Here is a 132,019-nt window from a genome sequence, read left to right on the forward strand (position 1 = left end):
CTATAGTTACTCATTAACAGGGGATCAAGGGAAGGTTTCTTCAGAATAGGTTTTACTATTGCCTCTTTTAAGGGCAACAGAAATATACCTTCCCGAAGAGATGCATTTACTATAAGATGTAATGCAGTTTTTATAGCATCTCCTCCCTGAACGGTCAACCAAGAAGGGCAAGGGTCGAGAGGACAAGTCGTCCTTTTCAACTGACCAAGGAGCTTGTCCATGTCCTCGGTACTAACAAACTCAAAGCGATCCAGAATAACCTTGTTTCCAGAGTCACTGGATGCCTCTGCTATAGGTTCTGTCAAAAGATTGGTGTCAAGATGTTCTCATGGAGTGTCTTGTCAGGTAAGTTCTGATGTTTCCGCCAGTGGCGCTCTAGTTGTTGCGCAGCCCACTTCATCTGGCGAAGATCTTTAGTGTACCAGGGTCTTTTGTTTGGAGCAGGCTGGCAAGGACGCTTGGGAGCGATACTGTCTATTGCCCCGGTAAGTTTCATATTCCAGTTATCAACCAGGGTATCGACAGAATCGCCATCGTTCCCAAACATAGCACCCTCTAAGGCTTCTTGGAACCTTTTGGGTTCCATCAGCTTTCAAGGGTGGACCATTTTAATAGGCCCTCCACCCCCGAGGGGTTTTTGGATCATGGCTTTTAGTCCTACCTTGACCAGAGAGTGATCCATCCATAACAGGGGGGAAATATCATTTATATCCACCCACAGATGTTCTCAGTCCATACTGAAGACTACATCAAGTGTGTTGCCAGCACAATGTGTAGGACCCGAGACCAATTGGGACAGGCCCATGGCTGTCATGGAGTCCATGAACAACCGAGCTGCACCTGTCAGATCTGATAAGCCGGCCTCGAAGGGGATGTTGAGGTCCCCCAAGACTATAAGCCTAGGGGACTCCAACACCAGCTCCAAGACCAGCTGTGTCAGCTCGGCCAGGGAGTCTGTTTAGGCTATGGGGTGGACAGTAGACCAACAGGGTCCCCAGACTGTCCTTGGCCTTCAGAGTCAGGTAAACGCACTCGATGTGTCTCAGTTTCGGAACCGGATTCCTGGTCAAGGTAATATGGCTTTTATGGACCATAGCCACACCTCCCCCTCGCCCACTTTCCCTAACCTGCTCCTTTACCGCATACCCAGCCGGGAGGGCTTTTGCCCAGGTCACACAGCTATCCTCCCCCAGCCAGGTTTCCGTGATGCATGCCAGGTTGGCGTCGTGTTCGTCCAATAGATCGTATATAATATGGGATTTATTTTTCACCGACCTCTATGATTCTATGAGGTCTGCCGGGCCCAGTGCCAAAGTGCCCTCATCAGGTGCTGCCTCTGGAGAACCCCAATGTTGGAAAGCAGGGCAGCCCCCCATCCTTGTAGCCCCCCACCTGCAGGGATTCAGCCGGCTGGAGGGGCTCAGCAAGACCCTCGCTGTCTGCTGTTGGTTCTGGCCTCTTTAGAAGCGTCCGGCTGCTGCACCGGTCACTCCTCTCCCCAAGAGAGTGGCTTCCCTGAACCCCAGCCACGTGTGTCTGTGGCAAAAGCGAGATGGGAAGGGTGGACAGTCGGCCACACGTCAGCCTCATGGCCACAACAGACGGTCTTTCTGAGAGCTGCTTTGCAACTAAGACTGAAATCGCTTGGTGGTTAACGATTTCGTCAAAGTAGTTAACACACACATGCACATGCGTGCACACATGTGCTGCTAGACCAATCTGTAGGAACAAATCATGGTCCTGTCAGCCTCCCAGGCTCTGAGGAATGTGGTCAGCCAGCCCCCTAGGCCCAACGGGCAAGCAGCCAGGTTGCCCAACAGCTCCCTCCGGGTTGCTCCAGCCCTTCCTGCTGAGCTCTTCCTCCCGCAGCGGCCGCCCGCATTGCTCCAGCATTTCCCCTGGTTTCCTAATCCCCTGAGCCTCAATCACAAGTCATGCAGCCATGGAGAAACACCGGGGGCCATCCTGCTGGGTCCCAGCCTCTCTGCCAAAGCAAGGGGATGCCAGGGTGGGTGGAAAGGCCAGGGGCCAGCGAGGGAAAGGGCTGCCTCCCCACCGGCTCTGATGCCCAAATTGTGGCCCCTGACTCCCCCCCAGGCAGTGCAGGAGCAAGGCCCACATCCCCCAGGAAAAAAGCGGCAGACCCTCCTTCCATGTCTCCTTTGGCGCCCGGTGGATGAAGGAGCCGCGGGAGCCAGGGTCTGATGCTGGCAAGGCTCCCCATTGTGTCTCTCTCACGTTGGGATGCCAGGCTTGGAGCGTTTGTGGAAAGAAGTGTCTCTGTAGTTGAAAGGGAGCCCTTTCCTCACCCACCTGCTGCCATCCAGCCCCTGAGGGCCTTCGGAGGGGGACAGAAGGAGAGCCCTTGAGATGCTGGTCAGTGGCCACTCCGAGGCAGCAGCAGCAGGGATGCCTCCAGGGTTCCTGGCACCAGCCCAAGCGATCGTTCAGTGTCTCCCGGCTTCCCCCCCCCCAGCACCCAGTTAAGTTCTGGAGAGCAAGTGGGCCCATGTTGCTGGTGAAGAGGCCAAAGGTGATGCATGGGCAGGAAGACTCTCCATGGAGGCTGCCTTTTGGAGAAGGGAAGGCTGAGGCTGAGACATGGAACTGGGCAAGAGGAGGGAAGGCAAGCTAGGAGGGCCAGGTCAGGAGCCAGTGGGGCAATAGACCAGGGCAGGAGGGAGATGGGGATCCCAGACAGCACTGTGTGCCTTGTGAGTCAAAGGCAGCCGCGGAGGGCGGGGGAGGATTTCTCTCAGGGCTTCTTTTTAGGGCCTGGAGGGAGGATTCCTTCGGCCATGATGGTTCCCTGTAGAGGGGTCAGCTGGCCAGCCAAGCCTGGACTACAGAGTGCTTGTGCCAAGAGCACATGTGCATATGTGTGTCTCCCCCCTATTTCTCTTTTTCCAATATGGAGGTGGGTCTTTGTGTGGGAGATTGCACTCACCTTTTGTCCCCATAATGCCAGGAGCCCTTGAGACTGTTAGGGGCCTTTTGTGGCGCCCAGTTTGCCTCAAGGGCCCTCTCCCCTTCTGGGGTATTTCTTGAGGAAGAGGGAGATAGGGGGGCTTTGGAGGGAGAACTGGGGGGGGGGGGTCCTCTGTGTGACTGAGGGTGCCAAGGCCCACCATTTGGGGGGTGGGGGACAAGGCCGTTCTTGGCCTGCGGCTGGAGGGGCTGCTTCCCACTTCACCCAGGAATCCCGTGACTGCAAAGGTTTCCCTGCGTTTCTGCTTGAGAATCATACGCGGAGCGTGTCGAAAGCATAGCAGGAGTATTTCGGTGTAGTCAAGCCTGACTCGGGAGGAGATGGGTATCCGGAGGTTGATTCATTTGCTCAGAATGGTGTCTGGGCCAGGAACCACCAGGTGCTTGGCCACGACGGGCAGGCGCCCCTGTTCTCCCTACAGATCCATCTGGAAGCTCCAGTAGAGGCATAGAATCATAGAATCATAGAGTTGGAAGAGACCGCAAGGGCCATCCAGTCCAAACCCATTCTGCCATGCAGGAAATCCATATCAAAGCATCCCCGACAGATGGCTATCCAGCCTCTGCTTAAAGACCTCCAAGGAAGGAGACTCCACTACACTCCGAGGAAGGAGTGTGTTCCACTGTCGAACAGCCCTTACTGTCAGGAAATTCCTCCTAATGTTGAGGTGGAATCTCTTTTCCTGCAGCTTGCATCCATTGTTCTGGGTCCTGTTCTCTGGAGCAGCAGAAAACAAGCTTGCTCCCTCCTCAATATGACATCCCTTCAAATATTTAAACAGGGCTATCATATCACCTCTTAACCTTTTGTAGAAGCTGGTGGGCTGGCCAGTCAGTGGTAGGGGTCAGCACCACCAGGCCCCATGGCCTGTTCTGTGGCCCAGCTGCCTCCTGTGGCCCCTTCGTGGTGCAAGAGCTACCAGTTGCGCTCTCTTTACTTATGGAGTCACTGATGGGAATGCCCCCCACCTGTTTTCTTCCCGGGAAATGACTGGCCTCGCAGGCTTCCTTGACACCTCATCCTTATGATGCAGGAGCTGCCCAGCCAGCACCTCTCACCAGCCCCGGGCATCACCAGGCCGCCTCCCTATGGCAGAGGGCAGGGCCAGCAAGGCGGCACCATGGGCCTGGAGACAGGTCACCATCACCACCACCATCATCCCCAGTGTGGCTGCTGGGAGCCTCCTTGGGCAAGCCTTTGGGTTTGGGCAAGAGGAGAAGGAGGAGGGGCCGCCAGGTCTTCCTCCTCCTCCTCCGCCCCTTTGGGGCTCCATAAAAGAGGCTCCTAGGTGCCCCACAGGAGTAGCCTCAGCCCTTCACAGGACACTGTCCAGGGAGCTTGAAGGAGCCCAGGAGCAACCTCATGGCGGGTAAGTTGGCAGACAGTTTGCTTATTTTGAAGCTGCCCTTTGTTGCCAAAGGCCACCGAGCCAGAGTGCAATAAACCTAAAATGAAGCAATAAGGGTTAGGAACAATACTGGGCTAAAACTAGTGTCCGGGGCTGGAAGAAAGCCTTAGGGGTGTCTTAGCACCTCTCCCAGGGGCTGCCTGGAGGGAAGGGACCCCATTATGGAAGGGCCACATTCCACAAAGAGGGACCCACTTGCCTGGAGAAGCTCCTCTGGTCAGGAGAAGGGGGCTGCAGCGGCACCACTGTGCCCCAGGAAAGGCCCTCTTGCCACTGTGATGGATGTGCCCTAGAGATGGGCATCTTTGTCTGGCCGTAGCCCTGAAGCTGTTCAGAAGGTTGCAACCAACAATTCAGGCTGAGCCCAGGAAAAAAATGGCAAGCATGCAAAGCTCCCAGCTTGGGGTGTGTGGCAGCGGTTGCATTTTGCCCCATTTGATGCTTCCTGACTGCCCTTCCTAAAAGGCCACACCACGCAGGTAGGTTCTGACATTCTGCCTTCGTAGTATTGTACGGCCTCTTATGCCCCCCACAAGCTTGAAATGGCTGGAGTGCCCTCCCGCCATGGCTGTCAGAGGGTGGGAGATGCCCAGGCAGCATCATGCTCCCAGGTGTCCAGCAAGTGATAACAGACTCACTGTTGGTAGGGGGCACATCCGCTCACTGCAGCCAGATGCCCCCCAGGCGGCACATGGGATGCAATGGCAGAGCTGTCTTCCCAAACTAGGGGCACAAGGGGTGCCTTCAGTCATCAGCAAGCATTGAGGAAGGCGGTCCCCTCAGGGAAGGTGGGCCAGCATTCCTCAGACTCATTAGACAGCCCAGCAAGTGGGGGGAGGGGGGTGCTCCAGGAACCCCTAGCAAAAGGAAAAGGCTTTGCACTTTGATGGCTCTCTCTGGCCCTCCCTTGTGCAGGACCCTGCATTGGTCTCCCATTCACCCCTCTGCCCTCCTGGTGCCAGACCTAGATTGGCCAAACAAGAGGGGGGGGGGAGCAAAGCAGGACCTGGCACAGGTCAGCAAAGGGGAAGGGAGGAAGGAAGGGCAGAGGGGCACAAGACAGGAGGGCTGAGGGCATGAGACCCACCTGGGCACGGTCTTCCCCTGGCCTGTCTCCTTCTCTCTGAGGTCTCTCTCCCCACACCTTCCTGCCCCCCAGCCCCCACCTCCATGTTCCCCTGTAGCCGTGGCTCTGGCAGTCGCCAGAGTTACCGTTAGAGGAAATGAGCCAGAAAGCCACAGCCTCCTCTCCCGCTGTTCTGTGGGAGCGTGGCCTTTCTCCCTCCAGGGCCAAGAGCGGGGCTGGCAGCAGGAGTGCCCTCAAGCCAGCCAGCCCTCGAGGGACATAGCCACGCATCCAGATGGGGCCAGAGGGCCGTTTCCCCCTCCCTTGCATTGACGGAAAGTGGGGCCAAGGTGCAGGCGGCAGTGGCCCTGGGGTGCCCCAGGAAAGAGAGGCCGAGCCAGGCAGCGCTCCTAGCAGAGGAGCGGCATCATTCAGCGCAGGGCGAGTCACCCTCTCACACCCAAGACACTCAGGGAGGTGGAGGCCAGGCTCACCCTCAGAATCAGCTTCCCAGGTGGGCAAGGAGGGAACTCCACCTGAGCAAACCTGGCAGCCACAAGTCATGGCTCCTGGCACCCGTAGAGGAGGCACTTTCCTGCATGGCTGAAGGGGTTTGGACCGGATGGCCCTTGAAGTCTCTTCCGGCTCCATGATTCTGTGCAGAGGAGGAGGCGGGGTGGGGGCGCCAGGAGACCCCTGTGGCAGCCACCATGGGCACTGCCTGTGCCATTCCAAGGGGGAAGATGGTCGGTTGGTCGGCAGGAGCCCCAAAGGCAGGAAAAGGCCAGCCTCGGTCCACAGGCCTGGTCCTATGTGGGGTGCTCTCTGGAGGGGCTGGGGGTCTCCTTCCAGAGCCCCCTCCCCAGAGTCAGATGGGGCAGCATTGGAGGAGGTTCAGGGCATCTCCTGGTGGACAGGACGGCCCTTTTGGTTTCTTCCATGACCCTATGGCCTTTCTTCTCCCCTCTTGCTTTCAAAGCCAAGATTGACTGGAAACTGAAGGAGAATGGCAGCGCCCACTACACTGACCGGTACAGTGGCCAGGAGCTGGTGGTGCGCAGGGGGAAGCCCTTTGACATCTCTCTGACCCTTGGAGGAGGCCCCCCGGCTGCAAGCGGACTGACCTTCACGGTGGAAACTGGTAAGCCCCCCTACTTCCCCCAACCCCCTTCCCCATTCCCCAGCTGCCTGGTCTTTCCTCCCTTCTCCTGTGTTCCCCATCCATCTCCTTGGCTGCATCCTCAGAACTTCCAACATGGAAAGGGAGCCATGGCCAGGTGGGACCCCTTTGTAGCCAGGGCTGGGCCTGGTGGGAAAGGCATCATGACCAGCGGTGTTGGGGTGGCTCAAAGTGCAGAAGCCCACACACACACACGCACAGTGCTTGGGCTGCTGCGGTGAAAATGGGGCTGGGGGGAGAGGAAGAGAGGACCCAGCGGGGGCCTTTTCAAGCTGCTGGATAATGAGCCCGCCACCTCACCATACAACTGAAACACTGTCTTCTTCACAAGGACAGAAAAAGGCAGAGAAGCCCCTCCCTCCCCCTGTTTCCACTGGGAACCCTACTGCATCCCCCAGACCATAACTGCCCCTCGTCTGCTCCCCCCCCCCCCAGGGTCGACTGCTGCACTGCAGGCCAAGACTCGAGTGGCCTTTGGCGTTTCTGGGGCACCAGGCGGCAACTCTTGGAGGGCTGTCCAGACCTCCGCTGCTGCTTCCAGCACAACCCTGAGCTTCTCCATCTCAAGCCCGGCCAACGCAGCCATTGGGCGCTACCGGCTGGGGGTCCAGACTGGATCTGGGGGTAGCGGGCCCTCCTCCCTCCTCGGCACCTTCGTGCTCCTCTTCAACCCGTGGCTCTCAGGTACCAGGCGCCTCACACCCACCCCATACGCCCCTTGAGACCCCCTTGAACCCTTGCCCCCCAACATCATTCTGGGGGCAGGGAGGGGCCTTCTGCTGCTGCGGGTCAGCAGGGGGACCCTGGAGCTGCAGGGTAGGCTAGGGAGCATGAAGCTTGGGCCGGAGGGGCGGTAGAGAGCAGCATCTCTGGTGTGCAGAGGGAAGGTGGGCCAAAGTAAGGGCCAGGGATGCTGGGCTTTGGGATTCGGCTCCACAGGACACTCAGAGGACACTCTTCCAGTCTTTCTGGGTTAAGAACAGCTGTTTGTGGCCACTCTGTTCCTATCAATGTGCCATGTGGGGAGGGAAGTTGTAATGGGGCACGGGGTCTGTAGGGTTAGGGGCTGCTTCTGGCACATACACCCCAACACTGGGATACTGAGTGGTAAAGGCTCCCCGGTTCCCCTCTCCCATCCGCCTTTGGAGAGGAGAGGGGTCTCAAGGATCAAGTTGGGGGCTCCTCTCCCCTCCTGGCTGCCCCCTCCCCGGCCTTGGAGAGCAGCCAAAGGTGGTCAGAAGAGGGGATCTGGGATGGATGGAGGGGCAACTGGACTCTGGCCAGGAGGAGGAGAGTGGGCAGAGCAGCTGGCAGGGGGCCGCCCCATGGGTCTTGCCTGTGGGGCTCCCTCAGATTGGCAGAGACACAGGCATGTATACACCTGCAGATTGCGCATACCTGCCTGCAGCCCTGAAGTGCTGAGTGTACCTGAATGGGCTGGGCAAGGGGGGCTTCTCCTTCTCCTCCACTTTGGGGGCCTCTGAAGAAGTGGCCATGAAGCCAAGCCCCCTGCCCAGCCATGCCACTCACTCCCCCTGGGACCCAAAGCCCCTTTCTGCTGCATATGCCGCAATGGCGAGGGCAGGAGGAGCTCCTTCCACCCAAAGAGTGCCAGTGCAATGCAAGGGCAGCAAGAACAGCCACTGTGGGATGGGGGGGGGGGGCACCTGTGGGAGTCCCACAGAGGCCTCCGGGGGGGGCAGTGTGGTGACCGAGCCCTGAGTTCCCAATGTGACTCCCAACTGCTGCCTCCCCCACCCTCCTCACGGCGGGATCTGCCTGTCCTTTGCCCCCCTTCCCAGGGGATGAAGTGTTCATGCCGAATAATGTGGAGCGCGAGGAGTACGTCCTCTCAGAGTCTGGGGTGATCTTCGTGGGCAGTGCCTACAGCATCAGTTCACGGGGATGGGACTTTGGCCAGGTAGGCACGGGACAGGGGCACTGCCGGCTGGGGGGCAGGCAAGGGTCCGGGAGATGGGTTGGGGTAATGATATTGAAAACAAACTTGGAAATCCAAAGCTTGCCTGGGCATGGAGGGGGTCCTCATGAGACCTCCCCTCTCCTTCCCCACTTTCTGAAGCTTACCAAGTTCTGGGGTGGAAGAGACTGAGCTCCCCCCCATCTCCTTGAAATGACTTTTGTGGGGTCTAAGCAACCAGGCCTCTCTCAGTATCATGCGATGGTCATATGGTTGCAGGGTGGGGGGGGGTGGGGAGGCTCTGTAGGTACTCCATACAACTCACAGAGGAATAATCTAAAGCCTCTGGGGGCAGGTGGGGGGCTTGAACCTTCCCTTTGCAGCTGCTACTCCCCCCGCCCCCCGTTCAGCTGCTCACCTTTCCATCAGTAATTAAGGCTCTTTGGGGCCCACAGAAGTTGGGGAGATGGCAGAGAAGGAGGGGAGAGGTGGCCCTCAGGGTGCACTGGGGATGCTGCTGGGAGTCTCCCAAAATAAAAGGCGCAGCTGTTCCAATCCAAGGTGGGCATGCCTTGGCATTTCACCTGGCAGCGCTGGAACTCCCAGCTGGCCAGACCAGAACTTATTTCTGGAACAGTCTCTGTTCCCTATGCCAGCTGGAGTTCTGGGTGGTGCTGAAGATTTTTGGCCAGCCTAACGCCTTCCTCTGCCAATAGTTTCAGAAGGATATTCTGGACATCTGCCTTTCCATACTGGACCGGAGCTTAAGCTACCGCAAGGACCCCACCTCTGACCTGCGTCGCCGCAACGACCCCAAATACGTTGGGCGGGTGCTCAGCGCCATGGTAAGGCCAGCCCTGGGGGCCTCGTTCCCCGCTGTGCGTGACTGGCCTGGGGTCTTGTGGTCCAGAATTCACACAGCTTCCCTAGATCCACCCATGCCTTTCCAAGCTCCCTTGGCCTTTCCAAGACCACTTATGGGGCTGGATGAGTAAAGCTGGCTGTTCAGCAGCCTGTCCCTTTGGAAATAAGCCCACAAAAGGTGGTTTTGATATGTGGGGGTTGGATGGAAAGTGGGGTTTGGGTGGAAAGCTGTGCAGAGCTTTCAGAGTGAGACAGAGGGTGGCATTTGCTCTGCCAGGGAAAGTCAGGGTCTCGCTGGCTGCATCACGATCCATGGCTGAGGAAGCCCCGCAGCCCCTTCTTTCCTTCCTTCCTTCCTTCCTTCCTTCCTTCCTTCCTTCCTTCTCAGATCAACAGCAACGATGACAATGGAGTCATACAGGGAAACTGGAGTGGCAATTACTCTGGTGGAGAAAACCCCGGCAGCTGGTCAGGAAGTGGGAAGATCTTGCAGAAATGGAAGTCGTCTGGATTTCGGCCGGTCCGCTACGGACAGTGCTGGGTCTTTGCAGGAGTGCTGGCCACAGGTATGGATCAGTGGGGAGCTGATGGGGCTGAAATGGGGCTGGGGGACGGAGGATGGTGGTTGGGGGCCAGCCTGGGATGGATCTCGTTCTAAGCAGGCTGCAGACCATCACCAGGCCTACTCTCTGGCTTCGGGGGCAGTGGAGAGAGCTTTCTTTTCTGCCCCATTGTGTTGGCACAGGACGCAGGGGGGGGGGGAGCTGAATGGGCAGCAAAGCCAGGCAGTGGTTTGGGCACATGCTGAGCAGCCTGGCACACATTCTCTCTCTCTCTCTATATATATATATATGTGTGTGTGTGTGTGTGTGTGTGTGTGTGTGTTCCTTCTTTTTCTGGCGAAATTTCTCAGGTTTGCCTTGACTTGGCCTTTGGCATTGGGGCTTCAGTGCTGCCCAGTAGTGAGGCTTTCAGGGAAAGAACTGGCCCTCCTCTGCCCAGGGGCTCCAACCCTCCCTCCCAGCCTCACTGGAGAGGGGCCAGAGGGGGAGGGAGGGGGCAGCCCTGGCAGCAGGCATCCCTCCTTGCAGACCCAGGCCCAAGGACTTGCCTTGGCTCTGTCACTTGCTCCCACCCAGCGTCAAGAAAGACGGCCTCTCCCTGGTCTTGCTGGCAACTGGCCTGGAGGAGGCTGAGGGAGCTGAGACGGGGGCTGCTGTGTCCCAGGACTGGGGTCCAGCTTGTTTCTGCAGGGCTGGTGCTCCCCCTGTAAGTCTGGGGCCTCAACCCAGCCCTCTCCCTGGGTTTTGGAAAAGGGGGCAGTCACTGCAGCCCTGGCAAGGGGATGCTTTCCTGTGCAGTGGCACTGCCAAGAGGCAGCAGACCACACCAGTGACACTGGCCAGCAGAGAGGCGTCCCAGGGCCCCTGCCCTGGAAAGAGAGGGGGCTCCTCTTGGCGTTCTTGGGGTGTGAGGACGGGGGTGAAACCATGGACTGTTTCTCTTTACTATGCCCCCTTGCTGCCCCCCTCCCGATCTGTTTGGCCCCTTTCTGCCATTGTTCTCTCTTTGCCGTGACTTCCTCTTTCGTTGAAGATGGAGATCTCTGGTAATTAAAAAAGGGTTCTTGCTCAGGGGAGCCTCCCATCTTTGCTGTCTCAGCTGGGGAGCAGGATGCTGATGGCAGGATGCTGGGTTGCCCAGGGTGAAACCCTCCTCCCCAGCCTCCTCCCCATCCCAGTGGTCCACAGGTGTGACACCAGTCCCAGGGGCGCCACTATTCCTGCAGCCCCATTTAGAGCCCCAGTCGTGACTTTGGCAACAGTCATCCCTGCCTTTGCCATTTGGCACCTGGAGTACTGCCACGGTCTCTGCCGGGAGCCGTCCTTGAACAGCATCTGGAATCCATGCTTGGTGGATAATGTGGCCACGAGGCTGCTGACCGGTCCACCTTCTCCAGACTGAAATATGAGGGTCTGCCACTGGGTGCCAAGTGTTTCTTTGGCCCTGCTTCTGGGCACTGGTTTGAACCTAAAGGCAGAAGCCCTGAGAAAGCTGAGGGCCAGCCTCCTTTGTTTGGGGGCCTTCCAGCAGTTGAAAGCTGGGACACGTGTGGCTGAGATGGGTAGCCACTGAGGAGGATTTTGCTTGTTTTTGTATTTAGCATATTAGCATATTATTTGAGTATTTTAGCATTTTATACTGTGGTGTTTTGTTGTTCTGCTTTGTCTCTGTTATGATATACCACCCTTTGGCATTAAAGGGTGTTCTAAATAAACCTCTTGTTGTTCCCTCCTTTTCCCCGGCCGCTGAGTTAATGGAGTGCAAACAACTTTTGCCTTTTGGATAGGGTTGCCATAACCCGGCTGCAACCGGGTTTTTCCCGGTTTTGGCGGCACCTGCCCGGTCACGGCATGGCTGCGCAGAGGAAAAGGAGGGCAGCGAGGCCTGGGGCGGAGGAGGCTGAAGGGAGGCGGCGCCTCTTGGGCGCAGCCGCGCCAACCTCCCCACCTCCCTGCAGCCTCCTCGTCTCCTTCCTCATCTCCGCGGGGGCCAAGAAGGAGGCAAAGCCCCGGCCATCGCCAGCGGCCTGCTCGCCTCCTTCCTAGTCCCTGCGGGGGCCAAGAAGGAGGCGAGGCCCCGATCCTGGCCTCCGATCGCGGCGAGGCCCGGGGCCCAGGCGGGGAGGGAAAGCCTCCTTAAGTGGAGGCTTTCCCCTCGCCGCTTGGCTTCCGCTCCCCGCCGCAATTGCGAGGGGAAATGTAGGACAAAATTTTCAAATGCAGGACACATTTTTTGTGTGTCCTACATTTTAAAATTTTGTCCTACATTTTTCCCGGTTTGGAGGTCCGGCACTATGGCAACCCTACTTTTGGACTCAGTTTGCAGCAGATGAAGTAAGCACTTGAGAGCAAGGGACAAAGAGAGGAAGGAAGAGGAGGAGGAGGAGGAGGAGGAGGAGGAGGAGGAGGAGGAGGAGGAGGAGGAGGAGGAGGAGGTGGTGGTCCAGGACATTCTGGGAGCATCTGAAGAAGAGGGATGGCAGGGGATCTGTTGTGGGAGGGGCCTCTGCCAGTCAGGACAGTTGGAGGGCATGCTGAGGCTGCCTGCAGGGTCCGGGGGAGGCCTGTCTCCATTGGTCCCAGGCTTTTGGATGTACCCCCCCTCCACACACACACACTTCAGGATCTGCACCCCATCCTCACTTTTAGGGAGGGACCAAAGAGGTGTTTCTCCCAATTTGTTTCGATATGTTCTGGCGTATGTTGTTCAAATGTTTCTCCCATTGCCTTTAGCCATCTTGGGCACTACTTACAGATGAAACGTGTAGCAATGAAGTAGAGAAACGGGTGCCCCCTTAGCATTAGGGGGGAGGAATGGCAGCTGTAGGCCAGGGGGCAGGCATTGCCCTCTCCCACCGTCTGCCAGGGTCTGTTGGTGCCAGTCCCAGGCCACGGCTCGAGTCAGAACTGGCCTTCACCCCCCACCCTTTGGCCTTTCTCTTCCTCGCAGTCCTTCGGTGCCTTGGACTCCCTGCCCGCGTGATCAGCAACTTCAACTCTGCCCACGACACTGACCAGAGCTTGACGGTGGATGTCCACTATGACTCGGCCGGGAACCCCCTCAACATGGACTACGACAGCATCTGGTAGAAGCCCCTCCTGGCTCCCCGCTTCTTCTTCTGCCACCCAACCTCCCTCTGGAAGCGCCTCCGTGTGTCTTTGCCCCCCTCCATCGCTCCTGGCCTGCCTTGGGCCATTTCCGCCTCCATGGCTTGCCCTACTGTCTCCTCTCCCTGGTCAGCCGTTCACCCTGGTCAGTCTCTTCCTGCAAGAGTGACCCCCTGAGGCCACCTGTTGGCATGATGGCAGAGCCTTCTGTCCTGGGGTTTGTGGGGTAGCATGATCCCCTGAAGAGCATGCCCCCCATTGCCTCCTCACAGACCTTCACGCCAGTCGCGCTTCCTTTTCTTCACAGGAATTTCCACGTGTGGAACGAAGGCTGGTTCGCTCGGTCTGACCTGGGCGCCATGTACAATGGCTGGCAAATTCTGGATGCCACTCCGCAAGAGCAAAGTTCAGGTACAAGAGCTCATAGGAGGCAGGGAGGCAGGGGAGCGGTTTGTGTTTGGCCTCCCTTGTGAAAGGCTAGAGCTGGACAAGACCCTGGGGGCATCCACGTTGGGGCTCAGTGCCAGCTGAGCCATGCAGGAGGAAGGGGATGCTACCCACCCCCCCCCCCCCCCGGCAGATGCTCTGTTTGCTTCTGCTGGAAGACCCTCGACCGAGGAGGAGAGCCGACAGTCCTGAGGTGGTCTGTTCCACGGTCAAACAGCTGCCACTCAGAGAGAATTTCTCCTCCATGGTTGTGGATCAGCAATGGGCCGGTTGAGAGGTCAGGAGGTCAGGCTCTCCCAATACTGTTAGATTTCAAACTCCATCAGCCCCAGCCAGCAAGGCAAGTGATACTGGGAGTTGTAGTCCTACTCGTATAGACTACAACTTCCAACTACAGCTGGTTCAAATGCCAGGCAACAGAAAGTAGGAGTCAATGGGCCACTCTTAAAATGCAACTGGTTGGGGTTCCTCAAAGGTCTCTTCTGCCAGAGGCACCATTTAACAAATTCCATAAAAGCTCTGGCATTAAGGGTGAGCAGGAGGCAGCAGCCTATTTTGTGGAGGTCAGGAAAGTATTCAGGGGCCTGGAAAGACTGCAAAGAGCTCCCAAAGGATCTCCCCAGATTGCGGGATAAAATGGCAGATGTGGTTCCGCATCTGGGTGGGTTGCGCGAATGTCAGTAGGATCTGCTGTGTTTTATACAACACAAGAGGGCTAGAGAGGCTCCTGGCAGATTGCTTCGCTTCTGAACCGGCTACTTTAGGTCTGAAGCAGCCTTAAAAGAAAAATCAGTGTCACTTCAAGGTTCTGAGAAAGGCAGCTTTGGGCCCCAAATAGCCTCAAAGGCTTGTGAAACTGCTTCCTGTAGTCATTCTCATCTGAGGGCGGCAGCAGTGGGACATTTGTCAGTGGATGGGACAGTCACATCCAGCCCACCTTCCGCCCTTTGCCCAGCCCACCTTACACAGATGTACACTGTGGCCATCTTCTGAGCCCCATGCCCTGCTCTGGTTCCCCATCGACCAGATGAAGCCATTCCAAATGATGATCCAGGGGCCAGAGTGGGTCCCCAAAAGGAAAAGCAGAAGGATGGGGGGTGGCTTTGAGTGTTGAGGGCACCCAGCCCACATGATGAAGGACTGCAAAGCCACCTGTGGAGCAGAGGAAGCAGACAGAAGGCCCTTCTTGCCCCCATCCCAGCCCTTGGCCCCGATCCTACAGGCCTTTGTCTCTGGGTAACCCTCCCCTCCTTTCCGGATCCCTGCTTTGTGGGGGTCATTTTCCTTCCAGGCATTTTCCAGTGCGGCCCAGCTCCCCTGACAGCCATCAAGGAGGGAGACGTGGACCTGAACTACGACTGTCCGTTCGTCTTTGCTGAGGTCAATGCGGACCGTGTCACCTGGAACATGGACACGGCCACAGGGAAGAAGAAGAAGATCTACTCGGAGACCAAGTCCGTGGGCAGGTTCACCAGCACCAAAGCTGTGGGCAGCTTCGACCGCCAGGATGTCACCAACAGTTACAAGTACCCAGAAGGTAGAGGAACATGGAGGGCAGGGACAGAGAGGTAGCTTCTGATTATCCTTTGCTCTGTTTCCTGGAGGGAAAAGGAAAGAGATAAAGGGAAGTAGGGAGATTCCACCTTTGGGTAGGTGGCACTCCATGGGCAGGAAAGCCATGGACTGGATCACTGACAGAAAAGAGGCCACTAGGCCACCTTCTTGCACACTGGATCTCCTTAGGTGGGGGCCTTGTGGCCCTTGGATGGGAGACCCCTGGGAGGGAAGCGCAGCAGGGAGGGAGGGGGTGAAAAATGGAAAGGAATCCTGATGGAAATGCCACCCTGCCTGCATTCCTCCCCAGAGCAAAGGGCCACAGATGCTGTGAGAGTAGTGTAGCCTGGCAAAGTTCGTGGGTGGACCAACAGAGCCACCTTGACCCTCTGTGGCACATCCCGTGCCCCAGTCCCTTTTGTGGGAGAGTCTTCTACTGGGGCAGGAAAGAAGCAGGCTGGCCAGAAGCAGCAGAGAGCCTGTCCGGCCGGCTTCCAGGATTGTCCTGGGGGCTTGGACAGGATGCCTGGGGTGAGCCTCAGAAGGCCAGCTGAGGGAGCAGAGAACAGGCGGCCACCCTGTACCACCTCACCCAAGCCAGGCCTAGACAGAGGCCAGCAGACTTGCCCGACTTTGTGCCTGTCCAGTGGTCTTGCAGTTTGGTCCCAGAGTGACCATGGCACCCACCCACCCTGTTCCTCCTCTGGCTGAGAGAGGCAGGGGAGAAGGGGTCCTTCATTTGTGGCCCCGGGATATTTGAGCCAGTGTTCCTGAGGGACTTGAGAGATTAGGACACAATGGAGCAATGGTTGCAAGCTCCAGGAAAAGAGATTCCACTAAAGATTAGGAAGAAGTTCCTGATGGCAGTGGAATAATCCTCTGCCTCAATGGAGGCTGGTGGAGCCTCTCTCTTTGGAGGCTGTTCTTAAACAGAGGCTGGATGGCCATCTTGTTGGGAGTGCTTTGACAGTGAATTCCTGCATGGCAGAATGGGGTTGGGCTGGATGGCTTTTGTAGGTCTCTCCCAACTCTAGGAGTCCATGACTGTTCTGCCCTTTTCAGGCTCTGCCAAGGAACGAGAGATCTTCAACAAGGCCCGGGCCAAGCTGAACCTGAGCTCGCTGGACGCCACGGCTGCCCGGCTGCCCGAAGAAGCTAAGCCTGATGTGACGGGGAAGTTCAAGGTGCAGAGCCCGCCCCAGGTCGGCAAAGACGTCGACTTGGTCTTGCTGCTGACCAACCTGGCCTCTGCGGCCAGGAGCCTGACTGCCAACATGACCGCCTGGGCTATCATCTACACTGGGAAGGCCATCCATGAGGTCTGGAAGGACTCCCTGGCCGTCACTCTTGGCCCAAAGGAAGGTAACGCCGCTGGACAGGGCCCAATCCAAAGAACAGTGCCTCCACCACTGCCAGCCCCCAAAAGACTCTTGGGCCACTGGACTTGGGGTGCAGCGGGGGGGGTGAGTCTCCCAGGAACAGGGGATTTAGGGAGAGTGGCCTCACTGCAACTTCATGCACATACACACATCCCGTGCCCCATGTGCTCACTGCAAGCAGAGACAGTGGAGGTGTGTGTGAAGAACCCAGGTGGGGGGCACAGGGGGGGCAGGTGTGGCAACTCTTCCTCCCCGCAAACCAGGATGAGAGGTCTCTGCAAAAGGGCGGCCTGTGGCCCACCAGGGTTGGTGGCCCTCCGGTTCCCATTTTCCCATGCTGAACCCCAGAGGAGCAAGGCCTTGCTAGGTGGGAGGTGGCATGGAGAACTTTGGCCAGTGGGCATGATGATGACCCCTGACCACACCAATCCCGTTTCTTCCAGAGAAAGCGTTTCCCATCAAGATCTCCTATGATGAGTACCAGCAACACCTGACGACGGACAACATGATCCGGGCGACAGCCGTGTGCCAGTTCAAAGAGGGGAACGATGCTGTGGTTGAGCGGGACATCATCCTGGACAACCCCACAGTCAACTTGAAGGTAAGCACCCTCGACCAGAAGCTGGTGCCCACCCACCAACCTGCCTGGGGGGCTATTTTGCGGGAAATTTCCCAACGTCCATCCAGAGGCCATAGGTCAAACCGCTGCACCTGCGCTGCTCTGGGGTGGGGGCAAGAGGGGCTCCGCTTAACCTGCGGTTTTGCCTGTGCTTCTGCTCTGGGCGCAGGTGCTGGACACGGCCAAGGTGGGCCAGGTGCTGAAGGTGGAGGTGGTCTTCACCAACCCACTGGACCAGGAGGTGGCAGAGTGCGTGTTGCAGGCCGAGGGAAGCGACCTGGTGGAGGGGGAGCTCCGAAAAGAGTGAGTATGCACTCATGGGGGGGCAGGGGGGCAGAGGTCCCCTCTCAAGTGCGCAGGCTCTTCTTCCTCAAAAGCATTTGGAAGTTTGGAAAGCAGCTGCAGGGAAGTGAGGGGGGACCCAGCAGGCAAAAGGATTATCTAGTTCTGCATTCATTCTGTCATCGCCAGGCTTTGCTCCCAAAGGCAATTAAAAATCACGTGGAGTTAAAAGCAGAAGAAATTATGGCAGCAAAATGCAATAAAATCAACATTAAAAAACATCAGGAAATATAAGAAACGGGGTACAGCACCCCAACCCCACCGCCGTGACAAAGCTGCTTCCAGGCAGCCAGTCAGTTTGTTTATTATTTAAAGGATTCATGTCCTGCCTTTCTCCCAAAATGGTGCCAAGTGCCGGAGCAAAAGGGCCTTTTCCTGCAGGGAGGGGGGAAGCTAGCTTCCCTTGGCAAGGAGTTCCACAGTCCCCTGGGATCTGCCACCAAGGAGACCCTCACTCCGTTGCTGTGGATGGGGGGAGGGCAGAACGTGTTTTATCTGAATGTAGAACAAAGACCACAAAGGGCAGCCCATGCTGTGCCAGCTGCACACCCACAGGGCCCACACTGCTCCAAGCAAGAACCTCTGTGCCTCCTTTGGACTGCCATTCAGTGGTCCCACAGCCCTGTCCTGGCTGCTGCCTAACAGCTGTGGCAACACCAGGCTGGGACCCACAGTCACATCACATGTGGTGCACGAAGGCGAGGGACCTCTGCCCACTGGCACTGCCACCCTTCAGAGGGAAGGTAAGGTGACAAAAGCCCTGCAGCCACATTTTCTGTAGGCTAGAAACTCCCACCCTCAGAAGAGAAGAAGCCTTTTCCCCAAACAAATGTCCTGCGGCTGAACCCATTCGAGAGACAAACATGGAGAGCCTCAGGGGCTGGTGCTGAGGGGCCCCAGGAGCGGGACCAGCCCCTCTGGCACTCCCCACCCAGCACTGGGGGGCTCTAGCGAGGCGCTTGCCCATAGGCTGGCTGCAGGGGGCCTGCCTGGAGACCTTCCCCCATTCATCCTCATCCCCCCCACAGGGTGCCACCGGTGAAGGCCAAGCAGAGTGTCAGTGTCCACTTCGAGGTCACCCCCTGGAAGAGCGGCACCAAACAGCTGCTGACCAACTTCTCCTGCAACAAGTTCCAGGACATCAAGGCCTTTGCGGTCATCAAAGTGGCCAAATGAGTCCGGAGCCTGGAGGTCCTGGCGCCCCCACCCTCAGAGGCACCTGTTGGAAGGGAAGGAGCAGGCTGTGCCCCGAGATCGAGTGGGCGGCTTTGCCAGGGAGGCATGTCCTTCACAGGCGGCACATGACCAGTGCCAGAGTCCATGTTAAGGTTTATAAAGACTAATGAAGGTTTATTAAAGATTTTCTCCTGTAACTCGTTTGTGTCATCCCTTCTTTTCCTGCCTCCCTTGATGCCCCCTTCCTAGCAAAATGGCCCCCACATCCCACCCCACCCGTGTGGGCTGCTTCAGAGAAGGCAGATGCCGTGCTGGGGGTCCTGCCAAGGGGCACTGCAGAGCTGGCAGGGGAGAGGGCCAGAGACCCCCTGGGAGACCCCCAAAGGAAATGGGGGGTCCCTTTGGGGCATGCAGGAGCTCCAGGAAAGGAAGGGGCGCAGGGGAGGGTCGCCAGGGTCTCCTGGAAAAGGCCCCCACAACAGTAGAGGAAAGCACTGTGGGGGTGGGTAGGAGGCCCCTCAGGAGGCAATGCGGAAAGGCTGGAGCCCCTAGGGAGGCAGGAGGGAGAGGGCCTTTGTGGGGGGAGAAGGTCAGGGGAGGAGATATCAGTAGGTGGCTTTTGGGGGGGGTCTGGCTCTAGTCCCTCGGGGTCCATGGGGAGCACTTGTGCCACTCTGGCCACACACACTCCCACTGCCACGTTTCTCCAAGGGGGTGTGTGAATGCCTTCTACTCCCCAGTTATAGAATCATAGAATCGTAGAGTTGGAAGAGACCACTAGGGCCATCCAGTCCAACCCCATTCTGCCATGCAGGAAATCCAAATCAAAGCATCACTGACAGATGGCCATCCAGCCTCTGTTTAAAGACTTCCAAGGAAGGAGACTCTATCACCCTCCGAGGAAGGAGTGCATTCCACTGTCGAACAGCCCTTACTGTCAGGAAGTTCCTCCTAATGTTGAGGTGGAATCTCTTTTCCTGTAGCTTGCATCCATTGTTCCGGGTCCTGTTCTCTGGAGCAGCAGAAAACAAGCTTGCTCCCTCCTCAATAAGACATCCTTTCAAATATTTAAACAGGGCTATCATATCACCTCTTAACCTTCTTTTCTCCAGGCTAAACATCCCCAGCTCCCTCAGTCGTTCCTCATAGGGCATGGTTTCCAGACCCTTCACCATTGTAGCCGCCCTCCTTTGGACACGCTCCAGTTTCTCAATGTCCTTTCTGAATTGTGGTGCCCAGAACTGGACACAATATTCTAGGTGGGGCCTGACCAGAGCAGAATAGAGTGGCACTATTACTTCTCTTGATCTAGACACTATACTTCTATTGATGCAGCCTAAAATAGCATTGGCCTTTTTAGCTGCCGCATGACACTGTTCACTCATGTTCAACTTGTGGTCTACTTGGACTCCTAGATCCCTTTCACACGTAGTTTCATTCAGCCAGGTGTCCCCCATAATCCTATATCTGTGCATTTTATTTTTCCGCCCTAAGTGCAATACCTTACATTTCTCTGTGTTGAATTTCATTTTGTTAGCTTTGGCCCAGCTTTCTAGTCTATTCAGGTCATTTTGAATCTTGATCCTGTCCTCTGGGGTATTAGCTATTCCCCCTAATTTGGTGTCATCTGCAAATTTGATAAGTATGCTCCCAATTCTGTCATCCAGGTCATTGATAAAGATGTTGAATAGCCCTGGGCCCAGGACAGAGCCCTGTGGGACCCCACTGGTCACTTCTCTCCAGGATGAAAAGGAGCCATTGTTGAGCACCCTTTGGGTTCGGCCGGTCAACCAGTTACAGATCCATGTAACAGTTCCTTTGTCTAGCCCACATTTTACAAGCTTGTTTGCAAGAATGTCATGGGAAACCTTGTCAAAGGCCTTACTGAAATCAAGGTATACTATATCCACAGCATTCCCTTCATCTACCAAGATGGTAATTTTATCAAAGGAAGAGATAAGGTTTGTCTGGCATGACTTCTTTCTCTGAAATCCATGTTGACTTTTTGTGATGATGGCATTGCCTTCTAGATGTTCACAGACTCTCTATTTAATGATCTGCTCCAGAATCTTTCCTAGTACTGATGTCAGACTAACTGGAGGATCATTGTTGGGATCCTCCTTCTTCCCCTTTTTGAAGATGGGGACAACGTTTGCCCTCCTCCAGTCGGCTGGGATTTCTCCTCTTCTCCAGGAGTCCTCAAAGACTATTATTGCCAATGGCTCCGATATGACATTTGCCAGTTCTTTTAGTACCCTTGGATGTAGTTCATCTGGTCCTGGAGACTTACATTCATTTAGATTAACCAGGTGTTCCTCTACTATCTCTTTACTTATTCTGTCCTCTGCTCCATTATCCTCAGGTTGAGCCCCTTTTCCTTTTCTGAGAAGACTGAGGCAAAGAAGGTCTTTAGGAATTCTGCCTTTCCTCTGTCTTCTGTTAGCATTTTGCCATCTTCTCCATGCAGTGACCCTACCGTTTCCTCCTTCTTACTTTTGCTGTGGACATATCCAAAAAAGCCCTTTTTATTGTTCTTAACCTCTCTAGCAAGCCTGAGTTCATTCTGCGCTTTAGCTTTTCTGACTTTACCCTACACATGCCTGCTATTTCTTTGAATTCCTTTTTTGTGATTTCCCCCTTTTTCCATTTCTTATACATGTTCCGTTTCAAACTCAGCTCTGTTGAAAGTTCCTTAGTCATCCATCCTGGTTTCTTGAGACACCTCCCATTTTTCTTTAAACAAACAGTTAAACCAACGGGCCTCAAAGTGGGGGGCCTTGGGGACCCCAGGAGAGGCATGGGGGGTTCCTGTGTCCCTTTGCCCACTGGGGACGGAGGGGGTGGGAAATGGGGCCAAACTGGACTGAGTTGAGCCAAGGTCTGAAAGGAAGCTTCATGAGCAAGGGCTTCTCATGGCTGCTGTGGCTGTGTGCCTTATAGTTGCTTCTGACTTATGGCAACCCTAAGACGACGCTATCAAGGGGTTTTCTTGATAAGATTCATTCAGAGGAGGTTTCCTACTGCTGCTTTTCCCCGCGGCTGAGAGAGTGTGGCTCATCCAAGGCCACCCAGTGGGTCTCCAGGGCTCAGCAGAGGAGATTCAAACCCTGGTCTCCAGAGTCCCCACGCAATGCTCCAACCACTGTGCCTGCTGGCTCCCGCGAAGTGTCTGAGGGAGAGGGGTGTGTTTCACTTGGAGAGGACAGATCCCCGGAGGGTTTGCTCCCTTTGAAGGAAGGAGGCGACTCCAGGGGCACTATCTGTGGGGGGCTTCCCCCTTGACCCCGAAAAAGCTGCTTGAGAGAGGAGTGGGCTTCCCCTCGGAGTGGCGGACCCCCTTCCTTTAAAGGGCCCAAAATGGCACCTGTCTGTGGTGCTTCAGTTGAGGATTCCGGCCTGATGGAAATGGGGCTGGACTGCTAGATGTCCCCAGCCTTCAGGCTCTATGCTTCATGGCAGTGGCTTCGCTGGGATGGCCACTGCTTCACCAGTATCACTTTGGCCAGTCGCTGCCCTCAGAGCATCCATGACTTTTGGGTGGGGGGCTGCTTAAGTACGATCGCTTGAGCTTGGCTGACATGGAACCATGGATGCCATTTTTATACCCGTATCTGGATTCAGGAAAAGTTACAGACTGCTTTTAAGGAAGCGAGTGTGCCATGCCAGCTGGGTGTCCTGATGCGTCATAACCTGCACTTGGGACAAGAGGCTGCTGTTGGGACACGATGCGGAGAAATGGGGGGTTCTCAGTTGGCAAAGGGTCCCGGCACGGCTGCATCTTATCTCCCTCAATCTCTGTCGTTTCATGCAGAATGTGTCGGTTGGAAAGCAGGTGTGGAAACCAGGGGAAGGAATACCAACAATTTGAGATATGCAGATGGTTAGTTGCAGGAAATAGGAAAGACCTGGAATGGCTGTCCAGGAACAACGACGATGAAGAAGAAAGTGCAGAAGGAGGAAGGGCAGCAGGAGAATGTTAGAAAGACAAAATAACCTGAAGCCAGCTCTAAAGCCAGCAGCATAAGCAATGTAATAGGTGAAGATTTTGCATGCCTGGGCCCAGTCCTTAATCACAATGGAGACTATAGGCAAGAAACCAGGAGAGAAGTAAGACTTGGAAACACAGCCATGGAGGGACAAGAAAGGATCCTCAAGTGTAAGGACAGATCACTACATACTGAAGCCAGGTCCAGCCAGGTCGCCATCTTTCCTGTCTCTATGTACGGTTATGAAAACTGAGCAGCGGAGAAGGCTGGCAGAAAGGACACCAGTTCGCCTGAAACATCTGGAGCAGAGTTCTGCGCTGTTGGAGTGCCAGCATCCATGCTTGTGTGGAGCTCTATGTTTCCTTGAGAGGAAAAGGTGATGTCTTCCACCCAGGAACACTGATGCTTAGCTCTATGGTCATTTGGTCAGTGTGACTCTGGGAAGATGCCACAATTGCGCAACAGTCCCAGGAAAGTGCCTTTATAAACCCCTGATTCCCCCCATATGACAAAGTCCATAGAATGGGAAATGCAATGCCATGGACAATCCTAACATTAGTATTCGGTATGATCCAAAATCCACAAAACAGTGATACCTAGAATTTACCAGTGATACTAGTATCACAATAGTATGTATGACAACACAGTCTCATTAGTATTCATCCTTAGGGCTTTGGGCTTCAAGACTTTCTCTGGTTCCTTCCTGGCTCTCCTCCTCAATTCTTGACTGCGGCCTCCTTTCTGACCCATGGCTGGGCCGAGGGATGGGAGACCCTGAACCATCCCCGTCTCTTCCTTGCCTCCTCTAGCCTTCGGTCAACCAACCTCTCCCCAGTCCCTCAGAGGAGCAGAGGCTGACCTCAATGGTTCTCTCCCTCTTTTTCTCTCTTTCTCTTTTTCCTTCATTCCTGACTGCGCCGGAGGAAAGCCCTGAATCACAGTCTGGAGGAGGAGGAAGAGGGCCAGAGGGGTTTTGCCTCTGCTGTCTCGGAGGGCTGCCCTGGAGGGGATGGCGGTGGTTGTGCTGCCTCTCTAAATGCCCTGGTGCTCATCCCTTGGACATGGGGTGCAAGGGCCTGAGTGGCCCTATACCGGCACAGCAACACTCCCCTGCCAACCTCCAGGTGAGACTGCTGCGGCAGCCTTTGAAGACTGGGGATGTTTAGCCTGGAGAAAAGAAGGTTAAGAGGTGATATGATAGCCCTGTTTAAATATTTGAAGGGATGTCATATTGAGGAGGGAGCAAGCTTGTTCTCTGCTGCTCCAGAGAACAGGACCCGGAACAATGGATGCAAGCTACAGGAAAAGAGATTCCACCTCAACATTAGGAGGAACTTCCTGACAGTAAGGGCTGTTCGACAGTGGAACACACTCCCTAGAAGGGTGATAGAGCCTCCTTCCTTGGAGGTCTTTAAACAGAGGCTGGATGGCCATCTGTCCGGGATGCTTTGATCTGGATTTCCTGCATGGCAGAATGGGGTTGGACTGGATCAGGGCCCTAGTGGTCTCTTCCAACTCTACGATTCTATGATTCTATGATTCTATGGCCTGTTACAGACTGCCAAAATAAAGCTGCTTCGGGTCTCTTTGGAGGTATGCTATTTAAACGATGCATGGGTCCTAAGAGTCCGGAGGTTGCGCCAAAGCCACACTTCATTCCTAAGCACTGGAGTGCAGCTTTGGTGCAGCTTCCGGATTCTTAGGATGCATGCATCATTTAAACAGCATACCTCCAAAGAGACCCGAAGCAGCTTTATTTTGGCAGTCTGTAACAGGCTTATGATTCTATGACTGCCAGGAAAGTGCCCTTCAAGGCACAGCTGTGGGGGCCTGTGGAACTGGGGCCTCGTGCTGCTGGGGTCCTTTCCTGGCCCCATATTTCCCATCCCCTGCTGGACAGCCACCACTGCCCTCCCTGCTTGGGCACTTGCTGTATCCTCAGAGGCACAGCTAGGCCAAGGCCAGTGGAAGACCCAAGGCCAGAAATCTGAGGAGGAAGAGGAGACTAGGCCTTACCTCCATCTTTGACATGGGGGGGGGGGGGCGGCAGAGAAAGGCCTTCTGAGGCTGCCAGACCGGCTGGGCCTGGATGGGTTTCCCCAGCAAATGCAGTGGTACCCCGGGATACGAATTGATGTGCTTTGCTTCCCCCTGCCCACCCCATAGGCTCTGGACCAGTTGCTCATCCCAGTCTTTGGCTCCCTCCATTTTTGCAACCTTCCCTGGAAATCTTGAGTTCAAGGATGCTCTTGAGGACTGGATTTAGTGGCTGGCCCCCTCCCTCTTCTTTTTTGGTGCCCATTTGGGGTCTTTCTCTCCCTCACAGTCACAGAACAGACTGCGCTCATTGGGCCCCCCTGCCTGCCCAGGGTAACTCTCCAGCCACTTTGGGCCTCAGGTCCAGAGGGGGGTCTGGCTGCCTCCCCCCCCCCCATTTGAGACTGGAGGGACAGATGGAGAGGCAGAAGGGCTTGCTACTCCCCCCCCCCCATCAAGGAATGGGGAGAATGGGGCAGCCATGCAGAAGCTCCCCTTTTAGCCCCCTCTGTCCCTCCCTCGAGAAGCCCAAAAGGAGCCCTTGAGGAGCAAGGAGGGTGGGGTCTCTGTGCCCCTGAGGAGGGAAGGGGTGCTGCCATTTGCAAAAGCTAAAACCTCTTTTAAAAGGAGAGTCCAGTGATGGGAGAGGCCAAACCTCCCCCCCCCGCCCCCACCAGGCAAGCAAAGGCCAGCTAGCCCTGGGCCAGCGAAAGAAGGGGACTCAGTGTCTCTGGCTCTGGGGCCTCTGGGCAAAAGAGCCATGGGGCTGGCTGGACCCAGAACAGGAGGAGGCCTGCAGCCGCTTGCCCTTGTTGCCCTTGTGAAGCCTGGCTGGGAGGAGGTCCCCTGGGGTCAAGCCCCTTGCAGGGTGCTTGCCCACTCCCCAGGCCTCACTTGCTGGACAGTGGTCAGGGGACCCCCCTCCATCTCCCTGGGGTCTGGGGCCAAGGTGCCCTCCGTCTGCAGCAGGTGGGATAAGGTGGGGGTGCCAGGTAGGCAGGAGGAGGAAGGAAGGGTCATTGCCCCTGGCCAGAGCCTCCGCTGGCCTGGAAGCAGTGGCCTCCCCAGGGAGAGAAAGGAGTGGGGAGGAAGGGGGAAAGGCCACCTGGGGACGGGGGCCAGCCGTGGCCCAGGAAGGGCCACATTCCCCGTGACTCAGAGGAGGTTTTCCGGGCGGCTTCTTCCTCTTGAGCAGGGCAGGGATCCCCAGCAGGCCATTAAGCTGGGCGTGGGCCGGGAACAGGCTTGCTCAACCGGTGGCCCACTTCCAGGCTCCTCTGTGGCACCTTTCCCTGCGGAGGAGCACCAAGGAAGTAAACAAGGGTGACGATGGAGACCAAGACGAAGCGGCACCTCAGCGCCTGAACCTCCAAACCGGAAAGTCAGGCCCGGCAGAGACGCACGAATGGGAAGGAAACCTGCCTGGGGAGGTAGGCAGGCAGGCAGGGAGCGCCAGGCCCAGTATGGCGGCTGCCAGGAGCCAAGGCGGGGGCAGCCGGTCAGGGCGCTGGGCCGGCGGAAGGCAGGGCTGGTGGCCCGGGAGGCCCCCGAGGCTAGAAGGAGACGTGGCCGAGCTCCAGGGCCGCCACCTGAGCACCCGGTGAGGAGGGAAGGAAGGAGGGCAGCTGGCCAGGAGGCTGGAGCAACACCTGCCTGCCCTGGTGGAGGAGGAAGGAGGCCTCAGGAGCATCCTGGCTGCAGCATCACTCGCATCAGCAGCAGAGCAAAGAGAAGGAAGCTGTGAGTGTCCTGGGGTCAGGGTCAGGGAAAGAGCACCCCGCTCTGTTCACAGGGTCCCATGGGGGGCATGCTGTGGGGACACCCCTCCTGAGAAAAGATCCTTGGCTGGGCAGCCCCATGGTCTTCCCTCCGGGTCACGATCCTGCTTGGGAGGGAAAGAGTGTTTGGTGGGAGACAGCAGGTGGCCCTGGAGCCAGGGGGAAGTGGGAGCCATGCAATATGGGGAGGGTCCGTGGGACCCTGGGTGAGAATATAAGGGTGCCAACTGGGGGCCCAGTCAAAGAGAGTACCCAGGGGGCCCACACCCATACGGCGGCAGTAGGGCCGGCAGGGCTTTGCCAAGTCCCCCCGGGCACTTGCTGGGCTGGCAGGGCCCTGCTGGAAAGGCCGCTGGGGGTCCTTGCCCTTCTCCAGAGCAATGGGCATGGAGGACCCCATCTCCTGACCAGCCCTTCTTGCAACCAGGGCATCATCCAAGGCCGAAGCATCATCGCTGGAGAAGCTGGGAAAAGGGAGACCTGCTGGGAAAGTTAAGTGGCCATCGCGAGTGTCCTGGGGGAGTGCTGGGAAAGGTAAGTGGCCCTGGCAAAGAGAAGGATTCACAGGGCAGGTGGCACCAGAGGGCACCTGGGCCATAGGCCGGTTTGGGGGTCCACAGCCTTTCACCTGCCGCAGGTAACGAGCCTGTCTCAGCAGCATGACCTTCCTGTGCCTCCCTCACAGGGCTCCTGGGAGGAGGAAAGAGGCTGATGTGCACCTGAAAGGGTGGCCCCGTTGCCCTGGGGCAGGAGACCGGGTGGAAGGAGCCAGGCGGCTGGGAGGGGGCAGGAATGAGGCGCTGCTGCTGCTGCTGCTGCTGCTGCACCTGCATTTAATGCAACCGCCTGGGAGCTGTCCTCCCTGCGGCTGCTGCTGGGGGTGGCTCTGCCTCTGGGGCTATTTCCTCATGTTTCGGGGTGACTCTGCACCCTGGAATTCTTCCGAGGAAGTCCTGCTGCCGCTTCTCTCTTGGTGGCCAGGGAATGCACTTCCTCTGAGTAAACAAGGATAGCTTCTCCTCCCACGGAGGAGGCATCTGCCTTTGAACAGGGAAATTGCTCTTGCGTGGCCACAGATTACAAGGAACTGGCTAATTGTACCTGGGCTGCCTTATAGGGATCCGCAGTGGCTCACCTCGCCTCACACCCAGCCCAGCGGCGGACAGGTGGACGGACCCGGCCCACGGACGGACGGACAGGAAAGACGATAGGAAGAGAGCTGCGAGGACCATGCGATAGAGGCCTCCTGGCAGACTGAAGAGAAGAGGACAGCAGCAGAAGCAGCACCACCATGGGAGGTGAGTCCTTCTTGTGGGGGCTGGGGATGAGGGGCAGGGGGGCCCTCGCAGGCCCACTCCAGCAATGACCAGTGGCCGCCCACAGGCTGGCAAGACCAAGATCCTCACTGGGGCAGCCACCCCCAGGGGCAAGCGGTGGGGGGGTCCTCTGGAAGACTCCCAACCTGGTCCACTTCAGGGGAACAGCTACCCCATGGATGAAACTCCCTTCCAGGTTGCCCAGTGAAGCTTTTCCCTTTTCCCATTTTCCTCTTTCCTTCTCCTTTGACCCCCCCCTAACAGCAAAGGATCCGAAAGCGATGGGCAACACTTTGCCCTTAGAGGCCTCCTGTGGGGTGGAGGGCAAGTGGGGCCTGCCCTAGCACACTCCGCTTGGGGCTTGGTCTGGATGGCAGGATGGCAAGATGGATGGATGGATCTCCCGTGGGGCTGGCAGCCAGGTGGCCTAGAACTGAGGGGAGTCCGCATGAGCCACCGGCCCCAACTGAGTGGGGTCAGGATGATGCTCTGGGTCTCTCAGCATCATCCTCAGCATCCCAACTTGCTTATCACCCTCGCCCCGCTGTTTGGAACCAAGGGGCTCCAGAAGGGTAGAACATCCTCTCTGGAAAAAGTAACATCCCAAATGGTGGCTGGACGGTGGGTGAGCATGGCCCTGTTGACCCCTCGGGTGGCTTTCCTCGCCTGGCCTGGGCTCTGGGCATTTCTGGATATTGCTTTCAGGACACACAAAGCAGCAGAGATCCACTCCCTTCCTGGGCCTGTTTGCACCACACACTTGCAGTGCCATGATTCCACTTTGACTGCCATGGGTCCATCTGAGGGAACCCAGGGTTGGCAGTTTAGGGAGAGCATTTAGGATTCTCAGCCGGAGAACTCTAGTGCCTTGCCAGACTGCAAATCCCAGAATTCCATAGAGCATCGTTACCATGGAAGTTACAGCAGAACGCACCACTGTTTTGGGTGGTGTGAGCAGGTCGCCTCTCTGTCCCCAAATTGCCCTTCCTCCTTTCTTGCCCAGATTGGGCAGACTGAGGGGCTGCTTGTGCCAACCCTGAGGCAACTAGATGTCCTCCTTTTCTAGGACATGCCCTACATTTCCTCCTCTCTGAGCACTAAGACAAAGAAGCAAGAATTTACATTTCTATGAGTGTTTTTAGCTTGCAATATGTTGTCGTGTCCTCCATTTCTCTTGGCCGCCCTGCATTTTGCGGTGCCTTGTCCTCCTTTGCTGTTGGGACATCTGGTCACCCTGCCTGCAGGCCTCCCCCATCTTTCCTCCTCCTGGACTAGAGCTTTTTCCAAGATAAGGCTAACCAGGGAATGCCATTCATGGGGCCTGATCCTGCATCGGCCCCCCCTCAGGCCTGGGGTCTCGGGGGGGCTGCCTATGCTTCCCAGCCACTTTCTCCGTAGAAAATGTTCCGTAAGATGCCCTGTTTTGTAGGGTAGGCAGCAGCTGCCAGGCCAGGGCCCCGTTGGAGGACCCTCGGTGGCAGCAAAGCCTTTGGCCTCCCTTTGAGCCCTGTGGGTTCAGGGTCCTTTCTGCCCCACCGTGGCTTGCGGCAGGTTCTTTTGGGGACATTTTTGGGAGAGGAACAAAGGAGCATCCCAAACAAACAGAGGCCAGGTGTGTGCCCTTCCTAGGACCAATTTGTAGGATACCAGAATCCTAGGCTTGGAGCAGAGGTCATCCAGTTGAATCCCTGCAGGGTCTCCATCCACAGCCTCCCAGCAGCAGGGAGGGAGCTGCCCAGAGCAAGGTGGCCAGAGATGGAGGCCCTGCCACCTCCCTGGGCAATTGGCCAAGCCATTGCCAAACCATTCCCACTCTCAAGGCCTTCCCTCGAAGGCTAAGGGGGTAATATGAAAGCCCTCTTTAAGTATTTAAAGAGAGGTCATATTGAGGAGAGAGCGAGCTTGTTTTCTGCTGCTCCAGAGAATAGGACCCAATGGAGCAATGGAGGCAAGCTCCAGGAAAATAGATTCCACTAAAGATTAGGAAAAAGTTCCTGATGGCAGTGGAATAATCCTCTGCCTCAGTGGAGGCTGGTGGAGCCTCTCTCTTTGGAGGCTGTTCTTAAACAGAGGCTGGATGGCCATCTTGTTGGGAGTGCTTTGATTGTGAGTTCCTGCATGGCAGAATGGGGTCGGGCTGGATGGCCTTTGTAGGTCTCTTCCAACCCTAGGAGTCCATGATTCTCTGTATTCCTGCATGGCAGAATGGGGTCAGGCTGGATGGCCTTTGTAGGTCTCTTCCAACCCTAGGAGTCCATGATTCTCTGTATTCCTGCATGGCAGAATGGGGTCAGGCTGGATGGCCTTTGTAGGTCTCTTCCAACCCTAGGAGTCCATGATTCTCTGTATTCCTGCATGGCAGAATGGGGTCAGGCTGGATGGCCTTTGTAGGTCTCTTCCAACCCTAGGAGTCCATGATTCTCTGTATTCCTGCATGGCAGAATGGGGTCAGGCTGGATGGCCTTTGTAGGTCTCTTCCAACCCTAGGAGTCCATGATTCTCTGTATTCCTGCATGGCAGAATGGGGTCAGGCTGGATGGCCTTTGTAGGTCTCTTCCAACCCTAGGAGTCCTTGATTCTCTGTATTCCTGCATGGCAGAATGGGGTTGTCCTGGGTGGCCCCGGGTGTCTCTCCCAGCCCTAGGATCCTATGAAGTCTGCCCTCCCATCACTTTAAGTCATGGGGCCTGGTCCTTCTTCCTCTGGGGCATCAGAGAACAGGCCTGCCTCCTCCTCTCTGGGGCAGCCCTTCAGGTATCTAAAGAGTACCATCATGTCACCCCTCCATTTTCTCTTCACAAAGCTGAACATGACCAACTCTTTCAAGTTTTCCTCATTTGTTTCGTTCTCCATAACTCTCACCATCCTTATTGCGCTTCCCTGAACCTGCTCCAACTTGTCTCTGTCCTTAAAATTAGGCACCGAACACTGAACACAGGACTCCAGATGATGCTTGACTGGAGCAGAATATAGTGCCACTGTTACTTCCCTCATTTTGGAAACTTGTTTCTACTAATGCAGACTAAACTAGCATTTGCCTTTTTTGCTGCAGCATCACACTGATGGCTCATATTCAACTTATGAGAGACTCTGGCTCACTCTTTTGAGTTCTAGTTTCTTTTGTTTCGCTAGTCTATAGAGAACTTGTGAGGAAAAGGAGGAGGAGGAGGAGGAAGAGAGGGCACGATCCCTTCCTGCCGTTGACACCCATCCCAAGTGGAGATGCGGTGATTCATGCTTTCGCACTCTCCCCACTGAACCCCCAAAGGCCAGCAGGAGCAGCCTTTACTTCTTTAAAAACAAGAGCCATGCACACCCCAGTTCCCTATTTTTTCCATGGGTTTTTTTGGGGTGTGTGTGTGTGGATTCACTCTTATGTCCAGAGAGGCCTTTATGCAAACAGGAAGTAACATGGAAGGCAACTCCCAACTTATTCCAGAAAAGTCCAACCCCCCTCCCCCAAAAAACCTAGAAAGAATTGCCCCCACATTTGGGGGGGGGGTATGATGATAAAAAAGTAAATCCCCCAAAACTTCACCTGAAAGCGTTTGATACATTTGGTCCCGGGGCGGGGGGGGGGGGGGCTGAGAGAAGGGAGGGCAGGAGCCCAGCAGAGTTATTGGGACTGTGCCCCCCCAGGGCTGGGCTGGGGTCCTGGGGGGCATCAGGTGGAGGGGTCTGCTCTGCCCCCCCCCAGCCTGGAGCCCTTCTCACCCCTGCCCTCCTTCCTCTTGCTTCCTAGATCTGACCCCGACCCACATCAATTGGCAGGTGCCAGCCAACAGCGAAGCCCACCGCACCAACCGCTTCTCCTGCTCTGAGCTGGTGGTCCGCCGGGGGCAGCCGATAGCCATGACCGTGTACCTGAACAAGACCCCCCAAGGCGGGGAGAGCTACGCCTTCATAGCCGAGACAGGTCAGCGTGGCCCCCTCCCCACACACAGCCGGGGGTCCTCTCCCAAGGGGTAGGCGGTGACTTTCCCCTCCTGCTTCTTTGGCCCCTTCTCTCCATAGGGTCCTCCCCTTCGGAGTCCCATCACACCCGGGCGGTCTTCCCGGTCTCCAGCACCTTGGTTGACGGGTCCTGGAGTGCCACGCTGACGTCCCGGGATGCCAACTACCTCAACTTCTCCATGACCAGTCCAGCCACAGCCCCCATCGGGCGCTACAAGCTGAGCCTGCAGGTGTCCAGTGGCAATCAAGTGAACGCCCGACTCCTGGGGCAATTCATCCTCCTCTTCAACTGCTGGTGCTCAGGTGAGACTGGTCAGCGGGTGAAGAGGGGAGGGAGAAGGGGGCGTTGGGGGGGCCTGCACTCGGACCCCTGGGACGTGGCAGAGGGTACCCTCCCTCTCTCTCTCTGTCTCTCAGGGCTTCTTCCCAGGTGGGCATCTGGGCCCAGGAGGGGTGGGGGGGGGGATGGGGAGTCCCCTGAAAGGCAGCATGGACTGGTGGGATTCCTGGACCCCCAGGGTCTCTTTGCTGCCCCTCTCAAACTCTGCCTAGCTTTCTAAACTATTAAGGGCATTTTGAATTTTGATCCTCTCCTCTGGAGTATTAGCTACTAATCCTAATTTGGTGTCATCTGAAAATTTGATGAGTATGCCCCCAATTCTGTCATCCAAATCATTGATAAAGAAGTTGAATAGCACTGGACCCAGGACAGAACCCACTGGACACCCCACTGGTCACCTCTGCCCAGGATGAAGAGGAGCCATTGTTTAGCCTCTTTTTGGTTCGTTCTTCTGATTTGTGTTAGTTGCAACTTTTACACACACTTCACAATTGCCACCAATGGAGTGTGAGCCAGTCCTCTGGATGAGGATTCAAACGGATGGATGGACGCATGCCCTCGAGATTTCATCCTTGCCCCCCATCTTCCCCCAGGGCCCCAAGGCGGCCACTGAAGCCCTTATGTCTGTTCCCGGGAGTCTCTCTCTCTCTCTCTGTTGGGAAATGTAGTTCTTTCTTGAGGATCGTTTGAAACTCAGGAAAGTAAGCAAGATTGTTTAATCTTACTAGCAGAGTTTACATAGCGGAATATGAGGCAAGCAGGAAAACTCAACTAGCTCCACTTTTCTCTCCCAGCCATGTGTCCCCAATAAAAACACAGTCACTTGGTTAAAAGTGAAAAAGAAATAAGTTTACTTACAAAATCATGTGTATGAAGAGATACACAGGTCTAGCTTCATGTTGCAAGAAATAGGAGGTAGAAAAGCAGTCATCTCAGAAAGGTGCTGCCCCAGCATCCTTTCAGCTCCAGACGCAGGCATGCAGATTAGTTGGTAAGCAAGTTTAGTAATGGCGACTCATCCTTGGTTCTTCTTCTCCTTCTCGAGACAAACGGTTTTGGTGTCCTCATGGGTAAACAGGAAATGAGGAGGGGGCAATAAAATACCATAGACATGCATTACTGTAAGGTCTCAGCATGCGAAGTTGCTATATCCCAACACTCTCTCTCTCTCTCTCTCTCTTGGCATAAAGGGGGCAAAGAGGCTCCTGCCCCCCCCATGTTGGGCTAGGCAGGGCAGGAAGGGGCCGTGGGCCAAGGGGCCCTTGGCCGAGGGCCAAGCCCACCCTGCCATGCAGCCCCCCTAAGTGTCTGGGCACTTGTGTTGCCCACAGGGGACCCGGTCTTCCTGGGGAACGAGGCCGAGCGGCAGGAATACGTCATGAATGAAAATGGGGTCATCTTCGTTGGAAACGCCAACTACATTGAGGCACGAGGCTGGTACTACGGCCAGGTAGGTGGCGACCCCTGACCCCTCGTCCCTGCTGGGGTCCTCTCCCCTAGTCTCCCCAGGCACACAACCTGGCCACCCCGGTGCATTGTGGGTGGAGGGGCGCCTGGGCAGGTGATGCATGTGCCCTCTGTGGGCCTTTGGCAGACCCCCTCTTGCCCGAGGGCTGGTCCCCCACAGAGGGGCTGGCAGGGGCCCCTTCTTCCTCACCCACTTTCAAACTCCTGCCTTTTCCTCTTTGGTCCCAGTTCCAGCAGAACATCCTCAACCTCTGCCTGTTGCTTCTGGACCTCAGCCTCTACCACCGAAATGACCCTGCGGGGGATGACTCCCGCCGGGGAGACCCCCGATACGTGTCCCGCGTGGTCAGCTCCATGGTAAGCCCCCCAAGTGCTATTTTCCCCCAGGTTGTACCAGGCCCACCCTCTTTGGACACCTTGCAGGACCCCCCAAAGCCACGCATCCCCAGAGAAGGGCACAAAAGCCTGTGAAAATGCATGCACCCACACATGGAGCACTCTCCTTCCACCCCTTTATTCCTCCCTTTTATAAAAAGAAAAAAGAGGGAGAGGAAAAGGAAAAGGAAAGGAATTGGGGGGCAGCACAAGGGAGGTGGTGATGCTGAGCAGACCCCCCCCCCAAGCAACTTTTCTTGTGCAAAGTCTGTGAGCAAGTGGTGCAAAGTGGTAGCTGTGAGATCTTCCAATTGCTGAGCTGTGGAGAGAGAACATTTTACTGTCTCAACTAAGCACAGGAGGTCCACCCCCCCCCCCCCCGGATTTGGATTTGGCATTGCAGGGGGGGGGTTGCTGTTTAAGAGGATGTGTGCCTTGCTACCTGAAACCTTCCTAGGTCAATGGCAACGACAACGACAACGGGGTGCTGGAGGGCAAGTGGAGCGAGGAGTTTGCTCACCATGAGAACCCTTCCCGGTGGGATGGGAGCGTGGCCATCCTCTGGAAGTGGGCCCAGGACAAGTACCGGCCTGTCCAGTATGGCCAGTGCTGGGTCTTTGCAGGCGTGACAGGCACAGGTAGGGTTCTATGATTCTAGGTAGGTCTCCCATGGGACGGAGACTGGGAGGGTGCCCCAAGAAGGAAGGGGTGATGGAGGGTGGTCAGCAGAAGGACTGGCCCAAGGAAGGGGGACCAGTGGCACCATCCCAAATGGGGCCCTCCTTCTCCTCTTTCTGCCCCTCACCTTGCCCCCCATCTTCCAGTGCTGAGGTGCATGGGGATCCCCACCCGCCTGGTCACCAACTTCAACTCCGCTCACGACGCAGACCACAACCTGAGCATCGATAAATACTATGACCCCTCCGGAAAGAGCCTCAAGATTGGACAAGACTCTGTGTGGTAAAGTCCCGCTGGCTCAGCCTTGCTCTTTTTTTTTGGGGGGGGGGGGCACAGGAGGCATGCCACAGGCAGCAGGGATCCCATGGGGGCAGTCCAGTGGTCCAGAGAAGGCCAAGCTACTCTCCCTCTCTGGCATCCAGTGGCCATTGTGGCAAAGGGCAGTTCTGCTCAGTTAGGCCTCTTGGTCCATTGGCTCCAAGGCCAAGGCAGGATTTGACTCAGCCCAGCTGGCCGTTAGCATACCTGGAATGGTTGTTTGCTTTCTGGGTTGCGATATTTTGAACCCAGTTGCCTTCCCTATGTCCAGATCTTCCGGGAATCTAATAACAGGGTGGCTGAGAGCAAAACCTCTCCTTCTGCACAACTCTTAGAGGAGGAGGAGGGGGGTGTCACCCTTGTTTGCACCCAGCTAATAATTACCCTGTTATTAACAAAACAAATAAAGCAGATGTGCAAAGCAAGGGTTGTCATTAGAAATGATGCACCACTCTCTGCCATGGGGATGCCAGGCTGTGGCCTTCTGGTTCCCAATCTGGATGCTCTCCTCCTCTGATGACCCCTGTGACCCCCCTCAGAAAGGGGAGTGGGGAAACCGGCAAAGACCCAAGAAGCCCTTCCATGCCCGCATGCATCCACATATGCTCCTTCCTGGCCTTCCTGCAGCCCAACTGTGAACTACTTGGGCAGAGCGTCCACTGACCACCTGAGCCTTCTGGAGATGGGGGGGGGGTTCTTTCCCCAGAAAGAAGAAGGCACCACTGATGTGAGGGGCTGCCAAGGGGAAGGGAGACCCCAGCCTCATCCATGGTGGTCAGAGGAGGAGAGAGACTGACCATGTAAATTCAAACAAAAACCCACCAAACAGTGATACCTTTGTAAAGTCGAAGGTTTTCATGGCCGGCATCCATACTTTTTGGTGGGTTTTTCGGGGGGCTCTGTGGCCATGTTCTAGCAGAGTTTCTTTCTGATGTTTCGCCAGCATCTGTGGCTGGCATCTTCAGAGAATGCTTGCCTGGAAAAATTGGGTCTGTATATCCTGTGTGAGCCTGAGAATGCAGAAGTGATTTGCATGTGTCTTGTTCTGTGTTGATGGCTGGCCTCAGCCTGGGAGGCTAATGCAAAAGGGGATTAGTGCCTGCTAATTAGTGATCAATTATCTGCTGGGAAAGCCCCTGACTCAGTCACCAATTAGCAGGCACTAATCCCCTTTTGCATTAGCCTCCCAGGCTGAGGCCAGCCACCAACACAGAACAAGACACATGCAAATCACTTCTGCATTCTCAGGCTCACACAGGATATACAGACCCAATTTTTCCAGGCAAGCATTCTCTGAAGATGCCAGCCACAGATGCTGGCGAAACATCAGAAAGAAACTCTGCTAGAACATGGCCACAGAGCCCCCCGAAAAACCCACCAAAAACTATAGTGATACCTTTATTGGCACAATATTGTCCCTCCATATTCACTAGGGTTAGGGGCACAAGACCCGTGAATATGGAAAAACCGCAAATAACAAAAACACCATGTTTTTACCTGAAGGACACCTCTCTAGGACTCTCTAGGTCCTCCAGTACAACTCTGTGGTCAATGTCCAACATACACTGACCATAGAATGGCACTGGAATAGTTACAAATGGTCTTTCAGTGCAACTTTTAAAGTTGACCACAGAGTGGCACTGGAGGACCTAGACAGTCCTAGAGAGAACATGTTAATGAAGTCTGTGAATTATCAAATCCGCAAAATCAAAGCCGCAAATATGGAGGGATGACTGTACTTGTAAGCTTTCGAAGCTCCACTGGCTTCTTCTTCAGGCAAGATGTTACATACCAAACAGGACAAAATTAGAGATGTTAGCAAGATGCCTGCATTTTGTTGTTTCTGTCCTTAGTTAAGATGGTATGGGAGGGTATCTTTAGCAGACTGGCCCCTGCTCCTCTGGCCATGAGGCAATTGGGCAAAGTCCAGGAAATTTAAAGGCCATTTGCATATCAACAAGGACTTCTCTTTTGCAATCCAATATTGGATGGTGGATTTTTGACTGAATGTACTAAATGGCCAACACAGCAACCCCTACATGACCCTGTAAAGGCTCCCTGTGACCCCCTTCTCCCCCTCCCCATCTGCCAGGGACTACCACGTCTGGAACGAAGGTTGGTTTATCCGAGTAGACCTGGGAAAGAACTACAATGGGTGGCAAGTAATCGATGCAACGCCACAAGAGAAAAGCCAAGGTAAGCCTCCTCCTGTGCTCCGTATGTGTGTGTCTGTGACTGCTTGCACAATAACCCCTATGCTCCCCCCCCAACTGCAGGCATCTACCAGTGTGGTCCGGCTTCCGTTGTGGCCATCAAGCAAGGGGACGTGCGGCAGAACTATGACACGGCCTTTGTCTTCAGCGAGGTGGACGCTGACATTAACCGGTGGATGGTCAACTCCAATGGGACTCGGAAGAGGGTCTACTGCGACACCAGATCCATTGGCACCGCCATCAGCACCAAGGCTGTGGGCAGCAACTACCGGGTGGATGTCACATGCAACTACAAGTTCCCAGAGGGTAAGGGACCGCTGGTGGAGGAATCCAATCCCAGTGTGGTCCTCCTGCTCTAAGGGGACAGAGGAGGGAGGTGGCAGGGCATAGAGTCTGCAGGGGTGGCTAACGGCCAGAGAAATAGATTCTCCGTGGCCAGAGGCAGTGTACACTGGCCATAGTTTGTGGAAGCTCTGCTGGGCGCTCCTTGGGAGGCATCCAGCTGTCCCTCGTTGGAGACCGGAGGGGGGCTGCGCTTCCCCACCACTGCTTGGATCTCCCCCTCCAGATACACCACTAAGTGGCATGTCATTCTCCTCCCCAACATGCACGCATGCACGCAGCCCTTTCCTTTTGCTAGAGGTTTGGCAGGTTCCTGCTATGCCCCTGAGGGCAGCTGCCATGCCAGTGGACCCCTCATCCTCCTTCCCCCAGGCAGCAGCCAGATGGTTACTCCTGGCTGGATCCAGGATTTGTGGACCCACCACAGGAGGGAGAGAGGGCAGGAAGCTAATGGAACCCCCAAACGGAGCCCATGCTCTGGACCCATGGAGCAAAGAAGGAGGCACGCACCCATCCATGTTGGCCCCACAGGGCCCACATAGGCTGTGGCAGGCAGGCGGCTCTGTGCCCATGGGGCTTGGCCTGGCGCGCTCCAGCTCCTTCTTCCCCACCCGTCCTAATTGCAGCATTGTAACTGCCACCCAGCTGCCGCTGCTGGAATACCACAGGCACACATTCCCTCCTGCTGACGAGGGCCCCAGGTGGTGGGCTGTGCCCCAGATCTGACGGCCCATGGCCTCTGAGCATTATTAGGGCTCCCCTCCCTTGGGGGCCCCAGCCCCCCCCCCGAACTAATTGCAGTGCCGGAAGAAAGAGGGGCACCGAGATGGAAAGGCCATCTGGACTCTGGAGGGCCCCTTCAGCAAGACAGGCCCTGGGGGACTCTGCAGGTGCCACTGGTGGGGGACAGCAGGGAGTGGGGGTCTTGTGCTGAGGGGCCAGAAACCAGCAGTGACTGCTAGTCTTCTTCCTCTCCTTCTCTTCCTCTTCCTCCTCCACACAGGCTCTGCAGAGGAAAGGAGGGTCTACCAGAAGGCCTGCGCCGAGATGTCCGGCTCCCGGGCCTCACCAAGCAACCTCAGAGCTCCCGAGGAAGCCGCCTCTGAACTGATCACCCACCCGGGGCTCTTTGGGAAGTTCCGGCTGGCCCAGCCACCCGTCCTGGGCAGAGACGTCAACCTGATCCTCAGCCTGTCCAACCTCTCCACTGCCCCCAAGACCGTCACAGTGAACCTGAGCGTCTCCACTGTCCTCTACACACGGAGGGCCGTGCGCGAGATCCTCAAGGAGGCCACCACCATCCAGCTTGGCTCCAAAGAAGGTACCCCCTTCCCACCCACCCACCCACCCACTACTTTGGGAGGGTAGAGGTCAGGGTAAGAAGAGACAGGGGGAATGGGCACTACTGGGTGCTCTGCATGCCCAGGGGCTTGGTTTAAGACTGGGGCCTGGCTGGAGCTTGGGCACTTTTTGCAAAATGTGCACCCTTTCCAGCCCTCTTTTTTGACCACATGCCCCCTGTCTTTCCCTCTCACACACACTGGCCAGACGCCAATCCCCCAGACCTCCCCGACTGACCACTAAGCAGGCGGGAGGGCACTCCATGTGCTCCTGTGGCCGCAGCACCACCTTGCTCCACTGGTGAGAGACAGGTCCCAATGTGGAGAAGGAGGTGCCTTCCGTGGCAATGCCACTGGTTGCAGCCCGGCCTTCAGGCCCAGCGCTTCCCTTGGACAATGGGCAGTGGCTGGAGAGGGGAGGGGTCTGTGAAGTCCTGCAGAGCGGCCTGGGAAGTGGGAGGGGGGGTCTGAACTGGAGGGGAAGAGCAGCAGCAGCTGCCCCACCAGTCTTTTGCATGGGAAAGGCAAGCAATGCCACGCACTGGGGTGGGAGGAAAAGGGGGGGTTCTGTGCTTCTGTCGCAGGGTCACATGCCCCTCCACCTGGGTCTCTGTTGCCCCCCAGAGAAGCACATTCCGCTGCAGATCACCTATGGCCACTACGGTGCCTCCCTGACGGACGACAAGAAGCTACTGGTGACGGCCTTGTGCAACGTCCAAGAGGGGGTGAAGCTGCTGGTGGAGAAGGCCATCACACTGGAGAGCCCCAACATCGCCATCACGGTAGCCGCTGCCCCTTTCCTGCAGCCCCATTGATGGGGGGGGGATAGCCAGCCCTGGGGGTTCCCAGGAGAAGCTGCTCTCCCTTTCCTCTTCCTGCCCATGGGCTGGCAGTCTCAGGGGCCACATCGTGTTGTGAGAAGTCTCCATTGCAGGGTTGTTGCAAGCGCGGAGGGAGGGGAGAAAGATGGGCCGAGTGGCTGACTGGCTTCCCCTTCCATGCCTCAACCATCCCAGAAGAGAAAGGGCCCTTGCCCAATCAACCTTTCCAGGCCCCAGTCCCAGTTGTGGGGCTCACCTCTAGTGGCTTGGCACCTGGGGGGCTTAGAGCCAACAGGCATGAGGTGGCAACCCTGGGAGCATGTCCCTTGCCCACTGTTGTGCCAGGGCCAGAGGGAGTGTGCAAACTGTGTCTGGGGGGCAGGAGGTGGAGGGTCTTGGGCGGCTGCTGAATGGCTACTTTCCCCGTGGCAGGCACCCCCCCAGGTCGTGGCCAACAAGCCTACCACAGTGGAGATCGCCTATGCCAACCCGCTCCCAGTCCCCGTGGAGGACTGTGTGCTCCTGGTGACCCTCATGGGGCAGGCTGTCAAGATCAAGTAAGTGACTGGGGCAGGGTGGGGGGAGGTCACTCTCACGGGCTGCAGCCCCCTCTCACCAAGGCCTGTCCAGAGCCAGGCGGCAGATTGTCCAGTGGGGCAGCCGTCCTGCACATGAATGCCAGGGCAAGGGCCAGGCATTATGGGTTCCCCCACCCCTGGGGGGCAGAGAGGGGGAAACTTCTGCAGTCCCAGAGAAGCCAAGGTGGAGCCTGGAAGGTGGGAAAGGTGCCCAAGCAAGAAGCTTCCCAGAGGATTTGGGCAGGAGGGGGCTGCATGGGCAGCGAAGGGCAGGGGTGCTCCACCCCTGACTTATGGGGGGGCAGCCTTGGCTGGCAGACTGCCCATCGGATGGGGCTGCTTGGGCCACTCTGCCCTCCCCACTGCTTGGGGTGGGGGTTCTTTACGCCTCCCCAGCCTCTCCGTCTCCTTCCTTCCTTCCTGTCCAGTGTGGCCGGACTGAGGCCAGGGGAGCGGTCGAGCATCTTCTTCGAGTTCACTCCTCGCAGCCTGGGGTCCATGCAGCTCCAGGTGGACTTCTCCTGCAGCCGCTTCCAACACGTCAAGAGCTTCGTCCTCCTGGAGGTGGCCCCGACGGAGACCCTGTGAGGCGGGACGGGCGGCTGAAGGGGAGCTGGCCGGGGCCTGCTCCTGCCACTGAGCTGCCATTAAAACTTTTCCCAGCAAAAAAAGCCCTGGTGTCCGTCGGAGGCTCTTTTGGGGCTGGGGGGGGGGCAGGTGGTTGGCTCCCTCTTCCTCCTGGGGCTCTTTGGGTTCTGCCAGCCAGGGTCAGGCCCCATCCCCAACCACCTCCTTAGGAAGAGGGTCCCAGCATTCACACGCACACCCCTGTTCCTTGGCCCTCTCCGTCCTGAGGCCCTTTCCTCTGACGCTCGAGGGAAACCGTGTCTCGCCAAGGCATGGGGCTGTTCTACATTTCCCAGCACCTGTTTGCTCTTCAGGCTTTCACTGCCAGCAAGGGTTGCCTGCAAGAATCCCCAAATGTCGTCCGTCTATCCGCTGCCCCTTTCCACCCCCAGTGCCATCAGGGGCAGCGGGGCTTTTGCACAGCCAACGGCTCTTACCTTCCGAAGGCCCCTCCGAAACACTTTGGGTTGGATCCAAGGAGGGGATCCAGTGGCTAAGCTCCAGAGGGAGGAGCAGGGAGCCCAAGGCTGCAAAGGGGGGCAAGGGGGAGGGCTCAGACCCCAGGAGTCAGAAACACCCCCCCCCGTTCGACCTTGTGTGCCCTCTTGTTTCTGGGGGTCAGCACTGGGGCCCCTCACCTGCCTAGCCTGCCTGCCAGGTGTGTGTCTTTGTAAGGCTAGTCTGGTGCAGCCCCAACGAAACCAGGGCCTCTGGGCACCCCAGGCCCCAGATTGAGCTCTGACCGCAGTTCAGTCGGGGGTGCCAGCCGATCGCTCCCGACTTCCGGCCCTCTTCCTTCGGGGGGGGAGGGCAGCCTCTTGGGGTCCAGCGATGGGGGGCGGGGGGGGGTCTGCCCAAGGGCTTCATCGGAGGGAGGGAGGGGCCTTGGGCCTGGGCTGCTGCGGGGGACCCTGCCTGCCTGCCTTCCTCCCAGAGGCTCCTGCAACGCCAGGGGGGGGGGGCGGCAGAGAGGAGGAGCCCCCTGGGGCCACAGTGGGGGGGGGCGTCTCAGGAAGCGCTTCTCGCCCAGCAGGGGGCACTGCAGCAGCCATCGTCCGCCAGCCAGACTCCGGCCCAGTCTGGGGGGGAGGGGGCGAAGGTCTTCTCCACTCAAAGGCAGAGTCCAGCCAAGGCCAAGGGCAGCGCCACGCAGAGAGAGAGAGAGAGAGAGAGAGAGAGAGAGAGCCAGCCTGGCGGTGGGGGGAGTGCGAGAGAGAGGGCTCCGGGGCCATGGGGGACCCCCTCCTTCCCTCCCACCCCAAGGACCGGGGGGCATTCAGGGCCTCCGGAGGCCTGGGGTCACCCCCTGCGAGCCCCTGCCCCCGAGAGGTACCCAGCTGGAGGGCTGCCCCCTCCCTCCCTCCCTCCCTCTGGAGGTTGGGCCCCTGGAGGCCAGTCGGGAATCCCGGACCCTCGGCTTGGAGGAGAGCCCAAGAAGCGCCCTGATCCACTCCGGGCCCCTTCCGCCGCCGCCATGCAGGAACTCTCCACCGAAGCCCCCTCGGGACAGACGGCCGCCCCCAGCCTCCTCTCCAAGGCTCCAAGGCTTCTCTATGGCAAGCCTCCCCCGAGGAGGTCTCCCCCTCCAGCCCTCAGAGGCCGAGGGCAGAGGATGCCCCCAGGGAAGGGCCCTGGCAGCCCCCTGCCTCCCTCCCCCTTGGCCCCCAGGGTCCCCTCCTCCTCTTCCTGGGCGAGGGCCCCGTCCGACCCAGAGGCCAAGCCCCGCGGGGCCCCTCCCGCCTCTGCCTCCCGAAGCCCTGGACCCGGAGGAAGCGGCGGCAGGAGGGGGCCCGGCTCCCTGGGAGGAAGCGGCAGCAGGCCCCGACGACCAGCTCCAGCCGGCGCTGCTCCTCCTCCTCCTTCGGCCGCCGGAGAGAGGGAGGGAGGGAGGGAGGGAGGGGCGGCGGGGGGCGGGTCTTTCCCGGGGCCCCTCCCTCCCGCCGAGAGCCTGGGGCTGTGGGGACTCCTGGGGAGCAGAGCGCGGAGAGCCCCATCCCCATCCCCCGACGGACAGGGGCCAACGGGGCGGCGGCGGAGGGAAAGGGGCCTCCCCAGCCTCCTCCTGCCCCCGCCCCCCCGGCATGGAGGGGGCAGGGATGGGACCAGGGGGGTTCGACCTTGCGGGAGAGCGGGGGGGGGTCCCCTCTTTCTCCCCTCAGGAAGGAGGGCCCCAAGGGTCCCAGGCTCCGCAGAAGCCCATGGAATGGAGGCTCCCAGCAGGAGAAGCCCCCCCCGGCCCCCTGATCTCTGGGGCTTTTGAAGCGCTTTATAAATAAAGGTTAATAATAATAATAATAATAAAAAGGCGGGCCGGACGGAACCCAAACCCTCCCCCCCGCAGTGTCTCTTACCCTCCCCCCCTTTCTGGAGCCCGAACAGAGAGGGAGGGAGGGGAGGGGGGGCTGGCCTGAGCCCCCTTTGCCCTCCCTCCCTCCCTGCCTGCCTGCCTTCTCCTCCTGCCCCCCCCCCAGAGAGATGGGCCTTAGAGTCCCCCGGATCCACTGGCCTGGTGGGGAGCCAGATTCTTGCCTTCCGGGGGGGGGGGGGCTCTGGCCAAAGCAGAAGGTCCCCATCCCACCCCACCCCCCCGGAGAAAGGCAGGCTAGACATAACCAGAATGATAGCAGTCCCCATGCCCCCCCTCAGTCTGGCCTCAAGAGGGGTTGGGGTCTGCCTGCCGGAGAGACCCTCAGCCCTGGCCAGGCCTGGCACAGCATGGCTTCTCCCCCGGGAGGCCGGCCTTGCCCTGGGTCCAAAGCCCTGGGCACAAGAGCGCTGCAAACAGGGCAGCCGTTGGGGCTCCCCACCTTCCCTTGCGCAGCCTCCCGCTTTCCCCAACATGATTGTGGCCTTGCTTCTCCGGTGGAACATGGTGACCATGTGTCCAAAGGACAAGGGCCGAGTCTGGTGGCTGTGGCTCCCAAGGGCTGCTCCTAGCATCCTCCAGTCACCCTCCCAGCAAATCCCCCTGAAAATCCCCGAAACACCCCCAAATCCCCGGGGATCCAGGTCGGCCATTTTGGGACGGGAAAGGCATTTTAGGCCATTTCGGGGAGCCGGGAAGTGGAAGAATTCCCCCTAAACGGAAAGGCTTTGAATGACCGAAGCGGGAGACTGAGTTCCCAGGAAGTTCCCCATCAGTTTTTATAGGAAAAGGATTGTTCTCACCCGGAAACCAGGGGATTCCCCGGAAATTGGCCTCCCTGGCCGGAGCGGAGGTGGCCCCAAGGGCCATCGGGCGGCCTCTGTCTGAAGGCAGCCTCAAGGAAGGAGGCTCATCTTCCTCCTCCGCCACTGAGGCAGCAGCTAGCTGTCACCATCTGGAAGTCCTTTCTAAGGTTGGAAGCTCTTTTCCTGTCCTTTCTGATCTTGCCCAGTTGCCCAAAGGCCCGCAGCCCATCTCCCGGCTCCTGGGGGCATGGTTTCCAGACCTTCCCCCGTTTTGGTTGCCCTCCTCTGGACACACTCTGGCTTGACCATTTCCGTTTTGAATTGTGGTTCTCAGAACTGGAGGCAATATTCCAGGCCTGGCTTGGTCCAAGCAGAGTAGAATGGGAGTACATTCCTAGTGATGCAGCCTCAAATTCCATTGGCTTTTAAAGCTGCTGCATCACATTCTTGGCTCATGTTCAGCCTGTGGTCTGATCCCTTTCCTATGCACTGCCTTCAAGCCAGCCCCCCCCCCCCCACACACACACCCATCCTATATCTATGGTAGTTTTGGCCCTGCCTTTCAAATGTTAAGGTCTGTCTGGGGGCAGGGGGTGTAGGGACTGATGCAGGGAGGCTTCTGGCCTGGGTCAGAGTTGGGGGGCCAGGAGTCAGGGCCAAAGCAGGGTCTGGGGGGTAACCAGGGGTCAGGCCTTCTGGGGTGAGAGGTCCCCAGACCACTCTCGGGCCCAGTGTCCTGCCAAGGGGCAGAGCAGCGCTTGGAGGGGGCTGGCCTGGCCTAGAGGAAGACCAGGGAGGCGGGCATTTGGGGCAGAGAGGGAGGCAGGCAAGGAGGGCAGCCAGAGTCCAGTCCACTCCCTTTGCAGAAGGAAACCTCAAAGAGGGAGAGGTGCCTAAATTGCCAGCTCAGGCATTGCTGAGAGGGGAGCGGCCAAGAGAGAAAACAAACCGCAGGTCTTTCCCTCTCTGCAAAGAGGAGCGGCCTCCCTTTCTGACCTCAGAAGCCCTTGGTGCCAAGCGGGGATGCTGGTTGTCCCTTCTCCCTGGTGCCCGGCGGCGGTTGGGCTTGGCTTGCCAAGGGGGAGGGATGCCCTTTGAGCTGGACAGAGAGGGAGGAAGAGGATGCTGAGCAAGAGGGACTGGGGTCAGCATGGCCTCTGGAGAGCAGCGGGGTGCGGGACCTTCTCAGCCGCAGGGCACCACTGTTGCCCCTTGGCCATGGCCCCTGACCCCCGTTTCCTATCTGTGGGGAGATGCTGAGGGCAGCCCTTCCTTGCCCACCTCCCTGGGGCCTGCATCTCCCTCTCCCTAGCCAGAAACAGAGACCTTGTCATCCTACAGAACCAAGGTCCGCCTTCTATACTAGGAAAGATTCTGGAGCAGATCATTAAAGAGAGAGTCTGTGAACATCTAGAAGGCAATGCCATAATCACAAAAGTCAACATGGGTTTCAGAGAAAGAAGTCATGCCAGACAAACCTGATCTCCGTCTTTGATAAAATGACCATTTTGGTAGATGAAGGGAATGCTGTGGATACAGTATATCTGGATTTCAGTAAGGCCTTTGACAAGGATGTTTATCACACTATGCTCTTAAAGAGGTACTATTCCAGTGTGACTCCTCTAGCTGCCTCCTGTTGCATGCTGGGATTGGCAGTTTTAAGGAGTGGTATTTAGAATTCTCAGGCAGAGAAGTTCAGCTCCTTAAAACTGCCAATCCCAGCATGCAACAGGAGGCTGCTAGAGGAGTCACACTGGAATAGTAGCTCTTTAAGAGCATAGTGTGATAAACATCACGGTTTCCCGATATGCAATTGGTTGACCGGCCGAACCCAAAGGGTGCTCAGCAATGGCTCTTTTTCATCCTGGAGAGAAGTGACCAGTGGGGTGTCCAGTGGGGCTCTGTCCTGGGCCCAGTGCTTTTCAGCATCTTTGTCAAGGACCCAGATGAAAGAATAGGAGGCATGCTTATCAAATGTGCAGATGACCCCAAATTAGGAGGAATAGCTAATACTCCAGAGGACAGGATCAAGATTCAAAATGACCTGAATAGACTAGAAAGCTGGGCCAAAGCTAACAAAATGAAATTCAACACAGAGAAATGTAAGGTACTGCACTTAGGGCGGAAAAATAAAAGGCACAGATATAGGATGGGAGACACCTGGCTGAATGAAACTACGTGTGAAAGGGATCTAGGAGTCCAAGTAGACCACAAGTTGAACATGAGTCAACAGTGCGATGCGGCAGCTAACAAGGCCAATGTCATTTTAGGCTGCATCAATATACGTATAGTCTCTAGATGGAGGGAAGTAATAGTGCCACTCTATTCTGCTCTGGTCAGGCCCCACCTGGAATAATATTGTGTCCAGTTCTGGGCACCACAATTCAAAAAGCACATTGAGAAACTGGAGCCATGTGTCCAAAGGAGGGCCACTAAAATGGTGAAGGGTCTTGAAACCATGAAGCCTATGAGGAGAGATTTAGGGAGCTGGGGATGTTTAGCCTGGAGAAGAGAAGATCAAGAGGTGATATGAGAGCCCTGTTTAAATATTTGAAAGGATGTCATATAGAGGAGGGAGCAAGCTTGTTTTCTGCTGCTCCAGAGACTAGGACCCAATGGAGCAATGGATGCAAGCTGCAGGAAAAGAGATTCCAGCTCAACATTAGGAGGAACTTCCTGAGAGTAAGGGCTGTTCAACAGTGGAACAAACTCCTTCCTCTGAGATTATAGTGGAGCCTCCTTCCTTAGAGGTCCTTAAACAGAGGCTGGATGGCCATCTGTCTCAGGGGATGCTTTGATTGTGATTTCCTGCATGGCAGAATGGGGTTGGACTGGATCAGGGCCCTTGCAGTCTCTTCCAACTCTACGATTCTATGATTCTATGATTCTCCTCTGGGCAGCCAAGTGGGTGCTTTTGCCCATCTCATGCCCTGCAGCTGGTGGGATTTGCCCTGGCTGGCCACTAAAAGACTTTGGATACTGGACCGAACGGCCTGATCTGGCTTAGGAGCCCTGATATGGGAGTGCCACCCGTGGGCCGAGGTGACTCTGACCTATCTGAGGGCTCCTGGATGGGGCCTGGCCTCTGACCCACAAAGGGTCTCCTGAGGATGAGGCGCTCCTGGATCCTCCTCTGCCTCCAGGCAAAATCCACCCTTTGCTACATTGGCCCCCCTCTCAGGAACACCCCCCCCCCCCAATTTCCTGGTCCATTGTGAAGCCCCTCCACAGGAAATGCCCTGGAGGTTGTGCCCTCTGAACCCCTCCCCTTTATTATTATTGTTGTTATTATTATTATTAACCTTTATTTATAAAGCGTTGTAAATTTAGACAGTGCTGTACATACAATCTTTTTAATTGGATGGTTCCCTGCCCTCAGGCTTAAAAAGACATGACACAAAAGGAGAAGGGAAAGGTGGTGGGGAAGGGGCCTCTCTAGTAGGATAATACATATAAAATACATAGCAATACAGAAAATGATTCAATAAAACAGGCAACAAAAGAACATCAAATAGCAAGTGACAGTTATGCAATGCTGGGAACGCTTCTCTGAACAGGATGGTCTTCATCTCTGTTTTGAAGCTGGTTAAAGAAGTGATGTCTCTTGCTTGTGGGGGAAGAAGGTTCCAGGCGTGAGGGGCAGCAAGTGGAAAGGGGCAAATCCGGGATGAGGCAGAGGGAATCCTGGGCTGAGACAGCAGACCCTGACTACCAGAACGGAGGGCCCTGGTGGGAAGGTGAGGAGAAAGAAGGTCTGATAAGTAAGGAGGGGCCAGTCCATGGAGGGCTTTGAATGTTGACAGCAGGAGCTTATACTGAATGCGGAAAGGGAGGGGGAGCCAGTGAAGGGATGCCAACACAGGAGAGATGTGGTCAGAGCGGTGGGTGGAAGTGATAATGCGTGCAGCTGAATGCTGGACAGATTAAAGGACGGAGGTGAGAGAGAGGAAGCCCAGCCAGGAGGACGTTACAGGAATCCAGTCGTGAGATCACTAGGGCATGGACCAGGATCTTGGCAGAAGAGGCGGAGAGATAAGGTTGGATTTTGGCAATCTACAAGCCTTGGCTGTGGTCTGGATCTGAGGGATACATGACAGAGAAGAGTCAAAGATAAAACCAAGACTGCGGGCTTGCTGGACTGGTTGAATGGAATTGAAGGGTGGGGGTAGGCCAGGACTGAGCCTTGGCAGCCTTGGCAGCCTGGCAGGAAAGATGACAGCCCCCCAAAGGTGAGCAGCCCCCCCCACACACACACACCTGTGCTCATCCCATCCAGGAAGGAGCCTCCAAAGAGGTCAGGCCAGGTATGCCACACCTCCACCTCCCGGCTGTTCCTGCCGGGCAAGAAAAGGACAGGGCCGCCTGGAGGCACCTCTGTTCAGAAGGAGGAGGCCAGTCTGTGAGGAGGAGAAGAAGAAGGAGAGAGGAGGAAGAGACCAAGAAGGAGAAGAAGTAGTAGCATGGCTGGAGGTGAATATTCTGGCGGGGAGCAGTGCCAGGCCCAAGGGCCGTTGTGCACCTGTGGGGGGCAGCCGTTGGGGGGGGGGGTAATCCGAGTCAGCAGAGCTGTTGGCTCCCAGGTGAGCAGGCTGGCAGGTGTGCCCCTCACTCCAGCCCTTCTCCTTCCCCCCCTTCCTTCCTCCCCAGGGCTGCAGCTGGCGTGCCTTGACTGGCAGAGCGCCCGGAACCACCGGGACCACCACACGGCAGAGATGGGTGGGCAGCAGCTGGTGGTGAGGAGGGGGCAGCCCTTTGCCCTCACCCTCCACTTCCACTCCAGGGGCTACCAGCCCACCCGGGACGCCATGTACCTGGTTGCAGAGACAGGTAAGTGATTGGGCAGGGGGCACTCTGGGGGACAGAAGGATAGACCTTGCCTGCCCCCCCCCAGGGCCATTTCCTCAGGGAGTGTGCTGCTCCCTCCCTGCCTCCCTTCCTGCCTCCCCCAATTTATGCGCCCACACCCACAGGCCTCCCTGTTGTGAATGCGTCCATGTAGCAAAACTGGCAGGCGTGGGGCAGGTGTGGGGGTGGCCGTCCCCTGGGGCACCGGGATGCTAATTCCATCCTCCCAGGCGGAAGTTTTCCTTGCTTGGCCTGCAATCCTTGCCTGGGGCCCTGGAGGATGGGGAGCTGGACAGGTGACACACAAACAGGTGATAGCCGTTGGGTGGGGGGCTCTGGGGGCTTCACTGGTCCCCTCCCCTCCCTCCTCACTAGAGCCCACCTGACTCCAAGGAGGGAGAGGGCTGCTCTGCTCTCTTTCGGAGGGAAGGGCCGGGTTTGAGCTGCTTCCATGAATTCTGGTTCTGGTTGAACAGCAGGAGAACATCCTTCACCTGTGACCCTTCCCCCCTGCCATCCCTTTGTCCAGTGGTCCTCAAGGAGAAGGTGGGTAGCCATCAGCCGAGGGTGCCTCAGTCTTGGCTTGGGGAGGGGGCAGTGGAAGAGATACCAGACATCTCCAACTCCCATCAGTCTCAGAAAACCTATGCCCAGGGACTGTGGGAGCTGGATTTCCAAACACCTGGAAGAATGTGGCTTCCTGCCAACTATCCCCAAATGCCAGTGAGCCTCCAGAGCCCTCCTCTGGCTGCCGTCTTCACTGGCCGCTCAGAGAGGTAGTCCGAGGGCAGAGCTGTGTCCATGGGGGTCCATCTGAGGGCCTCTTGCCCCCTATGGCAGGTGGTTCTGCCCAACCCCCATTTCTCTGCCATGCTCCCAACTCCCTGTCCCCCTTCCCACCCTGCAGGGCCGTCACCGGAGCTGGAGTGGGGCACACGGGCCATCTTCGGGGTGGGTCTGGGCCAGAGAGACCCCCGGTGCATCTGGAGGGCTGCCTTCCTCTCCAGTGGCCCCCGGTCCACGGAGATCGCCGTGTCGGCCCCAGCAGGGGCCCCTGTCGGCCGGTACTGCCTGAAGGTCCGCCTGGATTCAGAGGGGAGCTCCTCCTCCTACCTGCTGGGGGAGTTCATCCTGCTCTTCAACCCTTGGTGCCCAGGTGCGGGGGACAGGGGGAGGCCTGATACCAGCTCATGTGTGACCTTGGGGCCCAGGGCCATGCCATTGCACTGTCCGTGGTGCAAGGAGCAGCCAGGTTGCTGTCCACGAGAAGTTTCCCCTTGGTGTGCCAGGGGTGGGAGTAGGGGGGCACCACACTGAATTGCCCTGGCACAGAGTGTGGCAAGGGCTTGGCAGTGGGGAGGGGGCATCTGCTCTATCATCACACAGGCCCCACCCTTGGAAAAGGGGTCCATGGAGCTTGGGAACAGCAGGACAGGTAGGAGGTGGTACTGAGCCCCCCATGACCAGCCTTTTCCCACTGTTCCTCCTCTTCCTCAGATGAAGACGTGTACCTGGCAAGTGAAGCAGAGCGGCAGGAGTATGTCCTGAACGAGGAGGGGGTCATCTTCCAGGGGAACAAGAAGTGGGTCGACCCCATGCCCTGGAACTATGGACAGGTACCCCTCCTGCCTGGGGAAGGTTGCTGGGAGGTGGGGGGACAAGCATTTCCTGGGCCAGTGGCCCCCTCCCTGAAGGTCAGGGGTCCCTTTGAGAGCCCCTCTGCCCCTGCCTCCTCCTTTGGGTAGGGGGCTCTGCAGGATGTGATCAATTGCAGGGGGGAATGCTTCTCCCAGATGGTCTGGGAAGCAACCAGCTCTCCTGGGTCTTTGTGGGAGCCACAGCCTTCTTGAGGGGGGCACTCTGTTCCCTGCCCCTTGGTGGTCCTGCCCTCTGCTGCCCAGCCTTTGGCCTCCCCCACTGGCCATGCCCCTCATCCACTTCCCCAGGTGCCCCCTGCTGCTACCATGGGACCAGACCAGAGAATGAGGGTCACTTTCCACCAGGAGGGCCAAGGAGGGTCCTAGCCAGGGCCCCCACCCCACCCCAATGGTCCCCCGCAGTGCCCTCAGTCCTCTTGTGTCGAAGAGGATGCAGGACGAGTGGGCTGGGCTGAGGAATTCTCTTTCTTGTCAGCCTGGCGTTTTCAAATGGGTTTAATTGGTGCTTTGATAGTATAATTGATTTGATTCCCACATACATAATTTATGGTGTTTTTACTGGGATCTGTTTTAATTATGTGGTGAGCCACCTTGCATGCCTGGCCTGGGAGAGAGGTGGGACGGGATTCAAATGCGTAAGTATGCATTCATAAATGAAGAAATAAGCAAGGAAGCACCTGGCAAAACAGAGAGGGGTCAGTGGGGTTTCCTCTTCCTCCTGCTGCCCCCACCTTTCCCCACCTTTCCTTTTGCAGTTCGAAAAGGGCATTGTGGACATCTGCTTGAGACTTCTGGACCGGAGTCTCAACTCCCTGCACAGCCCTGCGGAGGATGCTTCCTGCCGTGGCAGCCCCATCTATGTCAGTCGGGTGCTGAGTGCCATGGTAAGAGACACAAGGGGGAGCCCAGGGGGGTGGGCAGATGGGCCCAACATGGTGCCAGCACCCCAGCAGCCCTCTCCTTGAATAGACAGGGCAGCCTCCTGCAGGATGATGCTCCTGCAGCCCACTCTCTCCCTCCCAGATCAACAGTGATGATGACAGCGGGGTGGTCCTGGGCAACTGGAGCGAAGACTATGAGGATGGCACCTGCCCCTCCGCCTGGAACGGTAGCGCAGCCATCCTGAGGGAGTGGAGCCGGACTGGAGGCCAGCCGGTCAAGTATGGGCAGTGCTGGGTCTTTGCTGCCGTGATGTGCACAGGTAGTGGGAGCAAGGCATGCTGGGAAGCCCCCCAAATGTGGCACTTCTGGATTGGGGACAGTAAGGGTGGGGTATGGTGTCCTGGTCTTCCTCTTGCTGCTGCCGCTGAGCCCATTTTAAGAAATTGGGTAGCTGTAAATGACTTTGAGGATTTTGAGCATGGAAGCAAAGGGGAAATTTTGTATGCATGTGCTAATCACCTCCTTCTGCAGGGAAGGAACAAGGAGGCCCCAGGGACTCCTTGGCCTCTGCAACTGACAGTGTAGGTGAAGAGGGTCAGGTGGGCTCAGAGGTCACAAGGGGGGGGTGTCCTGCCCAGCTTGGGGGTCTTTGTCACGGTTGGCAAAACACAGGCCTCAGCCAACTCAGAATTTTGCAGGAGTCAGCGGGAGGAAATGCAAACTGAGTTACCAGAGAGGGCAGGATGCGGCCCCTGTGGCACTGTGGAAATGACATAAGCCCACCTGAGTTGGTCCCCGAGGAAGGGGCTGCACTGTGGAAACAGAACTCAATCCCCAAAGGGAGCGGAGTTGGCGCTACATGCCCCAACCTGCCCCCCAGAAGACTTTAATAGTCCACTCCAACTGGTGAAAGGGCTAAGGTGGGCAGAGGACACCTGGGATGCCCCCTGCTGACCACAGTGCCCCTTCCGCCCCCCAGTGATGCGTTGCCTCGGGATCCCAACCCGTGTGGTGACCACCTTTGACTCCGGACACGAGAAGGATGGGGACCTGGTCATTGATGTCTACTATGATGAGAATGGACAGCTCCTGGAGACAGATGACACCGACAGCATCTGGTGAGAGAGACTTACGACCGCCCCACTTCCCCCCTCCCTCCCTTGTGTCCGTAGAGGTGGGTCTTCTCCATCCAAGAGCCCAGGAAACTGTGTTCTGCTGGCTCATCGCCTCTGGCTATGTGGGAAGCTATTCCCTTGGCCCCCCAACCTACAGCCAGGAGCCTCTGGGGCCCTTTGGCATGGGAGGGCAGGCAGGCTCCCTCCATGTGGTGGCCCCTCTCAGAGCAATTCTGGCAGGCGGGGCGCAGCTTGCCCATTTGGGGTGGAGGGACTGGCCAGCATCTTTCCTGCCCCCTTGCCCACCTGACCTGCTGCCTCTGGCTCTTCCCTTGCCCAGGAACTTCCACGTGTGGAACGAGTGCTGGATGGCCCGGAGGGACCTGCCCCCGGGGTACAGCGGGTGGCAGGTGGTGGATGCGACGCCCCAGGAGCGCAGTGACGGTAAGGCAGCCCCCACCCTGTGCCCCCACGTCCACCCCGTGGCCTGGCTGGACTTGGCTTCACCGTCCACACCCCACCCTGCAGGGCTTTACTGCTGTGGTCCGGCCTCCGTCCGAGCCGTCCGGGAGGGAGCGCTGGGCCTCCCCTACGACACCCGCTTTGTCTTCTCCATGGTGAATGCTGACCGGGTGGTTTGGCTGCTCTGCGGCACAAAGAAAGAGCAACTCCAGTGGGACACGGACGCCGTGGGGACCCTCATCTGCACCAAAGCTGTGGGGAGCGACGCAGAAGTAGACATTACTGCCACTTACAAGCACCAGGAGGGTGAGGAGGGGGCAGCAGGACCACCCTCCCCAGGAAGGCCTCCTTGCCCACTGGGCCTGAGGAACAAGAAAGGCTGGTGGACAGGCCTTCCTCCTGGCCTGGAAAGTGAGGAGCACTGCTGACCCCAATTCCCACTGGCCTGCTTTATTGCTGTCCCCTCGCCCCACAGCTGTGATTTCTTTTGCTGCTGGGTGAGATGCATGGCTTCCTCCTCACTTAAAAGGCAAGGGTGATGTGTAGCTGAATGGAGTGGGAGGAAGAGCAGGCTCCCACACTAAGCAGCCTCTGGGGGGAGGGGGTCTGCCCCTGCCCAGCCTTCACGAAGCGCCCCATGTCTCCTCTGTCCTGCTCCGAAGGGAGTGCCCATTGGCCATCTCAGCAAGGACCTTGGGGGTGGGTGTCCTGACATGATGGATCCCCCACTGGGGCAAAGCACAGACAGTTGTGCCCCCAGGCAGACCCCCATCCAGACAGCTGTAGAAAACATGGTCAGCTTAGTCTGGACCCTCCTCCTTCAGAGTGTGGGAGACCGGTGGGCCACTGCCCCCCTCACCGTGGAGGGCCCAGGGCCCAGCCTGCTCCAGGGGGCCAAGTGGGTGGCCTTGGCTTTGTGGCAGCACCAGCCTTTCTTCCTCCATCCAGGTTCCCGGGAAGAGCGTGCCGTCGTCCTGAAGGCCCTCCGGCACGGACGGATGCTGGGGACCCCCTGGGCCTGGGAGGAAAGGCCCCATCCAGCCCCACTGGGTCCCCCCATGCCAGACCCCTGTGGAACTCTTAGAGACCTTGGTGGTAGCAGGGGGGCCCGTCTGCAGGAGGAGCCCCCATCGGCCCCCAAGGCCCAGACCTCCCTGCGGCTGCAGCTGGTGGAGAGTCCTGAGGTTGGGCAGGACGTCCAGCTGAGGCTCCTGGTCAGCAACCGGGAGTTGGCCAGGAAAGAGCTCAAGCTGAGCCTCAGTGCCCAGCCCCTCCGGCACAACGGGCGCCCCTTGCCCCCCTGCTGGCAGGACCTGCGCTACCTCTCCTTTGGGCCCAGGGAAGGTAAGGCCTGCTGAGGGAAGGGGGGCAGGCGATGTGGGGCAAGGGCACCATTCTTCCCCTGCCCTGGGCCCTCCTGGCAGGCACAGGGACTGACGTGCACTGTCTCTCCTCCACAGAGAAGGAACTGCCCTGGCGGATCCCCTTTGGACGGTATGGCCCCCACCTGGGTGAGGACAAGCAGCTCCACATCACTGCCATGGCAGAGGAGAACACCTCTTGGCAAAAGGCTCTGGCCGAGAAGACCATCACGGTTGCCAGCCCTGCCCTCCTCATCAACGTAGGTCACCTCCACACCCCCTCCCCACCCAGGGGAAGGAAGGAGGGCAGGGAACCCAAGGCAGGCAGCGGATTTGAAGGGAAGGAACCTGCCCACCCACCTTCCTTGGTCAAACCCGGTCCTAGTGGCTCTCTTTCCCTCCTTGGCACAGGTCCTGGCCCCCGTGGTGCTGAACCAGGCCTTCCCGCTGCAAGTGGAGTTTGCCAACCCCCTGCCCGAGCCAGTGGGCCACTGCGTTTTGACCGTGGAAGGCAGTGGGCTCGTGAGGGGCCAGCTCCGGATCGAGTGAGTCTCAAGGGGGCTGGAGGGGGGTGGCATTAGGATCCGGAGGAGGAAAGGGGGAGGAAGGGGCACAGGGACTTCTATGAAAAGTGGGGGAAGGCTGTGCCCCTCCCTGGTGCTCCAGCAGGGAAGCCCCCTCACAGAGCAAGGGGTCCCAGAGGGATATAGGGCACTGTTACTAAGACCTTTAACCCCCCACCCCACCCCACTTCCTGGCAGGTTGGGCTCCCTCGGGCCCCGTGCACAGACCAGCGTCAAGTTCCAGCTGACCCCCTACAAGAGTGGCCTCCGGAAGCTCCATGTCAGCCTCACTGGCAGTGAGTTTGCCCCTATCAAGGGCCACAGGCAACTGGAGGTGGCTCTCAGCCCAGCAGGCGGATGGAGGGTGCGCCGGGTGCCTTAGCAGCAGAAGGAGCCGCAGCCCTAACCCTGGAGGGTATGACAGGTGGCACCCTGGCACATCTTTGCCAAGCAAGGGCCACTTTCCTTCCCTCTCTCCCCACTCTCCACATTCAATAAAAATATTTGCATCCTCCTCTGTGTCCTCCGCGTGTGGTTCTTCTCTCTAGCAGCCAGGGCAGTTGAGGGAGGATTCCCACCCGGGTGCCCGCTGTCCTACCCTCACTCCCAGCCCAGGAGGGGGGCAAGAGATAAGACAGTGGCTGGATGGCGTGTGGGTGGGCGGCTTCTTTGGCACAGCTGCTGGTGGCCAGATAAGGGAGGGAGGGGCAGGAAAGGGAGCCAAGGGCCGCCCCGCCCCAGAGACAGGGGCCGCACAGACAAGGTCCAGCCGCCCACCAGCCAGAGAGCCACCAGAGGCGAAGGAAAGGGAGGCTGGACAGCAAGCCAACATGGGCCAAGGTGAGCCTCACAGGGCTTGTGGCACCTTCCTGGGCACAGCTGGTGCAGGGACAGCTTTCATGGCAGTAGCCTTGTTAGGGGCACCGATGATTTTGGGATTCTGTTAGTTCCAGCTGGTGGTTTCCATGCTTTGCCCAGTCACTGCAGCAACTCTCAAGGGCCTTGGCTTTGTTTTTGCAGGGCAGGGGAGGCGTGAGGAGACCTGGCTGGCCCCTGGTGAATGCCCACCCGCATGTCTCTGGCCCAGGGATCTTGAGCAAGCCACCAGCCAGAGTCTGAGAGGAGTGCACAGCCAATGGCCGAGGCTGGGCAGGGGCTGAGGGGGGTGGCCGGGGGTCTGTGTGTGCCTCCATGGGGGACAGTCGGCCTCCCTCCCTTGCTGAGGTTGGAGACCAGGGCCTGAATGGATTGGGACCCAGAAGAAGGAGTGGAAATAGGAAGAAGGAATATCAACAACCTACGATACGCAGACAGCACCATAGTACTAGCTGAAAACCTCCCAGACATGAACAACTACTAAGAGGGGTCAAGGAAGAAAGTGCAAAGGCAGGCTTAATTCCGAACATAAAGAAAACAAAAATATTGACCACGCAAGAAATACATAAATTCAATTTATTCAATTAGAAAATTGCAATGATGTTAAAGAGTTCCTTTACCAGGGATCAAATATAGTTCAGAATGCAGATTACAGTCAGAAGACCAGGAATGGGAAGGGTAGCCATGAAAGAGCTGGAAAAGATCCTAAAGTGCAAAAATGAACACTAGCACTAAAGCCAGAACCATCCAACCTATTGCATTTCCACTTGAGGGTTAGGGTTAGGGTCATGCCAGGGGTGAGGGGCACACTTTTGGGGACAACTGGCTTCTGGGAGGGGTCACCCCATGGGACCACAGGGCTGGGGTCTAAGCCATTGAATCCAACACTCCCCTCTCCCCACAGATGCGCACCTGTCCAGTGCAGGATCCCCAGGTAGACACAGACACACCAGTAGCAGGATCCGCCTTGATCTCTCTGTTGCCTCTGGAGGCACTTGCTCCCTGTTTCCCTTGGCCAACAAAGCTCCTTGCCCCCCTGCACTTCCTATGCCTGGCTGAGACCCACAGGGCAAGCCGGACACACCTGGCCCCACTCCTTCTCCCCCCCCCAGCTCTGCAGGTCAAGAGGTGCCACTTCCAGCCGGCCCACAACAACCAGGCCCACCGGACAGCTTCCATCAGCACTGAGCGCCTGGTGGTCCGGCGCGGACAGCCCTTCACCCTCACCATCCACTTTGCCAAGCCAGTGCCAGCAGGACAGTGGTCAAAGGTCCTGAAGGCCACCACCCTCATGGCACAGAAGACAGGTGAGCCGAGGAGGAGGGAGGGAGGAAGGGGGTGGTTGGGGGGTGGTCTCTGGCCTTCCCCATTTTCCTTTGAGTCCTCTGATGATGCTGGGGATTGGAGTTGCCCAAGCTAGTGGAAAAAAGGGAGGCCCTTCCTGCTGACAGAGGTGGCTGCTTGTCAGGATGTTCCTCAACACCCCTGCAAGGTGGCACAGGGACAGAGAGGAGCCGGCCCAGCTGCCTTGTGCCCCCTGTTTCTGGTGGAGAGCCCCCTCCCCTTCTAGGCTGGCCTGAGCATTTTTGGACAAGCCTCCAGCTTTGCCCACCCCCAGCAGTCTCTCTCCCATCCCTGTTTCTTGCTGCAGGACAGTGGCTGACCAGAGCAGAGGGCAGCCTGGCACAGTTCCCTGTTGCCAGCCTCGGTGGCCGGACTGATGGATGGGAAGCTGCCCTGGAATCTCGAAGTGACCTTTCATGGACAGTGGCAGTGACCTCCCCAGCCGACGCCCCCATTGGGCACTACGTCCTGCTGCTGAGGCAGCTCTCGGCCTGGGGGGCCCGAGCAACCCAGCACCCGCTGGGCACCTTCACTCTGCTCTTCAACCCCTGGTGCCCAGGTAGGTCAGCAGCCCCCCAACAGCTCCCCCTCTTTTTGCCAGAGAGACTGGGGGCCCACTCACCATCCCCCTTGGTCTGGGGGAGGCTAAGGGGCTGGCCTGCTAAAGGGGGCGTGGGGCAGAGGGGGCCCCTGAGGGAGCAGGGCTGCCCCCTGGCCTGGCCACCCAACCAGCCACAAGGCCTGTTCATGCTTCTCTTCCTCTACCAGGTGACTGTGTCTTCCTGGGCAACGAAGCCCAGCGGGAGGAATATGTTCTCAATGAAGAAGGGACCATCTTCTGGGGGCTGGATGAAGACCCCCAGCAGCACCCTTGGGACTTTGGACAAGTGAGAGCAATGGAGGGGAGGGAGAACACATTGTCCTCGGGGGAACAGCAGCAGTTGCAGAAGCAGCAGCCCCATGGACAAGGACCATTTACTCCAACCCACTCCAGTCACGCAGGAATCCAGAGCTAAAGCACCTGCTGTGCCAGAGGCCCACCCAGCCCCAGCTGAGAAGCCCAAAGCAGAGGAGCCCACCGCCCTTCACCCTTTGCCCTTTGAGGCAGGCCATTCTGCTGCACGCAAGAGGTCCTTCCTTCCTAATGTTTGGGTGGAATCTCTTTTCCTGCAGCTTGAATCCATTGCTCCAGGATCTTTTCTCTGGAGCAGCAAAAAACAAGCTTGCTCTAATATGACATCCTTTCAGATATTTCCAGGCAGCTATCATGATAGTTTTCAGTCTTCTCCAAGCTAAACATACCCAGCTTCCTAGGCTGAATTTGGTTTGCCCTCCTCCAGTCTGCCAGGAGTGGAGTGGGGTCACCCCCCCTGCTCTGAAGGTGCTTCTTTGCTGACCTTTCAGTTTTCAGAAGATTTTGTGGACATGAGCCTGGCCCTGCTGGACATCAGCCTACTCTGGCTGCAGAAGGAGACCGTATGCAATCACCTGAGCAGCCCCTTCCATGTCTGCCGACTGGTCAACATCATGGTAAGGAGGGGCGCATGGTGTGGCATGGCATGGTGTGGGGCATGGACTCCTCTTCCTTTTGGCTAGCTGCCCAGCTTAGGGCTGCCCTTCCAGCCTCCAGGTGCCTACGTGTACCCACCTTTGGACTCATGACTGGAGCAGGAGGGTAGGATGAAGCAGCATGTGGGGGCCATGGCGGTAGAGGGCTTCTGACTCCTGCCCCCCGTCTCTCTCTGCAGCTGAACAGCCAGACCCACCACCCCATCCTGGAGGGGTGCTGGTCAGGGGAGTACAGCAGAGATGGGACACCTCCCTCCAAGTGGCCAGGCAGTGGCCCAATCCTGCGCCAATGGTTGGCCGGCCGGTGCCAGCCAGTGCGCTATGGACAGTGCTGGGTCTTTGCGGCTGTCATATGCTCAGGTAGGGGGCAGGGCCACAGGGGCCCCAAGCAGCACCCGGGGGAAATGGATGAGCAGAACACCCCCTCTTTGGAACCATAACTCCAAATGGCTCATGGGCTTTGTAGTCCTTGGCAGGTGAGATGCCAAGCTGGCTGATGACCGGGGTAGTGGTGGTGGTGCTTTTCAATTAGGCATAAAGGCCCAGGGCAGAGAAAAGGAAGGCTGGACTCTGCTGCTCCCAATCTTCCTCTGCCCAGGAAGAGGAATCTCTTCTCTGGCAGGATGACCTTTGCTTGGTGGGCCTTCCTGACCTTTTAGAAATATTGACTCTGCTCTGGGGATCAGGGGGTTGGACTGGGTGGTCCTTGTGTTCTCTGCCAACGGTATGATTCTATCTCACCTGGGCAGTGACCCTGGTCTGGGTCTTATTTGGGGATCCAGTGCAAGGGAGCCCAGCCCTGAGCAAGACCCTCACTGCCAAGAGGGCTGGGCTGGGCTGGGCTGGGCCCCCAATACAGTTGCTGACTCCCCCTCGGTGCCCCCTTCTGCACAGTGCTTAGGAGCCTGGGCATCCCCACACGGGTGGTCAGCAGCTTCGCCTCAGCCCAAGACACAGCCGGCAGCCTGCAAGTGGATGAGCTCTTCGACGAAAGCGCAGCCATGATCCCTGGCACCTCGGAGGCCAGAGTCTGGTGAGAGGCCAGAGCACCCCTCCCCACAGGCCAGCCTCCTCTGGGTCACTCCTGGGGGGAGGCTCTACACCTAACCCCTGCCTCCCCTTGCCTTTCCTGCCCAGGCCCTTCCATGTGTGGAACGAGTGCTGGATGGAGCGTGGGGATCTGGAGTCAGGCTATGGTGGGTGGCAAGCCCTGGACGCCACGCCTCAGGGTCAGCAGAGCGGTATGTGCCACACACATCACCTCACTTGCAACATGGGGAGGGGGATGCTGCGAAGGCCCCTCTCGAGGTTAGTATTTGCAGCAGTAGCAGATTTGGACGGGGGGGGGCTTGGTCTGACCCCTCTGAGCCCCCTCCTGCAGTCCCAGGGCTGACCAGGACTGGGCTCTCCCTGCAGGGCTGTCACGGTGCTGTGGGCCAGCTCCAGTCCGGGCCATCAAGGAGGGCCGCCTGGACCTGCCCTATGATGTGGGCGCCTTCTTTGCTGCCACAAATGCCACGCGGACCGCCTGGGTGCTTCAGGCCAGTGGAGAGTCCAAGCGGGCCTTTGCCAGCATGAAATTCGTGGGCAGCTATATCAGCACCAAGGGAGTGGGCATAGAGTGCTGTGAGGACCTCACCCAACATTACAAATACCCAGAAGGTAAGGGGCCAAGGTGCTGTGCACCGGGGGGGATGTGGGATGGGTGGGCAGGTGGGGGAGGCACCCCACCAGTGCGGAGGCCCTCCAGAAAGTGCCCCCCACCCAGTCCCTGCCCCCCTTCCTTGCAGGGTCTCCGCAGGAGAAGGATGTCTTCCGGAAGGTGTGCCAGTTGCTGGGGGGTGCGCTCCCACTCCCAGAAGGGACAGAAGAGCCTCTGCTGGCTGCCCAGATCAAGGCCAAGAGCCCCCTGGCGCTGGGGGAGGAGGCCCAGGTCTCCTTGCAGGTAGCCAACTGGACTGGCCAGGAAAAGAACCTTCAGGTGGTGCTAGGGGCGCAGCCCTTCCAGTATAACGGGAAGCCCCTTGCCCAGTTCTGGAAGGAAGAGTTCCTGGTCAGCGTCCCAGACGGTCAAGGTAAGCCGCATGCCTGTTGTGGATGGCTTCAGCTAAAATGCAGCCAGGGCTCACAAAGCCGCCCTCTCTGGCTTGCCTTTTGCCCTTTAACCTCCGTGCCATGTTTGTCCCTGGTTCTCTCCTCCAGAGCAACGGCTGAGCTTCACCCTGCCCTTCACGGAATACGGCCCAGCCCTGCGCAGCGGTCTCTTGCTCAGGTTCACGGCTCTCCTGAGAGACACAACCTCCAGCGCCAGCCAGACAAGGCAGCCCACATACCTGGCCTGGCAGGACATCCGCCTTTTGCCCCCAGAGCTCACCCTTCAGGTCAGGGGGTGACCGGAGCCCCTTCCAGAGGAGGGCATGGGGCTGGGTGGGGACCCCCAGGTGTGGAGGTGAGGAGCCCACCTGAGTCCCAGAATGGACCAAAGGAAGGGAGGATGGGACCCGTGACCTCCTTTCCCGTTGGAAGCGTGGGAGGAACAACGTTGAGGGTCTCCTTCATGGCCTCCTGGGAGACTGGGGCTGACTGGATGCCCATCCTTCCATTCTCCTCCTTCTGCTGCCCCCGCTAGAAGGCAAAGGAGATCCAGAGCTTTCACCGCAATTGCTCCCCCCCCTGCAAAAACCCATTTGTGCATGTCCCAGCCAGCCCTAAGACCCCCCCAAGTATTTGCCCTGCAGCCCCCCCCCCACATCCATCCATCCCTCCTTTTCCTCCTCCCTGAAGGTCCCAGAGCGCCTGGTGCAGTTCCAGCCAGCAGAGGCCACGATCCAGCTGCACAACCCTCTGCCAGAGCCCCTGCCAGACTGCGTGGTCTCCCTTTCTGGGAGGGGGCTCATCTACAGAGAAAGGCACTACAGGTGACCTTTGCTTTTTTGGGGGGTGGGCTGTCTGAGCTCCCCTTCCACACCAAGAGTACAGGAGGGAGGGAGGGAGGGAAGGAGGTAGGTAGGTCCCCCTGACTCTCCTGAAGACCCAGAGCAACACTGAAGGCACCCTGGAGGGAGAAACAGCTGCCCCTTCCCCTCTCTGCCCCCACATCACCCCAGGAAGTGCCTGCTGGCCAAGAGGGCTCTTATCCCACTAGGACAGTTGGGGGTGGGGGGGAACCACCACCTCCCTTTCCCTTCAGGAGTTTTTTTTTTTTTGAGGGGGGGCTTCCCTCTCAGTCCTTCTGCCAACCCCCTTCCCCCCATATTTGTCTCCATAGGCCAGGCCCTGTACCAGCAGGTGGCTCCGTCCTCCTCTGCCTCCCCTTCACACCCAGCCAGGCCGGGGTCCGGAAGCTGACCGCCCGCCTGGAGGTGCCTCTGCTCCAGCACCACTCAGGATGCTTCAGGACCACCTGGGTCACTGCAGCCTCCCAGCCCTGAGGCAGAGGGACAGAAGGACATCTCCCATCCATGTCACTCGGAAACATTCATTCATTAAAGGCACTGAACGCAGCTCTTCTCTGTGGGTCTGCCCAAGGGGAGGGTGGGGAGAGCAGGGGGTGGGAGTGGGCAAAGAATCGGCTCCCTGTGGTTGATCCCCCCCTCCACCGGGAAGAGTGAGCTTCAATGGGTTTGATCCTGCTTGGCAGAAAGAAGCGCCTCTCTACCTCCCTTTGGCTGGTTATTCGGCTTGAGAGGAATTTTTAGACCGGAAGCTTGTGACAGGGACCCCAAAGGGCCATCTAGACCAACTTTTTTTCATGCCCCCAGTGCCAGAAACCCACAGGAGCACCCCACTGCAGCTGACCCTCCCTGCCCACTTCTGCTTTGAAAAAGAAGGGGGGGAGCCCACCTCCAGGGCACAGATAATTACAGTGGACCCTTGTTATCCGCTGGGGTTTGGTTCTTGGGTCCCCCGTGGATAACAAAATTCGTGGATGCTCAAGTTCCACTAAATATAATGACAGAGCAAAATGGTGTCCCTTACAAAAAATGGGAAATCAAGGTTTCACATTTGAAATTTATACTTATATTTTGAACATTTTCAAGCTGTGGATGCTTGAATCCGTGTATAAAAAATCCGTGGATAAGAAGGGCTGAGTGTACAAGGTTTTTCCCAAATAAGAGGACACAGGCTTGGCTCCTGCACAGGATCAGGGCCGACAGCAGCCCTGCCTGCCCTTTATTGCCATGGACCCAAGCGTCCATATACACCCAAGGCGGTGGCAGCAGCTGCAGCAGCAGTTTCTCTGTCACCCAGGAGCCCCATCACTCTGCTGCTGCTGCTGAATCCTGGGAAGCCGGTGGCGGGCTTCTATGGAGGCTGGAGGGCTGGCTGGTCAGCCCAGGAACAACCACCAAGAGTCCATTTGCCCCCTCAAAGGAGCTCCTGAGTCAAGCCCTTGATTCTGTCCAGGTTGTGATCCACTGCGCCTGCAAGGAACTGCACCCAGCCCTCCTCGGATGGTGGGCAAACGTGGCTGGCCCTGCGGCAGATGAGAGAAAGCGAGTGACCCTCAGAGGCAGTGAAAGGGTGTGAGTGCAGCCCCCATCCAAGACCCAGCCCACAACCAGAGCGCCCCCCCCCCAGTCATCCCTGGAGTTCACCAGTGTGGAGAAGGGCAGGCAGGACCTTGAGAGGGAAATTGGGGAGCCCACCAAAATGACCTCCCGCAGGAGGCTCACCCCTTGGGCAGAAGGGCCCCCAGGATGCGGAAGGGGTAGGAAGAGTAAGCCCCCACTTTCAGCCCCTTCTGACCACCCTTCCCCCCCCCCCCCCCCCCGATGCTCACCTGGTGATTTCCAGCATCTTCTTCAGCACAGATGCCAGTTTTGCCGCCTAGAGACAAGAATAGGAGAGTTCAAGAAAGGGCCCAGGATGCCAGGGTCCAGCCCCTCATGGATGGGCACCCAAGGCCCTGCCCCACTTGGGCCAAGGGGCAGTGTGGCAAGGACCCTGGGCACTAAAACTGAGGGGACCCGCCTCCCAAGCAATTCCCCACAAGCTGGTTGGTTTGGGGCTGGGGAGGGATTTTCAGGAGTAGGGAGGTTACAATCTGCGTGTATGAGATGGAGGAGGGAAGCGTGTGTGGGAGGCACATGTGGCGCTGTGTGGTCTCTGTTGCTGCCAGTGACCGCTTGCCTTAGCTGTTGTGGGTTCTGCTTGTCCATCACAATGAACAGAAAGGGGGTTGAGCCCATCCTCCTCAGGGGCAGACGGATACTTCAGGAGGGGGTTTAATCCAGTCCAGCTGGGCAAGGCCAGGACAGAGCAGCAAGGAGAGACCATGCCAAAGGCAAGGGGAGTGGCAGGCCACTCTCCTCACTGTATCACAGCACTATGCCTCCCCTCCGCCTGGAGGCTCCAATTGCTTGGAAGAAGAGGAGGGCAATGCCCAGAAAACAGCCCAGCACTGACTGAATCTGGATCTGGGCCCTCCCAGGGATCCATGGCCACCAAGGTCAAATGCCCCCCCCAACTTTAGTCTCCACTCAAGGGGAAGCATAAGCTCAGCACCTGGGGAGCCCCCTGCCCTCCTGCGGACCTGCCAGCAGCTTCCTCTGCAGCTGGGGCATGCGGGAGGGAATGTGGGGCTATGGGGGGCACTCACATTCAGTCGCAGAGTCAGCTGGTTCACAGGCGGGTAGGTGCTCAGCGCCAGCTCATCCACGCTGCAGAGATAAACACAGAGACCCCAGGGCCGCTCTATCCATAGCCTGCACTTTCCTCTGATGCCCCATGGGCTCATCTAGACTCAGGGGCGGCAAGGGAGTGATGAGTACCCCCTATCAGCCACATAGGTCCAGATCCCTTCCTGTCAGCCTCAGCCCACCTTGCATTTCATTTCCATCACAAAAGGCTCCTGCTCCTGGGAGAACAAGAGGGGAGCTCTGTGGCACGTGGCCCCTGGCAGCCTTCAGGTTGCCACAAGACCCTCGGTTGTTCTTGCTGCAACGGGCTAACAGGGCTTGGCCACTATGCCTCAAGCCACCTGCATGTACGCATCCCTCCCTCCTTCCCTGAGAGTGGGGCAGTCATGTAGCCCAGCCCCATGGCTACGGCATTCCTTGGGAACCTCTTGAGGAACAAGAGTCCACCAAGGTGGTCCATGCTGCACCCAGCATCTCTTCTGGTCAAAATGCTTTCTTGCAATGAGAGCCACCCACCTGCCAGGCTGCCTCCTTTTCCCTGACAAGAGCCTCACCTTGGACTAACATCTCCAGCAATGTCTGCGAGGTCATCCAGCTGGGCCACCTGCTCCGCTGTGTCCACCTGGCCATGGGCCCTGACTGCCCCCAGGACCTTCTTCAGGCAGGCCTTGGCGGACTTCACCAGCCCCAGGCAGGGGCCCAGCAGCCGCCGGTCAGCCTCCGACCAGTAGACGTCCCGGTTTCCCCGAGTGCCAAGGTCATCATCATCAAGGACATCCCCGTAAGGGTCCCCACCTTCCGTCTGCGCCTGTGCGCAAAGACACGCAAAGAGCGCCCTTGTGGGAGGGGGCCAGAGGGAACACTCACGGGAGAACCTCCCCAGCAGCCCTGAGAGCAACAGGGGTGAGAGGAATATAACAACAACAACAACATTTATTTATAGCCTGCCTCATCTGCACTCAGGCAATTGGGGTGGCTTCCAACATTAAAAACTATACAAATCATATCCCCCAACCCTCCCCCCCAAAATAGAATTAAGCACTTCACAACTGAACATGTTGGAAAAGATCAATAAACAGGAAGGCAGGCAGGCAGGGAATGCACAGGAGACATGGGTGAGGGGCACAATGCCCCCTGAGGACCTGGCACCCTCCTCCTGGCCTGGTGAGTGGTCAACAGAGAGCCAGACCCAAGCAAGTGGGCAAGGAGCCTGCAGGCCAAGCAAGCGCCTGGGCAAACAGGCTGCCCTTGTGGGAAAAGATGCCAGGTGAGGCCCAGCTGCTGGCGGGCCAAGTTCCCTCTTTTGCCAAGCCTTTTCATGAGGGGAGGCAGGGCTTGGCGCTTGGACCCCAAAGCACAGGACGAGGATGATTTGAGCCAATTCTAATTCTAAAATAAGCCACCTACCGGGTCATGACCAGCGGGCACTTCTTCCCCTTTCTGCCCTCCAGCCGGTGGGGAAGGTGCAGGAGCCTGGTCTGCCTTGCTTGCAACCCCCCCTCCCCCGGAATAGCCGTTTGCTCTGATGGCAGCCCCCTGCTGGAAGCCCCCCAGGCCTGGCAGCAGCACTCTCTGGGTGGCACCCACTCTGCCCCAGCCCTCCCTGGGCCCTGGGGGGGCAGCTGCCAGCTCCCCATACCTGCTCCATCTCCTCCAGGGCATCCCTCACGACCCCCAGGCAGGAGGAAAGGACCCAGGCCACCGCCGCTTGGTTATCTGTGCCGAAAAGGGAGAAAGGAGCCCCTGCGCGTGTGCCCCAGGACCCAGAGGGGGACGGCTGCCCCTGCCACCGACTTCCAAGGGCAGCCGCCAGTCCCCTGCCCGCAAGCCACCCTGGCCAGCGTACCTCGAGGCAGGGCAGAGACGCGCTCGCAGGCCTCCCAGACGCCTCCGGTGGAGACCAGCTGCTCCCGAGAGACACTGCAACAAGGGCAAGGAAGGAAGGGAGGGAGGGAGGAAGAGGTGCTTTGACGGAGAGTTCCTGCATGGCAGAAGAAGGGGCCCTTCTTGGGGCAGGGTCCTAGGCTTGTAAGGTCTCACCTGCGCAGCCCTGGCGCCCGAAGGATGGCCTCCGTCAGCTGGACCAGGCCCTCCAGCATCTCCAGCGTGGCATCGCGCACCGCCTTGCGCAGCGTGGTCCCTGGGAGGCCAAGGCCGAGGGTCAGCCCTCTGGAGCCGGGCCAGGCCCCTGGCTCCCGACCCCCGCGACCCCCAGGCAGGCCCCTGCTCACCTTGGCCCTTGGGCAGCTGGTAGTAGACCGAGGCCGCCGCCAGCGCCGCCTGCTGGACGCCTCCGGCAAGACGCTCGGCCGCCTGCGGAGAGAGCCAGCGGACAATGCCAGAGCCCCAGCCCTCTTGGGCCGCCCCCGGGGGCTCTCCCGCAACCGCCAGCCCTTCCCGCTCCCTACCTACCTCTCCGTCGGGGGGCTCCCGGGCGAAGGCCAGGCTGAGCTGGGTGGCTTCCCGGGAGGCCGCCTCGAAGGCCCCCGCTGAGAGAGAGAGGGAGGAAGGAAGGAAGGGGAGCCCGGTCAGGGTCCAGGGTCCAGGGCCCAGGGAGGCGGGCCTTTGGGAGGCCCCCGGGGCCCTCCTTCCCCCCAAGGCCTACCGAGGGATGCCCAGAAGCGCCCCGCCTCGAACGCCGCCGCCGCCGCCGCCGCCGCCTCTCCTCCGGGGGCCTCTCCGCCTGCAAGAGACGCCAGCAGCGGAGGGCCTCTGAGCGCCTGCAGAGCGCCGGAAGCCCCAGAGAAGGCCCCCCTAGGCCCCTCCCGCGCCTCCTCACCCCGCAGCCCCGAAAGCAGCGACCCCAGAGACCCCCGAAGGGACCCCAGGGAGGCCTCCGCAGGCGCCGCCATGGCAGCAAGCGAGAGAGAGAGAGAGGGAGGGGCAGGGGCCGAGGGGAGGGGCCAGGCGATGAAGCCCCGCCCCCGGGGCCAAGAGGCACCGCCCCGTCGACGGCCAACGGAAGGGGAGGAGCCAGGAGGAGCCCCTCCCCGCAGCCAAGGCCTGCTCCCTCTCCGGGGGCACCGGCCCCGCCTTGGAAACAGCGCCTCTCTCCGGGACCCATTCTCCCCCTCCGTCTGGACACTAGGCTTCCATGGATCCAGCCTAGAATCGCATTGGCCTTGTTAGCTGCCGCATCACACTCTTGACTCAGGTCCAACTTGGGCTCTCCTTGGACTCCTAGCTCTCTTTCGCGCCGAGGCTTATCAAGCCCCTCCCTAGGTCTCCGCATCCCATTTTTCCGCCCCAAGTGCAGGACCTGACATTTCTCCCTGTGGAAGTTCCCTTTGTGAGCTTTGGCCCAGCTATACCTAGTCTATTCAGGTCATTCTGAATCTTGATCCTGTCCTCTGGAGTATTAGCTACTCCTCCTAAGTTGGTGTCATCTGCACATTTGATAAGCATGCCTCCTATTCTTTCATCTGAGTCCTTGATAAAGATGCTGAAAAGCAAACTGGGCCCAGGACAGAGCCCCACTGGACACCCCACTGGTCACTTCTCTCCAGGATGAAGAGGAGCCATGGCTGACCATCCTTTGGGTTTGTCCGGTCAACCAGTTACAAATCCACGTAACAGTTGCCTTGTCTAGCCCACATTTTAGAAGCTTGTTTGCAAGAATGCCATGGGAAACCTTGTCAAAGGCCTTACTGAAATCAAGATCTACTACATCCACAGCATTCCCTTCATTTTATCAAAGAAAGAGATAAGGTTTGTCTGGCATGACTTGTTTCTCTGAAACCATGTTGACTTTTGTGATGATGGCATTGCCTTCTAGATGTTCACAGACTCTCTCTTTAATGATCTGCTCCAGAATCTTTCCTGGGATTGAGGTCAGACTAACTGGAGGATCATTGTTGAGACCCTCTTTTCCCCTTTTTGGGGACAATGTTTGCCCTCCTCCATTCTGCTGGGACTTCTCCTCTTCTCCAGGAGTCCTCAAAGACTATTATTGCCAATGGCTCCGATATGACATTTGCCAGCTCTTTTAATACCCTTGGATGGAGTTCATCTGGTCCTGGAGACTTACATTCATTTAGATTAACCAGGTGTTCCTCTACTATCTCTTTACTTATTCTGTCCTCTGCTCCATTATCCTCATTTCTGAGAAGACGGAGGCAAAGAAGGTGTAATTCTGTCCCTTGTTACCATTCGCCATCTTCTCCAAGCAACTGACCGACACATAGCCCCCTCCCCATCTTCCTTCTCAGGAATGGTGGCCCTGAAGGCATGAGGCCTGGCTGCCCCCTGGACCCCCCTCCAAGGCTAAGGCCGATCATTCTTGGGGAGGCAAAGGGCCAGTCTCCCCCAAAGAGAGAGGCCCATGGGAGTGGACCGGGAACACCTCTGGGGTGGGCTGGATGGGGAGGAGAGAATATCAAGGGAGGGGGTCTCTGGGGGTCTCTCCTCACTCACAGGGCAGAAATTGACAGTTTTGCTCGATTGAATGGGGGAGGGGGGTTGAGGAAGGGAGGGTTCTGCCATGTCCTCCTCCAAGGGTCCCCTCCTGGTTCAGAGAGGAGCAGGGAACAGTGGGGGGGGGGAGATGGGGTGTGTGGCCCCCCACCTCAGAGCAACCCCAGATGAGCAGAGAGGCTTTCTGGGAGGCCAGAGATGCCCTGAGGAGAGGCAAGAAGGGGACCCCTCCATGGCTGGCTGGCGATGGTGCAGCTCACCCCCAAATCACCTCCCTCCGCATCTATGTCAGAGACCCCTGCCCCCCTCCACTAGAAGTGCCAGGTCAGCCAGGGACCTCCAGCCCACAGGCAGCAGATGCTTAGAAACACAAAACGGAGGGACAGAGGAAGAGTGGCTACAAAAAACGTTTATTTGCATTAGAAAAATCTGGGTGGCTGGAGAGTGACTGCCGCTGCTGTTCCCATCCTGATTTGCAATGGATCCTTTTCTAAAACGAGAGCAAAGAGAGTCATCTGGTTCAGTGATGCTTCTGATCTCCTTCATGCTAAATAAAAGAGCCATCAGGGAGGGGAAGGAAAGGGAAGCTGCAGCCCCCAGGAGGAGGAGGACAAGGAGGGTGATGGGTGGTCACAGCCCCCCTAGTCCATCCAGTTGAGCGCTACTGCCACATTGAGAAGGTCGTTGGCCTCGTTTGACCAGGCAGCGTGAGTCGCCCCATCCATCTCTGGAGCCAGCTGGTTGTCTGCTTCCAGCCGGTGATTACCACCGCCAATGGTTGCCTGGCACTCTGGGCACTGGCGCCTCTCCATGGCCCCCCCGCACTCGGTGATCACGTAGATGTGCCCGTTTGGGCACTTGAACCAGTGGCCACGGGACGTCCCGGTAACAGCAGCTACGATCTGCTGCTTCTCTGCCTCGGAGATGCCCAGTCCAGATGTGGGCAGGACCGCCTTCAGGGCCTCCATCTCGGCCTTGACCAGCTGCTCATCGTCTGGGTTGAACTTTCCAGGCCCCTCCAGGAGCCGCTGGAGGGTGCTGACCGTCCCCTCTGCGGAGTTGTCCATTCGCCCCCGGGCAGCCTGGCACATGCCCAGCAGCTCCACCAGGTAGCTCAGACGCAGGACTTCGCGCTGGATCTCGTCCAGCTGCTGGCCAGTGAAGCTGAGGCGGGGCCGGCGCAGCCACCCGGACACTTCGGCCAGCCGCCGCTTGGCTCCCTCCCACTCGCTGGAGTACCCTTTCTTGGCTGCCTTAGTCAGCTCAGCCAGCCAGGCATACAAGCCCAGGAGGTTCTCCAGATAGCCAAGGCGTTGGATGGACAGGGCCGGTGGCCCCTCCAGCTGTTTAAGCAGCTGCTCGTATTCTTTCGGCATGTAGTTCTTCAGGATGTCTTTCTCCTCCAAGGCCACCTTCAGCCTCTGGACACCGGATGCAATCTCCTCAGGGCGGCCTTGGATCTTGCCCTTCACCAGCTCTACCTCCGCCAGGCTCTTCTTCACCAGTGCCCCATAGCGCAGGTTCTTCCGGATGGGCGTCTGGCATGCCGGGCAGACCTTTAGCTTCACGGCCATGCTCTGCTCCTCTGCCCCCTCTTCCTCAGGGTCATCCATGTAGCAGTCCAGCCCTTGGGTCTCAAAGACGTGCCCACAGTCCTCCAGCTGTACGAAGCGGGCGCCAGGCTCATCCTCAAAGCCAAAGAAGATCTGAGTCAGTTCCTCCCGGTTGCAGACAAGGCACTTCTGTGGGCATGGTTCCCCGCACACTCCAGCACAAGGGTGCCCACAGAGCAGCCGCTTGGGGCACGCCGCCTCACAGCGGGGCCGGTTGCATGGCTCCGAGCACAGCTGGCTGCATTGGTAGTGCTGGCAGCGCCACTCGCAGGGCTCCATGCAGGGTGGGCAGGGCTCACCGCAGGTCTTCTGGCAGCAGCTGTGGACACACCGGTTCTGGCAGGGCCTCTGGCATGGGGGGCAGTCGCTGGTGCAGGGCTGCTGGCACTTGTGGGAACAGATCAGGAGACGTGTGCAAGCTCTCTGGCACGGCTGGTGGAAGCGGCCTGCAAAGCAGGAGTGGCAGGATCCGGGGCACAAGTGGCCGCACTCCAAGATGCTGGGGCACTTGGCTTGACAGTGCACAGGTCTCCCATCCCTCACCTCGGCTGCTGTGGAGCACTCCACTTCTTGGCTGTGTCCACACATCAGAGTGACCGGGACCATCTCTGGGCAGCGGCGTGCACACTCCTGGCCACAAGTGAGCTTGCACTTGTGTCCGCACCTCAGGACATGCCCGCATGGCTCCTGACAGCAGAATTTTTCTGCAGGGGTGCTGCAGGGCACCTGCTGCTGGTGGCCACATTGGGGCAGGGTCTTGGGTACCTTCACCTTGCACTTTCCACAAGGCTGGAAGCACCTCCCCGGGCAGCGGTGCCCATCCTGGCAAAGCACCTTCTGGCAGGGCTTCATGCACTGGAACTCCTGGTGCAAGGGGTCGTAGGGGTGGCATGCCCGTGTGCAAGCATGGCCGCAGTTCAGCCGAGCCTCACAGGGGCGGCTGCAGCCCCCCTCAGGAACCTCATCAAAGTCGGCGGCCTGGGCCACCTCTGTCCTGGTCTCAGGATGGTTCTGGCAGGAGAGCACCAGGGCATGGCCGGCCTGGCCCTTCTCGCGCAACGTGTGGAGGATCTTGCTCCAGAGGGGGACCTGGCTCAGCATGCCCAGGTTGCCAATGCAGAAGAGGCCCTTCCTGGCCCGGGAGAGGGCCACACAGATGCGGTTGGAGGCCTGCAGGAAGCCCACCCGTCCCTCCGGGTTGCTCCGCACCAGGGATAGGAGGACGATGTCATTCTCCTCGCCTTGGTACTTGTCCACCACATGGACCTTTACCCCATCAAAGGTATTGGCTGGCAGGAGCCTGCGCAGGCAGAAGAGCTGCCCGGTGTAAGTGGTGAGAATGGTGATCTGGGAGGGCAGGTAGCCCTGGCACAGCAGGTACTTGCAGAGGGCCACCAGGAAGTGGGCCTCGTGGGGGTTCTGGTGGCTCCTTCCTTCTTGGATCTCCTGCTCCGGGAAGTTGTGCTCCACAAAGAAAAGGTTGGACAAGACGCCCTGGAGAGGGAAAAGTGCCATGGGGCAAGGGACAGAGAAAGGGTCTCTGTCTAGCGGCATTTTCTTCAGGATCAGGGCAAAGTCCCCAGACCACAGCAGGCATTGTCCACTTGCTCCAGGACCACGACCACCCCAAAAAAGGGAGAGGGAGACAGCGAGTAGCTGAGACCAGCCCCAGTTTAGGAGCAAATAATCCTTTTATTTGGGGGAAGAAACAATGCCTCAGAGGAGGACTCACCTTAATGTTTTCATACTGGAGTACAGATGGGTGGTTCTCCAGGTCCTGGTAGATGTGGGGTGTGAGGAGCCGGGCAATCTCTGGCCGCATGCGATGCTGCAAAACCAGGCAGGTTTACGCACATGGCAGGGGGCAATAGAACTGTCATGAAGCCTACTTTGGGTGGTGGGGGCTGTGCATATACATAAGCCACTTCCCAAGCCCTGGGTGGCTGCTGCCTGGAATAAACAGGAGGAGGAGGAGGAGGAGGGATCTCCTTCTTTCTCAGGAGGTCTCCCACACCTGGCTGCTCTCTTCAGGGGCCCAGTGGGCAGCCTCTAACACCAGGCGAGGTGAGCAGCAGCACCAGGAGAGCAGGCCTAGCCATGAAGTAGAGCCCACAGGGAGTTCCTTGTTGCCAATGCAGGGGGCACACGCATAGGTATGCACAATAGGTTTGCTTATCAGAGAAAGACATCCCTCAAATGCACATGACCCCAAGAGGCCCCAAGTGCTCCTCACCTGGAAATTGAGTCGGATGAATGGGAGGCCTGCCTTAACAAGCCGCTCGAAGAGGGAGACCTCCAGGTGGAAGTTCTTGGCCAGGTCATACACGTTGGCACTGGGGCGCAGCTGCAAAGGAAGATATCTGAGGGCCTGGGGGAATACCCAGCCCACCAAAGGTGCCCACAGAGAGGGAAAGGGGCCCCGGCGGCCCTACCTGCTGGTGGTCTCCGATGAGGATGAGGTGCTGGCAGCTGCTGCTCAGGGTGGTGATGGTGTGGGCCTCAAGGACTTCGGCCGCCTCCTCCACGACCACAACGCGTGGACCCACCTCCTGCAGGACCTGCCGGTACCTGGCTGCTCCTGGAGGCAAGAGGAGGAATAGGAGAATAGGGCATCTTGCGCAACAGGTAGGCACTCCCGGACGTGGGGACACTTCATCTGGACCCTCCTGCTGCTCCTTACCTGTGGTGGTCATCCCCACGATCTGTGCCTGCTTGAAGACCCAGAGGTCCTCCTGGAGACGCAGTTCAGCCAGCCGGTCTGCCGCCACCTGGTAACTCTCCTCGTGCCTCAGAATTTTGCGTCGGATCTCTGTCTGGTGTTTGTGCACCCAGTGCCTGGGAAAGGAGCAGGGCAGGCAGAGGTCGGGGCGCTAAGCGCCAGCCCAGGGACATCACCCCCACCCCACCCCCACCTAGGGAGCAGAGTTACCTGTAGAGGCGCCAGCGAGACCCCCAGTCCAGGCTCCAGATGTCCTGGACAGCCTCTGCCTCCGCCTCGGTCATCCTGTCCTGCTTCTGCAGCTCGGCTTTCACCCGCTGTTTAATTTTCTTTTTTTGGCCGGGCTGGATCTGGAGTGGAAGAGCCCCGCGGAGTGGGAGAGGATGGAGGTGAAGATCCTGCTCCCATCCCTCCCTAATATTTGACGCAAAGTGGCGCAGCTTACCTGCCACACGCCTTCCTTGCCTGCCTGCTGCTTGTCTGCTTCGTCCTCCGCCTCCCCCTTCAGCCTCAGGGCCAGAAAGAGGTTCTCCAGCTCAGCCACTTCCCTTGGGGGCCGCGGCCGCCTCTGGCGCTGGTCACTGTCTAGCAGGCGCTCTTCCTGGATCAGTGCCGCCTCTTCTGGGATGGCCAACAGTTCTCCCTCTGGGTCTTCTTCCTCTTCTGGAGCCCCTGCAGGATCCAGGAGGCCAGTGGGCATGGGGAGCTGGGACCCCTGCGGGTTCCTTCCAGGCACCCTGGGCAGCTGTGCCATGAGGAAGGGGCTCCTCTCCCCCAGGCAGGGGGGAGGGACAGCCAAGCTCCTCTTGGGATGGGGAGGGAAGGGCATACCTGGTGGCTCAGCCTCCTCTGGGTCTGGTGCACTGCGGGCAAAAGGTGTGGCGCCTAGGCCCAGCCACTCCAGGATAAGGGAGCCCTTGGGATTCAACCAGTCCTCATCCTGAAGCAAGGAAGGACATTCATGCAGGCATGGGGGGGGGGGGCGCAGAGGGCTAGGCCCCCTCCTCTTGGATCAGCAGCAAAGGAGTTGAGTAGATTCAGGAAAGACAGTCACAGGAAAGGGCAGTTGCCACCCCTTGCCCTGTTGGAGGTCTGGTGGCGGCCTCTGTGCACACACCCCTCCTGTGACCTCTACTCAGATGAAACTGAGCACTGGCAGTGTGTCCTGGGGGAGTGGTGCCTCCCTGCCACTCTTCAGGCTGAGAAGAATGCCCTGGCCCCCCAGCCCCACTGTTCTTCCCTTTGGGTCTTTTTGGGGTTGGGGCTGAGCCCTGAGCCACAGTGAGTGTAGGGGCAGCTTCCTCTACATCTGCCCCTCCTTCCCTCCAGTGACGTCCCAAGGGTTGGGGTCACCCGGTGCGGTCACTCATGGTGCCACCCTCCCCTTGACCTCCTCCCATTTCACCCCATACAGAATCCTTAGGAATGCTTTTTTGCACTAATGTCACTGGTAAATTGTAATTCCCATATGCCACTGAATGTAATATGCCAGTAATTGTGATATGCACAGCTAGCAAAATTAAAATTATATCTTCAAATTACAATATCATATAACAACCTAGATGTACAGTATTTACAGATACACAGCAAAGATTTGGTTAAAATGTGATTTTCAAAAAGAAAATCTAAACAGAATTTAAACATTTTTTAAAGAAATTAAAAAATTAAATTAAAATCATTAAAATTTAAAAATATGGGGGGTGGGCTCTCCTTTCTCCTCCACTGAGCTTCACTCTCACCATCTCTTAAAGCCTTTTAAAGAGAAGCAGGTGACTGCCACAGCCTGATTCTGGCAAAATACAGATGTTTGAGGAGCAGTGGTGTCACCCCCCCTTTTAGGGTGTCACCTGGTACGCTCTGAACCCCGCTAGTGATGTCACTAGTTGCATCCATGATAAGGCACTGAGCCCCCCACCATCAATTCACGGGGGCCCGCCAGAGGTCTTCCTTACCCAGCCCCCCGCCAGGCTTTCCCAGTGGCGGTCAAGTATGCAGTTTCGCAGGTGGCGTTCATGAAGAACTCCATTTAGGCCACACTCCAGAATGGCCGCTTCCTTGGTCAGCTGGACTTGGGCCTCGTGCATCTGGCTGGACACCTGCCTCCAGGGAAGAGGAGTGGTCAGTGGCTGGAGCTCCGCAGGGCCTGGCAGCCAGGAGTTGAGGGCCCCGAACGATGCTTGCCAGAGCCTTTGGCCAGTTCAGGTGGCTGCTTCTGCTTCAGGTCCCCCCGTGCTGCTTCCCACTGACGCCAAGGGCACTTCCACCCCTCCCACTGACAGCGGTCCAGAGAGCCAGCTAATCTAGTCCCTCTGATTTACTGTCTGGCCTGCCCCTCACCACCCCTCCACATACGCTGAAGTGGGCCGTGCGCAGGTGGTGGGGCAGATCCTTCCGAAACTGGCCCTGGCTCCGGAGTTCCTGCAGCGTGAACTGCTTCAGGCTCTCACTCTTGCTCCTGCCGCCCACGCGGACGATCCCTTTCTTCTGGAAGACATGGATCCCTGGGGAGGAAAGAGGAGGGCCGTGAAAGGGCAGGCAGGCAGGGCGGTCACTGTGCCCATTTGCCATGGGCAGAGGAGGGAAGGGGGGCACTCAATGCATGCGTGCGTGCATTTGGGCACCTTCCAGGAACTGGTCCAGAGCATGGTTGGTGTAGCAGACGACAAGAATGGGCGACCTGCCCCAGCCAGCATTGTTGTCCAGCAAAGCTTGCACGATCTTCAGCCCAACGTATGTCTTCCCTGCCAAGGGGGACAAGGAGACCCATCATGCACCCACCACACTGTTCCTCTCGCCATGCAGCCACCCTTACCCTGGCCATGTTTCTCAGGGGGAGGACAGAAAACCAAACCTGCCTCGGCCACAGATCCAGAAAAGATCCTGGGGCAGCTGCTCTCCCTGCCTCTCTGGGAGCCTCTTCCTCAGGGGTCACCAGATGCAAGGCAGCAGGACCCCCCCCCAACCCCCTGCTGGGGCCCAGAGAATATAGGAAGATTATTCATGTCTGCACTGCTTACCAGTGGACTCAGCACTCCCTAAGCTGCGGGTAATCTGTAAGCCAATTGCCCAGAACAAGCTGGGTACTCATTTTAGCAACCTTGGAAGGATGCAAGGCTGACGACCCTGGAGTCCTGCCTGGGATCGAACTCACAATCTTGTGGCTGTGAGTAGCTGCAGGACTGGCATTTAACCACAGTGCCACCAAGGCACAGAGAAGAGCCTTTGCCCACCTCACCTGTCCCCGGGGGCCCCTGGATGATGGCCAGCTCCTTGGTGAGGGCCAGGCATAGGGCTTCCTTTTGGGACTCGTCCAGGCCCAGGGCCTCCTTGCTCGGCCACTGCTGCGGGTTCAGGATGTTGACCGCAGAGATGTCGCCTTGCTTGTGCTCCTCCTCCTCCTCTGGCTTCCCCACCAGGCAGTGGAGGTTGTAGGTGCTGCCGGACCCGCTGAGGTAGCCGGGGGCGGCCACTTCAGCCTCGCAGCGGACGATGTACCTCTGGAATGGGAGCTCCTCTTCTCGCAGCTCCTGCAGGCCTTGCAGAACATGCCGGTAGGCCTCGAAGTAGGCTGCCGTCTCCACCATGAGGAAGGAGTCCGAGGGCCAGGCCTCGGCCAGCAGGGGCCGGCTGTGCTCAGTAAAGGAGAGGTGGACCAGGCCCTCCTGCAGCTCCCGGCTCTCCCGGTGGCAGACGGTGGCGAAGAGGAAGGTCTCAAAGCCGTCCTTGGAGAGGCAGATGAGGGAGCCGTAGAGGAGCCGCTTGGAGTTCTCCCACCGGACGGACCGCAGCGGCTTTGTGTCGAACTGCACCTTGTACTCAATGCCGGTGGCGGAGCACGTGGGGGCCAGGATTCGAGCATTGAAGTAGACCCGGATGTCGTCAAATCTCCTCTGCCTCAGCCCTCGCTGCTCTGCGCACTGGAGGAGCTGGACGATCCCTTCCCGCATCGGCCGGACAAAGTCCTCCCGCAGGAGCCGGAAGTGGGTCTCCAGGTAGACCCCGGGGCCCTCGTAGGGCTGGGTGAGGGTGTTGGGCCGCAGGAAGGGCCTCTCCTCCTGGTGTAGCTCCTGGTAGGTGGGGAAGATGGACATGGCCCGGTAGTCCCCCTCCTCCCCCTCGGGGGCCCCCCCAACCCGGGTCTGGCTGTCCACCCGCAGAGTGCCCTCCCGCCGCCGCTCTTGCAGGTGCTGGACGTAGGCTTGGACCCGCTCCAGCTCCCGCTCGGCCTCCTCCGCAAAGTCCACCCCGGAGGCCCGCAGGGCATTGACGGAGGCTGGCAGGAGGGACATCAGCATGGCCACGCTCTGGATGGAGCTGGCCGGGAAGACGCCGGCCAGCTCCTGGACTAGGGCCACGATGTCGGCAATGTGCTGGGGGTACTGGTGCCGCACGGCCGGGACGGTCTCGGTCAGCATCCCCGCCACGTACTGTGGGAGGCAGAGGCGGAGGAAGGCCGACTCTTTCACCAGGCCCAGGAGCCGCTGGATGCTGTGCCGGTCAGTGCGGGAGGAGCAGGCCCTGCGGAGGGCCTGGCAGAGCAGCTGCAGGAAGCGCGGCCGGAGGGCCGTTTGGGAGAGCGCCTCCTCCAGGCCCGGGCTGGATGCCAGGGTGATGGCCACCTCCGAGGGCTCCTTCTGGAGGAGCTCCTCTAGGAAAGGGGCCCCAATCCTCCGGTGTGGCAGGCCCTGCCTAGCAGCCCCCCGTGGAGATGGGCGCCCTCCTCCCTGGGGGCCAGTGCCACCTCCTCCTCTTGGCAGGTTCCTCTGGGGCTCCGGGGGCAGGATCCAGCCAGAAGCGCCCGCACCCCTCCTTCCCATCCTTGGCTCACGATGGAGGCCCCCGGGGGCCCCTCTGGGATGGAAGGCTCCTCTGCCGGGCAACTCCTGGCGCTGCTCTGCAAAAGCAAGAAGGGCCGAATTAGGGCCCTCGGTGGCCAAGGGAAGCCTCTCTTCCCTTGCCTGGGGGAGAGGGCCCCCCAAAAGCAAGAGAGGCGGCGGCTGCAGAGGCAGAGGAGTGGCCCCTCCGCTGCCTCCTGGCTTCCCGGACTCTCTTGCTGCCAGCCTCAGCCTGGAAGGCCAGGCAGCCCTCCTCCCTCGCCGCCGGGCCGCCTTGCTTTGGAAAGGAGGCTTCCTGCCGGCCTTTCTCTGCCCGAAGGCGGCTTGGTCTGGAGCTCCGGCCGCCTGCTGCTGCTGCTGCTGCTGCCCCCGAAGAGGGCCAAGGGCAGTCTTGCCAAGAAGCCTGGAAGACCACTCCCCAAACTCACCGAATCCCCCCTCAAAGACTTCTTTCAACGCTCACCGTTCCCATGGAAACCAACCACCCAAAGCACACCAAGGCTCCCAAAAGGACCAGACTGGCAAGACTGAGTTGAAGGCACCGGGGATGGCAGCCAGGCAGGCAGGCAGGCTGCCCTGGGCCCCGGACCCTGCTCACCTGCCGGGCCCCTTCCTCCTCCTCCTCCTCCTCCTGGGCGCAGGCGGAGGCGGCGGCGGCCCTCCATGGCCCCCGGGCGGCGGCGGCGGCGGCGAGGAGAGCGGAGGAGGCTGCCTTCCTCCTGCTGCTCTCCAGCAGCCGAAGCCCCGATGAGTTTCGTTTCTCCGGAGCAAGGGCAGCTCCGGGCTTTCGCTTTCCATTTCCCCGCCGCCCAGGGCCACAGAGGACGGGCCGGGCGGGGCCTGCAGCCGCCTGCCTCCCTCCCTCCGGGACCGAGCCTGCCTGCCTCTCCAAGGGAGAGCCCCTGCAGGGAAGGCGGAGCAGGAGCAGCGGGGCTGGGGCTGGGACTGGGGCTGCCTCGCCGCGGGTCCAGTCTTCCAGCTCCGGAGCCTCGGACGATCAGAGGCCCAGCCAGCAGAGAGAGGCTCAGGGGGCAACGCCTCTCCTTCAGGGAGGAGCCTCAAAGGGGCTGCAGGGTCTCCCCGGTTCTTCTGACTCGTAGAGTTAGACTAGACCCCAAGAAGGGCCCTGATCCAGTCCGAGCCCCTTCTTCTGCCAGGCAGGAAAGCCATAGCAAAGCATCCCCTGTGAGAACAGATGGCCATCCAGCCTCTGCTTCAAGACAGCCTCCAAGGAAGGAGACTCCACTATAATCTCCGAGGAAGGAGTTTGTTCCACTGTCGAACAGCCCTTACTCTCAGGAAGTCCCTCCTGATGTTCAGCTGGAATCTCTTTTCCTGGAGCTTGGATCCATTGCTCCATTGTGTCTTATTCTCTGGAGCAGCAGAAACCAAGCTTGTTCCCTCCTCTATATGGCATCCCTTCAAGTATTTAAACAGGGCTCTCCTATCACCTCTTGATCTTCTCTTCTCCAGGCTAAACATCCCCAGCTCCATAAGTCTCTCCTCATAGGGCTTCATGGTTTCCAGACCTTTCGCCATTTTGGTCTCCCTCCTTTGGACCCAGGGCTCCAGTTTCTCAGTGTCATTTTTGTTTTTTGTTTTTGTTTTATTTATATACCGCTATTCCAAAGATCATAGCAGTGAACAGCAAGGAAGCTAATTTGCCCCCAACAGTCTGGGTCCTCATTTTAGCTCCCTCCTCGGAAGGATGCAAGCCTGAGTCCAGCTTGGGCCCTTTTGCTGGTCTTGAACTCGCAACCTTGTGGTTTCGAGTGAATGGCTGCAGTACAGGCATTGAACCCCTGCGCCACCAGGGCTCCACAATTTTTGAATTGTGGTGCCCAGAACTGGACACAATATTATTCCAGGTGGGGCCTGACCAGAGCAGAATAGAGTGGCACTATTACTACTTCTCTTGATCTAGACACTATACTTCTATTGATGCAGCCTAAAATGACATTGGCCTTGTTAGCTGCCGCATTGCACTGTTGACTCATGTTCAACTTGTGGTCTACTTGGGACCTTTCCACACAGGGCACAGAAGTAGGGTCAGTTTGCATTGGTCGATGCGTATTTGTGTCATATTGCATCGTTCATTCACACCCGCGCTCTCTGAATGCACTTTGCCAATTCATATTCGCATCATATCGCATCATTGTTTCACACCTGGGCGGCCTTCCGAATCGAGATTTTGCGAATCAGCCAATGTGTATTCAGGCAAAGTGAGGCAGGTGCAGATTGGATCACCACACCAGCCCAATACAGTCCGTTCCGGATCCCTCTGCGTAAGGCAAATTCCGCCTATGCTCAAGCCCCATTAGAAACAATGGGGCTCGTGCGCAGCAGCGCGGTGGCGTGGGCACGCGCGGGGTGCAACGGGTGCGCATGCCAATTCAATTGAATGGGACACGCCGCCCTTTCTGCCCCGTGCGCGCGCCGCGGCTTGAGCGCAAATGCTCAAGGCCGTGTATGGCGCGCCTGCGTATGGCGCGGGCACACTGTACAATGTGTATTGGCTGATGCGCATTGGCAGCTTTGCGCATGCTCTGTGGGGGCTCTCAACGGGGGCAACATTTTTAACTTCCGGGGTGAAGAATGAGGTCACTGTTTAGCGTGTAATATCACAAGAATTGCTGCCTTTAGCAACTTACAAAAGGGGTATGCACCATCTGTATATGTGTGTGTGTGTGTGTGTGTGTGTGTGTATATATATATATATATGCGCACACACATAAATACATACATATATATATATATATATATATACACATAGTGGTACTGCCAAAAGTGTGAAGCCATATTTATATGTGTACACACACAGCTGTCTCTGTGTGTGTGTGTGTGTATACACATACATATATACTCACATATTTATATATATATATATATATACACACACACACACAGACAAACTGTGGAGCAGCTGAAAGTGTAATGCTGCATGTATATGCTTGCACATACATCTTTGTGTGTGTGTGTGTATACATATATATATATACATATACACACACACACACACACACACACATATATATATACACACACACACAAACTGGAGCAGCTGAAAGTGTAATGCTGCATGTATATGCTTGCACACGCATCTGTGTGTGTGTGTGTGTGTGTGTATACACACACACACACACACACATACATATACATTCCCCCCTCCCCGGACACAAAAGGTTTCTGCTTAATCTCGTTGTTCAGTGGGGAAATGGCTCCCCAGCCCCGGCGGTTGTGCTAAAAGGGGAAAGGGCCACCGGAAGGAGAAGGGGGAAATTCCAGCGCAGCATCATGGGAGATTTGTAACCGGTGGTCTTCAGGAGAACCAGGGGATTGGATGTATGCACCAGCCAAAGCAGCAGGGGTTCCGCACTGGCCATCAATGCGGATCCAGCCGATCCCCTAATTTTGCGGACTCGGAAAACGGAGGAGCCGGCTGCCTTCAGTTCGGAACCCAGCCGTGAATACGCATTGGCCAAAGCGTATTCACGTTATATCGCATTGGTCAATGTGTATTCAGAGCTCACAGGTGTGGAACTCCAATGCTATATAACGTGAATACGCATCGGCCAATGCGAACTGACCCTACTTCTGTGCCCTGTGTGGAAAGACTCCCAGATCCCTTTCACGCATAGTTTCATTCAGCCAAGTGTCCCCCATAATCCTATATCTGTGCATTTCATTTTTTTTAACTTAAGTGCATTACAGTGGTACCTCGGGATACGAAATACCCAGGTTACAAAATTTTCAGGATACGAAAAAAAATAATTAAAAAAAAATTTTCCGGGTTAAGAAAGTTTTTTCGGGTTACGAAAAAACTTTTGGTGCTTTTCGGCGCGATTTCACACCAAATCGCGGCTTTTCCCCATTAGCGCCTATGGGGATTCGGCTTGCGAAAGCCTTTCGGGTTACGAAATTGACAGCGGAACGAATTAATTTCGTAACCCGAGGCACCACTGTACTTTACATTTCTCTGTGTTGAATATGATTTTGTTAGCTTTGGCCCAGCTTTCTAGTCTATTCAGGTCATTTTGGATCTTGATCCTGTCCTCTGAGGTATTAGCTATTCCCCCTAATTTGGTGTCATCTGCAAATTTGATAAGTATGCCCCCAATTCTGTCATCCAGGTCATTGATAAAGATGTTGAATAGCCCTGGGCCCAGGACAGAGCCCCACTGGACACCCCACTGGTCACTTCTCTCCAGGATGAAAAGGAGCCATGGCTGACCATCCTTTGGGTTCGGCCGGTCAACCAATTCCAAATCCATGTAACAGTTGCCTTGTCTAGCCCACATTTTAGAAGCCTGTTTGCAAGAATGTTTGCAAGCCCTCCCTCCATTCCATCTGCCTTGGTCCAGGCCTCGGAGGTGGAGAAGAACTGCTGGCCCTGATCCCCTTCCCCTCCACCACTCCCTTCTCCTTTTGTGTCGTGTCTTCTTAGATTATAAGCCTGAGGGCAGGGAACCGTCTAACTAAAAGGTTGTATGTACAGCGCTGTGTAAATTTACAGCGCTTTATAAATAAAGGTTAATAATAATAATAAATAATAAGAATGTCATGGGAAACCTTGTCAAAGGCCTTTCTGAAATCAAGATATACTATGTCCACAGCATTCCCTTCATCTAACAAGATGGTCATTTTATTATCAATGAAAGAGATGATAATAATAATAATAATAATAATAATAATACTGTTTATTTATAGCCCGCTTTTCCAGGGAGATCAAAGCGGGTTACAACAGGGGTACTAAACAATGTACAATTTACAACAGTATCTACATTATAATATCTCAAACAATACATCAATATTTAAAAACAAGATAAAAATTACAAGCATTAAAACGACAACAATAGCAAGCTCAGAAGTGCTAATCTAACGGGGAGAGAGCAGGTCTTACAACATCTGGGGAAAGCCTGTTGGAAGAGGAAGGTCTTCAGCTTCTCCCTGAACAGATCAAGGGAGGCAACAGAGCGGAGCTCACCGGGAAGAGAGTTCCAAAGCTGTGGGGCCGAGTTGGAAGACGCCCTTTGTGCCATCATGATATACTTCGTGTCTGGAACCCTCAAGAGTTGCTTCCCGGTTGATCAGAGAGCGCGGGGCGGATTATATGGGGAGAGGTGGTCCTCTAAGTACCCTGGGCCCAAGCCATTTAGGGCTTTATAGGTAATAACCAAGACCTTGTATTGCGCCCGGAAGCAAATGGGCAGCCAATGCAGATCGTATAGGGCAGGCGTTATATGGCTGGTCCTGGAATATCCAGTCACCAGCCTTGCTGCCATATTCTGTACTAATTGAACCTTCCGGGTTTGGTACAAGGGTTGCCCCATGTAGAGAGCATTACAGAAATCCAGCCAAGAGGTTACCAGAGCATGTCCCACCGTTTCAAGGTCCCTTTGGCCCAGAAAGGGCCGCAGTTGGCGTATCAACCGAAGTTGATAGCAAGCACTTTGGACCATCGCATCTACTTGAGATGTCAACTGCAGAGGCGAGTCCAGAAGTACTCCTAAACTGCGAACTTGGTCCTTCAGGGGAAGTGTGACCCCGTCCAGGACAGGTGGACAAATTTCCTTTCTAAGGCCTGGGACACCTATCACAAGCACTTCCGTTTTCTCTGGATTCAGGCTGAGTCTGTTTTCCCTCATCCAGCCCATGACCGACTCCAGGCAGGCATTCAGAGGAGAGACGCCATCCTTGGTCACTGCAGCAGTCGGAGACACAGAGAAGCATATTTGGGTGTCATCAGCATACTGATAACACCGCGCCCCGTGTCTCTGGATGATCTCTCCCAGCGGTTTCATGTCAATGTTGAACAGCATGGGGGACAAAATCGCTCCTTGAGGGACCCCAGATGTAAGTTCCCTCTTATCGGAGCAACAGTCCCCCAGCTGCACCATCTGGAATGTACCTGAGAGGTAGGAACGGAACCACTGCAGAGCAGAGCCTCCGATACCCAACTCCCCCAGGCGCTCCAGAAGGATACCAAGGCCGCTGAGATGTCCAAATGCACTAATGGGGACACGCTACCCCTGTCCATGCCCAGACGGAGATCATCAACTAAGGCGACCATGGCAGTCTCAACCCCATAGCCTGCCCGGAAGCCGGTTTGAAATGGGCCTAGAAAATCTGTTTCATCCAAGACCGATAAGGTTTGTCTGGCATGACTTCTTTCTCTGAAACCATGTTGACTTTTGTGATGATGGCATTGCCTTCTAGATGTTCACAGACTCTCTGTTTAATGATCTGCTCCAGAATCTTTCCTGGGATCGATGTCAGACTAACTGGAGGATCATTGTTGGGACCCTCTTTTCCCCTTTTTGGGGACAATGTTTGCCCTCCTCCACTCTGCTGGGACTTCTCCTCTTCTCCAGGAGTCCTCAAAGACTATTATTGCCAATGGCTCCGATATGACATTTGCCAGCTCTTTTAATACCCTTGGATGTAGTTCATCTGGTCCTGGAGACTTACATTCATTTAGATTAACCAGCTGTTCCTCTACTATCTCTTTACTTATTCTGTCCTCTGCTCCATTATCCTCAGGTTGAGCCCCTTTTCCTTTTCTGAGAAGACTGAGGCAAAGAAGGTGTTGAGTAATTCTGCCTTTCCTCTGTTAGCATTTTGCCATCTTCTCCATTCAGTGGCCCTACCGTTTCCTCCTTCTTCCTTTTGCTGCGGACATATCCAAAAAAGCCCTTTTTGTTGTTCTTAACCTCTCTAGCAATCCTGAGTTCATTCTGGGCTTTAGCTTTTCTGACTTTACCCTACACAGGCTAGCTATTTGTCTGAATTCCCCTTCGGTGAAAGTTCCTTAGTCTTCCATCCTGGTTTCTTGAGACACCTCCCATTTTTCTTTCTCACTGGAACTGTTTGAAATTGTGCCTTCAGTATCTCTCTTTTGAGAAAGTCCCATCCGTCCTGAACTCCTTTATCTTTTAGTATTTCTGACCAGGGATCACCCTCAATACTTCTCTAAGTTTACTGAAATCCGCTCTCCTAAAGTCTAGGATGCGTGTCTGACTCTGCCTGGCTTCTCCTTTCCACTGTATAACAAACTCCAGGAGAACATGGTCACTTCCACCTAAGGATCCCACCACTTGCACCCCATTAACCAAGTCATCCTTGTTGGTTAGGATCAGATCCAAAATAGCTGACCCCCTTGTTGCCTCTTCCACCTTTTGGACCATGAAATAGTCTTCCAGGCAAGTGAGGACCTTGAGGATTTTGCTGAGTTTGACTTCCAGCAAATATCAGGGTAGTTGAAGTCGCCCATCACTACTACATCTCTCTTTTCTGACTGTGTGGTCATCTGTTCTAGAAAGATATCATCCAATTCCTCAGTCTGACTTGGGGGTCTGTAGTAGACTCCCACCGTAACACCCTTGTTGTTTCCCTCCCCTTTGATTCTTATCCATATGCTCTCCACCTGGCTTCCATGATTGATGTCCTGGATCTCTTCTCTGGTGTTAATATCTCTGACATATAGTGCTATTCCTCCTCCTTTCCTGTTTGGCCTATTTCTCTTAAAGAGGTTATACCCCTCTATTTCCACATTCCAATCATGAGACTCATCCCACCAGGTTTCAGTGATGCCTATTATATCATATTTGCTTTGTTGTACTAGGAGTTCGAGTTCATCTTGCTTATTTCCCATGCTCTGTGCATTAGTGTAGAGGCATCGCAGACCACGGGTCCCATTTACTTGCTGCCTGTGCAAGTTTTTTTGCCTCCCACTGTTGGGTCCTTGCACTGTTTGCCTTGTTTCCTCTATGTCAGTTTGACTATTTTCGCCATCCCTTTCGCCTTCCTTCATATTGTCTCCCTTCCCCTCGGAACTCAGTTTAAAGCTCTCCTGATCAAGTTCTTGAGACTGTTGGCAAAAACATTTCTTCCAACTGGCGTGAGATGCAACCCGTCTGTTGCAAGAAGTCCCTCCTCATGGAACCGCAGCCCATGATCCAAGAATCCAAATCCTTCTCGGCGGCACCATCTGCGAAGCCAGTTGTTCACATCTGCTATTTTCCTCTCCCTTCCTGGACCATGCCCTTCAACTGGCAGAAGAGACGAGATGACCACCTGGGCATCCCTTCCTTTCAGCTTCCTACCAAGCGCCTGTTGTTGTTGCTGCTGCTTCCTCCAAAGGCATCCTTATTTCTTCCTGGCATCCCATTGCATCCAAAGGCATCCATTGCAGACACAGAGACCAGGGACGTGGCTGGGATTTTAGGAAGGGGGTCCAGACGAAGTGCCCCATTATGACGATGGGGCTTGGTGCCTTGGCGCAGCAGCACACGCCGTTCATTTTCCTAATGGAGGGGGCCCTTGGCTAGGTCTCTGCAGAGATCTTGCAGCAGCCCTTTGAGGCGAAGGGAAAGGAGCTGAACTGCCCCGGATCCAGGCTCCGCTCTGGCCCCACAACAAACTCCGCTTCCCAGAATGCCACAGCCTTGAGGCAGGATCAGCGGCGCCAAACCGGGTTATCTCTGCAGTGTGGATGCGGCCTGATTTTGCCGCGCAGCGGAGGAAGGGGCGGGGCCCGGAGGCAGCCAATAGCAGCAGACTCTCGGGGCGTGGCCAAGGAAGGCAGCCCCGCCCCCGAGGCGGAAGCTCTTGGCCGCGGCGCCGTCGTTTCCGGGCGGAAGCAGTTCTCGAGGGAGGGCGGCGCCGCTTCGAGGACGATGGCGCTGCGGGAGCAGGGAGGCCTCGTGGCGGAGGAGCCCCGGGAGCAGGAGGCCTCGGAGTCGGACTCGGACTCGGAGGTGGGCGGGCGTCCTCGGGCGGGCGTGCTGGGGCGGGGCGGGCCCTCCTGGGCTGGCGGTCGTGCTCCGTGCTGAGCGCCTTCTTCCCTGCTGCAGGAGGAGGAGGAGCAGGGCCTGGCCGGAGCTGGGCTCCGGGGGACTAGGCGCCGGCGCGGCGGGGGCGACTTCGCCTCGGGCTTCGTCTTCGCCGAGAAGGAGGCCGGGCCCGGAGGCAGCTGGGCCGAGGCGGCGCTGGGGCTGACGCTCAGGAGGAAGGTAAGGAAGGAAGGGATGGAGGCCGTCGGGGGAGCCCTGCCTTGCCTTGCCGGCCTGGTCTCCCCACGGCCTCCTCCTCCTCCTCCTCTCTGTCCCCAGAAGCAGGCGACCACTTTGGACCAGAAGATCGCGGCGGTCAGGAAGCGGAGGAAGCAGCAGGTGAGAGACAGAGGCCCCCAGCCCCTTCCGCCTGGGGCTGCAGGGAAGGGCAGCCCCGGGAAACAGACAGGGAGGCAGGCAGGCAGGCAGAAGCCCCGCAGCCCCGGCCCTTGGAGGAGGAGGAGGAGGAGGAGGAAGCAGCCCTGGCCCTCCCAGGCTGACAAGCCTTTCCCCAGGAGAAGGAGGCCAAGCAGGGCCCAGCGGAGAGGGAAGGAGGCCCAGCGGACGCAAGCCAGCAGGAGCAGCAGGAGCAGGAGGCCGAGTGCTCCTCCGCAGAGGAGAGCATCATCTTCGCAGAAGCAGGTGAGCAGGAGGAGGAGGAGGAGGAAGCGCCCTTCTGCCTGGGCTGGCCTTGGCCTCACAGAGACCCCTTCGGAGGCAGCAGGAGAGCTGTGGCTCCAGCCAGCAGGGAGAAGAGAGTCAAGGCTCAGGTTCAGTGCGCCCTTTTGGGACGCAGGGGTTCTGGTCCGCACCCCCCCCATGTTAAATAACACATGTGCTCCAGCCCCATTGAAAGCAATGGGGCTTCTGCATGGTGCAGTGGCGCACGCGTCCCATGCACACGCATCCCATTACTTTCAATGGGATGCACCGCCCCTTGCACCCCATGCGCTCTCACACGGCTTTCAACGTATGTTGAAAGCCGCGTATCGTGCCTTCGCATGTGAGGCGGGCGCACTGTGCAACGCAGTGCTATTACCAGATTGCTGAGCCATAATCCTGTCATAATCCAGGGCTGCAGGGAAGGAAGAACCGAATGTAAAGCAACAGGTTTGACAGTTTTGGAACGCCATTCCTTACCTTTCAAGCAAAAGGTGACATGATCCTCTGGACGGAGGATGGCTGGGATTCAGCCAGAGATGCTCATGGCTGGTCCCTTCTTGCGGGGAAGCGGGTGATCCTTGTGTGCTGCTTGTCCCAGTCCTTGGCCCTTGCCAGTTTGCCCCCAGAAAGTGGGAAGAAGCAGATCATGCACACCTTCTTCTTCTTCTTCTTCTATCGCTTTGTCACCCAAAATATGTTTCTGTTCCGCAGACAGGATTCCTAGGCTTTTTCCAGCAAACTTAAGTCGGTTATCAATTGAGTTCCAAGTTTTGTGAAAACACCATGAATCTGCATCAAAGCCAGAGTTTTGAGATAGCATGCTCTTGAATGGTGAGGCTTGAGCCGGGTCTATGAGACAGGCTATGACCGCCTTGGCTGTTATTGTGGGCAACACCGTCCTCCAAGCAGCCAGTTCCCCCGCCTTCTTAATGTTTTAATTTTAATTCGTTAGTGAAAACAAAGCACGCTCCTTCCCTCAGCAGCCGATGGCGTCTAAGAACCTGCCCTGAGCTGCACAGATGCTTCATTGGTATGAGGCAGAGCAAGCAGGTAAAGGAGGGAAGACTCGGCTTCCCTTTGATAACACTGAGTGGGGCTGTTCCATGAAGTAGAACGACCAGGCAGCCATGACAGATATGCAGTTGAGATGGGGAACCTGTTAGCTGCACATGGCTGGTTATCAGTTCGCATGGCTTTCAAAGGGGTGCCAGTTCCTAGGGATGCAGTTGTGCCCATATCCTGACAGACATTGCCTGCCATGGGAGCAGGGAACTGCCCTGGGCTCGTCTGGTGGGCTTCACTCCTTGCCCACCTCTGAGCACCTGTTTTGGGGTGTGTTTGCCCATGTCATCTTTATCTTTTAAGGAAATCAGCAAATACATGGGAGGAAAGGATTGTTCCATGTAGCCCCAGAGTAATCTCTGTTGTCCAAGTTGTTACCAGAGGCACTTCTGTCCCATGGCTGCTGTGAGCACCATAGGATCTAGCTGTGGCTAGTCTCACAAGGTTTTGTAGCTGAAAGATTTGATGGGGGTCTCTTGGTGCCGTTTGTAGATACGTTGAAACTGAAGCAGCAGCGGAAGCGCAAGCGCGGAGGTGAGGAGGTAAGCCTGGGGGGCGTGAATTGGCCGCCAGGACTGCTCCTTCCCATGGCTGCCTCTTCTAGGGCGGGTCGGGCTGGGCTTGTGCAGAAGGCTTTAGCTGACTGGCAGGTCTTCTGGTTCCCCACCCCTCTCTCCCCTCCCGGCTTTGCTTTTCAGGCAGAGGAGCCATTCTTTGGGGAAGATGCTTCGCAGTACGATGACAGCCTCTCCTTCCAGGACATGAACCTCTCCCGCCCATTGCTGAAGGTAGCCAGCAAGTTCACTGCTTTTTCTTCTGAACGGAGAAAGAGGATTTTGGGGAGGGGTTGTGTTCCTGATCTGCAGAAGAAAAATCTCAGCTGTCACATTGGAGAACATCTGTTTACATTTTGCCTGTGCCTAGTCTTAACAAAGCAGTTATCTGGAGAGTCAGTTGAGCCTTGTGCTTGAAAGGCCACCACCAGAGACTCACAGACACAGTCAGCATTTGGGATGGAGCCCAGTTGGATGCCTTCCTGAGGCATTTGTTTGCTCAAGGGTAGCGGGATTGTGGGAGGTGGATGGACAGAAGGGAGAAGTGATGAATGAAGGGAGTGCTCAGCTGCAGTGTCCTTTGTGGCTGGGTTAGAATCAGCAGCAAGAAGGAGGGGGAGATCTTGGCCACAACTGCAAGTGGCACACAGTTTGCAGGGAAACCGAAAGGCTCAAAGGGCTGGCAGCACGGGCCACAGATTAGCAGTTGCTGTCTTTGCCATCACCAGAGAGAAAAACAGAACTGACCCAGGCATGTTATCCTTGATGGAAGGTGGCAGGAGCCATTGTTCCCCCAGTTCCTGAGGGGAGAGGCAGGGAGGGAGCAGCCCTTGGTGAATCCAGCTCCGCAGCAGCATCGTTTGGGGTTTGTTCAGCCATAGGCTCAGATTGGTGCAACCTGCCTTGGTTCATGTGGGTGCCTTCCGGGCTTCTGTCTTGCCAGGCTATAACCGTCTTGAGCTTCAAGCAGCCAACCCCCATCCAGAAGGCCTGCATCCCAGTGGGGCTGTTGGGGAAGGACATCTGCGCATGCGCTGCTACAGGGACAGGTAAGCTCTGAGGAGGGCAGGGGGAGGCTGAGAGGGGCATGGGGCTCTGTGCTGACCTGGCTCTTGGTGTTTCCCCTCTCAGGCAAGACGGCGGCCTTCATGTTGCCGGTCCTAGAGCGCCTGATCTACAAGCCACGCCAAGCCCCTGTCACTCGGGTCCTGGTGCTGGTGCCCACTCGGGAACTGGGCATACAGGTGCACTCAGTTGCTAAGCAGCTGGCCCAGTTCTCCAGTGTCACGGCTTGCCTGGCAGTGGGTGAGTGAGTGATCTGGGGGGCTGACGGGTGGTGGAAGAGGGGGGCTTGTATCCCTCCCTCCATGCAAAGATATGTCAGATGAGGGCCTGGAGTGCATTGCTTTTGGCAGGAAATCTTGGCTTCTCTCTCTCCTTGGTTTGTTGTCACAGGAAATCTATTATGGTTTGCCAAAAATCACAATAGTGAGGGGGATGAAGGGAGCATCTTTCAGGAGTGCTTTTGCTGTGGATTTCTGCATGGCAGTGGGGTTGGATTAGATGGCCCCTAGGGTCCCTCCTCCTCCTGTGGTTCTGTTCTATGAACGTTGTGTCCCTTACATGCCATTGTGTCTTGCAGGTGGCCTGGATATCAAGACCCAGGAGGCGGCGCTCCGCTCAGGCCCCGACATCCTCATTGCTACCCCCGGCCGCCTGATCGACCACCTCCACAACTGCCCCTCCTTCCACCTGGGCAGCATCGAGGTCCTTATCCTGGATGAGGCTGACCGGTGAGGGGAGGGGTGGGGTGGGCTCCTTCGCCTCAAACCCTTTTGGGTTTGGCCTGCCCCCGGGCAGAGGGGGGGGGAGCACCTTCTGGCTTCTCTTTGGCCACTCAGGGACTTCCTCTCCCCACAGGATGCTGGATGAATACTTTGAGGAGCAGATGAAGGAGATCATTCGCCTGTGTGCCCGTCATCGCCAGACGATGCTTTTTTCTGCCACCATGACTGAGGAGGTGAGGGGGGGCTGGGAACTGGCAGAGGGCATTTTACTGCCCTCCTTCAAGGGCTACCATTGGTCTCTGGGTCAGGGTTCTACTAAAGCGTTGAGTCCCTGGGTGGTTTTTTGGGGAAGGGGCATCTGCCTGCTCTTCTGGGGAGAAAGAGGTGGATGCAGGGGGGCTTTGCTGATACAACTGATGAATCCTGAGAGGGGAGCAGAGCCAGGAGCAAGCCTCTGTGTCTGTGTGAGTAGGGGAGGATGCAGTCAGAAGAGCAGGCGGACTGGTGTGCATCTTGCAGTGCTGTGTGTCCTCAAGCCACCCTTCATTCCCTCATTCCTTCCTTTCTTGTTCCTTTCCTCTTTGGCAGGTGAAGGACTTGGCCTCTGTCTCCCTGAAGAACCCTGTCCGGATCTTTGTGAACAGCAACACTGATGTGGCCCCCTTCCTGCGCCAGGAGTTTGTGCGCATCCGGCCCAGCCGTGAGGGGGACCGGGAGGCCATTGTAGCAGGTGGGGTCACTTTTGAGAGGTTCCCCTCCCATCAGGCGGGTGGGGTGGGCATCTGCTTGGCCACTGATACATCTCCTTCGCTCTCCCCGCCCCCCCAGCCCTGCTGACCCGGACCTTCCTTGACCACGTGATGCTCTTCACCCAGACCAAGAAGCAAGCCCACCGCCTCCACATCCTCCTTGGCCTCTTGGGTTTGCAAGTGGGCGAGCTGCATGGCAACCTGTCGCAGGCACAGCGGCTGGAGGCCCTCCGGTAGGCCTGGGGGGCCATAGGGTGGGGGTGGGACATGAGCGGCAACCGTGGCACAGGCATCTCTGACATGGTCTTTCCGCTGCAGGCGTTTCAAGGATGAGCAGATCGACGTGCTGGTAGCCACAGATGTGGCGGCGCGAGGACTGGACATTGAAGGCGTCAAGACGGTCAGCAGGCCCTTCTCCCCTGCCTGATTTCTCTGGTGTGGCTGACCCCCACCTCTCTCCCCTCCCCCTACGTTGCTCATTGGCCTGCCTGATGCTTCCTTGCAGGTGATCAACTTCACCATGCCCAACACCACCAAGCACTACGTCCATCGAGTGGGGCGCACGGCTCGAGCGGGGCGCGCCGGCCGCTCTGTCTCTCTGGTAGGGGAGGAAGAGCGCAAGATGCTGAAAGAAATCGTCAAATCCGCCAGAGCACCTGTGAAAGCCCGTGTCCTCCCCCAGGGTAACTGCCTCCACTGGCCATGGGTGGGAGCACGCATGTGTGTGCAAGCATGGAGGGGAGGCCAGCCAACTGGCCTGTAGGAGCAAGGGTCTTGCTGGGGGGCCAGCCCCATAGGCAGCTGATTTGGTAGGGAGGGGTTGAGCATCCCCCTTGCTGCCTCCCCAGATGTGATCCTGCGTTTCCGGGAGAAGATTGAGAAGCTGGAGCCTGATGTCTATGCAGTGCTGCGCTTGGAGCAGGAGGAAAGGGAGCTGCAGCATTCAGAGGCGCAGGTAAAAAAGGGGTGTGTGTGCCCTATTCCCCCTTTCTGCCTTCATCTTTCTCCTGGGAAGTTCCTCTCCAGCAAAACGATTTATGGGACCGGCTTCCCATCTGGATCGCTTTCGGGAAGCAGCAGAGCAGAGTCCTGTGGGGTCTCATGCCCTTTGGCACCATACTCCGAAATCTCTGGCAGGGGCACAGCCTGCCAGCTGTGGCTGGGGAAATTGTGGAGAGGCCCATGTGTCTGCCCTGCGCATTGGTAGTAGCCATGCTTCCCTCTGCTGTCTTTCCAGATTAACACAGCCAGGCGGAAGCTGGAGACAGGGGCTCAAGAGGCGGCCCAGGAGACCCCCCGCAGCTGGTTCCAGAGCAAAGAAGAGAGGAAGAAGGAGAAGCGTAAGGGCCGGGTGGAGGGTGGGCTGATGAGGAGGAACAGGGAGAACCATGAGAGAACTGTAGTGTTTGGGTGTACTCTCCAGGGTACCAGGGCAAGAAATGCAGGCTAAGGGGCATAATGGCATAGCCTCTGAACCAGGGCTCTGGGTTTCCCAGGCAAGGTCCCAATCCTGGTCTTAATCTGCTTTCTTCCTCCCCCCCCCCTTTTCCCCCCTGCTGTTGTCCCAGTGACCAAGGCCCTTCAGGAGTTTGACCTGGCATTGCGAGGCAAGAAGAAAAGGAAGAAGTTCATGGCGGAGTCTCAGAAGAAGGTCCAGGCGACGGTGAGTGGCTGTGCCCTGGAGTGTGGAGGACTGCATGTGGTGGTGGGGAATGGCAACCCACTCTCTTCTTTTCCCTTTTCAGCCGGAGGAACGGTCCCAGTTTGAAATCCTGAAGGCCCAGATGTACGCAGAGCGGCTGGCCAAGAGGAGCCGGCGTGCCAAGCGGGCTCGCGCCATGCCAGAAGAGGCTCTTCCGGCACAGAGGGGGACAGGTGGGCGGTTGCCTCTCTGCGTGTTGCTTTTCCCCTTGGGCAGGGGTCTTGGTGGCTCTGCTGGACTGTGGGATTCCAGGGGTTACTGAGGGTGGGAGGGGGAACCCTTTTTCCGCTGGGTCTGCAATAGCCCTATATGCTCCAGCAAGGCTTCTGAGGGCCTCTCTTCTGCTCTTGAAGGATCCAAACAGCCACCCAGGAAGAAGAAGGCTTCAGTCTTCGACAAGGAGCTCACCAACACGAACAGGAAGGCCCTGAAGCAGTACCGTGCTGGGTGAATATGGGGGGAGTCCATACCCCACCCTACCCTTGGTGTCCCTCTCATGGCAGGCTTGCCCTGCTGGGTCCTGAGCATCAGTCCTGTTGAGAAAATGTGGGGTGGGATTTACTTTCTGGGCTGCCATCTGAGGGTTGTGGAGTTCCCCTTTGTGCCTTTCCGAGGGAACCGGGCCCACTACACCCCCCCCTCGGCCAGGGGGTCCTGGAGGCTCTACTGCTCCTGACACTGACCGCTCCTTTCCACAGGCCCTCTTTCGATGACCGCAAGAGCCTGAGTCTGGGCCGGAGGAAGGGAGGGAGTTTCAAGTCCCGCTCCAGGTGAGGCCTCTGCCCACCCCCCCCTTTCCTCAAAGGGGGAGTCTGTCACCCCGCTTTTTGGTCTGGGGGACTCAGGGGCTCCTTCCTTCCTCTCTACAGGTACAAGAGAAAATGACGGATCTGACTGGACAGTGGGACCCCCAGGACCCCTTCTCTGCCACCATCTCCAACTCTCTCAGTGCCTTGGGAAGGACTGGGTCCTTTTGCTGGTGGGGTGTTGAAGCATCTGGCCCTGCCTGTGGAGTGTGGTTGTCAGTTGCCTGGCATCCAGAGTACTGTGCATTTTGAATTCCTTGTGTTTAAGGAAAAGCTTTTCATGTAGCCACACTTTGGGGAGGGGCGGTAGCGGCAACATTGCTGCCCCTGGTGAAGTTGCCCACCTGTCTGTCTGGCTTACCTGTTTCACACTACCAAGTTGCTCTTGCAGTGAGAAATGTCATGAAATCAACTTGTTTGCTGCAGAAGGCAGGTGCGGGAAGCTGGCTGCCGCCAGGAGGAAGGGTCTGTCTGTGTATTGGGGACGGGTATATGAGCTCCTCTGTCCAGAGGGAAGGGGCCTGCATTGCCTGGCTTGTGTCCAGCCATTCCAATGGAGGCACCAGAAGGATGAGATGCTTCTTCAAGAACACAGTTATGGGATCTCCCATAATAAAATATTTTCTGTACTGCTGAGATATTTCTTGCTACATGAACAGGATTCCTTCCATTAAGAACAACATTGGGGGAGTTGCAAGCTTTCCACTGGCACACGGCTGGGAAGTAGTCAGTCCATGGAGTATCCCTCTTGGAATCATAGCTGGCAGAGACCCCAAGGTGCCATGGAGGAAGACGCCATCCAAGCAGCCCTTGTGCTTCCTAATGTTTATCTGAAATCTCTTTTCTGTTGCTTGAATCCATTGCTCCAGGTCCCAGTCTCTGGAGCAGCAGAAGGCAAGCTTGCTCCATCCTCAGTATGGCATCCCTGTCCATTAATTTAAACAGGACTATCATGTCATCTCTTAATCTTCTCCAGGCTAAACACCCCCAGCTCCTTAAGTCATTCCACATAGGGCTTCATGGTCTCCAGACCTTCCACCATTTTAGTCACCCTCCTTTGGACACATGGTTCCAGTTTCTCAGCATCCTTTTTAAATTGTGGTACCCAGAACTGGACACAATATTATTCCAGGTGAGGCCTGACCAAAGCAGAACAGAGTGGCACTGTTACTTCCCTTGATCTAGTCACTAGACTTCTATTGATTCAGCCTAAAATCGCATTGGCCTTTTTAGCTGCTGCATCACACTGTATTTCTTCAGGTTGAAATTCATTTTGTTGGTTTTGGCCTAGGCCTCCAATCTGTTAAGGTCATTTTGTATTCCGATCTTGTCCTCTGTGGCATTGGCTACCCCTAATGCAGTGACATCTGCAAATTTGCTAAGCATGCCCTGTATTCTCTTCCATTCTGGTTCCGACAAGAATGGAACACCAATCCATTGTGTGTGTGTGTGTGTGGGGGGGGGCTTATCCTGGTCTGAATTTCACCCCAGAGGGAGTGGAAAGGACTGATGGATGTGGGTCTGTGTCTAGGAGGCCACTTGGCTTCAGTTGTGGGGAGAGAGCCCAGTCGCTGAGAACGAGGCCCCATAATACAGGGCCTAGGAAGGGGAAACCGACGCAGGCTCCTGCCTTAACAGGATGAACTGAGGCCACACTTCTTGTCAAAAAGCTCTGCCGCTGGTATTCTGTTGTTCTCAGGCTGGGAAGTTATCCATTGTTTGTAAAACATTACTCAACATTTGTTTCTTGATCAAGATTAAAAGGAGCTAATTTCTAGCTTCAGTGTGCCTTGGCCTTTGTGGACTCTCCATCCGCGAAATACATGCCCCTGACTCTAAGCTTAACTAAAAGAAGGCAGACTCTTCCAAGGGAAGAAACAGCTTAACTGCCTCTGAACCAATCTTGCCAAGAAAACCCCATGCTGGGTTCCGCTTAGGGCCACCATAAACCAGAGATGACTTCAAGGCACAGAACACACACCAGCAGAAGCCAGACTTTGGGGCCAGCTGCCTCTGGGGAACTTGGGGTGGTGGGTGGGGATGCTGGTGCAACGGCTGAGCGGCTGCAACCATCCTGGGATCTGGAATACATGAAAATTATGGCGGTGCAGCGTCCTTCCCAAGTTTTTATTTACAGAATGCAAAAATTCCTAGTGGCAAAAACCCATGAACTCTATACCTCCAAAAAGGGGGACACTTCAGTGTTAGAACCCACTTTCCAGCTAACTGGTCCTCTGCTCTTGACGAACGTTAGAACCTAATATTTAGGACATGTTGAAGGGAGGAGGCCATGGGACTGGCTAGTGGCCGCTGCAAAGGTAACAGGAAACCAGGGAAGGAGAGGGGACTACATGCCTTTCCTTGTCTGGAGTCAAATACGCAACCTGCCTTCTCCAGAGGAACATTCATCCAAATCCCAGCAGCTCTTCCCTCTTAAGGCTGTGGGGCAGGGCAATGTTGGAGCTGAGGGGCAACTAGATTCCAGGAGGCCTTTATTTAACCAAGGACTGAAATCATACACGAAGTATATACTTTGACTGGCTCAGAGGCAAAACGAAAATCTGAAGCAGAACAACACATTTTATAGGAACATGAAATATGAGGTGCATGAATCCGGGGATGTGAAACATGGCAGTACCTGGAGTGAGCGAGATAAAGTGCACAGGACTGGGTCATTCTGAGTCAGAAAGTTGTGCAGTTTACTCAGAACATGAAAATGTAAGAAGAAAAGGGGTGGCCTTAATAGGAAAACCAGTCAAAAGATAAAGTCCGACTGAATAATAAGACTTCAAAAGAAACCCCTTCTTAATATAACCATAAACATCTAAGTTTATGTTCCCAATAGAGGGAAAAGGAAAAGCAGCAGCATTGCAGGAGGAGCAGGAACAGACAACCACCGTTCTGGGACCTGGCTAATGGAGGGGGTCCAAAACTGTGAGTCCTTGGCAGGGGCAGAAGCGGTTTGTGTGGCTGCCTCAAGACCAGAGTCAAGTTCACTCAAAAGGAAATGTCCTGCTTTTTATTAAAAAGGGCACCATGACAGTCAAAAAACAGAAGCCAAACATGCAACCAGTCTCCCGTCCCGAACCCTGCCACCTTGGGGCAAACAAGTCAAGAGGCGTAACTGCAACTGGCTCAATTTCCTCTCCTTCGACGTTTGCCTCAGGGCCTGGGGGGGCGCATGCCAGGAGGAGGGGGGCCTGGAAAAGACAGAGCAAAGGCCCATTAGTTCAACAAGCAGCAAATCTCCCACAGCCACAGCGTTCTCCTCGCATCTCAGGCGGAAGACATGCTGTGCCTCCAACCCTCATGCTCAAAGGAAGCCGAGAGGCAGAAGAACTGCAGCCGAGGGATGGGCACCACAATCCTGGTGGCCCAAATCCGTAGCCCTCACCACTCACCTCTCATGCCAGGGGGAGGCGGCCGCATACCAGGAGGCGGCATGCCCATGGGTGAGCCTCGGCCGGGGGGCATGCCCATCGGAGGACCCATGGGGGGCCTCATGCCCGGAGGGGGTCCCATCATTCCTACAGTGGGAAAGAAGAAGGTTCAGGCTCCAGCGATATGCAGTGGTGCTCCCATGCTATCCCACCTGCTGCCTACAGAAGGGCCTCAGAGTAATCCTGCTTTGACACCAGCTCCTCATGGGGTTCAGAGGCTGTCATTTCATCATGGGGTCTGTCAGGCAGGGAGTGGAAGTGGTAGCCATACAGCCATGCCACTTACCTGGAGGCGGAGTGCCCCTGCCCATGGGGGGAGGAGGTCCCCCTCGGCCAGGCGCATACTGAGTAGGGGCTCCTGCGATGCTGGCCGTGGCTGCTGCCGCCGCTGCAGCCACCGTCCCTCGGCTCTGTGGGGTCATCACCTGGCAGGGAAGAAGGAAGGGGAATGGAGGAGGTCCAAAGGGGTGGGTGCCACAGGCAGCCCCACCTACCCTCACCTTTGGCAGAGAATGGTACAGTGTGCCCAGTGACACCTGCAGCACTCGCTCCTCTGCCAGAAGGGCCATGCCTCACATGCGGCTTGAGCTGCAGAGGACCCAGCCCTCAAAAGAGTCCATGTGCGCCTGGCTCTCTCTTACCTGCTGGGAGGGCCCCCCGACCCCACGCACAGGGCCAGCCAGGCCTGCAGGCGCCTGTGGCATGGGTGCCCCCGCCGGGACCCCTCTTCCGGCAGCTCTGCCGACGCCAGGCCCTCCTGCTGCTCCGGCCAGGGGCACGCGGGCGATGCCAGTCTGGAAGAGCCAAAGAGTTAATGCGGGAAGGCTATGGATGCTCAGCTATGAACCACAAAGGAGTGAAAAGGTTCTGCAAATACCTTGCGTTGGGAAACGTATTTCACTTTTGTTCTTGCTCTCAGCATAAAGGTCTGCTCCCAACCCAGACCCCACACGCTGGGCTCACCTCGCTATCTCCCATCCCCACAACCTAAGGCTGCCTGTGCTTTCAGGCTTCTTAAGAGACCCTGTCTGGCCATGGGAACCTGCTAGAGGCCCAAGATCCTCAGGGGAAGGAAGGCTGTCCCTCGGTCCCTCCGCCATCGCAGCCACGCTGGCTCAGGGTTTGAAGGACAGGGCCTTCTCCTCAGTGGCTGCTCCAGGCTCTGGGACTCCCTTCCTTCTGCGGGAGGCTGCCCTGAACTGTTCCCTGCTTCCCTTTTGTCAGCAAGCTGAAACATATCTAGGTAAGCAGGCTTTTAATGTAAGAATTGTGGCTGAGAGGTTTTATGCGGAGTGTGCGCTTTAGTTACAATTTTCAAAAGACATTCATTGCGTTAAGACTATACATTTCACATCCAAACATATGAAGTACATATCTAACTTCACAATTCTTACTACTACTTCTCTTTTGCAAATTAATCTATTGCTGAGCTCCATTTCTTTGCTTAGTCCAAAGGAAATAATGAATAAAGCTATTCTTTTTACCATTCCTAATGTGTGAATATTTATTCTTAGTTACTTCAGCCTCATCTATTTCTTCCTGGCTGCTTTGAGCTGCTCTCGGTTTTACTATATTCAGAGCGGTATAGTTACGTTTTTTAATACTTGCGTGTTTTGAATGTAGATTTTGTATTGTTTTCATGAGACGACTTTAACTATTTGTAATTTTACTGCAGTGTCTCTGGTCTCTTTCTGGGAGAACGGAAATACATGACCAAATACACAGAGAGTGAGCAGCCCTGAAAAAGGACTAATAACCAAAGTGTCTTTTATCAGAAGGGTGGGGTTCCTGTGGCCCTGCAGAGGCTAATGACCTGGAGCTCCCAGCAGCCACTCTATGGGGACAATGATCAGGGATGCTGGGAACTGCAGTTGAAGCGCGTCTGGAGGGCCACAGGAGCCCCACTCTTGCCTAAACTATGGACCAAACAACCCCCGTGAGCAGAGGGGTCCTCTCTGCCTTGGGGCCCCAAGAGCCCCTCCCGTGGCGCATGGTCTTACGTCTTTTGGGGGCGGCCCCTCCACCGTCATGGAGACTAGGTTCTCTCCTCGCAGCAGCACCAGCCCAAGGACACGCTTCTCCTCACGCTCCGGCTGCTTGGAGTTCTTCGGCCTGAAGAGGAGGAAGGAAGGAAGGAAGCACAAGGGCCATGCTTCAGTCACCTGCCGGGATGGTGGACAGAGAGGAGGAGGACGCAGTGGCCCTCTAGGACCTCTGGCCGAAGGGAGGGAGGCTCCCTCCCTTCGGCCAGAAGGACACTGCCCCCTCCCCTTCCTCTGACCCTCCAGGGCCTTGCCTCCAGGACACTGGCCTGGATCCTCCTCAGCCCTTGTGAGGCTCCCTCCCTTCGGCCAGAGGGCCACTGCGCCCTCCCCCTCCTCTGACCCTCCAGGGCCTTGCCTCCAGGACACTGGCCTGGATCCTCCTCAGCCCTTGTGGCCATGGATGCCCCTTTGTCCTTTCCCCAGCAGGCAGGCAGGCTCCCTCCCTTCAGCCAGAGGGGGATGGAGAAAGGCCGGAGGGAAGGGAGGGCCATGGCTGCTCCTCGTGGGCCAGGCAGGAAGGGGCGCCGGTCTCCCGGGAGAGAAGCCGCGGGGGTCCTGGCGGAGGGCGGCTGCTGACTCCACGAAGGGCCCTCGTCCCTCCCTCGTGACCCTTGACCCCTGACCCCGGCGTCCTCACTTGATCTTCCGGAACTCGTCGCAGTCGCAGAGGATGAGGTTCATGTGTTTGTCGAAGGCCTTGAAGGTCCCGATGAAGACGCGCCCGTCCTGCAGGATGCACCGCATGCGGTAGTCGATGTGCTGCAGCATCTTGCTGCTCTTCCCCACCGTCTGCAAGGGAGAGAAGGAGAGGAAGAGCCGGTCAGCCTCCGAGGGGGAACCCAGGCCCCCAGCCCCGGGAGGACGGCACTCGCCATGGCTGCGGCTGCGCTCCCGCTCTGCTCTCCCTTCGCTCCTTCTTTCTTCTTCCCGCCGCCTCACGCAGCCAAGACGCGCTCTCTCCCGGCCGGAAGCGGAAGCTGCCTCTCCTAAAAAGGGCCCCCCGACAGCACTTCCGGCGCCTCTCAGAACAAGGGACGGACCTTCCGGGCGGGCGGAAGGGGCGTGGCGTGGCGTCGCCCAGGAAACGGCGCAGCGCCTCTGCGTGAGGCCTTGAGGGGCGTGGCCGCGTGCGTCGACCCCGTCTGTTTCCATGGCGGCGGGGCGGGTTGCCGGGCGACAGGGCTCGGCCTCCCTCCGCGAGAACCAATGGCGTCCGGGCGCTGCCCCTGAGTGACAGGAGAGAGAGAGAGAAGGACGGAGGCAGCGAGGGAGGAGAAGGCGTCGGCGGAGAGGAGACTCGGGAGCCCCCCGAACCCCGGTAAGAGGGAGGGGCCGGGTCCTCGTCCGTCGCCTGGCAACGGGAGCCCCCCGGAGGGCCCAGGCGGCGCTCCTTGCGAGGGTCCGGAGGGGTCCTGGTCCGCGGCTGGGTCTCCTTGGGCCGAGAGGCCAAGCGAAGGGCCCAAGGCCCAGGAGGGAGGAGGCCGGGCCAGGGGGCGGCCTGGGCCCCTCTCTGGGCGGCAGGGGGAGTGTCCGTCCGGCTGGAGGCAGGGCTCTCCTTGCCCAGGCCCTTGGGAGGGATGACGGGGGACTGGGCCCCGGCCCTGAGCCCCTTCTCCCGCGGCAGGGCTGGAGCTTGGAGCCAAGGCCTGGAGGGATGCCGCCCCCCTCGGACGTGGTCAAGGTGGCCGTCGAGTGGCCGGGGGCCAACGCCCAGCTGCTGGAGATGGACCAGGTGAGCCTGAGGGGCCAGGGGCAGCCTGGGGTCCGCAGGGCCAGGGGCCCCTCAGGCCTCCTGCTCAGCCTGGCTTGCCTTTCTCTCCGCAGAAGCGGCCCCTGTCCTCCGTGGTCAAGGAGGTCTGTGACGGGTGAGTGAGGGCCCCAGAGAGGGTCCTGGCTGGAAGGAATGGGGCGGCTCTGGGGGCCCTCCATGCCCCTCTCTCGCTTTCTCTTCCAGGTGGTCGCTGCCCAGCCCAGAGAACTACTCGCTCCGCTTTGCGGATGGGCCCCAGCTCTACATCACGGAGCAGGTGGGGCTCTGCCGGTCGCCCTGCCTGCCTGCCTGCCTTGGCCTTGGGCCGCCTCCTCCTCCTGCCCCACAGACCAGGGTGGGAGTTGGCAAATGGACTCCCCCCCCACCTCCAGCCACTTTGTCTGCAGGAACCTGAAGGAATCGGCCCCAGGAGCCCTGCCCCACGGCCAGATCCAGCCAGGCCCCTGCTCTCCCTGCCGTTCTGCTAAGGGCCATTTTCTATCTTTGCCTTGTAGACCCGGTGTGACATCAAGAATGGGACCATCCTGCAGCTGGCAGTCTCTCCGGTAACCTGCTGATGGGAGGCCGCTGGATTCCCGGGGGTGGGGTGGGGTGGGGTGGGGCTCTCTTTCCGTCCCGAGGGCTGCTCAGAGCCCCTCTCCTTGGCTGGCTGGCTGGCTGGCTGAGCGGCTGCTCTCCCTTTCTGGGACCTGGCCTTTTGCCCCCTCGGGGGATGCGCCAGAGGACATCCAACTAGCCACCGCCCCTTCTCCCAGTCCAGAGCCGCACGCCAGCTGCTGGACCGGACCCAGTCGCACAGCATGGAGGCTCGGCTAGAGGCCATGAAGGAGTTGGCCAAGCTCTCTGCAGATGTGACCTTTGCCACTGAGTTCATCAACATGGAGGGCATCACGGTGCTCACCCGCCTGGTGGAGAGTGGCACCAAGCTCCTCTCCCAGTAAGTGCCTCTTCCTGCAGACATGCCACAGTGCTGCTGCCTGTCCCTTGTCAGCCTGGTTTGGTCTCCTGTTTTGGGGACACACCACGTCTAGTTGCTCCCCATTGGTTGCCCATGCCTGGCTCCCTGTTCCCTCAGTAGATTGCTCTGTGGCAGAAGCCCTGCTGAAGTGCCCCCATGCTTTGGACTAGGTGGGCAAAGAGGGCAGGGGTATCAGGACTAGATCTTTCCTGCCCTTCTTTGGGTTCTGAGGCTGCCTTTTTTCCTGGGAGGGGCCAGCAACTGCTGCTGAGCACTGGCTCAGTTCATGGTCTTGGACAGCCAAGGAAGTCATGCGCCTTCAAAGAGGTAGGAGTGGATCATTTAAAAGCCCAGCTATGCAGGGCTAGCATTGGCCTTGCAGCATATACCAGCACCATTAGCACCTCCTGGCCTCAGGGGCTTCTGAAGTAGTGTTGAATATTTTGGACCAGAGGGGCTTTGGAGAACCAGCAAAGCAAGGGTTAGAACTGCTGCTGTTGTCTGCAGCCTTAGGCCTCATGGGGAGAAGCTGCAGCAGTGAGAGGTGGTCAGGATGGGTAGCCCTCTGGGTTCAGCCAAGCATTCACCTGAGGACTGGGCAAGAGGCAGGCTAGCTGCCTGGCATGCATGTATGCCAGGGGACGTCTTGCCATGCTAAGCAGCTGTCAAGGAGAGATCCCAGCCTTGTCTCCTCTTGCAGCTACAGCGAGATGCTGGCATTCACCCTGACAGCCTTCCTTGAGCTGATGGACCACAGCATTGTTTCCTGGGATATGCTCTCCATCTCCTTCATCAAGCAGGTACAGGGAAGGAGGGGGTTGGCGGGAGGCGCTGGCAAACCGCCTTATTGAGCTGAGGAGGGGACAGTAGCATGGACAGTTGGCTACAGGCTCTGCCCTGAGCAGCCTTGCCTCCCACCTCCTGCAGATCGCAGGGTATGTGAGCCAGCCGACGGTGGACGTCTCCATCCTGCAGCGCTCCCTGGCCATCCTGGAGAGTGTGGTGCTCAACAGCCAAAGCCTTTACCAGAAGGTTGCAGAGGAGATCACCGTGGGGCAGCTCATCTCCTACCTGCAGGTGTGAGTGTCGCTGAATCCACCCCTCCCAGTTCCCATTGCCACAGGCCTTCGCGGTAAAGGCCCTTCCAGGATGTCCACAGTGGGGTGGGTGGGGTGATTCAGCTCCCCTCCAAAAAGCTGGGAAACCTCCTTCCCTCTCTCTATGTGTTCCTACAGCTCCAACCAGGAGATTCAGACGTACGCTATTGCCTTGATCAACGCTCTCTTCCTGAAGGCCCCTGAGGATAAGAGGCAGGTGAGTGCCCCCCTCCATTGCGTTCTCCACTCATCTTTTCTGTGTCTGCAGGGGAGGGGCTGTTGTCAGGCAGTATCTGTTGCGGTGTTGGGGAGGGAGAAGCCTTTGGGGATCTTGGTGGCTGACTGTGTCCTCCCTCGTCACTGTTTGCCTGTCTCCACTAACTGTCCTGTGTGAGCATTCTCCCCGCGCAAACAGAACCAGCTCCAGCTCCACCGGCTTCTCTTTGTGCCTCTTTGCTTTCTGTTGGCAGGACAAGCTGCTTCACCCGCTAGACCTGCCCTGCACTGTAAGTAGATGCTTCTGCTGGTGGTAGGGAGGTGGAAGAAGGTGGGCTGCTTTGCACATCCTCCTCCCTTGCCTGGGCTGCCTTGCTCATGCTCCTGGGTCAGCAGCTTTAGCCAGAGGCAGGCAGGGCAGGGGGATGCTGTTCTGGGAGCTGAAAGGCAGAAGGAAATAGTTGCTGGTAAAAATCAAGGAGGGGCTGACAAGAGCTGGTGTTCACTCGTTGCTCTGCTCCCAGCCTCCTGTTCGCCCCCCCCCCCCCCATTCCCTTGCTTTTGGTCGGTTCCTGCTAAATCTTGTTTGGTGGCAAAGGAGGACTCCTTTCTGCTTGGCAGTGCAGGAGGGCATGGTTAGAGGAGGGCTGCCATGTCCTTCCTGGGACAAGGGGTCCCGCAGGTCCCCAACGGGTCAGGAGTGTTGTGCCTGTGAGCCTTGGAGCTGCTGCCAGACCAGGCTGGACCAGATGAATTTTGGAGGTACCCAGTCTGGCACAGCAAAGCCTGGCCTCGTTTTCTCCTTGTCCCCTTCCTCCTGCAGCTGCTGTGACTCTTGGCAGTGGGCACCTGGATGAGAGGGTGTGGCCTGTGCTTGGAATAGAGTGTCCAGCAGGGCCACCCACCAGAACCCCTCTTCTCTCTCCCCCGCCCCCTTGGCTCCCTTTCCTTTCTTTCCTCTCTGAACCTGGAGTAGGAGATGGCGAACGCCTTTGCCCAGAAGCATTTGCGCTCCATCATCTTGACGGTGAGTCTCAGTCCTGTGCGTGTGAGCACATGTTTGAAACATGCCATCAGTGTTAGGTTTTTGGTGCCACGTGTATCTCATCTCTCAAAAGCTTAGAAGAACTTGGTGGGGAAACTCGGCGTTGCTCAATTGTCACCCTTTGTTAGGTCTCCTGCCAGGCCCAGCAGGTGTGGGCATCCCCATCCTGGGCACAGAGGGGTTTATGTTCCCTCTCCCCCGCCAGACCACTCAGGACTGTGGACATGTGTGGGTGTGTCTGGGCATGTTTGCAGCCCTGGGAGCAGCTGGGCCTGGTGGAGGTGGGGAGTTCTGCAGTTCCTCTCCTCCTCATTCCTTCTTCCTCCCTCCCTCCGTCTGCCTGGGTGGAGCAGCACGTGATCCGAGGGAACCGGCCCATCAAAACGGAGATGGCCCACCAGCTCTACGTACTACAAGTCTTGACCTTCAACCTCTTGGAGGAGCGGATGATGACCAAGATGGACCCTAGTGACCAGGTGACTGGCAGGGGGCCCCTTTTAATGGGGAGAGCAGGGCAGGACGGCCGCCCCCTGCTCTGTGTGCAGCTGCTCATGTGCGACCTCTTTCCCTGGCTTCCGGTTCAGGCCCAGCGGGACATCATTTTTGAACTGCGGAGAATTGCCTTTGACGCCGAGTCTGAGAGCAACAGCATCATCCCTGGAGGCGGAGTGGAGAAGCGCAAGGCCCTCTACACCAAGGACTACAAGATGTTGGGCTTCACAGTAGGTGGCTGGGCTGGGCTGGCCTTCTGGGAGGGCTGCCTTGGTGAGAGCCTGGGCCTCGCTGATGGAGGAGCTGCTCCCTTGCCCTCAGTCACTTTCTCTGTGCCCTTGTCACTCCCAGAACCATATCAATCCTGCCCTGGACTTCACCCAGACCCCGCCCGGGATGCTGGCCTTGGATAACATGCTGTACTTGGCCAAGTTTCATCAGGATACCTACATCCGGGTAAAGGAGAGAGGAAAGCAGGGAGGTACCTGTAGGTTGAAGCCTCCCTCTGGACCCTTCTCCCTCCCTCATGCTCTCCCCCCCTCATTCCAGATTGTTCTGGAGAACAGCAGCCGGGAGGACAAGCATGAGTGTCCCTTTGGGCGCAGCGCCATCGAGCTGACCAAGATGCTGTGTGAAATCCTGCAGGTTGGAGAGCTCCGTAAGTGGGCCGGGGTTGGGCACCGCAGGGACCTGGAGCACAGAGGTAGGTGAGGAGGGGGCAGCGGAGAGCCCCCTCCCCAGGAATAGCATGCCTGTGGTGCCTGAGCCAGGACTGAGCCCTGGTTGGGAGTTGAAGCATCCCATTCTTTCCCAGCCCTCACAGGCCCTCCCCTTGACAAGGCTTTTATTGCCCACCCAACCCTGGCTGATTCCTGGGTTCTGTCTACAGGGATGAGGGGAGGCATGGGATCTCTTCCGTCTGACCCTCAGGAAGGGCAAGGCAGAGGAGACCCTTGGGAGGCCAGGAGCAGGAGGAGGTAATGGTGTCATCTCCTAACCAGAGATGGCCTTATCTTCCTGGAACAGAAAGGCAGCTTTTAGCTGCCCCCTTCCCCCCTTAAGAGAATATGAGAGAGCAAAAAGTGTGGTGCTTTAGTCAGAAGATTTATGCATTTGCTTTTGAAGTGTCTGCATGTCTGTTTTTTCCTCCTTCTGTTTCTTTCAAGAGAGACTTTTAAATTCTATTTTCTATTCTGTGCTGTTAATATGTTTTGGCCTTGTGAAGGCTTTATGTCTTTCTAAAACTGACCATTCCCCATCAGGCAAATGTCCACTTTCGAAAAGAGGGCACCGTTCAAGAACCCCAGTGGGTTTCCTCCTGTTCCCTAACTGGTTGGTGCCCTTTCCAGTCCGTTCACATGCAACTTATTTCTCAGAATGCTTTTATAAAAAACACACCAGACTTGCAGAAGGCCTTTGGGTTTCCTGGACTTTCCAGCCAGTTACCTTTCTGCCGTTGGATGTCCCTGGGGGTGATGGGTTGAGGAAGGGGTCTGTGGGTCTGGATTAGAGGGAGCCTGGGGTCTGGGCCCTCTGCTTGTTCTCAGCTTCAGTCGCTTTCATGTCTTTTATTCTGGACTTTCTGATGATGATGATGATGATGACGACGACGATGGGGAGAGGCAGGGGCTCCTGTGTGAAGCTGCAGCCAAGCCACACTAAGGGCGGCAGGGGTTCTTGCTCCATGGTTTCTGGCGTGACACCGATGTGTGGCCCAGGAAATCCATAGCAGGCCTCTTATCTTTTTTGTCCATGGGATAGAAGTGCATTTTGAAAAATGAAGGAATGAGGTTCCCAAGGATCTGAATCACAGCTGTAACATGCCTGTGCCATTTCCCCTTCCTGCACATGCTGCTGATGCTGTGGCTGCAGCTACCTTCCCGTCCGTCGTCCACTGGCTCTTGTACCTGGTCACTCTAACAATCCTCTCCCTCCTTCTCTGTAAAGCCAACGAGGGCCGGAACGACTACCATCCCATGTTCTTCACTCATGACCGGGCCTTCGAGGAGCTCTTTGCCATTTGCATCCAGCTGGTCAACAAGACCTGGAAGGAGATGCGAGCCACTGCAGAGGATTTCAACAAGGTGAAAGGGGTCCTATGGCAGGGAGAAGAGGACTGGCCTAGGGGGTGAGGTGGGGGTTTTAAGTCATGGAGGGGCACAGCCTGCTGCTGCTAGTGTTGGTGGTGCTGCTTCTGCCTCTGCGGGCCTCCTCTTGCCCTGCCCTGTTTGCTGTTGCCACTGGCTTTTGGATACAAAGGCTGAGCCGCTGTGCCCCTCCACCTTTCTGGCAGGTGATGCAGGTGGTGCGGGAGCAGATCATGCGGGCCCTGCCTTCCAAGCCCAGCTCCTTGGACCAGTTCAAGAGCAAGCTACGCAGCCTCAGCTACTCGGAGATCCTGCGCTTGCGACAGTCAGAGAGAATGAGCCAAGATGACTTCCAGTCCCCACCCATCATGTAAGTCTCTCCTCAGAGAATGGGAGGCAAAGGTGGCCTCTCAGGGGCAAGGAGACACCCCCCTCCCCCTTGCTTCTGGGGGGAGAGAGTTCCTGATGGTGGAGCTCTCACCCCCCCCCCCCCCCCCCCGTATTCCCTTCCTCAGAGAGCTGCGGCAGAAGATCCAGCCAGAGATCCTGGAGCTCATCAAGCAGCAGCGCCTGAACCGCCTCTGTGAGGGGAGCAGCTTCCGCAAGACTGGCAATCGGAGGAGGCAAGGTGGGATGGGGAGGGGGCTTGGTGGGGGTCAGGCAGCTTTGGGGTATGAGAGGTGCGCTGAGCACAGGACCCCCCCCCCCAACTAAGTTTGTTCGGAAAGGTAGCCGGCTGCCCCCCTCTCACATACAGACACACCTGGGCAGGAAGGGGCGACACCTGAGAAAGGTGGGGAAAGGATGCCCCTTTGCCCTTCCCTTTGGTCTCTGAGCTGACCCTATGCCGGCTGACTGAGCAGGGCATTGTGTCGCTGCAGAGCGCTTATGGTACTGCCGCCTGGCCCTCAACCACAAGGTGCTGCACTACGGGGACCTGGAGGATAGTGCCCAAGGGGAGGTCACCTTCGAGTCGCTGCAGGAGAAGAGTATGTGCGGATGGGTAGTGGGAGGGCGGAGGGGGATCCAGGCTGGGAGGGCAGGCAGCCTTCTGGCCCCATGGCAGAGCGCCAAGGACAGCCCCTGCCTGGGGAACAGTGGGTCCAGACAGGCTTGCCTGGACTCTGCTGCCACTGGGGTCCTCCTGGTGCTGCGGTGAGAAGGGCTGCCCCTGACCTCTTGCGCTCCCTTCCTGTGTCTCTTAGTCCCTGTTGCAGACATCAAGGCCATCCTCACGGGGAAAGACTGTCCCCACATGAAAGAGAAGGGAGCCCTCAAGCAGAACAAGGTACTGGCAGAGTCGGGGAGGGGTCCTGGCCGGGTGGCCATCTAGTCAGCCCAGCCCTGTTGATAAATGGCCTTCTCTCCCCCCCCCCATCTCTTTTCTTTGATCTTCTGGCCCTCCCCAATGCACCCCAGGAGGCGCTGGAGTTGGCCTTCTCCATCCTCTATGACCCAGATGAGACCCTGAACTTCATTGCACCCAACAAATACGAGGTGAATATTAATATTAAGATCCATACAGGTGCTGTCTTCCTGCATTGCGGAACAGGGCTGGACTGGATGCTCTTTGGGGGGGAAGAGGGGGAGTCTGATTCTGCAATGGCTTGGCCATCTGGGCAGGAGGAAGCGGTCCAGTGGAAAGCTCCTCCTCCTGGCCTGGGCCCTGATCCGGCCGCCCCTTCCTCTCCTCTCCTCTCCTCTCCTGCAGTACTGTATCTGGGTGGATGGCCTGAATGCACTGGTGGGGAAGGACATGGCCAGCGACCTGACCAAGAGCGACCTGGACACCCTGCTGAGCATGGAGATGAAGCTCCGGCTGCTGGACCTGGAGAACGTCCCCATCCCAGAGGCCCCTCCGCCCGTCCCCAAGGAGCCCAGCAGCTACGACTTCGTCTACCATTACGGATGAGGCAGCGGGCAGCGTCCGGCCGGCCGGCCATTGGGGGCCTCAGCAGGACCTTGGGCAGCCGCCGGTCTGGGCCCTGGCTGGCCGGGAAGACCCTTCTCGCCTTGGACATTGCAAGGGAGCCCTGCTGCCTCCCTCCTCCCAAGGGGAGGGCTAATGTAGAGCAGCCAGGGGCAGCCAGCGGTCTGCTGAGAGAGAGAAGCCCCCTGGCCCCTAGTGAATGGAATAACTGTGATTTACAGATATCAGTGAAAACTGTTACTGTGATTTTAAAATATCTGTGATTCAAAACTGTGATTTTCTGTGATTTCCGTGATTTCCGTGATCTGTACACTAGAGTGATACTGCTGCCACTGATCCAGAATCACAGAATTGTTTGTAGTAGTTACTCTGTCTTGTGACTGGAAGGTGGAAGCACCTTACCTGCAAAGGACTGAATCAGTGATTTTCTGTTATTTCAGTGCTTCCTGAGTGATCTGTGAAAAAGTAGCAGCCAGTTCTGTGAAAATCAGAGTTTGGAGCTCAAGAGCAGAATGTGTGGCTGCATCCACACTGCAGAAATAATCCAGTTTCAATCACTTTCAGTGCCATGGGATTTGTAGTTTGTTGTGGCACCAGAGCTTGTTGACAGGGAAGACTAAATGTCTCACTCACAAAACTAAAGTGTCCAGAATTCCATAGATAGCACGCAGCCATGGCATTTAAAGTGGTGCCAAACTGGGTTATTTCTGCAGTGTGGATGCAGCCACAGTCACTGAAAAAGTAGCAGCCAGTCCTGTGAAAATCAGAGTTTGGAGCTCAGTAGCAGAATGACTCTCAGTCACTGAAAATCACAGTTGAGTCTTCAAGCCAGTCCCAGAGTATCTGTGAAAAAGCCACAGTGGTGTGATTCTGTTCCCTTCTCCCTCCGCTGGCCCCCCTCTGGACCGCCTCCATCCCTGGGAGGATTGGCCGCAGAAGCCCCGTCCCCCCACAGTCTCTCTCTCTCTCTGTCAGAAGGGGGGGTCCATGGCCAGGCTGGACCTGGACCACCACAGCCCCCCCCTAATTAGCCATTGCAATTAAAGCCGCCTCTTTTCCTTCCTCCCGAGTGGCGCCTGGTTCTTTCCTGCCCCGTCTCCCCGGGGTCTTTGGGGTGGGCCTGGCTGCTGCTGGTGGGACGGATGCAAAGCCTTAGGCCCTCTCCCCCGCTGGCCATCCCTAAGACCGGACTCCGCCTGGTCCTCACACCGAGGAGGAGCAGCAGGGCGCTGAGGGGCCCGGGGCGGGCTCTTCCTGCCTCGTCCCCGGAGGAAGGAGGGCCAAGGGGCGGCCAGGCCTTCCTCCGCTCGGAGCAGGACTCGGAAGCAGCGCAGTTTGACATTTCCGGCGGCGTTCGGTTCGGGGCTTGTATTTCGCACCGCGAGCAGCCACTTCCGGCCTCCGCTTCGGGCCCCGCCCCCGGGGAGGCCCCGCCCCGTCTTCCGGAGAGAAGTCACGTGTCTCGCGTGGCGGCCAATGGGGCGGCGGCGCTGCGCGGTCCAATCGGGGCCGGCGCCGAAGGAGGCGGAAGTGGTGCTCGGGGCGCATGCGCCGTGCTTCCTCTGGGGTTCTGGCTCCGGCTGCGTGTCTGTCGGGCGATGGGCTCCCGGGGGGCGGCGGCGGCGGCGGCGGAGCGGGTCCGAGGCGGAGGCGTGGGCCTCCCCTTCCTGCTGCTCCGCGGGTCGGGCGTGGCGGGCCTGGTGCTGCTCTACTACGGCTTCTCCATCGGGATCACCTTCTACAACAAGTGGCTCCTGAAGGTGGGCGAGGGGCCCCGAGGGGCCGGAGGAGGAGGGAGCAGGGAGCCCCGGCCCCACTGACCGCTCGCTCTCTCTCTCTCTCTCTCTCCGCCGGCAGAGCTTCTCCTTCCCGCTGTTCATGACGCTGCTGCACCTGCTGGTCATCTTCCTGCTCTCGGGGCTGGCCAGGCGGGGCCGCGGCGGGAAGGGCCCCTCCTCCTCCTCCTCCTCCTCCTCCTCGTGCTCCTGGCGCCCGGGCCGCCCGCTCCTTCCCTGGGGCGCCTACCTGCGCCAGGTGGCTCCCACAGGTGAGTCCCACGAGGGAGAGCCTCCTCCGGCAGGGGAGCCTACCTGACTCTGCGGATGCCCTGACCCTCTCTCTGCCCCGGCAGCCCTCTCCACCGCTTTGGACGTCGGCCTCAGCAACTGGAGCTTCCTCTACGTCACGGTCTCCCTGTGAGTAGCGCTGGGGGGGCTGCCGGGGCCAGGGCCGCCCTCCCTCCGTGGGGCTCCGTCTGGCCTGACCGCCCCCTCCTTGGCCCTTGGCAGGTACACCATGACCAAGTCCTCGGCCGTCCTCTTCATCCTCTTCTTCTCCCTGGTCTTCAAGCTGGAGGAGCCGGTAACGCTCCCCGACGGGGGTCCGGGGAGGGGCTCCGGTCTGGTCTGGCCGCCAAGGAGGGCCCCGCGGGCCACGTCCGGCCCTCCTGACCATCATCGCCCCTCCGGCGCTTTCTCCCTCAGAGGGCGGCCCAGGTGCTGGTGGTGGTCCTGATTGCCGCGGGGCTCTTCCTCTTCACCTACAAAGCCGTGCAGTTCGATGGAGAGGGCTTTGCGCTGGTGCTGGGCGCCTCCTTCCTGGGGGGCATCCGATGGACCCTGACCCAGATCCTGCTCCAGAAGGACGAACTCGGTGGGTGAGCCCCTGCCAGGCGGGAGGGTAGCAAAGGGCGCCCCTCGTGGCCCCCGCCTTGACCAGCTGCCCCTCCTCTGCTCCTCCACCCCACAGGGCTCCAGAACCCCATAGACACCATGTTCCACCTCCAGCCGGCCATGTTCCTCGGCCTCTTCCCACTCTTCGCTGTCATTGAGGGTGAGTTTGGGGGGCAGAGGAGCAAGCTCCAGGTGAGAAAAGGCGGCCTGAGCAGCAGAGAAGGGAACGCGGGCGGCAAAACATTCAGGCTGCCTACAGGGCAAGTGGCCGCTCCGCTCACTTTGGGGAGGGAGGCTTGGATCCTTAAAGGGAGACTCCGGAAGGGCAGTTTGGAGCCAGCCCAGCACTTAGGCAGCTGAGGATTCCCTTATCAAGGGTCTGAGGCTTCTGCTCTCAAAAGCAGTCCCAGAGTTGTTCTAGGCCACTCTGCAAGTGGCAGCGTGCCCCAGTGTCGGCCGTGCTGGTTGGGGCTGATGGGAGGCGCAGTCCACCGACACCCAAAGAGCTGCACGATTCTGCGTCCAGCTTCTGAAAACCTTTGGAAACTGCTTTCTCTAAACTTTGTTGTCTGTATTCGTTCCTTGACTGCGGTGGCTACTGACTCAGCGCACGCCAAAGCAAGGGCAAACGTGGGGCTCCTGGGTAACTTCCAGCTGTTCCCTTTCCCCCGGGAGGTTAGCCCTAAGAAGCAGAGAGAGGAAACTAGCTGGGAGAAAGAAAGAGCAGAACCAGAAGTTGTTTAAAAGGGAATCATGGAATCATAGAGTTGGAAGAGAGCGCAAGGGCCATCCAGTCCCACCCCATTCTGCCATGCAGGAAACCCTTGGGAAGAGGAAAAAGAGGGGAATCAACTCCTTGGACATAATAATAATAATAATAATAATAATAATAATTTATATTCTATTTAGTCACTTCAAATCCAAGTGGGTTACAACAATAAAAGAGGATGCAGTTAAAATTCTAACACCCCTATCCCTACCCCACCCCCCCAGTATAAAAACACAGTAATACTAAAAAGAGATTAAACCAGACAGATATTAAAACAGTAGTATAAAATCACAGTTAAAATTAGTGGAAGATTTGTGAAAAAGAAATGTATAGCAGGGACCAGAGAGGATGGAAAAAGGGATGGAAAAAAGGAGAGGAGTGGAGGGGGGGAGGCAGGGAAATAGAGGTGGGCCTAGTCTGGAAAGGCCTGCTGCCGGATTCTTCATAGCCTCCTTAAAGGCTTCCAAGGGGATGATTGATGGCCACATAGCCCAAATGAAAAGGTTTCCTTTCTTTTGGGGTGGGGTGGGGCAAGGTGATGTTAGACTCTCTGTGCCCAGGTCTTTTGGCTGTTAGGAGGAAGGAAGGAAGGAAGGAAGGAAGGAAGGAAGGAAGGAAGGAAGGAAAATGAGGAATCATAGAAGTGGAAGAGACCCCAAGGGCCCTGATCCAGTCCAAGCCCGTTCTTCTGCCATGCAGGAACTCTCAATCAAAGCACCCCATTGAGAGATGGCCATCCATCTTCTGCTTAAGAATGTCCAAAGAAAGAGAGTCCACCAGACTCTGAGGCAGAAGCATCTTCCGCTGTTACTGTCAGGCAGTTGTTCCTCATATTGAGCTGGAATCTCTTTTCTTATAGTTTGAATCCATTGCTCTGGTGCCTGTTGTCTGGAGATATAGAAACAAATCTTGGTCTATCCTCTCTTCTCCAACAGAAAGCTTTTTATTGCCTCCAGGATCAGAGACCTGAACATCTGGACCCCAATCTCTGGAGAGATTGAACTAGATGGCCTTTGGGGGGATCCCCTTCCAGACTGGGACATGAAAGCCCTGTTGCCCTCTCTGCATAGGGGGGCTCACCTTGCGGGGTTTGTACTGGTGCCACCGATAGAAACAATGCCAGGCTAGGTCAGCCCACTGTTGGGTAGGGATTCCCCAGAAGGCCTGTCTAGTTTTGGCCCCATAGTGATGGGAGCAGGGCTTCCTGACCCCGGAGCATTGGAAGCTTCCTTTTGTTGCTGAGCCAGTGGCTGAGGCTGTGACCCATGAGCACCTTGCCTGGGAAGCTTCTTTGGCCAACATCGCTGGGAAGTTGTGCTTTCGGAGCCCAGCATGCCCTCCGGGGTCCTCTGGTTTTGCCCAGAATGGCTGTGGGTGGCGCATGCTCCTCCTTCTGGTTTCTCTCTCTTTGTAGGCCTCCCTTTGTCCACTTCGGAGAAGCTCATCCGTTTCCACGAGGCTGGGCTCCTGCTGTCCCTCCTGGCCAAGCTGGCCTTGGGGGGCATCCTGGCCTTTGGGCTGGGCTTCTCCGAGTTTCTCTTGGTCTCCAAAACCTCAAGCTTGGCCCTCTCCATCTCTGGGATCTTCAAGGTATTCCCTTCTTTGCCTGGGACCTTTTGCCTTGGGACCTTCCCAGTCTCTTGAAGCCTCTTAATTAAAGTGCCCAGAGATGCTGCAGTCCTTTGGGGGTTCAAGGGAAGGAGGAGTATGTCCCCAGTTCTAAGGCTTTTGTGCCCATGCTGGAAGACCCCTCCCCGCCTTGGCATCCAAGGGCAGTGGCCCTCCTTTCCTTCCCCCTGCCTCTGTTGCCATTGCTCTGACTTGGCTCCCGGCATTCCTCCAGGAAGTCTGCACGCTGCTGCTGGCCACCCACCTGATGGGAGACCACCTCAGCCTCCTCAACTGGCTGGGCTTCATTGTCTGCCTCCTGGGGATCACCCTTCATGTGGCCCTAAGGGCCAAAGGTAAGGGCAGTGGGACTTGGGAATGGGAGCGGGGAGGGAGGGCACCCTACTTCCATCTTTGGACACTCACCAGCCTTTATGGCTGAACCCCTGGGAGGAAGAGAGGATGGGTCACCTGGCAGGGCTGGCTGACTATCCTTGCTCTCTCTGCACAGGTCAGAAAGGCCCAAAGCCGCCAAAGGAACCGGACCTGGAGCTGCTGCTGCTGCCTCACCAAGACAGGGAGGAAGCGCTGGCAGGGGCCCCACTCCAGCGCTGAACCCCTCAGGACCCCCATGGACCAGCCCACCCCAAGAGCTGCAAGTGAGCCCCATGGTGATTGTGGTGGCCTTCCACTGCAAGGGAGGGGGCTGGACCTTTGGCCCCTTCTGGAGCCATTGCGGAGGAATGCCATGGCTGCCTGAAGCATTCAGCTTGCTAGTGTTTCAGCAGATGCTGCACTGTGTTCAGATGACGGCTTTTGGGCCTTCTGTGGGTGGCCCCAGGCTTTTCCCGGCTGTGGGCATTGGGGGGCTCCTTTCTCTGGGGCCAGCAAAGTGAGGTCCCTGCTGGAGCATGGGACCAGCAGAAGAAAGATGATGGTAGATTTTGCTCTGTGCTCAGGTGTGCAGGACAGGGTTCTGACAATGGCGTTTCCAAAAGCCCCCCCCCCCCTCAAAAAGCTTGGGTGCTCTGCCTTGGAGGTTGGAGCGTCGGAGAGCAATCAGACGTGGTCAAGCAGGAGGCATTTCCTCCTTGGAGGGGGGGCACCATGCAAAAGAACCCACACTGTCTCTCCAAAGCAGTGCTGCCGCCCTTGTTACAGAGAGGAAGGCAGGAGGTCTCCCTTAGCCTAAGGTGCTCTGGAAGGAGGGGGCACCAGGGGAAGGGGCTGCTGTGGGAGCGCCACAGATTTGGCCCGTGCCTTCTCCATCCATGTCATCCTCTTGCCCTGCCCTTCCCTTCCCTGTCTCCATGCTCAGGAAGGGTCCAGGGCTGGAACTTGTTCCCCCGTCCCCATTATCCTGTGTGTGTGTGTGTGTGTGTGTGCGCCCCCAAGTTGAGTGGGAAGCCGCCCCCCAAGCAAGCAAGCAAGCAGACTGCTCTGCCTCTACTCAGGACAGCAGAATTGGAGGACCAGACAGCTCTTTTTGTCCAGCGCTGATTCCCCTGAATAGCCCTGGGAAGCGTGTGAGCAAATGCACACACACACCTGTGGGATCTGGGCCCCTGAACAGAGTGGCCCTGTTCAGTTGGTGTGGCTCATAGGTCCTGTTCACCTATGACCTGTGGGCCAGGGCTCAGGGGGGTTCCTTTCTTGCGGACGAACAGCAGTAAAGATCTAGGCAGCCGGCAAACAACCACAAGACTCTCAGTCAGGGTGTGCTGCCCTTCTGCGGATGCTGCCTCTTGCCCGGTGGCACCAGACTTAAGCACCTCTGGAGTAAATGGGCTTACTCTGAGGAGGCCGCACTCTGTACCCTGTAGGGAAGATGCCACTCTGCCTATCTTCTGGCTGTTTTGCCAGGGAAGATGCTCTCTGACTTCTGCCCTGGCATGAGTCTTCCCTGGTTGGGTCTGGCAGTGAGTGGGGTGCTCAGAGCCATGGGTGGCATGGATGGCCACATTGGGAGTGCTAAGGGATTGAGGGAAATGTTTTCTTGGTGGGAGGAAAGCAGCACTATCCGCTCCAGCCTCCTGCTCTGCATGCCTTTGCGGAAGCCCAAGAGCTCAGTGGAGCCTCTTGCCCTTGCAGAAGGTACTTGATGGCATCTGGAACCACTGCATAGCCAAAGAAATGGTCACTGGCAACCCTTCCCTCCATCAGCCCCCCTCCCCCCAAATTGGGACCCTTGGCCTGCCATTTTTGTGGCAGGTGAGGGTCTTAGAGGCTTCAACAGGAGGAGGTGGGAGGAAGAGAACTCCGGTCGTCTGGCACGTCATCCAAGAGAAGAAGACATGGCCTGCTGCAACTGTCCTTTTGGGGGTCATTGGCAGACTCTCTGCCCACAGCTGCCCTCCCCCCCCCCCATGATCATGTGAAAAAGTGAGGAGCTGCTGCATTTTCCTGGGGTTCTTTTTCTTCCCTCATAAATCCTGAGTCCTGTCCTTTAACTCCTTGGCACCTGCAGAGCCCTTCGGTGAGTTTTGTGCCTCTGTGTCCTCCTGCCCTTGCCCTTACTTTGCTTATGGCAGTTTTTGGAGATGGGTGGTCATCCTGGGCTTGCAGAGCTGGTGCGGCTACAGGGTCCCTCCCTGCCGCTTCAGGGGAGACTGGGACCCCTTCTGGAAAGGGGGGGGGGGGGTCAGAGTCTCTGGCTTTGTTCTTTCTGGTGGCTGAACCATTTTGGCTGCATCCACATTGAAAGACATAACCTGGGCCTGTTACAGACTGCCAAAATAAAGCTGCTTCGGGTCTCTTTGGAGGTATGCTGTTTAAATGATGCATGCACCCTAAGAATCCGGAAGCTGCACCAAAGCTGCACTCCAGTGCTTAGGAATGGAGTGTGGCTTTGGCGCGACCGCCAGACTCTTAGGACCCATGCATCATTTAAATAGTATACCTCCAAAGAGACCCGAAGCAGCTTTATTTTGGCAGTCTGTAACAGGCCCTGGTTTGGCACCTCATTAACTCTTTCTGGCTCAAGACTATGGAATTCTGGCAGTTGGAGTTTGTGGTGGGGCTTTTTGCCCTTAAGCTCTGCTCCGCTCTGGGCCCACAACAAACTCCAACTCCCAGAATTCCATAGCCTTGAGCCAGACAAAAAGTTAAAGCGGTGCCAAACCACGTTACGCCTTCAGTGTGGATGAAGCCTTGGTACTCCTGCCTGGATTACTGGGCCGGGGGCTTCTGTAGCCCCTTGAATTTGGTTGCAACTGTGCCTGAGAGCACCTTGGCCTGTGCTAGCCACTCGCCCCGGTTTCGCCTTTTGGGGTTTGAAACGCATCAGCCGTAGTACTAAGTAGCTGCTTTCTCATGGGATTTGACCTCTCACAGAGGAAGGCATCCTTTCAAAACCTAACATTGTTTCAAGGAGACTCAGAAGCAGAATCACTGACCATTCACCAAGAATCATGAAAGAATGGAGTGTGGACTTTCCCCTGTACTCATTGCACAACAAGGCCAGCTATAAACTCTTGGGAAACAAGTTGCTTTCTGGAGCTGCATTATTTCACAAGGACTGGGGGGTGGGGGGGGCAGAAGATCCCCGGACAGGAGGGGCTTGGTCCTAACAACCGACTGGGCTACAGATGCCTTTGCAGCCCACAGGCGGGCAGACGGACGGCAAGTCTTGACCGGTGGAAGAAGGTGGCTGAGGGGGGATTGTGGAGGCTCTGGTTGGGGCCAACAAGTGGGCCTGGGGCCGGAGGGTTGGAGATGTCTGGCTGCAGAGCCTGGGCTTCCAGGTCTTGAGGCGGGGGCCGGGAGGATGGTTTTGGCTAAGGTTGGCTGCAGCAGCACCAACTCGGCAACAAGCACCTGCTCCACAAGTATTTGGCGAAAACAACTCGATCTGAGCTTCTGGTAAATAAACAGGATGCATCGGTAGGTAAAAAGACACGTACTTTATTGCTATTTCTAGTGTCTACAAAAAATGCAACAACTAATCAGTAGAGAAAACCTATCCTTGGTAGAAGAGTCCCTAGAGCTGACTCTCCTGTGTGTAAGTGTAACTTTAGCAGTGCAACCTGGTTTCTGCTTCCATTTTGGAGACAGGCAGAGAGTGAGTGAACAAAGGGCAGTACTGTAAACCATTGACCCCTAGAAAAGGAGGGCCATGGGAAGTGATCTCTTCCCAAGCCACACTGACCAAATGACCAGAGACAGACATCAGTGTTTCTGCTAGAAGACATCCCCTTCTCAAGGTAAGAAAACCTAGATCTACAAAACAAGTTGGTGCTCATACGCCAGCCGTGGATCAAGCCCTAGCTCATGCCTGCCTCCCTTCTGGGCTGTGGGTCCTTCTCCCTTGGGCTTCTGGGAGGAGGCCTTCCCTCCATCCCAACTCCATCATCGTATCCTGTATCCCAAACATTTGGCATTGTCAGTCTCAGCCCTGGCAGAAGCCTCCTCATAGCAAGAGACTGTCCTGGAGTCAGGGCTGGAAGAGAGCTCGGGGTCATCCAGTCCAACCCCGTGCCAGGCAGGAACACACAAAGCACCCTTTAAACCTCTGCATAGGAGACCACCACCCTCCATTGAGGCAGCAGCATCTTCCACTGTCAGAACGAGGTGGAAGCTCTTTCCCTGTAGTTTTCACCCATTGCTCTGTGCCCTGGTCTCTGGAGCAGCAGAACGTAAACTGGGTCTTCATTCCCTCATCTAAGTCCTTGATGTAGATACGGAACAGCACTGGACCCAGGACAGAGACCTCTGGCTCCCCACTGGCCACTTCTCTCCGGGGGGAACAGCAGCCACCGGTCAGCTCCATTTGGGTTCAGCCAGTCAAGCAACGCCAAGTCCACCTAACAGTACCTCCAAGCTGCGAGTGGCTTGGGCCCAGAGGGATGCCCTCCTCATGGGATGAAGGTGCTGAAGTGAGAGAGAGAGAGAGTGTATGTTTTGGGGGGAGGGGTTGTGTGTCCTGGCTGAAGAAGGACTCCCTTCTGGCCGGAGGAAGGTTGTGGCCAGACACAGATGGGAAGTGGTCCAGAGGAATTCCTGCCTTGAACAACAGAAGCCTAGTCTGGCACAAGATGCAGCCAAAGCTCCAGTCCTGATGTGGGCAGTTGGGGAAATGTTTGGCATCTCCTGCACCAGAACCAGGGCATAACAAGGTTGAAGCAAACTAAACAGAACCCGTATCTATTCCTGATGTTCCATGAAGATCTGAAGCCTTGCATTTCCTCATTGTGGGGTCTGTCTCCATGGGCAGCCCAGAGGGAAACCTGGGGAGACAGCTTTGGTGGCGCTGAAACGGAGGCCAAGGGAACGAGGGCAGCTGTGGGGCCAGGCTGCTCCAGGCTGCTGACCACTGCAGACAAGGCCAGAGTGCGGCTGCCAGGGCAGAGGGTGGGGTGCTCTTCCAGTGCTGGCTGGTGGCCCTTGGTCCTTCCATTCAGCTGCTTTGGAGCCCAGACCCCCTCTGGTCCCCTTCGCATGCTGGATGGAGGCACCCTTCATGGGCTGGGCTCAGGGCAATGTGCTTTGGTGCTGGTCCATCCAGAGAGCTGAGCTGGTGCAGAAGCTTTGCAGCTTTGATGGAGGAGGGAAGATCTCCTGTCTGCCAGACAGAGAGAAACCCAGGGCACTGGGTTGGCAGAGGGCCGCTCTTGGAAGCCCAAAAGATCCAGGACCCTCCCTCTGCTGGGCCCTTGGTTTGGTGCCAGTCTCTGGGAGCCCACCGTGCCTCTTCCCCTGGGCAGCTATGTGGTCTGGACCTGCCCCTCTCCTCCAGGGGAGCCCTTGCTGACCACTGTGGCTTCCTCACACCTTTAGCCTCCTGAAAGGGGAGGAATGTGGCCCTGCCCAAGGGGCCACCAAGGGAGCAGGGTGCTCTGCTTTGGCCTCCCATGGGGCAGCCCCACTCCCCCTTCTCCTCCCCCAGTCCCTTCTGGGACTCTGCCCTGCATTGGCCAGAGAACTAGGCTGGGCGGCATCCCCTATCCAGCTGGCCAGAAGGACCCAGAACTGACCATGGCCTGTCAGGGTGGAGGGCTGCGGTTGCCGGCAGTCCTGGACCCCTTGGCTTTCCCCCCATCCACAGTGCAATGACTACACATCTGCAAAGGCATTGGTAGTTGCTGATGCCCTGCAAGAGGTTTTCTCCCACTCTGGCCACATCTGGATGATGCCGGAGTGGTTTCATGCTGACCTGGACCCTTGTTGGGGGGCAGCCCCTCCAACAGCCTCCTGAGCTTCATTGGGGTTCAACAGTGGCTCAAGAGCAACGGCCTGGAGTCCTTCCATGGCAGCATCTCCCCAGCAGCCACAGCCCCCCCAAAAGGCCCTGCTGCCCGTCCTCCTCCTCCTGTTGGTGAGCTGGCCTGTTTTGCCTTGCCTTCCCTCAACACTAATAATTTCTCAGATCAAAGGAGAATTTCTGTGGCATTTAGCATTGCTTAAATATGGCTGCATAGTCAACGGTGCCTTCTGGAGCCCAGTGCCTCCATCTTGCTGGTGTTTTGGGGGAAGAGAGTTGGATGCTGCTGCCCCATGGCCTTCTTCTGGACCTGCTCTTGGGAACGCGTATGTGGGCAACAACAATATTCAGTCTGGTGACATGACTTGAGGGCTGGGCAAAGACTCCAGGAAACCAGGGTTTGAATCCCTGCTCAGCCCTGGAAAGCTCTGGGAGACCTGGGGGAAGTCACACTCTCAAAGGAAGGTCTTGGTGGCAAACTCCCTCTGAATAAATCCTTCTTGAGAGTCACAAGTGTGGGAAGCGAAGGGAGTGCTGTGGATGGATCATAGAGTCATAGAACTGGAAGAGATTCTAAGGTCCAATCCATGCCAAGTGGGCATCCTTACCACATTTGCAGATGACACCAAATTAGGAGGAGTAGCCAATAGCCAGAGGAGAGGGCATCTGTTGAGAATGCTTGGATTGTGAGTTCCTGCATGGCAGAAGGGGGTCAGACTGGATGGCCCTTGGGGTCTCTTCCAAGTAACTCTAGGATTCCATGAGATATGAATAAGCCATTTTAGAATATCTGAAAGGATGCTGCTCCAGAGACAAGAACACAAACCAATGGATGCTAATTACCCCAGAAGTGCTGAGTGTGAGGAAGAACTTATTGACCGACATTAGGAGGAACGTCCTGAGAGTAAGAGCTGGTGGACAGTGGCAGACGGTCTCTCAGAGAATCGTGGAGTCTCCTTCTTTGGAGTCTGTTTTTAAACAGAGGCTGGATGGCCATCATTTGTCAATGGGGATGCTTTGATTGGGAGTTCCTGCATGGCAGAATGGGGTTGGACTGGATCAGGGACCTTTTTGGGGTCTCTTCCAACTCTAGGATTCTATGACAGTAAGAGCTGTTCAGCGGTGGAGAAGAGACTACTTCAGTGGTGGACTCGCCTTCTTTAAGCAGAGGTTGGACAGGGATCTTTCAGACGTGAATCCAGCTGTGGGGCCTGGCATGATAGAAGGGGGTCAGAGTAGTTGGCCCTTGGGCCTCCAAACTCCGGCTAGTCTCCCTTGCATCCTGGTTCTTCCATTCCCTTCCTCCCCTTCTGGTGCAGCCCTGCGGCGGGGAGCACAGTCATCCTTTGATTAAGAGTTCATGACTCCTCTGCCTCCTTGGGAAATGAGACTCGCTTGGGCCTCATAAATCCTGGCCATGATCCGGCAGTCCAGGGCCGCAGGGAGACCTCGCCGTGGGTTGGGGCCACCTTCGCTTGCTCTTGGTGGCAGCAGGAGATGTCAGGGGGTGAGGCAGCAGATCCTGGGGGTCTCGCCAGTGGGGCAGGATCACTCCGTCCCGCCGTGGCCCTGTGGGGCAGAGGCATCAATGGGGGGTGCGGACTGCACCGGGTGACACCTCAGAGGGGGGACGAGCAGGAAGGGGGTGGTCGCTCTTTCTGACTCACCCAGCTGCTGCCAAGACCCTGCCCAGACCACCCCAAGGCCTCAGCAGGGCCTCAGCACTGTCCCTCACTGGTCTGGCAGGGATGGCAGCAGGGAACCTTTTAGTATTAGTGTTAGTATTAGTATTGTTATAGAATCATAGAATCGGAAGAGACCGCAAGGGCCCTGATCCAGTCCAACCCCATTCTGCCATGCAGGAAATCCAAATCAAAGCATCCCCGATAGATGGCCATCCAGCCTCTGCATGAAGACCTCCAAGGAAGGAGACTCCACCAAAATCTCTGAGGAAGGAGTGTGTTCCACTGTCAAACAGCCCTTACTCTCAGGAAGTTCCTCCTGATGTTTAGGTGGAATCTCTTTTCCTGTAGCTTGCATCCATTGCTCCGGGTCCTGTTCTCTGGAGCAGCAGAAAACAAGCTTGCTCCCTCCTCAATATGACATCCTTTCAAATATTTAAACAGGGCTATCATATAATAATAATAATAATAATAATAATAATAATAATAATAATATAATGGCTTTATTTATATACCACCCTTCGAAACATCAGGGCGGTGAACAGCAATAAATATAACAATACAATGCAGCATATAAAAACAATACAATTAAAACAATAAAGAACTCATGCCAGGTCACCCGCTGCTAACGGAGGGGGGTGGGAGGGCATTCAGGGAGGAAAATCAGGGGTAGGCCTGCTCGAAGAAGAACGTTTTCAACCCCTTCTTGAACTGGGCCAGGGAGGTTGCTGAACGGAGCTCAATGGGCAGCGAGTTCCAGAGGGTGGGGGCCGAAGTGGAAAAGGCCCTTCTAGTGGTATTGACTAATCTGGCCTCCGGAACTCTTAATAGGTGCTGCCTGATGGATCTGAGTGTGCGGGGCGGATTGTACAGAGAGAGGCGGTCCTCTAAGTACCCTGGGCCCAAGCCATTTAGGGCTTTATAGGTTATAACCAACACCTTGTATTGCGCCCAGAAGCGAATAGGCAGCCAATGTAAGTCTTTTAAGACCGGTGTTATGTGACTGGTCCTAGATGTATTAGTGACCAGTCTTGCTGCCATGTTCTGCACCAGTTGCAGCTTCCGGGTATGGTACAAGGGTTGCCCCATGTAGAGCGCATTGCAGAAATCCAACCGAGAGGTTACCAGAGCGTGTACTACAGTTTCAAGGTCCCTCTGGCCCAGGTAGGGGCGCAGCTGGTGTATCAGCCAAAGCTGATAACAGGTGCTCCTGACCGTCGCATCCACCTGAGATGTAAGGTGGAGCAATGAGTCCAGAAGCACCCCAGACTGCAATCTGAGTCCTTCAGGGGGAGCGTGACCCCATTCAGGACAGGTGGGCAAATCTCACCACCCAGGTCCGGGGAACCTATCACGAGCACTTCCGTTTTCTCTGGATTCAGACTGAGTCAGTTTTCCCTCATCCAGCCCATTACCAATTTCAGACAGGCATCCGGAGGAGAGATGCCATCCCTGGTCACTATATCAGTCGGAGACACAGAGAAATATATTTGGGTGTCATCAGTGTACTGATAACCCCGCGCCCCATGTCTCCGGATGATCTCTCCCAGCGGTTTCATGTAAATGTTAAAAAGCATGGGAGACAGAATGGCTCCTTGAGGGACCCCAGATGTTAGGGGCCTCCTGTCGGAGCACACGTCTCCCAGCTGCACCATCTGGGACATCCCAGAGAGGTAGGACCGGAACCACTGGAGCGCAGTGCCCCCGATTCCCCCCTCTGCCAGGCGCTCCAGAAGGATACCATGGTCTATGGTATCGAAAGCCTCTTAACCTTCTTTTCTCCAGGCTAAACATCCCCAGCTCCCTAAGTCTCTCCTCATAGGGCTTCATGGTTTCCAGACCCTTCACCATTTTAGTTGCTCTCCTTTGGACACATGGCTCCAGTTTCTCAATGTCCTTTTTGAATTGTGGTGCCCAGAACTGGACACAATATTATTCCAGGTGGGGCCTGACCAGAGCAGAATACAGTGGCACTATTACTTCCCTTGATCTAGACACTATACTTCCATTGATGCAGCCTAAAATCGCATTGGCCTTTTTAGCTGCCGCATCGCACTGTTGACTCATGTTCAACTTGTGGTCTACTTGGACTCCCAGATCCCTTTCACATGTACTTTCATTCAGCCAGGTGTCCCCCATAATCCTATATCTGTGCATTTCATTTTTCTGCCCTAAGTGCAATACCTTACATTTCTCCGTGTTGAATTTCATTTTGTTAGTTTTGGCCCAGCTTTCTAGTCTATTCAGATCATTTTGAATCTTGATCCTGTCCTCTGGAGTATTAGCTATTCCTCCTAATTTGGTGTCATCTGCAAATTTGATAAGTATGCTCCCAATTCTGTCATCCAGGTCATTGATAAAGATGTTGAATAGCACTGGGCCCAGGACAGAGCCCCACTGGACACCCCACTGGTCACTTCTCTCCAGGATGAAAAGGAGCCAATATTGAGCATCCTTTGGGTTCGGCCGGTCAACCAATTAGAGATCCATGTAACAGTTCCTTTGTCTAGCCCACATTTTACAAGCTTGTTTGCAAGAATGTCATGGGAAACCTTGTCAAAGGCCTTACTGAAATCAAGATATACTATATCCACAGCATTCCCTTCATCTACCAAGATGGTCATTTTATCAAAGAAAGAGATTAGATTTGTCTGGCATGACTTGTTTCTCTGAAACCCATGTTGACTTTTGTGATGATGGCATTGCCTTCTAGATGTTCACAGACTCTCTGTTTAAGGATCTGCTCCAGAATCTTTCCTGGGATTGATCTCAGACTAACTGGAGGATCATTGTTGGGACCCTCTTTTCCCCTTTTTGGGGACAATGTTTGCCCTCCTCCATTCTGCTGGGACTTCTCCTCTTCTCCAGGAGTCCTCAAAGACTATTATTGCCAATGGCTCCGATATGACATTTGCCAGCTCTTTTAATACCCTTGGATGGAGTTCATCTGGTCCTGGAGACTTACATTCATTTAGATTAACCAGGTGTTCCTCTACTATCTCTTTACTTATTCTGTCCTCTGCTCCATTATCCTCAGGTTGAGCCCCTTTTCCTTTTCTGAGAAGACGGAGGCAAAGAAGGTCTTGAGTAATTCTGCCTTTCCTCTGTCTCCTGTTAGCATTTTGCCATCTTCTCCATTCAGTGGTCCTACCGTTTCCTCCTTCTTCCTTTTGCTGCGGACATATCCAAAAAAGCCCTTTTTCTTGTTCTTAACCTCTCTAGCAATCCTGAGTTCATTCTGGGCTTTGGCTTTTCTGACTTTAAATAATAAAATAATAATAATAAAAATGTTATTTCTATACCGCCCTTCTATATAATCAGGGCGGTGTACAACATTATAAAACATTCATACAAATGACATGGGTATACAATTAAAATTAAAATACAACAATACAACAAGAATTAAAACAATCTAACCAGCTTGCCACTGCTGGCATGGGGAGGGGGGGGAGAGCTAATTGGGGCATGTGTCAGGGAATGCTGACCTAAACAGGAAAGTTTTAAGCCCCTTTTTAAACTGGGCCAGGGAGGTGGCCGAGCGGAGCTCAGTGGGCAGAGGATTCCAGAGGGTCGGGGCCGAGATGGTGAAGGCTCTCCTAGACGTAGAGGCTAGCCTGGCCCCCGGGACCCTCAATAACTGCTGCCCAGATGTTCTGAGAGAGTGGGGCGGATTGTATGGGGAGAGGCGGTCCTCAAGGTATCCCTACTTTACCCTACACAGGCTAGCTATTTGTCTGAATTCCCCTTCGGTGAAAGTTCCTTAGTCTTCCATCCTGGTTTCTTGAGACACCTCCCATTTTTCTTTCTCACTGGAACTGTTTGAAATTGTGCCTTCAGTATCTCCCTTTTGAGAAAGTCCCATCCGTCCTGAACTCCTTTATCTTTTAGTATTTCTGACCATGGAATCCCCCTCAATACTTCTCTAAGTTTACTGAAATCCGCTCTCCTAAAGTCTAGGATGCGTGTCTGACTCTGCCTGGCTTCTCCTTTCCACTGTATTACAAACTCCAGGAGAACATGGTCACTTCCACCTAAGGATCCCACCACTTGCACCCCATTAACCAAGTCATCCTTGTTGGTTAGGATCAGATCCAAAATAGCTGACCCCCTTGTTGCCTCTTCCACCTTTTGGACCATGAAATAGTCTTCCAGGCAAGTGAGGACCTTGAGGATTTTGCTGAGTTTGACTTCCAGCAAATATCAGGGTAGTTGAAGTCGCCCATCACTACTACATCTCTCTTTTCTGACTGTGTGGTCATCTGTTCTAGAAAGGCATCATCCAATTCCTCCGTCTGACTTGGGGGTCTGTAGTAGACTCCCACCGTAACATCCTTGTTGTTTCCCTCCCCTTTGATTCTTATCCATATGCTCTCCACCTGGCTTCCATGATTGATGTCCAGGATCTCTTCTCTGTTGTAAATATCTCTGACATATAGTGCTATTCCTCCTCCTTTCCTGTTTGGCCTATTTCTCTTAATAAGGTTATACCCCTCTATTTCCACATTCCAATCATGAGACTCATCCCACCAGGTTTCAGTGATGCCTATTATATCATATTTGCTTTGTTGTACTAGGAGTTCGAGTTCATCTTGCTTATTTCCCATGCTCTGTGCATTAGTGTAGAGACATCGCAAACCATGGTTCCCTTTTACTTGCTGCCTGTGCAAGTTTTTTTGCCTCCCACTGCTGGGTCCTTGCACTGTTTGCCTTGTTTCCTCTGTGTCAGTTTGACTATTTTCGCCATCCCTTTCGCCTTCCTTCATATTGTCTCCCTTCCCCTCGGAACTCAGTTTAAAGCTCTCCTGATCAAGTTCTTGAGACTGTTGGCAAAAACATTTCTTCCAACTGGCGTGAGATGCAACCCGTCTGTTGCAAGAAGTCCCTCCTCATGGAACCGCAGCCCATGATCCAAGAATCCAAATCCTTCTCGGCGGCACCATCTGCGAAGCCAGTTGTTCACATCTGCTATTTTCCTCTCCCTTCCTGGACCGTGCCCTTCAACTGGCAGAAGAGACGAGATGACAACCTGGGCATCCATTCCTTTCAGCTTCCTACCAAGCGCCTCGTAATCCCTTTTGATGTTCTGAATGCTGTGTCTTGCAGTATCATTGGTTCCCACGTGGACCAAGAGGAAGGGGCATTGGTCAGTAGGCTTGACCAGTCTTGTCAGCCTCTCTGTCACATCACGGATCTTTGCCCCAGGGAGACAACACACCTCTCGAGACATCTTGTCAGGCCTACAAATCACTGCTTCTGTACCCCTCAGCAAGGAGCCCCCCACTACGACCACCGCCTCCTCCGAGGCTTAGCAGCGACTTATATTTATTTATATCTCGCCTTCCTCCCGGTACAGGGACTCAAGGGCTGCAAGCCAACATGATGGCTAAGCGCCACCAGAAAAGAGCACAGAGGGCCACATGCTTCACATGGGGCAGAATTCACCCGCGGAACACTCTGCCACAGGAAAGCGCAATGGCAGCCTTCCTGGACCACTTTAAAGGGCAATGGGATGTGTGCATGGAGGGCGAGAAGCAGCACTTTGGGGGGCAGTTGGTAAGGAGCGGGCTGTTGCCTCAGAGACCCAACCAACATATGTGTGTGTGTGTGGGGGGGGGGTTAGCAAGTGGGGGTCCTGCGCATCCTTACCTGCCTGGGTTTCTGGCTGCTGGCTTGGGTGCCTTCATGGTAGGGTTCCCCCCCTCATAATCCACCAGGAGGGGGCATTTGTGTTGAGGCTCTTGCTAGCCAGCCAGGTCGCTTGGGGGGGGGGGGCAGACAAAAACAACTGAAGAGGAGGAGGGTTGCCCTCATTGCCCTGTAAGCAGCTGGGGGGCTGTCTCCCCAAAGTGCTGCCCACGGGGCTCTGAGAATGGAGACGGGGGGCACAGATGCAATGTACAGCCCTCCCTCCTTGCCACTGCTTTTTCTTCTTAATGTGGAAGGCTGGGTGTATGTGGGGGGGCGCCTGGGCACTGCCCCAACCCCTCCTGGCTCCCAGCAGCTGGGCCCCTCGCCCCCTTTTCAGTCCACCCCTTTTTCCCCCCTCCTCGTAATTGGGGGCTGCTCGAATTAGGTGATAGCTGGAGTCCTTTCGCCTGCCCTCACAATAATTCTGCCATTTGATGATGTTGTTGTCTGTCTGCAAGTCATTTCCAATTTATGGTGACCCAATCATGGGATTTCTTCACAAAGTTTGTTCAGAGGGGATTTGCCCCCATTACCTTCCTCTGAAGCTGAGAGAGTATGAGTTTCCCAAAGTTACTCAGTGGGTTTCCAGGGATGAGTGGGGATTTGAACCCAGGTCTTTGGAGCCCAACGCTCAGCCACTGCTCCTGGCTGCCTCACTTAATTCTGCCAAGCCCATCCGAAATCTCTCCCCTTTGGCCATCTGCAGGTGGGGGGCTGGCAGGGGCCTCATCCTGGCCTTTGCCCACCTTCAGACCACTCAGGCCCAATTACTCACCTGCTCCCCCCCCCAGGTCTTCCAAATGGGGCAGGGGAGGCAGGCCCCACCAGAGACCCCTTCTTTCCCTCTAGGGCCACTCATGCCTGGAGGTGGGGGGGGGGGTCACACCTGGAAGGGGCCCAGGAAGGGGCAGGCAGAGGCCAAAGCCCTTTTGCTCCTGGGCAGGACCCACTGGCTGGCCCTTGGAGAGCAGCCTGTGACCCCGGTGTCAGGACCCTCTAGCCTCCTGGACCCCAGTCAATGGGGGGATGGGGACAGGGGCTCTCACCAGGCCTGGGGCCCTTCCAGTCCCCCTCCCTCCCTGGGAAGAGGAACCCTAGAAGGGACCCAAGGGTCATCCACTCCAGACCCCTTTTGCCATGCAGGAAAGGGGCACCAAATCCCAGTGGAGCCCCAGCAGGAAAGGCCTGGCATGTGGCCTGTGGCTAGAAAGAGCCAGCGGGCACAGCTGGGCAAGAGGACGAGGGGTGTGGGGCATGCGCATGCAGGCATCATGTGTGCGCATGCAGCTGGGGATGGATACAATCTGTTCAAAAGGAATAGATGGGGAAGGGAGGGAGGCAGTGTTACATGGCAAAGACACTTTCACTTGTACAGAAATTCACTCGTGGGATCGAAAGCAGACAGCTTTGGAGAGCATCCGGGGAAATAGATGGAGGAAGAAATAGAAACAGCACTATGGCAGGAGTCTATGACAGGCCCCCAAACCAAGATGGCAAGGATGATGCTTTTCTGAAGCAAGTCTGAGCAATTGCCAAGAAGCAAGGACTGGCAATTATGGAGGACCTCAGTTGCCCTGGAATCTGCTGGGAGGCCAGCGCTGCTCAGCTCAGGCTCCAGAACAAACTCCTGATGTGCTTTGAAGGAAGGAAGGAAGGAAGGAAGGAAGGAAGGAAGAAAGGAAGGCGGGAGGGAGGGAAGGAGGGATCCTGGGTTTGATGCTAACCAACAGAGAGGAGTTGGTCACTGGAATCAACCCAGTCGGTAGTTTAGGGGGAAGTGACCATGTAATGCTGGAATCCATGGCCAAAGAAGAGGATGGCCAAGCATGGACCTTGGATTTAAGGTTCTGATTTCCTTTTTAACAAGTTCAGAGAAATTCTGGGAGGTATGCTTTGACTGAGAGTTCCTGCACGGCAGAGGAGGGTTGGACGGGGTGGCCCTTCTTGGGGCCTCTTCCAAGTCTATGACTGTATGAAAGCCATGGCTAGGGATGCCAAAGGGAAAAGGCTCCCAGCCCGGGTGGGATTTCATGAAGAAGGAACCGCTAGAAGGCAAAAGCCCCGTCACAAACAATTCCATGGAAGAAGGAAAACGGGAGACATCTGGGGGAGAGAGAGACAGCGCTCTGTGGCAGTTTGAGTGTTGGACTATGACTCTACCTCCAGCAAAGGTTAAACTCCCCCCCCCCCACTTTTAAATTTGGACTGGATGGGCATGTTTTCCCTCAACACCACCTAACAGTTTTCCAGATGGAAACCCAGTGTCCTCTGCCCCACAAAGGGGCCTGTGGCTTCACAAAGGATGGAGGCATACTGGGTTGCAAAGGAAGTATCCTTTTGTGTTGCAAACGGATGTTGAATGTCCTGGACTTTGGGAATCTCCCAGGAGGAGCCAAATGGCCAGAGGCTGGACAGCCCTCCCTGCTTCTGAGGGGGGGCTCTGGGTGGAGGTCCTGCAATGAAGGGGGCCTTGGAGCTGATGGAGGGACCCCAAGGGCAGTCTAGTCCAGCTCCCTGGCCTTCAGGAAGGCAGGGCTGAATCGCTCCTGAAAGATGCCCACCCAAGGCCTCCAAGGAAGGAGAGCCCACCATACTCTCATGTGTCACCAGAGCCTCCTTCCTTGTAATCTGAATCTGTTCCGTTTGTGTTCCAGCCTCTGCAGCGAAAGAGCTTCCTCCGACTTGTATCTGGCCTTCCAATGGGATTCTAAAATCCGGCCATTCCCCAGGAAGGCCTCCTCCTTCAGCAAACCACAGAGGCCCCTTGGCCAGCGGAGGAAAAGGGCCGGAAAGAAACTAGGCCGCTTTTACATTAATGGAACTAGAGATGAGTTTGAGGCACCGTGCCTATTTTTTAAAAAGGCATTTGAAGTCAGACTGTGCAGCAGGTTTTTCATCACTGCATTGCATTGCGATGAGATGGAGGCATTGCCAAGTAGGAGGGCCTGCAAATTGCGTGGGGGGAGCGGAGGAGGGCAAGGCCCCCCCAAAAGCAAGAGGAGAGCTAAAACATGTCACCTCTGTTCATGCCCCAGGAGCACACACAGACCTACACACTGGGCCTCTTAAGGCAGAGGTGGGCAGAGGGCAGCCTGGCATCTACAAATGGCTCCCAGGTTTAGGAAAAGGAGGAACGGAATGGCTCTGCACCCCACAATTGTCCAGCTCAGATGAAAACAACACAACAAGCAGAAAGCAGAACTGGGGTCTCCAGCAGCGGACATTTGTGTGGGAGACCCCTGCAAGCTCAGTTCAGTTCTGCTGCTCCTGGGAAAAACAAAGCCCTGGGCCGTGGATCTGCACAGTTCTGCGCGTGTGGCTTTTGCGCCAGGCTCTGGAGGATGGACCTTCTTCTGTGGTCTCATTAAAGCAGCAAGAAAATAAATTAGACCTTGGGAGCGCTAGGTCTGTTCAGCGCTGCCTGAAGCAGAGACGTAGCCAAGGGGGGGTTCTTGGGGTCTGGACCCCCCCCCCTTCCATTAGAAAAATGAATGGTGCGTGCTGCTGTGCCCAAGCCCCATTATAATGGTGGCACTTAGTCTGGACCCCCCCCCTTCCTAAAACCCTGGCCACATCCCTGCCTGAAGGAGCTGCTTGTTGCTGCTCCTATGGGCGTCCCAGTCGTCCCTGACTTGCAGCAGCCCTAAGGCAGAGCTATCACTGGGTTTTCCTGGCAAGACTTGTTCAGAGGGCTTTGCCTTTGCCCTCCTCTGAGGCTGAGAGAGTGTGACTGGCTTAAGGCCATCAGCGGGTTTCCATGGCTGAGCAGGGAGTCAAACCCTGGCCTCCAGGGTTGTAGTCTGATGCTTAAACCACTATACCTCACTGCCTCTCTAAGGAACTGCACTGCTACTTAAAACAATTTCATCCCATCTCTTTTTTTTTTAATTTTATTTTTTTTAATTGAAATAAAAATAAATACAACGAAAGAAGAAATTGATTACTTTTGACTTCTTAAGATAAGCAGTCTTAATATACGAACAGATCTTTGTTAACTCCCACAGCGAGAGGACTGGGAACCATTCCTTTTCTAGTTTACTCATAGGCTTATTGTTGATAAGGTAAGTTAATGTGTCATTTCCCCGTAATTCTTGTCGTTTGAAAAGCCGTTCTTCTATTGGAGGTGTATCTTCTTTTTCCCGATTTCTAGCTATTACTCGTCTTGCTGCTGTGAGAATGTAAAGAGTTAGTCTCCAGTGTTTTCCCCCTGAATTGACTTTGCATCTGCTGTTATGTTCAGCAAGTATAATTCAGGAGACATTTCAGGATCTGGATCTAGAAGTTTTTGGAGATAGTAGTGAATTTCCTCCCAAAA

At 56.8% G+C, this 132,019-nt stretch overlaps 10 protein-coding genes across 22 annotated transcripts; 7 read left to right on the forward strand and 3 right to left on the reverse strand.

Annotated features, from left to right (window-relative positions):
• The first annotated feature begins 1,734 nt into the window (after positions 1-1,734).
• LOC149315362 (protein-glutamine gamma-glutamyltransferase E-like) lies at positions 1,735-18,779 on the forward strand. Its single transcript, XM_089513299.1, has 15 exons — positions 1,735-1,796; positions 4,023-4,178; positions 5,904-5,977; positions 6,443-6,604; positions 7,079-7,327; positions 8,446-8,564; positions 9,278-9,406; positions 9,814-9,991; positions 12,939-13,074; positions 13,404-13,507; positions 14,835-15,080; positions 16,160-16,459; positions 16,920-17,077; positions 17,265-17,398; positions 18,466-18,779. Exons 1-15 carry the CDS (start codon positions 1,735-1,737, stop codon positions 18,611-18,613), a joined length of 2,355 nt encoding a protein of 784 aa, XP_089369425.1. The 3' UTR covers positions 18,614-18,779.
• A 7,169-nt stretch (positions 18,780-25,948) lies between these two features.
• On the forward strand, positions 25,949-40,884 carry LOC149315363 (protein-glutamine gamma-glutamyltransferase E-like). The gene is made up of 15 exons (XM_089513356.1): positions 25,949-26,376; positions 26,842-26,948; positions 27,532-27,712; positions 31,473-31,646; positions 31,745-31,987; positions 33,356-33,474; positions 33,720-33,848; positions 34,324-34,504; positions 34,691-34,826; positions 36,955-37,058; positions 37,139-37,381; positions 38,421-38,738; positions 39,382-39,539; positions 40,011-40,135; positions 40,585-40,884. Exons 3-15 carry the CDS (start codon positions 27,706-27,708, stop codon positions 40,742-40,744), a joined length of 2,097 nt encoding a protein of 698 aa, XP_089369482.1. The 5' UTR covers positions 25,949-26,376; positions 26,842-26,948; positions 27,532-27,705; the 3' UTR covers positions 40,745-40,884.
• Positions 40,885-45,727: 4,843 nt separating this feature from the next.
• LOC149315364 (protein-glutamine gamma-glutamyltransferase 5-like) lies at positions 45,728-55,354 on the forward strand. Of its 5 annotated transcripts, XM_089513352.1 has the most exons (14): positions 45,728-47,691; positions 48,231-48,424; positions 48,602-48,781; positions 49,707-49,955; positions 50,297-50,415; positions 51,213-51,341; positions 51,481-51,658; positions 52,319-52,457; positions 52,795-52,898; positions 52,983-53,327; positions 53,865-54,260; positions 54,377-54,537; positions 54,689-54,822; positions 55,039-55,354. In XM_089513352.1, exons 2-14 carry the CDS (start codon positions 48,415-48,417, stop codon positions 55,220-55,222), a joined length of 2,328 nt encoding a protein of 775 aa, XP_089369478.1. In that variant the 5' UTR covers positions 45,728-47,691; positions 48,231-48,414; the 3' UTR covers positions 55,223-55,354. The 5 variants fall into 5 exon arrangements, with proteins under 5 accessions (XP_089369478.1, XP_089369477.1, XP_089369479.1 ...); XM_089513351.1 differs by lacking the exon at positions 45,728-47,691 and having other exon boundaries at positions 47,787-48,424; XM_089513353.1 differs by lacking the exon at positions 45,728-47,691 and having other exon boundaries at positions 47,787-48,424; positions 52,983-53,222.
• A 224-nt stretch (positions 55,355-55,578) lies between these two features.
• Positions 55,579-62,132, forward strand: LOC149315365 (protein 4.2-like). The gene is made up of 13 exons (XM_089513357.1): positions 55,579-55,680; positions 56,829-57,023; positions 57,368-57,619; positions 57,829-57,947; positions 58,465-58,590; positions 58,809-58,989; positions 59,524-59,662; positions 59,767-59,870; positions 60,046-60,291; positions 60,420-60,704; positions 60,832-61,010; positions 61,414-61,547; positions 61,898-62,132. Exons 1-13 carry the CDS (start codon positions 55,671-55,673, stop codon positions 62,058-62,060), a joined length of 2,133 nt encoding a protein of 710 aa, XP_089369483.1. The 5' UTR covers positions 55,579-55,670; the 3' UTR covers positions 62,061-62,132.
• A 494-nt stretch (positions 62,133-62,626) lies between these two features.
• Positions 62,627-67,150, reverse strand: LOC149315366 (cyclin-D1-binding protein 1 homolog). 3 transcript variants are annotated; one of them, XM_089513359.1, is made up of 11 exons: positions 67,051-67,149; positions 66,877-66,954; positions 66,684-66,760; positions 66,503-66,584; positions 66,312-66,411; positions 66,118-66,191; positions 65,911-65,987; positions 64,826-65,079; positions 64,232-64,292; positions 63,413-63,459; positions 62,627-63,106 (listed from the first exon to the last, which is right to left on the reverse strand). In XM_089513359.1, exons 1-11 carry the CDS (start codon positions 67,121-67,123, stop codon positions 62,998-63,000), a joined length of 1,032 nt encoding a protein of 343 aa, XP_089369485.1. In that variant the 5' UTR covers positions 67,124-67,149; the 3' UTR covers positions 62,627-62,997. The 3 variants fall into 3 exon arrangements, with proteins under 3 accessions (XP_089369485.1, XP_089369484.1, XP_089369486.1); XM_089513358.1 differs by lacking the exon at positions 65,911-65,987 and having other exon boundaries at positions 64,826-65,159; positions 67,051-67,150; XM_089513360.1 differs by lacking the exons at positions 65,911-65,987; positions 66,877-66,954 and having other exon boundaries at positions 64,826-65,159; positions 67,051-67,138.
• A 1,925-nt stretch (positions 67,151-69,075) lies between these two features.
• On the reverse strand, positions 69,076-78,531 carry LOC149315367 (NFX1-type zinc finger-containing protein 1-like). 2 transcript variants are annotated; one of them, XM_089513362.1, is made up of 13 exons: positions 78,450-78,531; positions 76,252-77,910; positions 75,638-75,757; positions 75,369-75,517; positions 74,969-75,112; positions 73,848-73,956; positions 73,462-73,688; positions 73,227-73,366; positions 72,978-73,132; positions 72,730-72,875; positions 72,531-72,641; positions 72,030-72,125; positions 69,076-71,791 (listed from the first exon to the last, which is right to left on the reverse strand). In XM_089513362.1, the coding sequence occupies exons 1-13, from the start codon at positions 78,514-78,516 to the stop codon at positions 69,326-69,328; spliced, it is 5,589 nt and encodes a 1,862-aa protein (XP_089369488.1). In that variant the 5' UTR covers positions 78,517-78,531; the 3' UTR covers positions 69,076-69,325. The 2 variants fall into 2 exon arrangements, with proteins under 2 accessions (XP_089369488.1, XP_089369487.1); XM_089513361.1 differs by having other exon boundaries at positions 73,462-73,956.
• Positions 78,532-86,501: 7,970 nt separating this feature from the next.
• LOC149315368 (putative ATP-dependent RNA helicase DDX27) lies at positions 86,502-94,634 on the forward strand. 3 transcript variants are annotated; one of them, XM_089513364.1, is made up of 21 exons: positions 86,502-86,607; positions 86,704-86,862; positions 86,962-87,021; positions 87,198-87,324; positions 88,900-88,949; positions 89,106-89,195; positions 89,905-90,010; positions 90,093-90,266; positions 90,604-90,754; positions 90,882-90,981; positions 91,337-91,478; positions 91,577-91,730; positions 91,816-91,897; positions 92,003-92,180; positions 92,346-92,452; positions 92,735-92,837; positions 93,066-93,160; positions 93,243-93,372; positions 93,553-93,646; positions 93,898-93,969; positions 94,069-94,634. In XM_089513364.1, the coding sequence occupies exons 1-21, from the start codon at positions 86,527-86,529 to the stop codon at positions 94,082-94,084; spliced, it is 2,271 nt and encodes a 756-aa protein (XP_089369490.1). In that variant the 5' UTR covers positions 86,502-86,526; the 3' UTR covers positions 94,085-94,634. The 3 variants fall into 3 exon arrangements, with proteins under 3 accessions (XP_089369490.1, XP_089369491.1, XP_089369492.1); XM_089513365.1 differs by having other exon boundaries at positions 86,965-87,021; XM_089513366.1 differs by lacking the exons at positions 86,502-86,607; positions 86,704-86,862; positions 86,962-87,021; positions 87,198-87,324 and adding an exon at positions 87,360-88,395.
• Positions 94,635-97,010: 2,376 nt separating this feature from the next.
• LOC149315369 (small nuclear ribonucleoprotein-associated protein B') lies at positions 97,011-100,471 on the reverse strand. The gene is made up of 7 exons (XM_089513367.1): positions 100,363-100,471; positions 100,128-100,279; positions 99,446-99,557; positions 98,087-98,239; positions 97,732-97,870; positions 97,407-97,532; positions 97,011-97,205 (listed from the first exon to the last, which is right to left on the reverse strand). The coding sequence occupies exons 1-7, from the start codon at positions 100,363-100,365 to the stop codon at positions 97,168-97,170; spliced, it is 723 nt and encodes a 240-aa protein (XP_089369493.1). The 5' UTR covers positions 100,366-100,471; the 3' UTR covers positions 97,011-97,167.
• A 145-nt stretch (positions 100,472-100,616) lies between these two features.
• On the forward strand, positions 100,617-110,155 carry LOC149315370 (engulfment and cell motility protein 2). 3 transcript variants are annotated; one of them, XM_089513368.1, is made up of 22 exons: positions 100,619-100,808; positions 101,115-101,222; positions 101,315-101,355; positions 101,445-101,517; positions 101,756-101,806; positions 102,017-102,198; positions 102,920-103,019; positions 103,147-103,298; positions 103,455-103,533; positions 103,787-103,822; positions 104,509-104,559; positions 104,931-105,053; positions 105,162-105,299; positions 105,421-105,525; positions 105,619-105,727; positions 107,017-107,153; positions 107,363-107,526; positions 107,672-107,784; positions 108,038-108,145; positions 108,362-108,444; positions 108,576-108,653; positions 108,868-110,155. In XM_089513368.1, exons 2-22 carry the CDS (start codon positions 101,145-101,147, stop codon positions 109,066-109,068), a joined length of 2,202 nt encoding a protein of 733 aa, XP_089369494.1. In that variant the 5' UTR covers positions 100,619-100,808; positions 101,115-101,144; the 3' UTR covers positions 109,069-110,155. The 3 variants fall into 3 exon arrangements, with proteins under 3 accessions (XP_089369496.1, XP_089369494.1, XP_089369495.1); XM_089513370.1 differs by lacking the exon at positions 108,038-108,145 and having other exon boundaries at positions 100,617-100,808; XM_089513369.1 differs by lacking the exon at positions 103,787-103,822.
• A 578-nt stretch (positions 110,156-110,733) lies between these two features.
• Positions 110,734-116,890, forward strand: SLC35H1 (solute carrier family 35 member H1). Of its 2 annotated transcripts, XM_089513371.1 has the most exons (9): positions 110,766-110,846; positions 110,944-111,133; positions 111,218-111,281; positions 111,375-111,447; positions 111,570-111,738; positions 111,835-111,918; positions 113,942-114,117; positions 114,371-114,491; positions 114,647-116,890. In XM_089513371.1, the coding sequence occupies exons 2-9, from the start codon at positions 110,965-110,967 to the stop codon at positions 114,748-114,750; spliced, it is 960 nt and encodes a 319-aa protein (XP_089369497.1). In that variant the 5' UTR covers positions 110,766-110,846; positions 110,944-110,964; the 3' UTR covers positions 114,751-116,890. The 2 variants fall into 2 exon arrangements, with proteins under 2 accessions (XP_089369498.1, XP_089369497.1); XM_089513372.1 differs by lacking the exon at positions 111,218-111,281 and having other exon boundaries at positions 110,734-110,846.
• Positions 116,891-132,019: the final 15,129 nt, after the last annotated feature.

The sequence above is a fragment of the Sceloporus occidentalis genome, unplaced genomic scaffold, assembly GCF_023333645.1.
Source record: "Sceloporus occidentalis isolate IW3139 unplaced genomic scaffold, rSceOcc1.0.p SCAF_3, whole genome shotgun sequence".
In the NCBI taxonomy this organism is placed as follows: domain Eukaryota; kingdom Metazoa; phylum Chordata; class Lepidosauria; order Squamata; family Phrynosomatidae; genus Sceloporus; species Sceloporus occidentalis.

Bases quoted from the DNA above. Each gene is read 5' to 3' on its own strand.
- LOC149315365 (XM_089513357.1), top strand. The intron at 57,024-57,367 runs GTGAGCCGAGGA...TTCTTGCTGCAG, and splicing joins CCTCATGGCACAGAAGACAG to GACAGTGGCTGACCAGAGCA. The intron at 61,548-61,897 runs GTGACCTTTGCT...TTGTCTCCATAG, and splicing joins TACAGAGAAAGGCACTACAG to GCCAGGCCCTGTACCAGCAG.
- LOC149315368 (XM_089513364.1), top strand. From the start codon at position 86,527: ATGGCGCTGCGGGAGCAGGGAGGCCTCGTGGCGGAGGAGCCCCGGGAG. The intron at 91,898-92,002 runs GTCAGCAGGCCC...GCTTCCTTGCAG, and splicing joins ACATTGAAGGCGTCAAGACG to GTGATCAACTTCACCATGCC. The intron at 92,453-92,734 runs GTAAAAAAGGGG...CTGTCTTTCCAG, and splicing joins TGCAGCATTCAGAGGCGCAG to ATTAACACAGCCAGGCGGAA.
- LOC149315366 (XM_089513358.1), bottom strand. From the start codon at position 67,123: ATGGCGGCGCCTGCGGAGGCCTCCCTGGGGTCCCTTCGGGGGTCTCTG. The intron at 66,761-66,876 runs GTAGGCCTTGGG...TCTCTCTCTCAG, and splicing joins GCGCTTCTGGGCATCCCTCG to CGGGGGCCTTCGAGGCGGCC. The intron at 65,160-66,117 runs GTACGCTGGCCA...TGTTGCTCTCAG, and splicing joins CGTCTCTGCCCTGCCTCGAG to GGCTGCTGGGGAGGTTCTCC.
- LOC149315362 (XM_089513299.1), top strand. From the start codon at position 1,735: ATGGTCCTGTCAGCCTCCCAGGCTCTGAGGAATGTGGTCAGCCAGCCC. The intron at 9,407-9,813 runs GTAAGGCCAGCC...CTTCCTTCTCAG, and splicing joins GGCGGGTGCTCAGCGCCATG to ATCAACAGCAACGATGACAA. The intron at 13,075-13,403 runs GTAGAAGCCCCT...TTTTCTTCACAG, and splicing joins ATGGACTACGACAGCATCTG to GAATTTCCACGTGTGGAACG.
- LOC149315364 (XM_089513352.1), top strand. The intron at 50,416-51,212 runs GTACCCCTCCTG...TTCCTTTTGCAG, and splicing joins TGCCCTGGAACTATGGACAG to TTCGAAAAGGGCATTGTGGA. The intron at 53,328-53,864 runs GTGAGGAGCACT...TCCTCCATCCAG, and splicing joins CCTTCCTCCTGGCCTGGAAA to GTTCCCGGGAAGAGCGTGCC.
- LOC149315367 (XM_089513361.1), bottom strand. From the start codon at position 78,516: ATGGAGGGCCGCCGCCGCCTCCGCCTGCGCCCAGGAGGAGGAGGAGGA. The intron at 77,911-78,449 runs GTGAGCAGGGTC...TTGCTTTTGCAG, and splicing joins AGGAGGAAGGGGCCCGGCAG to AGCAGCGCCAGGAGTTGCCC. The intron at 73,367-73,461 runs GTAAGCTGCGCC...CTTCCACTCCAG, and splicing joins GCAAGGAAGGCGTGTGGCAG to ATCCAGCCCGGCCAAAAAAA.
- LOC149315369 (XM_089513367.1), bottom strand. The intron at 99,558-100,127 runs GTGAGGACGCCG...CCTCCTCTTCAG, and splicing joins GACGAGTTCCGGAAGATCAA to GCCGAAGAACTCCAAGCAGC. The intron at 98,240-99,445 runs GTAAGACCATGC...TGGCTCTTCCAG, and splicing joins AGGGGCCGCCCCCAAAAGAC to ACTGGCATCGCCCGCGTGCC.
- LOC149315363 (XM_089513356.1), top strand. The intron at 31,988-33,355 runs GTGAGACTGGTC...TGTTGCCCACAG, and splicing joins CTTCAACTGCTGGTGCTCAG to GGGACCCGGTCTTCCTGGGG. The intron at 34,505-34,690 runs GTAGGGTTCTAT...CCCATCTTCCAG, and splicing joins TGCAGGCGTGACAGGCACAG to TGCTGAGGTGCATGGGGATC.
- SLC35H1 (XM_089513371.1), top strand. From the start codon at position 110,965: ATGACGCTGCTGCACCTGCTGGTCATCTTCCTGCTCTCGGGGCTGGCC. The intron at 111,134-111,217 runs GTGAGTCCCACG...CTGCCCCGGCAG, and splicing joins GCGCCAGGTGGCTCCCACAG to CCCTCTCCACCGCTTTGGAC. The intron at 114,118-114,370 runs GTATTCCCTTCT...GCATTCCTCCAG, and splicing joins CCATCTCTGGGATCTTCAAG to GAAGTCTGCACGCTGCTGCT.
- LOC149315370 (XM_089513368.1), top strand. From the start codon at position 101,145: ATGCCGCCCCCCTCGGACGTGGTCAAGGTGGCCGTCGAGTGGCCGGGG. The intron at 103,299-103,454 runs GTGAGTGTCGCT...GTGTTCCTACAG, and splicing joins CTCATCTCCTACCTGCAGGT to CTCCAACCAGGAGATTCAGA. The intron at 105,526-105,618 runs GTAAAGGAGAGA...CCCTCATTCCAG, and splicing joins ATCAGGATACCTACATCCGG to ATTGTTCTGGAGAACAGCAG.